This window comes from Falco biarmicus, chromosome Z (genome assembly GCF_023638135.1).
Source record: "Falco biarmicus isolate bFalBia1 chromosome Z, bFalBia1.pri, whole genome shotgun sequence".
Classification (NCBI taxonomy): domain Eukaryota; kingdom Metazoa; phylum Chordata; class Aves; order Falconiformes; family Falconidae; genus Falco; species Falco biarmicus.
In genome coordinates this window covers 41,953-177,227 of record NC_079311.1, presented here as the reverse complement: position 1 = coordinate 177,227, position 135,275 = coordinate 41,953, and the positions used below count along the sequence as shown (strand labels likewise).

General features: G+C 55.2%; 14 protein-coding genes across 14 annotated transcripts; all 14 read left to right on the top strand.

Annotated features, from left to right (window-relative positions):
* Nucleotides 1-15,733: 15,733 nt before the first annotated feature.
* Nucleotides 15,734-19,172, top strand: LOC130142676 (acrosin-like). The gene is made up of 5 exons (XM_056324984.1): nucleotides 15,734-15,744; nucleotides 17,119-17,319; nucleotides 17,659-17,942; nucleotides 18,221-18,360; nucleotides 18,819-19,172. The coding sequence occupies exons 1-5, from the start codon at nucleotides 15,734-15,736 to the stop codon at nucleotides 19,170-19,172; spliced, it is 990 nt and encodes a 329-aa protein (XP_056180959.1).
* A 6,200-nt stretch (nucleotides 19,173-25,372) lies between these two features.
* On the top strand, nucleotides 25,373-34,159 carry LOC130142675 (acrosin-like). The gene is made up of 5 exons (XM_056324983.1): nucleotides 25,373-25,385; nucleotides 32,114-32,312; nucleotides 32,652-32,917; nucleotides 33,208-33,353; nucleotides 33,812-34,159. Exons 1-5 carry the CDS (start codon nucleotides 25,373-25,375, stop codon nucleotides 34,157-34,159), a joined length of 972 nt encoding a protein of 323 aa, XP_056180958.1.
* Nucleotides 34,160-35,721: 1,562 nt separating this feature from the next.
* LOC130142673 (acrosin-like) lies at nucleotides 35,722-41,626 on the top strand. Its single transcript, XM_056324982.1, has 5 exons — nucleotides 35,722-35,846; nucleotides 39,579-39,774; nucleotides 40,096-40,399; nucleotides 40,681-40,820; nucleotides 41,279-41,626. The coding sequence occupies exons 1-5, from the start codon at nucleotides 35,722-35,724 to the stop codon at nucleotides 41,624-41,626; spliced, it is 1,113 nt and encodes a 370-aa protein (XP_056180957.1).
* A 184-nt stretch (nucleotides 41,627-41,810) lies between these two features.
* LOC130142672 (acrosin-like) lies at nucleotides 41,811-49,102 on the top strand. Its single transcript, XM_056324981.1, has 5 exons — nucleotides 41,811-41,977; nucleotides 47,049-47,249; nucleotides 47,589-47,872; nucleotides 48,151-48,290; nucleotides 48,749-49,102. The coding sequence occupies exons 1-5, from the start codon at nucleotides 41,811-41,813 to the stop codon at nucleotides 49,100-49,102; spliced, it is 1,146 nt and encodes a 381-aa protein (XP_056180956.1).
* Nucleotides 49,103-54,565: 5,463 nt separating this feature from the next.
* On the top strand, nucleotides 54,566-64,058 carry LOC130142671 (acrosin-like). Its single transcript, XM_056324980.1, has 9 exons — nucleotides 54,566-54,726; nucleotides 55,067-55,188; nucleotides 55,623-55,768; nucleotides 56,228-56,398; nucleotides 58,212-58,276; nucleotides 62,004-62,204; nucleotides 62,544-62,827; nucleotides 63,106-63,245; nucleotides 63,705-64,058. The coding sequence occupies exons 1-9, from the start codon at nucleotides 54,566-54,568 to the stop codon at nucleotides 64,056-64,058; spliced, it is 1,644 nt and encodes a 547-aa protein (XP_056180955.1).
* Nucleotides 64,059-68,972: 4,914 nt separating this feature from the next.
* LOC130142670 (acrosin-like) lies at nucleotides 68,973-71,539 on the top strand. Its single transcript, XM_056324979.1, has 5 exons — nucleotides 68,973-69,178; nucleotides 69,492-69,692; nucleotides 70,032-70,297; nucleotides 70,588-70,733; nucleotides 71,192-71,539. The coding sequence occupies exons 1-5, from the start codon at nucleotides 69,090-69,092 to the stop codon at nucleotides 71,537-71,539; spliced, it is 1,050 nt and encodes a 349-aa protein (XP_056180954.1). The 5' UTR covers nucleotides 68,973-69,089.
* Nucleotides 71,540-76,477: 4,938 nt separating this feature from the next.
* On the top strand, nucleotides 76,478-79,013 carry LOC130142669 (acrosin-like). The gene is made up of 5 exons (XM_056324978.1): nucleotides 76,478-76,524; nucleotides 76,966-77,166; nucleotides 77,506-77,789; nucleotides 78,068-78,207; nucleotides 78,666-79,013. Exons 1-5 carry the CDS (start codon nucleotides 76,478-76,480, stop codon nucleotides 79,011-79,013), a joined length of 1,020 nt encoding a protein of 339 aa, XP_056180953.1.
* A 4,902-nt stretch (nucleotides 79,014-83,915) lies between these two features.
* On the top strand, nucleotides 83,916-86,488 carry LOC130142668 (acrosin-like). Its single transcript, XM_056324977.1, has 5 exons — nucleotides 83,916-84,121; nucleotides 84,435-84,635; nucleotides 84,975-85,240; nucleotides 85,531-85,676; nucleotides 86,135-86,488. The coding sequence occupies exons 1-5, from the start codon at nucleotides 84,033-84,035 to the stop codon at nucleotides 86,486-86,488; spliced, it is 1,056 nt and encodes a 351-aa protein (XP_056180952.1). The 5' UTR covers nucleotides 83,916-84,032.
* A 1,562-nt stretch (nucleotides 86,489-88,050) lies between these two features.
* LOC130142667 (acrosin-like) lies at nucleotides 88,051-93,954 on the top strand. Its single transcript, XM_056324976.1, has 5 exons — nucleotides 88,051-88,175; nucleotides 91,907-92,102; nucleotides 92,424-92,727; nucleotides 93,009-93,148; nucleotides 93,607-93,954. The coding sequence occupies exons 1-5, from the start codon at nucleotides 88,051-88,053 to the stop codon at nucleotides 93,952-93,954; spliced, it is 1,113 nt and encodes a 370-aa protein (XP_056180951.1).
* A 2,204-nt stretch (nucleotides 93,955-96,158) lies between these two features.
* Nucleotides 96,159-101,405, top strand: LOC130142666 (acrosin-like). Its single transcript, XM_056324974.1, has 5 exons — nucleotides 96,159-96,264; nucleotides 99,360-99,558; nucleotides 99,898-100,163; nucleotides 100,454-100,599; nucleotides 101,058-101,405. The coding sequence occupies exons 1-5, from the start codon at nucleotides 96,159-96,161 to the stop codon at nucleotides 101,403-101,405; spliced, it is 1,065 nt and encodes a 354-aa protein (XP_056180949.1).
* Nucleotides 101,406-106,299: 4,894 nt separating this feature from the next.
* On the top strand, nucleotides 106,300-108,866 carry LOC130142665 (acrosin-like). The gene is made up of 5 exons (XM_056324973.1): nucleotides 106,300-106,505; nucleotides 106,819-107,019; nucleotides 107,359-107,624; nucleotides 107,915-108,060; nucleotides 108,519-108,866. The coding sequence occupies exons 1-5, from the start codon at nucleotides 106,417-106,419 to the stop codon at nucleotides 108,864-108,866; spliced, it is 1,050 nt and encodes a 349-aa protein (XP_056180948.1). The 5' UTR covers nucleotides 106,300-106,416.
* A 4,897-nt stretch (nucleotides 108,867-113,763) lies between these two features.
* On the top strand, nucleotides 113,764-116,330 carry LOC130142664 (acrosin-like). Its single transcript, XM_056324972.1, has 5 exons — nucleotides 113,764-113,969; nucleotides 114,283-114,483; nucleotides 114,823-115,088; nucleotides 115,379-115,524; nucleotides 115,983-116,330. Exons 1-5 carry the CDS (start codon nucleotides 113,881-113,883, stop codon nucleotides 116,328-116,330), a joined length of 1,050 nt encoding a protein of 349 aa, XP_056180947.1. The 5' UTR covers nucleotides 113,764-113,880.
* Nucleotides 116,331-121,235: 4,905 nt separating this feature from the next.
* LOC130142662 (acrosin-like) lies at nucleotides 121,236-124,615 on the top strand. The gene is made up of 6 exons (XM_056324971.1): nucleotides 121,236-121,441; nucleotides 121,755-121,955; nucleotides 122,295-122,560; nucleotides 122,851-122,996; nucleotides 123,455-123,716; nucleotides 124,521-124,615. Exons 1-6 carry the CDS (start codon nucleotides 121,353-121,355, stop codon nucleotides 124,613-124,615), a joined length of 1,059 nt encoding a protein of 352 aa, XP_056180946.1. The 5' UTR covers nucleotides 121,236-121,352.
* A 4,091-nt stretch (nucleotides 124,616-128,706) lies between these two features.
* LOC130142661 (acrosin-like) lies at nucleotides 128,707-131,257 on the top strand. The gene is made up of 5 exons (XM_056324970.1): nucleotides 128,707-128,912; nucleotides 129,226-129,426; nucleotides 129,766-130,031; nucleotides 130,322-130,467; nucleotides 130,910-131,257. The coding sequence occupies exons 1-5, from the start codon at nucleotides 128,824-128,826 to the stop codon at nucleotides 131,255-131,257; spliced, it is 1,050 nt and encodes a 349-aa protein (XP_056180945.1). The 5' UTR covers nucleotides 128,707-128,823.
* Nucleotides 131,258-135,275: the final 4,018 nt, after the last annotated feature.

Here is a 135,275-nt window from a genome sequence, read left to right as displayed (position 1 = left end):
CTGCAGGGGAACCTGCTGGGGAGCAGCCTGATGCAATCACTCATGCTCCTTGCCTCAGCTGGGCAGAGACACTTCTGTCCAGCAGTGGCATTTCTCTGAGGAGATAAAGTTTTGTGCATGAGTATCAACTTTTGGTAACCCATTACCAGACAGGACACCAGGAAGACTGCAGCAAAGGATCTAAGTACTCCTAAACAGCATGTGTGTGCGTGTGTGTCTGGTGGTTCTACAGGCAGGGGCGGGGAGGATGTCTTCAGTGCTTCAGTAAGCATTGCAGAGTCAATTGAAGCTCTTCCTTGCATAGTCCTAGGGGTACAAGGACTCAGCTCTCCTTTGCCCATGCCAGGTCTCTGCTCTGAAGCAAAGCCTTTGCACCCACGGGCTCTGGGACACTTGGTTCCAGGTTTCCTCATGGCAGAGCTGGGCTGGTGCCACAGCTGGGGGGCTTCAGCCCAGATGTGCAGCAGTGCCCTCAGCCAGGGGCCCACGCAGAGGCAAGTGGAGCCGGTACTGTTGCAGACAGAGCTGTGACCCTGAGGGAACCAAGTGCCAAGGCAGGTGGCAGAGCTCAGCACAGCTGCTCTGCAAGGACAGCAGCCTCCAACCATTTCAACATTCAAAATGGAGTTTATACTTCTGAGGCAGTTTCAGGGAATTCTAAGGAGTGTTCACCCCTTCTGCACAAGCCACAGCCTGCCAGTATGTTACCTGGCACCTGCACTCTGCTGCTCTCCTGCCTCACTCCCTCTGGAAGATGAGACTCCACCATTTCTTTGCTTCTAGAACCAAGGTAGACATGAATGATGCAGGATTTTAGATCCAGGTGAGCAGAATTCTGATGCAAAGAACCTGCAGACACTTAAAGAAGCATTGTCACTGTGCTGTCCTGTGACTGTTAGCAGGTGGTTACTTGACCACTGGCTTGCAAGGTCCCACCAAACCTCTGTCTTGGTAGGATCCAAGCCTCTGTCTCACTGATCCCCTCCTTCTTCACTCACCTTGATGTCTATAGGGTTGTTCTCTCACATAATTCTCACTCCTCTCCCTTTGTGTTTTGTCCTTTCTGCCTTAGGTTTATCACAGAGGTGCCACTAGAATTGCTCATTGGATCAGATTTGGGCAGGGGCTGGTCCATTTTGGAGTCAAATGAATGTGGGTTTATTGCCATGGAGTCAGCACTTGATCTCTTCTCAGCTTTGCCAGCCCTACAAACCCCGTGACCACTCCGAAACCCTTGCCATGTAAACCCACAGCATCTCTAAATTCCCCAATAGGATGTGAGGTTATTGATCCTAAGGCTTCCTCACTCTGGTTAAATAAGACTTTTCCCCTTCCTTTCCCTGATTTAGGTTATTTCACAGCAGAGGTGCGCTGGACCACAGCTGTGTCATCAGGGCCAAGATCAGACATGTCACAAAAACAATAATAATGGGTAACAAGTGTCCAAGGTCTGAGGAAAGCAAAATTTTTTACAGCAGAGCATGCGGGGGTGGTGGACAGAGGTCACTGTAAAGGTGAAATGAGATGTCCCTAATGAGAGCAATCCATGTTGTCCTTGGGGCCAGAGAGATGCAGGGCTGGACTGTGAAGTGCTGGCAGGAGAGGGCATTGCTGCTGTGATGTCTCTGCAGCTACAGAGGACATATGGTTCAGCTGTGGTTGATGTCCAGGAAGGACAAGGTGCTTTTGATTTTGTCCTTGACAATGGACATCCTGTGATCCAGGAACCCTTTGAAAATTATTGGTCTGTTTCTCTATTGCATCACCGTAGCGATTACTTTCAACAGTGCTGGCTAACTGGGGAGGTCCATGAAGACTGAATGTTAGTCAAGTTGTGCTCACCTACAAGACAGGCAGAAAGGAGGATAACTACAGGCCTGTCAACCTTATCTTAGTGCCAGGGAAGGTTGTGGAGCTGATCATCCTGAGCACCAACAAGCAGCAGGTGCAGCGAAACCAGGAGGTCAGGACCAGACAGCATGGGTTTATGAAAGGAAGGTCCTACTCGATGAAACTGATCCTCTTTTGTTACAAGATGACCTGCCCAGTGGATGAGGGAAAGGCTGTGGATGCTGTCTAACTGGACCTTAGGAAAGCCTTTTTGCTCCATCTCCCACAGCATTCTGCTGGAGAATCTGGCTGCTCATGGCTTGGCTGGGTGTTCTCTATGCTGGGTTTGAGCTGGATGTACATCCAAGTCCCAAGAGGGGTAGTAAATGGAGTGACATCCAGGTGACGGCCCATAAGGAGTGGTGTTCCCCAGGGCTCAGTGTTGGGGCCAGTCCTGTTTCAGAACTTTATCAATGATGCAGCCAGGGGGATTGAGTGCACCCTCAGTGAGTTTGCATACAACATCAGGTTGGGTGGGAGGGCTGATGTCCTTGAGGGCAGGAAGGTTCTGCAGAGGGATCTGCACAGGTTGGGCTGTTTGAGTGAGTCCAATTGTATGAAGTTCAACCAGGAGAAGTGCCAGTTCTGCACTTGGGTCGCAACAACCCCACACAACGCTACAGGCTTTGGGGAGAGTGGCTGGAAGGAAGCCTGGTGGGAAAGTACCCTGAGGGTGCAGGTTGACAGATGGTTGAGCATGAGCCATCAGTGTACCCAGGTGGCCAAGAAGGCCAATATCATCTTGTCTGATATCAGAAACAGTGTGGCCAGCAGGACCAGGGCAGTGATCGACCCCCTGTACTCAGCACTGCTGAAACAACACCTTGGACACCATGTTTCCATTTTGGGCCCCTCACTTCAGGAGAGACTTTGAGGTGCTGGAGTGTGTTCATAAAAGGGCAACAAAGCTGGTGAGGGTCTGGAGCCCTGGTCTGTGGAAGAGCAGCTGAGGGGACTTGGATTCTTAGTGTGGAGAAGAGGAGGCTCAGGGGGATCTTACTGCTCTCTAGAACTACCTGAAAGTAGGTTGTAGATGGGTGAGGGTAGGTCTCTTCTCCCAGATAACAAGAGACAGGACAAGAGGAAACGGCCTCAAGTTACACCAGGAGAGGTTTACATTGGGCATGAGGCAAAACATCTTCACTGCAAGGGTGGTCAAGCATTGGAACAGGCTGCTCATGGAGGCGGTGGAATCACCAGCCCTGGAGGTGTTTCAGAAATATATAAATGCAGTGCTTGGGAACAGGATTTAGTGATGGAATTGGCTGTCCTGAGGTAACAGGTGGGTTTGATGATCCTTGAGGTCTTTTCCATTCTAAATGACTCTCTGTTTCTATGATTCTATGATATTGCAAGCCTACCTAGACCAGATGCTGAGAAAGCTGGTCTAGCTCACCCTGCCTTAGTATGGGGGTTGGACTAGATGATATCCAGAGGTCAGTCCAACCTGAAAAGAATCCATAGAGCTAGAAAAGCATATATAAATTGTGTCAGCACCAATACAGGAGTTCATGTGAAGAATGTTTCTCCATTCAAATTACTTTTGTGAAATGTATTTGATCAATCAGGAAGAAGCAAGCCTGCTTTTCTATGGTCAGGTGGTGGGCCAGAAAGAGGGTGATGGGGAGGTATGGTATTAGGAGGGCATTTGAGTCTCAGGAACCCCTAATGCAGGAGGAAGTTCATGGCTGTGAAGGGGCCTGTGAGGCCAGCTCTGTCTCTGGAGGTGACAGGCCAGCAACAGGAACATGTGGCTAGGGAAGTCCCTCTGCCAAGGTAGAGCATAGGTCCTCTCCAGGAAAAGGCCTGGGATACAGATTGTCATGTCCATTTTGCCTGTGTACATGACAAGACAGCAGCAGGCATGTGGTGTAGAAGACCATGTGGAGATTGTTTCTCTGTGGTAAGGGGAAAGACCACCAGAAGAAGCAAACAGTGTTGGTTCCCTGCATAAAGGGGGGTTCCTGCGACCGTAAAGCTTTCCTGGGTAGTGGGAAAAAGCAGGAAAGAGGAAAAGATTTCACAAAGTGTAATATTGAAAATGGAGAGTGGCTATCAGGAGGAACAACTGTCACTCCAAGGGTCCTGCTGTGGTGCAAGAGCTCAGCCAGAGGGAATCTGGATCAGCCCATGGCTTTGTGTTTCAAGGAAGAGCCAGTGAGAGTGGAAGTACCTCAGTGAACACATAGAACTGTTGGGGTGAGAGCAAGGCAGGGCAGCGAGATGGTGCCTACAGCCTGCACGGAAACAGGGGCAGTTGTCCAACCATGTAGAACAGCCTGCGGTGGAGATGGAAAAGGGTTTTAGCAAGGCTGGAAAGCCTGAAGAGAACCCAGCTCTTTGTCCCCTTGGCTATGGCAGCTGTTTCTGACACTGAGGCCTGTGAGAAGACAAGTTGTCCTCATGGCACTAGAGCATCATTGCCTCCTTGCAGCCCCATGGGGAAGCTGGAAGTTGTTGTGCCATTGTTGTCCTTAACATGGCATTGGATCCCCCACCTTCCATGGTCCCCAGGAAGAGCCCTGAGCCCTCTGTGAGGGACAGCACTGACCTTCCCACAGGCTGAAGGTCATGGCTTGGCCTTTCTGCTTCATCAAGCAAGCAAGCAAGCCAAGGCTTTGCTCAGCAGCAGAGCTGCCTGCACAGCCCCTTTGCCTACCTGCACTCACAGCCTCCAAGGATGGGCTCTAACAAGGCCATGGGGAGGCTTTCTCAGTCATGGCCCTCAGTGGGGCTTGTTAATGCTTCTAGCGACTTTGGGGTTTGCTCCTAACTTGGTGTTCTTGAGAGTTTTCCTCAGTCTCCTCTGAACACCTCAAGTTCACAGCACCACAGACACCCTGGGCTCATTACGAGGCAGAAAGCCCTTAGGAGCCCTGTCTCCTCCATCAGGGACATCTGGTTTTCAAGTTTGGCTGGTACACTTAGTGAGGTAAGTTTCAGCAGTATAGTGAAAGAGAAAGGCAGGTAATGAACACTTTGGAGAAGTGATAGAAGGCTTTTCCAATTGCTCTTGATGCAGAGTGTCTCCTGAGGAGGTGTGGACAGGTAGGGAAAGCAGTTCCTGGAGCTAAATACTGTGTGGACAGTCTTGCTCTTCACATCTCCAGCCTCACTATGAATATAGCAAGTTCTTGGCAATAATTATTGGCTGCTTGTAAACAGAACTAAAAGAGGGATTGCTAACAGGGAATGGTAGATGGTGGTGGTGGTGAGGGGACTGGGATAGAAATTAATAAATAAAAAATACATTTCTCAGCTGTATTATTGCTAGTTCATGCAGATCCCCATGAGGCCCATTGCCACAACTGAAGAGTTGCCCATAGGGAATATTAGAGACACTACTGAAAGACAGTCCAACTTTTCCTCTCTAAATCTTAAAGCAGAAGCTACATCGGTAGAATGGGTTGGAGTGATCATAGAGGAAGAGGAGAAAGGCATCTGGAGATGAACTTCTTAACCCAGAGCTGTAAATCAGGAAACCAGGACGTCAGCATACAACAAATGTCTTGAATTCCAGAGAAGGTGTGAACTTTCTAGGAATCATGACAAATATTAGGATGTTTCCAAATCTTTTCTATATCTGTAGAAATTCTCCCACTTTGATATACATATACGCAACAACTGGTATTAACAACAGCACAGACTCTGCCTTGAGACGCCAGCTTCATATCTAATGCCATTCCATTTTGCACAGCTATAGGGGCTATTCCTCAAACTCCTTCCTGCAAAGCCTTCATGGCACCTGCAGGGTCCTTGGCCATCTCTTATAACTTTTGTGCATCTCTTTATCACTGCCCTCTACAATTCAGGAACCGCTAACCAAGGAGTAACCAAGGCCACAAGAAGGCTGATGATCTGGGCTATCATTATGACATCCATTACATCCGAGAAGCTCATAGGCCACTAGGAGGCACGTGGCCATGAAGGCAAGTTTGAGGTCCCTGGAGTGTCCAGTTTCCTTGGGGGATTGGCCATCAGCAGCCCAGCTGGTTATGGCTGCAGTAAGAAAGGCACTTGGACTCTGAGACAAAGTGTCATTTCAAATGGCCTTGGTTAGAGCAAACTCTACACACAGAGACAATCGTGTCAGCTGTATGCCGTCCCTTCCGACGCCAGGAACATGGAATTTACAGAGGTGGGAGAGTGGTGCAGCAAGTTGTGCAGATCCTGCCTGCAGAAGGCTTATCCCACATTGTCTCCTGTGAGATCTTGAAGTGTTTTCTGCCAGGGAAACCCATTCTAGTCATCACTTCTCGTGTTCTAAGAGGAGATGTTCACTTGGGAGTTGGTAACTGCAGTCCCAGGTAAAGGTAAGGGCGAGCGGTTGGCCATTCACCAGCAGCTTCCTGCAGATTTCTTCTTCCAATATGGCTTATTCTGCAACCCAGGGACACACTCAGCACAGCACAGCCTGAAGGCCAAGAGGTACATGGAGCACAGCACAGGCCTGTTCAGGTTTCCTGTGACAGTCATCACTAACTCCTCCATTTACAATGGTCTTCTGCTCAGTATCTCCAAACCTCCTGATGAAAGTTAGAAGGAGGACAATGTCTCCTTTATACCGCTAGAGAATGGGACCTGTACTTGAAGGCCTTGGTTGAAGAGAAAGTGGAAGATGATCCCTGACCAACATGGTGCAAATGCTCTGCAGGACTTTTTTTGAACAAAAAGTTGGCAGGAGTGGTGAAAATTCTAGATGACAACTTTGAGTCAAGTATGGGTGAAGGTGGTAGGGTAGAAAGCAAGGGAAGTCAGCAAGACAAATTGTAGCAGGGCTGAGTAGAGAGGAAAGATCACCTCCACCAACTCTTGGGCAGAGCTCTTCCTAATGCAGCCAGGATGCCAGGAGAAAAGAAGGTTTTGGAGACTCCTAATAACAGCTTTCCCATGTGGTCTTGGGTCATATCAGCAAGAAAAGGCAAACAGGTTTATGCTTCTTGTGCATGATGGGAGGATGAGGGCCAACGGGCATCAGCTGAAGCAAGGGAAGACAATCTTTCTCCCCATGAAGACAGTCAAGCAGTGGAGCAGATGTCCCAGAGACCTTGTGCCATGTCCATCCTTTGAGCTTTTCAAGACCCACTTGAAGGAAAGCCTGAGCTACTTGCTCTGACCCTATCGCTGATCCTGCTGTGAGCAGCACATTGGCCTGGACATCTCCTGAGGTCCCTTCCAGCATGAATGATTCTGCATCTCCATCCACCATGGATCTTACCTTCATGATGGGATGGAAACCACTTAGGTTCCCGGTGACTGTTGAAGTTAAACAGAAAGTTGGTCAGATGACATGTGACTTTCTCTTCCCACTCCAAGCTTTGTAGCTCAGATGCAGGGCTGCTTGGCAGGTACCCCCAAACAGCCCTGACTGATTCCTGTTCCTCACCCTTTCCTTCTTTTGTACCTCTTTTCCCATACACAATTGATTCTCATTGACCACCCTTGTATCCTCCCATGCAAGCAGCCCACTTCTCCTTTCCCTTTCCTCCCTGGACATTGTCTGTCTTCCTTTGGTGATTCTGAGCTCTTCACCATGGGAGTGCCTACCAAGGTCAGCATTACCATTGAAGCACTGCCTCCCTTCATTATCTGTGGCATCCTGCAGTTCCTTATGCTGTTACCTTGCCAGAGGCACACAGAGCAGGGTGAGCCATGTCCATGCACATATCAAAAGCTGGTCCAAGTAGCACCTTCCAAAACACTGGGATTGTGAAATTGGGACCTCAGAGGTTTTCCAAGTAGTCATGGTCAGCCCTTTATGGGGGCAGAATAACCCCACCCATGAGGGCACCTGAGTGGCTGAGGTACAAACCCAAGGAGAAGACGGACCTGAGTATTAGGAGGGATGCTTAGGAGCTACTCTTGCATGCTCAGCACATCTAAGGCCATCTGCATGTGGGGCTGAATTAGGGGGTGTGTGGCCACTCAGACAAGGGATTTATCATCCCCCTTGACTCAGCATCATCACCCCTGACACAGCACTGTCGTGGCCTCATTGGGATTATCTGTGTCTGGGCTTTGAGTTTTCTCATTCTGGAGCAGTGGGGAAAAACTGGAGAGGCTGTGGGGGATAACCTGCCTGGATGGAGTTTGGAGCCTGTGGCGAGAGACTGAAGGTCCTGGGTTTCTTGAAACGGGCAAAGTGGAGCCTCAGGGCACCACAATAGATGCATGCATCTGCTTGAAGCGGGGTGTCAGAGATGTCAGAGATAAGGGAGTCATCCCTGATAGTGGGAGAAAGAGACAACCTCCACAAAGTGCAACTTGGAAGGATAAGATTGGATGTGAGGAAAAAAACTGTCCCTCTGAGGGTTGATCTGTGATGCCACAGTTCACCCAGAGGGAGCCTGGATCAGCCCATGGCTTTGACCTTCAAAGAAGAATCAGGGATGAGTGCAGAGACATCAGTGAAGGCAGACAAGCAAGGGTGTGAGGGCTGGGTGGGAAAGAAAGAAATGTGCCAACCGCCAGAGTGTAAAGTGGTACCAGCATGGACAGTGTAGGGCAACTTGCAGTGGAGATGGCCCAGGGCTGCAGCAGGGCTGAATGGCCCCACAGGGGACTGAGGCCTTTGTCCCCCTGGCAATGGCAGTTGCCCATGTCATCAAGGCCTGGGAGATGAAACTTGATTTGGAAGGTCTTATGTTCTGCCCTCCAAGGGCTTGTGGGTCAGGGCTTGGCCTTTCTGCTTCATTAAAAAAAAAAAATATATGGATTTTGCAGCATTACAACCACTGACACAGTACCTTTGCCTACTTGCAGTTCTGGCCTCTAATTAGCTACTTTAACGAGTCCATGGGGACACTTTGTCAGTAAAGGCCCTCAGCGGGACCCATTAATGTCTGAAGGTATTTTCAGTATTGCTTCTGACTCGCATTCCTTCAGTTGCTGGTTCAGTCTTTACTCAGTAGCTCAGGTTCATGGCAGGAACTCCCAGTGCCCTAATGAGGTATTTATCTTTTTGTCATTTCCTTCCAGTCTTGGAGACCTGTATAGCTAATTGGAGCTGTTCTATTCAGGTAGATAAGAGAGAGGAGTTCAAATTGCAACTGAAAATAATTAATTTATATTAGGGGTTAGAGGGGAGGTTCTAGCAGCATTCTCCAAGTGATAATGATGCAGAGTGTCTCCTCAGGAGGTCTGGAGTGGTAGGAAACACAGTCCGTTGAGGTCTGACACAGGATGGACAACTTTTCTCTCAATGTCCCCAAGCCCACCCCTTTTCTCATTGTTCCCTGGGACTTACATCCCTTCTCCTTACATCAGACTTCTCCCCTCAATTATGCTGATGGTTGCTAGAGCTCCTTTGCACCATCTCCCACCTGTTTGCCTTAGAGCTCTGGCTGCACACAGGCGCAGAAGAATTTTTCATATCTGCAAGCAACGTGAAGAATGATCAAGTGTCATAAATAAGAAAACACCCTCCACAAGCATATGCCAAATTCGAGCTTTCTCTTATGAGGTTGCCTTTCTGCAAGGGACACTCTTATAAGAAATCTTTTAGGCTGGTAGATACGGAAATATAGATCTAAACACAAGGAAAGAGTTGGTTATGGAGACAGATCAGCTGTGGGGAGACATGCAAGCTTTTCCTTCCTGAAGCTAAATACAGCAGCACAGGTGAGAGGTACCTAAAATACCAAAGAATAAGGGGAGGAGAAAACTGGTGAATAACTGAAAGACCTTTGCTGAGACAATCTGCTGAAAAGAAGACTTCAGAAGTCATATATGTCCTCTGGTCAGGTGCAAATATGTTAAAGATGAGAGAAATTAAGGACGTGGTATAACTGTAATAATAATGGTGAAGTTCTGGTATAAAATCACTATTTCTTTGAAGTATCACATTTGAAAGCTCTTTGAATTGTCAGGGGTCACTTATGAGAAAGGACAAGCAAGTGTTGCAACTGTCTTCGAAGGAGTCCATAAGTGCAGCTGGGGAACCACAGGCTGCACAAACCCCCACTGATGAGGGGTGTGCCACCAGTTAGAGTCCTCCTGGGTGACATTCCTGGCACCTGAGAGAGTAACTGTCCAGGTGGATTTCCCAAGGGTAAATCACACCTCGCCAACCTGACAGCCTGCAGTTGTGTGTGAGGAGCTCCAAAGCGGATGTCATTTCCCTCAGCTTCAGCAAAACTCTGGCCATGGTCTCCCTCAGTGTTCTGCCCACGTGAGGCCATGACACTCTGGGTGCATACAGAAAGAGATGGGTAAAACACCAGCTGGATGGTCAGGCTGAGAGAGCAGTGGGGAAGGGCTCACACCCCACCTGGCGGACACTGGGACATACTGGGGCATTGTGGGCAGCACAGGGGACTGTTCTGTGTGCGGTACAGTTTAGGAGCTGTACACATGGCCCAGTGGAGGCAACTGCCACAATGTCTGGTGATGGCCCCGACTTCGGAGGCCCATTCCTGTGCCCTAGGGATGCCATCCAGGGAAAACCTGGCAGGTGGGATGGCTGCCCTGTCAGGAGCTGCACAGATGCAGGACGGACCAAGGGCAGAGTCTGCACCTCCCTCGGATGGACTAACACCCTGCAGCTGCAGGGCCTGGGACCTGCCTGGCTGGGGAGTGTCTGTGCAGAAAAGGCCCCGGTGCTGCTGGGGCACAGAAGGCAAAACACAATCCCACCCCGTGACCTGGTAGTAGAGGCAGACAGCAGTGTCCTGGAGCGTATGAAGAGGTGCCTTGCCAAGAGAGTGAGGGAAGAGATGGTGTCCCCTTGCTCATCGCCCATTACACCATGTGTAGACTGCTGTGTTCATTTTTGGGCCTTGACTGGGAAGGGACTGAGGCCTCGAGACAGGACCCATAACAGCAAGGAAGATGTGTATGACTGGGAGTGAGTTCGGTCAAGAGTCACTGAGATGTTCAGGGGCTGGAACACTTTCCTGTGGAGGGGAAACTGAGGGCAAGGCCCTTGTTCTGCCTGCACAAGGGAAGGCCTTGGGAGCCTCCTAGTGACCTGCCAGTCCCAACGGGGAGGTGGTCAGGAGGATGAAGCCAGTCTTGGAACTGTGGTGCCTGGCAGGAATGTGATAGGCAATTGTCAGATGTGTAAATAAGAATGTTCTTGGCAGGAGATAACGCAATGACCAGCCTCCACACCATGGGATGCTTGAAGCTGTAAACAGAATGCAAACAAATGCTCTGCTTGGATAGTATGAACTTCTTTGCTAAAAGTGGGGGTGGTGGAAGAATGTCAGTGCTTTCCAGTTCTATGGAAGATTTAAGGCCTCTGGGAAAGAGCTGAAGGTAATAGTTTTGCTCCCCCCTTTCAGTCCGTGACACCCAGATGACCTGCTCTTCCTTCCCCTCTTCCCATCAACTGATGAAGAGATGAGAAGAAAGGAAGCAGAAAGGTCCTAGGACTTGGAGGGCCATGAAGTCCTTTCATTGGCCACCCCATCAAGAATCAAACTGGGATGTGAGCCTGAAAATTTTGATTCAACAAGGTCCATGGACAGGTTAGACTTTGTCTATGGTTGTGCCTAGAGACCCACACACCTACAGCATGGATGATGCTGGGGCCTGTTATAGTTGAATTTGAAATAACTAGAGTCCGAAATAAATTCACTAAGTATTTATTAAGGCAGGAAAGCAAAAACAGTGTGCTGGGCGGCCGGGGAGCCACAGCTCCATCCAGGCTCGCAAATTCTGACAAGTAACACAGCCCTTTTATTCTCAACTTCAAGGCTGGTTTAAGCAAACAGTTATGCTCTCAGTCCTGTAGCAAGAAGCTGTATATTACAAAACTAATCTATTTTTACACTAAGGTCTAGACGAAGACAAAGGTTGTCATAGTAACATGAGATTATGGTTTAACATTGGCCTTGTGAAGGTACATCTCGCAACCTCATGGTTAACAGTTAACTCATTTCTCGCCAGACTGAAGGTTCTCAAATCTCTTGCAGCAAGATCATTCCTTTTGTTAAAAGCCCATTTAATCAGCAAATTACCCTTAGTTACTTATTACAATTGCCCCCTTCTTTTATTTATAAGTGATTTGCTGACTAAATCTAGACAATACGTCACAAGCCGCATCTGATTCGGGACGTTCATTTGGTATAATTTTAATTTCTATTTCTGATTGTTTCATTACCGTTAGCTGCACTTTTTCTAACCTGCTTTTAACAAAAGTTACAAATTTATTGATGAGACAGGGTCCAAAGGTCAGAGTCAATAACAAAATTATTTGGAAAATTACAGTACATTTTTCCTGGGTTTGAGTTTGGACAAAAGTAATGAGCCCTCTGGTTAAGACATGGTTGTGTGGGCACTGAATCACAGAGATATACTAAGAAACTTGGAGGACCGGCTGTAACATTAGTTTTCAATATAACAGAACCTTCCAATCGAACCTAAGGTCCAATTGAAGGGTTGATGTTCATTTTCGAAAGTCGTGGTAATTAATATTATTATCAGGATAACAGCCTTCATTTCCCCACTGTTAGTACCTCTCTGCCTTTCCTCGTCTACTCTTTTGCAGAGAGCAACGGGTATCAATATCTTCTCGGCAGCAGCAGGTAGTCTTCAGGGGAATTTTGCTGTTATTCTGTCAATAATTTCCAAGGTCTAAAGGGTTAGTTATCTTCAAATATATTTCCACCTGTTTGGTTGTTGTGCCCGTTTCCAGGATCTTATAGTACACTGTCCTAAAACTCTATACCAGTCTATTTCATATACTTCCCAAAGTTCAGGTATTGACAGTTCCCATCCACAAAATAATTTACAAATTGTCTCTTAATTGAAATGCAAGATGACTTTTTATCACAATTTAAACACTGGCAAACAACCCAGCATAAATGTTCGGAAGTAGGGTGTTTTAAACAGGGTATTCCACGGATGTCTCCTATACCGGGTGATTTGGGTGTATCTGTCTCTGTCTCACAGCAAAAGGGAAAAACCTGAGGAGTTCCTGTCAGTTTGTATAGTCCAGCTCCCCCTGTTTGGTCAGGTATTTGTTCTTCACTCCAGGGTGCAAAATATACCTTTCACAGGGTAATTCCAGGTGGTATTTGGAACCATTGATATCTCTGGGAAGATAGGTCCCTTAATTCTGCTGGCATGAGTCCATCCTTTTTCCGCTGTTCGTACAGCTGTATCTGTGATAAGTAAAACAACAAAAGGTCCTTCCTGACAGGGTGTTAGAGAAGTTTCTTTCCAAGTTTTTATCAATACCTGGTCTCCAGGTTGAGTATGGAAATATCCAAAGGAGGTCTTTGTACTACCAAACCCTTCTTTTTTAATTCCTGTCTCCTTTTTGTGAGTTCTAAAATATTTTCTGTTACACTTCATGCTGAGGACTCAATTTTAATTTTATCAAGGGCTCGGTAACCTTAGGGGTCCCCAGCAAATAGAGCCCCTGACCCCCCATAATCTTCTTTAAAGACTTTTTTCATCCAGTCTCCTTTTTCGACAATTCCTTTGCAAATGCCGCCCTCTTGCAGCAATAGAAACACTCTACATCTTGTGAGCCAAATCCCTTTCTTTTAGGATTTTCTGGGCCCTTCTGGGGCCTTTCTCCTCTCCTGTCCAAATTTTGTCCTTCTCTTACAGCTGCCACCAAGATTCTAGCCTATCTCTTCTGACTCTCTAACTTTTTCCTTATATCGATGCAAGATATAGCCACAAACTGAGTTTTCAGCAGGGCTTGACCCACTTGACTATCAGGGTCTAGTCCAGAATATAGCTGGAAACTCTTTCTCAACCTTTCTAGCCATTCGGTGGGGGTTTCATCTTTTTTCTGTTGTTCACTGAAGGCTTTATTAATATTTTGTCCTCTGGGTACAGAGTCCCTAATTCCCTGAATTATCATATACCGGAGATCGACTATATTATTTCTATGTGTGGGATCTTGATTGTCCCAAATGGGCCGCTGTAAGGGCCATTTTAAATCTCCAGCTGGGCCATGTTGGTGTCTCTGATCCCAGTGTCTCATGCCTGCCATTCTGATTATCCCTCGTTCTTCATTTGTAAACAAGATCTTTAAAATAGCCTCCATCTCGTCCCAAGTATAAATGTTAGGGCCAAGGAATTGATCAAAACATTCTGCTACCCCTAATGGGTCTTCTAACAAGCATCCCATTTCTTTCGTAAATTCTCTCACATCCCCAGAGTTGAGGGGTACAGATACAAATCTGACTGTGGGTTGTGGTCCCCCCATAGCAGTCTCCCTTAATGGATATAATAGATTTTCCTCCCTCCTTTCTCTAGTTTGACTTCTAGTCATTATTCGATTAGGAGAGGCCTCTTCCTCAGATTGGGGGGGGTGCTGTTGGAGGAGGATCAGGACCCTGTGGTGATGGAGGAGGGGGAATATAGGGTGGGGGAGATACTGGAAGTTCGTCTTCCTCCCGCCTTCTCTTCCTATCCTTTTTATTTTCTTTTAATGGGAACAAATTAGCAGTCTGGGCTGTACCCAGGATCCATAAAAAGGCATATTCACTCTCCTCCTTATTAAATGGTTGTTTATTGTTAACATATATATTCAGTTGTTGACATATCCAGTTCTGAAGGGATCAAAAAAAAGGCCAATATAAATCCTTTCTTATTTGTTTTCCTCCCCATACTTCCATACAATAATGGATCATTTTTTCCCTGGACTTCCCCTTTCGAGAAGGGGAGGTGTCCCAATATTGAATCATTAGGCCTAACGGGCTATCCTGGGGTATATCAGGGAGCCCACCCCCACCCCATACCTCCTGCATGGAAGAGAAGCCTTACTCTTTTATGGCCCATCTTCCGAGAGTGCCTTCTTTCACACAAAATTCACTTGCTTCCCTCCGTTCGTGGCCCACGCCCTCACGGACAATGGGAACCGCACTACAAGGAGGTCCACACTCGCTTCACCTGGTGGACTACTAAGTCTGGTGGACATCTCAGTCACTCGCACTCCGGGTACCCAATCCCCAACCCAATGGAACCACAATATACTCACTCACTCCCGAGTCTTTGTCCGGCTCTTTGTGCACAAAAATTACGGGGAACTGCAGTACCTCCTATATCTTTCTTTTTGCATTCCTCACTCAGTTCGGAAAATCCAGGTGAGCTAAGTCGGAACCTCCTCGGGGACCATCCGAAGATGGAGTGCACTCCCAGAGTTGAAGTCCAAGTCGGCTGTCTGGATCCAAGTCATGGCACCAAATTTGTTATAGTTGAATTTGAAATAACTAGAGTCCGAAATAAATTCACTAAGTATTTATTAAGACAGGAAAGCAAAAACAGCGTGCTGGGCGGCCGGGGAGTCACAGCTCCATCCAGGCTCGCAAATTCTGACAAGTAACACAGCCCTTTTATTCTCAACTTCAAGGCTGGTTTAAGCAAACAGTTATGCTCTCAGTCCTGTAGCAAGAAGCTGTATATTACAAAACTAATCTATTTTTACACTAAGGTCTAGACGAAGACAAAGGTTGTCATAGTAACATGAGATTATGGTTTAACATTGGCCTTGTGAAGGTACATCTCGCAACCTCATGGTTAACAGTTAACTCATTTCTCGCCAGACAGAACGTTCTCAAATCTCTTGCAGCAAGATCATTCCTTTTGTTAAAAGTCCATTTGATCAGCAAATTACCCTTAGTTACTTATTACAGGCAGAACATAAGACCCTCCAAATCAAGTTTCCTCTCACAGGCCTTGATGACATGGGCAACTGCCATTGCCAGGGGGACAGAGGCCCCAGTCCCCTGTGGGGCCATTCAGCCCTGCTGCAGCCCTGGGCCATCTCCACTGCAAGTTGCCCTACACTGTACCTGCTGGTAACACTTTACACTCTGGCGGTTGGCCAAACTGTTGATACAAGAATCGCCAATTCTGATGGTAAAATTGGTGGGCTAACATGACCTGCAGGTGGGCCTCAGGAACAGGCACCGACAGAGCCACAGAACCTGGAGAATCAACTCCAGCATTGCCATCGATTGCAGAACCGCGTAGGGAAGTGTGGCTGTAACATGCATAACATAGAATGGAGAACGGCGTTTCCAAATCCCTTCCCGAACTACAGTCAAAATTGCCAAAAAGCTTAGGATGGGTGATACGGCCATGGACAGCCAGCTCCAACTGGGAAAGGAGGGCTGCCACACAGGCTGAATCAGTAATGAGATTAACAGGGCCTGGGAAATAAAGAAATGCCAAGGCCGCAGCCCGCAACGCCATGACTTGCGATGATCCTTCCTGATGCACAATTTGGGAAGGCCATTGCCCATTTTTTTCCAAGCCACTGCGGCTTTTCCCACTTTTCCAGACCCATCTGTAAATACCGTATCACCTTTGATTGGTGGTCTCCAACTCAGTTGCCGTGGCTGCAAAGTTAGATCTACAGTCATTGCCCAAAGTGGATGAGGTGGATGATGGTACTGAACTTGCCCTTGAAAATTGCCAAGAGCCACTTGAAGGGCAGTAGAGTCTGACAGCGCCCATTCAGCGCAAAATTGTTGTACAGGGGCTATCACAACATGTGGAACACCTCCAGTCCACTCTAAATATCTTTTGGGGATTTTTACGATCAATTCAGTAACAAGTTCGTACCATCAAACCAGCAGATTTCATAGACTGCAAAGGCAAAGTGATCCCAGCTTCTGCCTCCACTCCTGCTTGGAACCCCTCCTATTGCCTCCCCTCCCTACCCTCACCCCCCCGCCCCACCCCCCCTGCCCCACCCCCCCCCACCCCCCCCCCGACACCACCACGCCCAGCACCCGGAACCAGGCACTCTGTGACATCAGTCCCACGTCCAAGGGAACCCCGGGCAACGGGAATCCTGCGGGCAGTCCGTCGGCAGCCGTACTGGTGGCGACAAGCCCTCGTCCTTGCAGCTGCCACATGTCGCTGGCAGCGATGGATTTTCTGCGTCTCCTCGTTGTCCTGCTGGCCGTGTGCTGTCCTGTGCACGGCACATGGGACAGCTGTGGGTAAGTGGCCCGAGGCTCTGGGAGGGAGTTGGGCAAGCCTTGTGGGCTTCACTGGAGGGGGCCTGCTTGTCCCCCGTGGCCACCCCCCAGGTTCCTGAAAGCCATGTGGGAGGCTCAGTGCCTTGACAGCAGCCAGGCCGCCGGCACAACTGGTCTGCGGGCTGAAGCAGAAAGCGGGGCGAGGGGAGCGGGTTTTGGCCCCACGGGTTTCCTCGGCCCGTCTGGCCATGCCTTGTGGGGAGGGAAGACGGCTGGCCTTCAGCCGCAACGGCGCAAGCCACCCAGCAGCACAGTAAGGAGTTTCTGGTTACAGAGGGAGCTGCGGGCTTCGTCCCATGGCTTTGCACTACGGCATGTCGCGCGTCGTGGGTGGCACAGATGCCCTGCCGGGGGCCTGGCCCTGGATCGTCAGCATCCAGGCTCTCGTGGAAGGAGGCACGGCGCACATCTGCGGGGGCTCCCTCATCAGCCCACAGTGGGTCCTCACAGCAGCCCACTGCTTCATCGAGGTCAGGTAAGGAGGACCAGGGCTCGGGGCTAGCCCCACAACACTAGCAGGTGCCCTGAGCGCAGCGGCACGTGCTACTGCCGTCCCCTTGCCCTGCAGGACGCCCAGTGCCTGGGCACTCCGGAGCCCCGCCGAGAGGCTGCTCAGGAGAAGGCTGGGCTCGTGCCACTGCTTCCCAGCAGCCTGCCGCTCAACGCTGCTTGAGCCCAAGGCACGCGAGGGCAGTCGCAGCCTCCCTAGCGCTGCTTGCCTCTCTCCCTCGTCGAGCAGAAGGCAGGGCAAGTGCCGGGCTGCTGCAGCACGTGGCTGCGCTCCCTCTGAGCCCTCTCTCCATCTGCCTTCCAGGGACATCACCGTCTTGCGCGTGGTGCTCGGTGCCACCCAGCTGACTCAGCTGGGCCCTGAGGCTCAGGTGCGCGCCGTCAGGCGGCTGCTGGTTCACCAGCACTACTGGAACGTCACGCAGAGGAACGACATTGCCTTGCTGGAGCTGGACCAGCCTGTCCAGTGCAACAGCTACGTACAGCTTGCCTGTGTGCCCGACGCCTCGCTGAGAGTCTCAGAGCTGACAGCCTGCTACGTCAGTGGCTGGGGTGCCAGGAAAGCAAGAGGTGAGTGGCCCAAACGCAGTGGCGGTGCCAGTGCAAGCTTGGCCAGCTTGGGGAAGGAGGATGCGCTTCCTGACGGCAGAGGCGAAAGCCAGTGTCAGGCTGTGGGGGCATATGCCTCTCTCTTCCAGAGAGGGGCCGGAGCCATTGACCCAGAGCAAGGCAGAAAGGCAAGAGCGGTCCAGCGCCTGTCGGCATGCAAAGCCGAGCCCCGGGGGAGCGCTTCAGCCAGACGCGGGAGGAGAACTGGCAATCAGCGGCTGGGTGTTCATTCCTTTCTGTGCTCTTCACAGCTGGAGGATCGGCATACGTGCTGCAGGAGGCCCAGGTCCACCTCATTGATGCCAGGGTCTGTAACAGCAGCGGCTGGTACAGGGGGGCCATCCACACCCACAACATGTGTGCTGGCTATCCGCAGGGCGGCATCGACACCTGCCAGGTAGGAGCGTGCTACAAGCCAAGCCCCGGCAGCACAGGCAGCCCCGCCACAACCGCCCAAACGTGCGCCATCACGGCCTTTTGCTGGCCACTCACACTCCCATGGCTGGGTCCCCACCGCTGAGGGCCTTACCCGCCCTTCCCCATGGGCAGGCCCTTGCCCAGGGCCTGCCCGCCTTGTCCCGGAGGCTTGGCACGCTGCCCAGAAGGCCCACGCGGTGCCCTTGGCAGCCCACAGCTCCACCATCCCAGCCGTCTGACACACCTTCACCACCACCGTGAAGAGCGGTGAGAGCGAGCCCTGCCTTACAGGCCCACCGCCCCCTGCCAGGCAAGCTTCTACAGAGCTTGGCTGGCCACTGAATGCAGCTCTGGCAGGTGCCGTGAGAGAGAAGGAGCCAGCCACCGGGCTGACGGTGGCCACCCAACAACCCCTTCGTCCTCTCTCCTGTGCTGCAGGGGGACAGCGGTGGGCCTCTCGTGTGCCAAGACAAGAGCGCCGACTACTTCTGGCTTGTTGGCGTGACCAGCTGGGGGACGGGCTGTGCGAGAGCAAGGAAGCCCGGAGTCTACACCTCCACCCAGCACTTCTACGACTGGATCCTGGCGCAGATGGGCCTGCGCCCAGCAGTAACCACTACTGCAAGGCCACAGCCAGTCTTCACCTACACCCCCGTTCAGAGGCCAAGGCCAAGGCCAAGGCCAAGGCCAACAGAATCGAGCCGGTTTCCACCCTGCCCGTTTCCAGTCCAGAAGCTGCTGGACTTCTTTACTCGGCTGCAGGAGCTCCTGCAGTACCTAAGGGCGAAATAGCTTGGAGCAGCACCGTGAGGAGCATGCAGGGCAGGCTGCAGCGCACGACGACCGTTTCCTGCTGGGGCAATCCCTGCTGATGAAAGGCAGCCTCAGTGACAAAGGCCTGCTCTGTCCTGCCCGCGCTGCTCACGGCAGAACTCAGCAGGCTGCCTTCTTGCAATAAAGTGTTTCCGTTGGCATGGCTAACCATGCGCCAGTGCACTGCAGTCTCCTGTGCGAGGCAAGGACTTCCAGAGCCGGCACCTGCCGAAGGAGGCAGGCTGCCAAGTCGGGCACAAAGGGTCACCGCAAAGGGCTGAAGCTCTGCCTGCTCCGAGAGAAGCATGAGGGAACAGTGGAAGGAAGGCAGGCAGGTCATAGGAGGGCTCAGGGCCTTGGGGGTGGCAGTTGGAAGCAGAGAATGCCTTGGGCTGGCTCCTGCTGGCATCCCTGTGGGCTTCTGTACGAGGCGCAAGCCAGCTTGAAAGTGGCCTCTCAGGGCCAGCTGGGCTTCAGGGGAAATCCACGAGCTGGGGCCTTTGCTCACGCCACGGAGTTCCTGGGCTTCCCCAGGCTGCTCTGCTTTCACAGCTGCACCATGTTTCCAAGCCCAAGCCTACGGCTGCAGTGGCTGCAGGGAGCGCCTTGAGCTTTGAGTGGGAGCAAAGAGGCTGCTGCTGCTGCTGCTCGGCAGTTGCCCCCCTCCCTGGCTGCCTCCTGGCTGTAGTAGCGGCCACGCTAGAGGAGCAACCGGAGGCCTGGGGCATACCAGACCCCTATGGAGAGGTGCCGCGGGGACTCGAGTGGAATGGTCGAGACTAGGGGACCAGGCCCCCCGTCCGGTGGGCTTTTTTTGAGGGCTTGAGGCTCTGCAGAGGGGTCTGGGGTGCAACGAAGGCCTCAGAAGGGGGCCTGAGTGGACTAGAGAGAGCCTAAGGCAGCCTCCGGGTAGCCAGGGGAAAGGGTGCCCAGTGCCAGGTGGCCTCCACAGCCACCAGGGACCTGGGCACAGGCACCGTCACGTGGGGAGGCAGGGAGCGTGGCATGGGCTTGTTGTGCTCATCATCTCCTTGCCCCTTTGCAGTGCCTTGATCTTGCAGCTAGCCCAGGCACTGCCCCCCACCAGCACAGGGACCCTTGCACAGCACTCCAGCTTAAGATCACTGGCACCGGCTGCCCAGAGAGGCCTCTGGAGACATTCCAGCACCACCTGCACAGGATTTTGTGCAACCTGCTCTAGCACAGCCTGCTTTTGCAGGGCGTTGGACTGGATAATCTCCAGAGGTTCCCTCCAACAACGACCATTGTGTGATTCTGGGACTCGCGGCACTTTGGCTGAGGAAGAAGAGGTCAGGACCCTCAGGCCACCCGACACCTGACTGCCTTCCCAGTGCCTGTCCAAGAAACCTGCCAGTCCTCACTAACAGAAGTTGGACCTGCACACGTGGGCTTGCACATGTGCATGAGCACTGCAGGGCAACAGCCTTCTGTCTCTTCCCCGTCCTCTACCGCAGGGCGAGCGCAGATGTTCTGCCAAGGGAGCACCAGCCTGCACAGGCCCCGCTGCTGTCGCTGTCATGCAGCGCCTCTTCTACCCCGGGCTCCCTCTACTGTGTCCCACACCACTGTGATATGGAGAAATAATGTGAAATGGGGATAATGGACATGGATTGTGATTGTATGTGTCTGCTTAAGGAATGTGGGTATGGTGACTAGTCATGGGTGCGGTGACAACCACAGTTTTGAGGAGACGCCTGCCCCTCTTCCTCTAACAAAGGGGAGACGGGGAGACGCCTGCCCCTCTTCCTCTAACAAAGGGGCTATTTAAAAGAGAATAAGAAAAGATGAGAGACATTCAAATGCTATCTAGAGGGAGGGAGTGCTAAGACTCCTTGCTGGAAAAGATTGGGTGGTCACAATCACCTGAAGAAGATCGGGTGGTCACAAGGACATGAATCACCTGAAGAAGATCGGATGGTCACAAGAACATGAATCACCTACAAACCTGCAAGACCACCACATTCCAGGAAACGGACTGATAAGCTAATTAACATACGAAGCGGGGTTTAGGTAACAAATATGTATAGGCGTTAATTGAATATTCATTTGTTCATTGTATAAATGTGAGATGGTTCGTCACTTTGGGTATGCACGCTTGTGGAGGAGCGATCCCCCGTGCATCTGCGCGCAATAAACATACCTACTTTATAACTTTCGAGTTATAGAGTCTAATTCCGCACGTCAGTTTGGCGAGCCAGGCAGGAGGATTTCTGCTCGGCTGAGGGACCAGCTGCGGAGCGGACGCTCCTAGGCGCGCCCCGGGAGATTTCCTCGGAGGAGCCTCCTCTTCTCAGCTGTTCACCCGGGAGCAGAAAAGAAACCCCTGGATCCACGGATAAAACGGTATGTTTAGTAACGGGGCGGCTGGTGAGACGCACGGAGACGTCCGGCGCGCAGCGTAGTCCCCAGGAGGAAAGGTACCTGGGGAGGGGGTTTGCTGACCAAGGGGTGGCCGCTAGCGATCTTGAGGGCAGATCGAGCAAACCCGAGGTTACTGCCATTCCTAAAAGCCCGGAGGCCTCGTGACGGAAAGCGGGGGGCGGGACGGAATAAGGCGGAATCTCACAGGAACAAGAGGGACCTCACAGCAAAAGTAAAAGGGAAACTTTTGCGTAGGGAAAAGAGGAAGCTAAAAACTTCCTTTAGGTTGTCTTAAGAATTGGGGAATTCCTGGAATGTAACAACTGAAATAGCGCTCTGTGTCTTGTTTGTTCTATGTGTTGTCTTGTTATATGTTCAAAACTCGGAGTTATGAAATGTATGTTGAAAAATATTAACATTCTGGTAATTTGTGGCAAATAGCGGAAAACTTAACACTCTGCTTAAGACCAGGAAAAATTGGTTTTTGTTTGTTGTTTGTTTTTTGGCAATTGTTCATTGAAATGCATACTTTGTGAACTGTTAGTGTTCCTAAGAGTTTGTACATAAGTGCACGGTACCGTATAACATACTGCTTGTGTGACTGCGGGCTGCCCGGAGAGTGTGAATGGTGTGATTGAGATGCGCATTTTGATTTTCCGTGTATAGCTTAATTATTTTGACTAAGTGTGAGTGCAAGAGTGCTTGAGACAGGCTTTTGAGTGCAAAACGAGTAAAAGCTCTATCCGCGTTTCCGACCTTGGGTGGCTAAGGCGGCCGGAGAAAAACAAAGTAATTAAAATTGCAAAATGGGAAATGGAAGGAGTAAGCCCTGTGAAAAATCGCCTTTGGGTTGTATATTAAAACATTGGAGTGATATCGTAGGACAGGGTGGTACCGAAAATAGAAGGAAATTGGTTAAATATTGTAATCAGTGGTGGCCTTTGTATAAATTGGAGAGCGATGCGAAATGGCCTCAGGAGGGAGGAACGTTAGATTATAACACTCTCCTGCAATTAATGTTGTTTCTGAGGACAGAGGGAAAATGGGATGAAGTATCATATGCAGACATGTTCTTTGTCCTCCAGGACAAACCTGAGTGGCAAAAGGACTGTGGATTAGTACCCCCTCGGGATCCTATGGTACTAGCACTAGAAAAGAGTGCGGGATTAACATCACCTGATCTTTGATTGTGGCTCTAGAAAGGATAGGGAAAAACTGAGACCTAAACTAGAAAGATGTTCTTGTTGAAATTTCTGTGTTTAAAAGCTCAGGTTGCGGTTCCTTCTGTGGAGCAACCAGAATGAAACACGTTGTAAGATCTAAAAACTTGTACTATGTATGTAAAACCTGAGGCATGCGTGTGTGTGTGAAGAATCAAAGACCCTGTGAAAGTGTTGAAGTATTGGGGTGAGTTTGTACAAACCCCTGTACCCCCTCGAAGGTGCGACTGAATCATGCTGGGATGCATGGCAGGATGTTTTCTGTTTGCCTGCAACGGCATGATACGTAATAACAACAGACTTAAAGCAACAAGTAGCAGATTTGCATTCAGGGTAAGAAAGAGTTAAAACAGAAGTGCTGCTGCAGAGGCAGGTTTGTGTAACCTGCAGAGCAGGAAGAGCATCTCCTGCCCCAAACCCTTCTGCTGGTGAGGAGGAGGGGTTGCTATTGCTGACAATTGAGCAGAAGGACCTGACAATGTCACCCCAATTGCTGCAGCATTTGCAGTACAACAGGACCGGTAACGGCCCTTCTAGGGCAGGGAATGGGTATGAGGTGGAATTTTAGTGAATACAAAACCAACTTACTTGTTAAACTTCAGTAAAATAAATAAATAAATAAATTTGTTACAGTTGTGGGAGCTGCTGGCCACCAGGAAAACATCCTGAAACCTTTAAAGTACAAACTAAAAAAACAAATAAGAAGGCCAAATTCACTAAAATCTTCGTTGGGATGAGATTTATTAGAACATCTAGACGTTTAAAGAAGGGGAAATGAAATTAAAAGTTAAATATGATCAAGTAATTGAAATATTGAGCTTATCTTTAATTCAACAGAAAAGAGGAAAAGAGGACCTCCCTGAAGTAAGAGAAATTTTTAACCAGGTGTATCTGAAAATAAATTCCAGGAAAGGTGAAAAATGCTTTACCTGTTACAGTAAAATGATAAGGGGGAGGCTTGCTCAGTTCAGATAAAAACAATATCCCTTGGTCAGCAAGGCTGTGGGGATATTGGCAGAAAAAGTGAAATAAAATACACTCTGTAGTAGTTCTACTAATGTAAATCTGTGTGTTTTGCCATGACAGTGACTTGTTATGGGATGTGCAGATGAAACTGCATTGACAATGAAGTACAAGGAATAAGGTTGGTCAGGTGCCTCCTACCATAGTCAAGGGCAAGACTGGGTTGGCCTCTGTGTTTGCCACCAAGAAGAATCTTGAGCTCCGCTGTTGGCTGCAACCCAGCAGGCGTTGAGCGGTGGGAACAAATGCCATGCCAGACCTTGATGTGAGGCATGGCCCACTCTGAGGCACTGATTTGGAAATTGGAAACCGCCTGGCCGACCATGAGGCCAGACGAGTAACAGAGGAGGTAGGAAAGGAGGAATTATCCTTAATACCAGATGATAAAATCCAAACTGTAAGTACAGATCAAGAGCCAAACTATTCTAAAGAAAACTTAAAGGTAATTCAGGACATGAATTATAAAATAAAATTAAGTAAGTGGACTTATTTAAGGGATGGTTGTATAGTGGTACCATCCAATTTAATATGGACCACAGCCCTATTATTAATAAGACGCATTGGGGAGCTGATACTTTATATAAAAGTCTAAATCAGAAATTGAAAGGGTGAAACTTGTATACTGTAATAAAACAGGTGACTCAGCAATGTGAAATGTGTTTACGCAATAATCCCAATACAGCAAATAAAATAAAACTAGGGAACATTAGCAGAGGGAATGTTCTAGGGCAACATTGGCAGATCGATTTCTCAGAACTTCCTAGAAAAGGGGGGTATCGATATTGGTACTAATGGATACCTTTTCAGGTTGGCCAGAAGCCTTCCCATGCAGAACTGCTTAAGCCCGGGAAGTGACCAAAATACTACTCCAAGAGATAATACCTAGGTTTGGAGTCCCAGCGGTAATGTCCTCGGATAGAGGACCACATTTTGTGTCCAGAATAGTGCAACAGATCAGCCACCATCTAGGAATAGATTGGCAATTACATACCTCATACCGACCACAATCGAGTGGCCAGGTGGAAAAGATGAATCATCTAATCAAACAACAGATTGTCAAGTTAGGCCAAGAAACAAATCTAACTTGGCCCCAGTCTTTGCCATTAGCTCTTACATGAATTCGAACTAGGCCGAGAGCAAAAGAGGGGCTTAGCCCATTTGAAATTTTATATGGACGACCCTATGGGGTACAAAAGGGGATGTCTTCACAGATTGGTGAAGAAACAATGACTTCCTATATGGTAGCACTAAACAAACAATTAATAAGAATTGAGAAGCATGTGATGGGAACACGCAGTAGGGGTCTGGATGGACCTGTTCACGATATACAACCAGGAGACTATGTATACGTTAAGTGTTTTGCAGATAAAACCCTGGAACCACAGTGGACCGGACCTTTTCAAGTCCTACTCACCACCTACACTGCAATCAAGGTTGAGGGACAGAATTCTTGGATTCACCATACCCGGATTAAGAAAGCCCCTGCAACTTCTTGGAAAGTAACCCCAGATAAAAAAGAACTGAAACTCAAATTTACTCGGACAAATGGGAACAATGTGGGTGGCAAGTAAGTGAACCTGAGCAGTTGCGGATCCACCATATGGGAAGGGCACCACAACAAACAATATAGAACAAGAGTCGGGGACTGAGCCAGTGGCCAGGCTCGCCCAACTTGTTATTAGTAAGCCCCAACTCAAACAAAGATATTTTTGATCAAAACAGATTTTAACGTTTAGATTCTTAAAATGATCAATAGTGGGTTTAAACCATTTGTGTTTTTTTGTACCCTCTCTCTTGCCTACAACCAAGAGCCTGATAATTGGCCTTGGAATCATGCTCAGAAAAAACACACTGGAATAATGGGAAAGGTGGACTCAAAGATGAAACTAGCTATGGTGGTTTTTTCTGAAAATGAGGTGTACCAAAGGAATCAATGGGATCGGGAGGATGTACACATAGTCGACCGATTATGGGGAAAATTACGAGATAAGATAAAAGTAGGATGTCAAACATATAATGAAAAGGATAACACCAAGATTTCGGGAGACGCCCAGATTAATGTCAGAAAGGTAGATAAGGAATTTACCCTTCTAAATACAACCATGTGCTTTAATTCACGGGAATGTTGGCACAATTTTACCTTAACCGAGCCCATCTTTATAATATGCCTAGGAAAGGAATCCCCAAGAACAGCTCTGACTTATAAGATCAAAATAACAATCATGCTAACCACTGTTCCTACCACCACCACAGTTACAACAACCCCATTAACACTTGATCTTAAATTAACTAAACCAGATCCAAAGATGTATACAATTGGACCATATGTAATCAGAAATACAGGTCAGCAACAAATGTTGTTTAACCCAGAATGGTCTCTTAAAAGAATAGAGTTAAAAATACAAGTCAATGTTTCTGATGTTAAGCCATCCTGTTCCCCCTTCTTACGAACCTCTTATGAGGGATGGACAACTTGGTTAAGAAAAAGGGGAAATATTTATCGAAACAGAATAGTGAGAGATGTAACTGGAATGTTGGGAACAGGACTCGGAGTATTAAATTCCATAGACTCAGAGGTGATAATGAATAAACTAGCCGCCACCATGGCCGATCTATCAAAACTACAACAACCACTAAAATCTTCATTATTAGCATTAGGGGCACACCAATGGTTGATATCGAAGGTACTCCCCAGGTGGGAACAAACATGGAAGATCATCAGCTTATCACTAAGGTGTTAGGTGGTTTACAGGACGACGTCGCCCCGGCTCTAAGTTGCATCCAAGCCCAAATGTGGATGCAATCAATAGCTGCATCCATAATAAGAGAAGGAGAGGAAGGCATATTTCCTACAGAAATTCGAAAGATGGTTTGGGACAGTGCTACGGAGGTAGAAAGAAAACTCCAGTCATGGTGGAATATGGTGAACTTTACCTATGACCCCAACACACACACCATCACAGCTTTTGTGTTAACCATACATAATGCAGTAATAATTACCATACACCCCATTGTAGCCCTTGGAATTAACCATAATGGGGTGCTCCTATACCCTTTTGAACATAGAACATGGGCCAGAAAGATAGGCGACAAGTGGCAAACAGTAGATTTAGAATCTTGTATTATGCGAGAACAGCAGGGCTTCCTCTGTGAAAGCAATACTATAATGGCTCAGGATACTTGTTTAGATACAGATCAGAAAATATGTCATTTCGAGGCCCGACCAAATGCAAACTTGAAAACAGTAATTATATATGCAGGGAAGGGATGTGCGTGTTTGAGAACTAAGTGTAACACAATAACCATAGATGGGGAGGTAAAAGAGACTGCACAGTATTCAAATTATTGTATTTGTAATTTTACTACTATCACAGGATGCGATTTTAGTTACTCAGCCCCAGTAGTGTCTCATCAATTCTTAAAATCCAATTTTACCCTATCACAGATAATAATTCCTACCCCCATAGGACTAAATATAAGCAGTATAAAAGAACTATTAAAACATGCAGATTTACAACGTATACTGGAAGAAACCAAAGAAAAGGGACATGAAACTCTTCTTATGATCCATCATGATGTAGAGGGGATCAAGAAAGTTTTAAAAAAGGTAGAACAGGATGGAAACCATAATTGGTGGGATACTCTCTTTGGCTGGTCACCCTCTGCAACAGGAATTCTTAACACTATGGTACACCCCATTGTGATCTTATTGATCAGTTTAGGAATTTCCTTAATACTAACCATTATGTTATATTTGTGGGTTTGGAGAATGTTTAAAAGAGTAACACTTATGTATGATGCTTTATATCATTCGGGAAGGCTGCTTAAGTAAAAGAATTTACTTAATTTAATAGAAAAGGGGGGATTGATATGGAGAAATAATGTGAAATGGGGATAATGGACATGGATTGTGATTGTATGTGTCTGCTTAAGGAATGTGGGTATGGTGACTAGTCATGGGTGCGGTGACAACCACAGTTTTGAGGAGACGCCTGCCCCTCTTCCTCTAACAAAGGGGAGACGGGGAGACGCCTGCCCCTCTTCCTCTAACAAAGGGGCTATTTAAAAGAGAATAAGAAAAGATGAGAGACATTCAAATGCTATCTAGAGGGAGGGAGTGCTCCTTGCTGGAAAAGATTGGGTGGTCACAATCACCTGAAGAAGATCGGGTGGTCACAAGGACATGAATCACCTGAAGAAGATCGGATGGTCACAAGAACATGAATCACCTACAAACCTGCAAGACCACCACATTCCAGGAAACGGACTGATAAGCTAATTAACATACGAAGCGGGGTTTAGGTAACAAATATGTATAGGCGTTAATTGAATATTCATTTGTTCATTGTATAAATGTGAGATGGTTCGTCACTTCGGGTATGCACGCTTGTGGAGGAGCGATCCCCCGTGCATCTGCGCGCAATAAACATACCTACTTTATAACTTTCGAGTTATAGAGTCTAATTCCGCACGTCAACTGGCCTGGTGTGATGGCAGAGCCAGTGGCACTACCCTGTTGACGCAGAAGGCTCGGACACAACTGATACGACCAATGTGATCAAGTTGGTGCCACTTTATTAAGGGATACACAGCAATTCATACTCTACAGATGCTCTTAACAGACTCACAGCCATTTATACCCCCAGCTAAAAATACACACTCTACGCAGGCTTTGGTATGGAAAAGGTGATCGGTTAAAACGACTCGTTCACACGCTTCCACCTCCCCTAGGATTGGTCCCAGTGTGGTGCCCACACGCTGCTCCCCCCTTGTGCAGGCATCCGGTTTTTCCTCACCTTTCTGTCCAGCTCTCTTATCTCTCTGGCGAGTACACAGTCTCTTTGTCTCTCTTGGCCTTGCATATGTCCTTCACAACACCTGCAGCTTGTTACAGCTGCGGCCTGCTCGGCCTGCTATTCCAACAAAGTTACGTGGTCTGCACTGCTCATAATATGTCCGTTGTCTTCCAGCCACTCCACAAATCCCCCTTTTTGTTTTTGAGCGATCCAGACCCCTTTTATCAATCTGTTCATCATTCTCATAAAGCAATTCCACACGCAGCCCATTATCACCAAAGAGATTACAATGGCAAATAACATCGTTAACCCGCGCAGAAACAAGTCTTTTAACCCTCCAGTAATTCCTAAACCCTGTAGCCAGTCCGTTAACCCGTTCTCAGCCTTGATGGCCTGTACGTTTTTTCTCAACTCTGCAAGCTGCTTATGAATAGAGTTTGAGCGATCAGTCAAATTCATACAACACGTTCCTTAGCGCTCTTCACTCTAGGCTACTCTCTACTGTTCATGCTGTTTCCTTATCTTCTAGAGGTGAGATCACATTCCTCCTTTGTTTCTGTTGCATCCTAGTTTCTTCTCATACTCCCTCAAAGTTATGAACTCTTTGCTGCAGGATCTCAGCTGCACATCGCCAAAGCAAGGCCACAACCTCACATTATCCCACTGTCTCTGTTCCGTACGATTCTACAATTACTGGGGGCCCCCTCCCCCTCCCCCCCCCCCTTTTTTTTTTTTTTTTGAACAGCTAGTACCGGGTTTTCCATGTTCTGCAGGGCCCTTGCAAACATGACGGCAACCAAGGCAATAGCAAACAAACGATACTGCCAATTGAGTGAATGGATGCCAAAAAGGCTGACATTTTCTCAGGTTTTGATAACATGTTGCTGCAATGGGGTGCCTAAAATCCGCGCAGCATGTACCATCAAAATCCTCACAGCCATGTCCTTGAGCCAACAACAAAAAGCCAATACTTGCTCTGTTTTGTATGTAATAGCGGCCAATTTGACTCACGTTCTTAACTGCCTAACAAACAAGGTGATTTAACTCTTGAATGCTTTCCCTGCTGTTACTCCGGAGAAGAGAAGAACCACTGCAATACGTTCCCGTCAGTTCCATAAATCAACTACATCATTACCTGCTTCATCCAAAGCTATATTGCGTTTAAGCGCATTATGCTTATCAACATGTTCACGTGTTGATTTATGTGGGTGTCATGGTCCCATCGTAGCCTCCTACTACGTTAGCATCTACATAAAGACAACTATCGACATTCAAAGCGCAAACAATATCAGCTTCTTTTGCATTAACATCATACAGAGGTAATCCCTTGTCCCCGATATCAAGGCTTTCAGTAAGATTCTTCATTCCCCACATACATTCACTTGTTTGCAAGTCAGGAAGGGCACACCAAGCCAGGATGTGTTCAGTTGCTGTGCTAAGGAGACCCACACATCAGTTGTTGGGTTGACTGGCGGCAGCAGCGCTCCCACGGTCCGGCACGCTAAGCTCAGGCCGCACACAGCGAGCAGGTATCCCATCGCGGACCTTCATCTGTAGAAACACAAGCATCACCTCTCCCCCAAGTTAACAATCCATGCGGTCCTGACCAATGCCTGGTATGAGGGTCTTTCCCGCGTACTAAGACACCTTGGTGCTTTTGCTGCTTGTCACCAGTTGACACAAAATATCGTACAATGGGAGGCACCGCACGGTCGACAGAGATTTTCAAAAAGTTCAAAATATAGCATGCTTTCTCGGAACGTGCCTCTGGGTCATTCCCCTCATTCCCCTTTTCTGTTTTTCAAGCAGGCGTTTAAGAGTATCATTCATGCATTCAACGATGGCTTGGCCCGCAGGGGAATGGGGAATACCAAATTGCTGGGGATCCCCCACCGGCATTGTAATGAGTTACATCTGTTGTAACACCAGCGTTGGAAAGCTTGAAGGCCTCTGCCATTAACTCCAAAACGGGGCACGGGGATACCGTTTGGACAGGCTGGACAGGCTGCAACAATGCTGCGTGCAGCAGCCTGAGAGAGACTCTTTTGGCCAAACTGTTGGTACAAGAATCGCCAATTCTGATGGTAAAATTGGTGGGCTAACACGACCTGCAGGTGGGCCTCAGGAACAGGCACCGACAGAGCCACAGAACCTGGAGCATCAACTCCAGCATTGCCATCGATTGCAGAACCGCGTAGGGAAGTGTGGCTGTAACATGCATAACATAGAATGGAGAACGGCGTTTCCAAATCCCTTCCCGAACTACAGTCAAAATTGCCAAAAAGCTTAGGATGGGTGATACGGCCATGGACAGCCAGCTCCAACTGGGAAAGGAGGGCTGCCACACAGGCTGAATCAGTAATGAGATTAACAGGGCCTGGGAAATAAAGAAATGCCAAGGCCGCAGCCCGCAACGCCATGACTTGCGATGATCCTTCCTGATGCACAATTTGGGAAGGCCATTGCCCATTTTTTTCCAAGCCACTGCGGCTTTTCCCACTTTTCCAGACCCATCTGTAAATACCGTATCACCTTTGATTGGTGGTCTCCAACTCAGTTGCCGTGGCTGCAAAGTTAGATCTACAGTCATTGCCCAAAGTGGATGAGGTGGATGATGGTACTGAACTTGCCCTTGAAAATTGCCAAGAGCCACTTGAAGGGCAGTAGAGTCTGACAGCGCCCATTCAGCGCAAAATTGTTGTACAGGGGCTATCACAACATGTGGAACACCTCCAGTCCACTCTAAATATCTTTTGGGGATTTTTACGATCAATTCAGTAACAAGTTCGTACCATCAAACCAGCAGATTTCATAGACTGCAAAGGCAAAGTGATCCCAGCTTCTGCCTCCACTCCTGCTTGGAACCCCTCCTATTGCCTCCCCTCCTATTGCCTCCCCTCCCTACCCTCACCCCCCCGCCCCACCCCCCCTGCCCCACCCCCCCCCCCCCCGACACCACCACGCCCAGCACCCGGAACCAGGCACTCTGTGACATCAGTCCCACGTCCAAGGGAACCCCGGGCAACGGGAATCCTGCGGGCAGTCCGTCGGCAGCCGTACTGGTGGCGACAAGCCCTCGTCCTTGCAGCTGCCACATGTCGCTGGCAGCGATGGATTTTCTGCGTCTCCTCGTTGTCCTGCTGGCCGTGTGCTGTCCTGTGCACGGCACATGGGACAGCTGTGGGTAAGTGGCCCGAGGCTCTGGGAGGGAGTTGGGCAAGCCTTGTGGGCTTCACTGGAGGGGGCCTGCTTGTCCCCCGTGGCCACCCCCCAGGTTCCTGAAAGCCATGTGGGAGGCTCAGTGCCTTGACAGCAGCCAGGCTGCCGGCACAACTGGTCTGCGGGCTGAAGCAGAAAGCGGGGCGAGGGGAGCGGGTTTTGGCCCCACGGGTTTCCTCGGCCCGTCTGGCCATGCCTTGTGGGGAGGGAAGACGGCTGGCCTTCAGCCGCAACGGCGCAAGCCATCCAGCAGCACAGTAAGGAGTTTCTGGTTACAGAGGGAGCTGCGGGCTTCGTCCCATGGCTTTGCACTACGGCATGTCGCGCGTCGTGGGTGGCACAGATGCCCTGCCGGGGGCCTGGCCCTGGATCGTCAGCATCCAGGCTCTCGTGGAAGGAGGCACGGCGCACATCTGCGGGGGCTCCCTCATCAGCCCACAGTGGGTCCTCACAGCAGCCCACTGCTTCATCGAGGTCAGGTAAGGAGGACCAGGGCTCGGGGCTAGCCCCACAACACTAGCAGGTGCCCTGAGCGCAGCGGCACGTGCTACTGCCGTCCCCTTGCCCTGCAGGACGCCCAGTGCCTGGGCACTCCGGAGCCCCGCCGAGGGGCTGCTCAGGAGAAGGCTGGGCTCGTGCCACTGCTTCCCAGCAGCCTGCCGCTCAACGCTGCTTGAGCCCAAGGCACGCGAGGGCAGTCGCAGCCTCCCTAGCGCTGCTTGCCTCTCTCCCTCGTCGAGCAGAAGGCAGGGCAAGTGCCGGGCTGCTGCAGCACGTGGCTGCGCTCCCTCTGAGCCCTCTCTCCATCTGCCTTCCAGGGACATCACCGTCTTGCGCGTGGTGCTCGGTGCCACCCAGCTGACTCAGCTGGGCCCTGAGGCTCAGGTGCGTGCCGTCAGGCGGCTGCTGGTTCACCAGCACTACTGGAACGTCACGCAGAGGAACGACATTGCCTTGCTGGAGCTGGACCAGCCTGTCCAGTGCAACAGCTACGTACAGCTTGCCTGTGTGCCCGACGCCTCGCTGAGAGTCTCAGAGCTGACAGCCTGCTACGTCAGTGGCTGGGGTGCCAGGAAAGCAAGAGGTGAGTGGCCCAAACGCAGTGGCGGTGCCAGTGCAAGCTTGGCCAGCTTGGGGAAGGAGGATGCGCTTCCTGACGGCAGAGGCGAAAGCCAGTGTCAGGCTGTGGGGGCATATGCCTCTCTCTTCCAGAGAGGGGCCGGAGCCATTGACCCAGAGCAAGGCAGAAAGGCAAGAGCGGTCCAGCGCCTGTCGGCATGCAAAGCCGAGCCCCGGGGGAGCGCTTCAGCCAGACGCGGGAGGAGAACTGACAATCAGCGGCTGGGTGTTCATTCCTTTCTGTGCTCTTCACAGCTGGAGGATCGGCATACGTGCTGCAGGAGGCCCAGGTCCACCTCATTGATGCCAGGGTCTGTAACAGCAGCGGCTGGTACAGGGGGGCCATCCACACCCACAACATGTGTGCTGGCTATCCGCAGGGCGGCATCGACACCTGCCAGGTAGGAGCGTGCTACAAGCCAAGCCCCGGCAGCACAGGCAGCCCCGCCACAACCGCCCAAACGTGCGCCATCACGGCCTTTTGCTGGCCACTCACACTCCCATGGCTGGGTCCCCACCGCTGAGGGCCTTACCCGCCCTTCCCCATGGGCAGGCCCTTGCCCAGGGCCTGCCCGCCTTGTCCCGGAGGCTTGGCACGCTGCCCAGAAGGCCCACGCGGTGCCCTTGGCAGCCCACAGCTCCACCATCCCAGCCGTCTGACACACCTTCACCACCACCGTGAAGAGCGGTGAGAGCGAGCCCTGCCTTACAGGCCCACCGCCCCCTGCCAGGCAAGCTTCTACAGAGCTTGGCTGGCCACTGAATGCAGCTCTGGCAGGTGCCGTGAGAGAGAAGGAGCCAGCCACCGGGCTGACGGTGGCCACCCAACAACCCCTTCGTCCTCTCTCCTGTGCTGCAGGGGGACAGCGGTGGGCCTCTCGTGTGCCAAGACAAGAGCGCCGACTACTTCTGGCTTGTTGGCGTGACCAGCTGGGGGACGGGCTGTGCGAGAGCAAGGAAGCCCGGAGTCTACACCTCCACCCAGCACTTCTACGACTGGATCCTGGCGCAGATGGGCCTGCGCCCAGCAGTAACCACTACTGCAAGGCCACAGCCAGTCTTCACCTACACCCCCGTTCAGAGGCCAAGGCCAAGGCCAAGGCCAACAGAATCGAGCCGGTTTCCACCCTGCCCGTTTCCAGTCCAGAAGCTGCTGGACTTCTTTACTCGGCTGCAGGAGCTCCTGCAGTACCTAAGGGCGAAATAGCTTGGAGCAGCACCGTGAGGAGCATGCAGGGCAGGCTGCAGCGCACGACGACCGTTTCCTGCTGGGGCAATCCCTGCTGATGAAAGGCAGCCTCAGTGACAAAGGCCTGCTCTGTCCTGCCCGCGCTGCTCACAACGGCAGAACTCAGCAGGCTGCCTTCTTGCAATAAAGTGTTTCCGTTGGCATGGCTAACCATGCGCCAGTGCACTGCAGTCTCCTGTGCGAGGCAAGGACTTCCAGAGCCGGCACCTGCCGAAGGAGGCAGGCTGCCAAGTCGGGCACAAAGGGTCACCGCAAAGGGCTGAAGCTCTGCCTGCTCCGAGAGAAGCATGAGGGAACAGTGGAAGGAAGGCAGGCAGGTCATAGGAGGGCTCAGGGCCTTGGGGGTGGCAGTTGGAAGCAGAGAATGCCTTGGGCTGGCTCCTGCTGGCATCCCTGTGGGCTTCTGTACGAGGCGCAAGCCAGCTTGAAAGTGGCCTCTCAGGGCCAGCTGGGCTTCAGGGGAAATCCACGAGCTGGGGCCTTTGCTCACGCCACGGAGTTCCTGGGCTTCCCCAGGCTGCTCTGCTTTCACAGCTGCACCATGTTTCCAAGCCCAAGCCTACGGCTGCAGTGGCTGCAGGGAGCGCCTTGAGCTTTGAGTGGGAGCAAAGAGGCTGCTGCTGCTGCTGCTCGGCAGTTGCCCCCCTCCCTGGCTGCCTCCTGGCTGTAGTAGCGGCCACGCTAGAGGAGCAACCGGAGGCCTGGGCCATACCAGACCCCTATGGAGGGGTGCCGCGGGGACTCGAGTGGAATGGTCGAGACTAGGGGACCAGGCCCCCCGTCCGGTGGGCTTTTTTTGAGGGCTTGAGGCTCTGCAGAGGGGTCTGGGGTGCAACGAAGGCCTCAGAAGGGGGCCTGAGTGGACTAGAGAGAGCCTAAGGCAGCCTCCGGGTAGCCAGGGGAAAGGGTGCCCAGTGCCAGGTGGCCTCCACAGCCACCAGGGACGTGGGCACAGGCACCGTCACGTGGGGAGGCAGGGAGCGTGGCATGGGCTTGTTGTGCTCATCATCTCCTTGCCCCTTTGCAGTGCCTTGATCTTGCAGCTAGCCCAGGCACTGCCCCCCACCAGCACAGGGACCCTTGCACAGCACTCCAGCTTAAGATCACTGGCACCGGCTGCCCAGAGAGGCCTCTGGAGACATTCCAGCACCACCTGCACAGGATTTTGTGCAACCTGCTCTAGCACAGCCGGCTTTTGCAGGGCGTTGGACTGGATAATCTCCAGAGGTTCCCTCCAACAACGACCATTGTGTGATTCTGGGACTCGCGGCACTTTGGCTGAGGAAGAAGAGGTCAGGACCCTCAGGCCACCCGACACCTGACTGCCTTCCCAGTGCCTGTCCAAGAAACCTGCCAGTCCTCACTAACAGAAGTTGGACCTGCACACGTGGGCTTGCACATGTGCATGAGCACTGCAGGGCAACAGCCTTCTCTCTCTTCCCCGTCCTCTACCGCAGGGCGAGCGCAGATGTTCTGCCAAGGGAGCACCAGCCTGCACAGGCCACGCTGCTGTCGCTGTCATGCAGCGCCTCTTCTACCCCGGGCTCCCTCTACTGTGTCCCACACCACTGGCCTGGTGTGATGGCAGAGCCAGTGGCACTACCCTGTTGACGCAGAAGGCTCGGACACAACTGATACGACCAATGTGATCAAGTTGGTGCCACTTTATTAAGGGATACACAGCAATTCATACTCTACAGATGCTCTTAACAGACTCACAGCCATTTATACCCCCAGCTAAAAATACACACTCTACGCAGGCTTTGGTATGGAAAAGGTGATCGGTTAAAACGACTCGTTCACACGCTTCCACCTCCCCTAGGATTGGTCCCAGTGTGGTGCCCACACGCTGCTCCCCCCTTGTGCAGGCATCCGGTTTTTCCTCACCTTTCTGTCCAGCTCTCTTATCTCTCTGGCGAGTACACAGTCTCTTTGTCTCTCTTGGCCTTGCATATGTCCTTCACAACACCTGCAGCTTGTTACAGCTGCGGCCTGCTCGGCCTGCTATTCCAACAAAGTTACGTGGTCTGCACTGCTCATAATATGTCCGTTGTCTTCCAGCCACTCCACAAATCCCCCTTTTTGTTTTTGAGCGATCCAGACCCCTTTTATCAATCTGTTCATCATTCTCATAAAGCAATTCCACACGCAGCCCATTATCACCAAAGAGATTACAATGGCAAATAACATCGTTAACCCGCGCAGAAACAAGTCTTTTAACCCTCCAGTAATTCCTAAACCCTGTAGCCAGTCCGTTAACCCGTTCTCAGCCTTGATGGCCTGTACGTTTTTTCTCAACTCTGCAAGCTGCTTATGAATAGAGTTTGAGCGATCAGTCAAATTCATACAACACGTTCCTTAGCGCTCTTCACTCTAGGCTACTCTCTACTGTTCATGCTGTTTCCTTATCTTCTAGAGGTGAGATCACATTCCTCCTTTGTTTCTGTTGCATCCCAGTTTCTTCTCATACTCCCTCAAAGTTATGAACTCTTTGCTGCAGGATCTCAGCTGCACATCGCCAAAGCAAGGCCACAACCTCACATTATCCCACTGTCTCTGTTCCGTACGATTCTACAATTACCAGGGGCCCCCTCCCCCTCCCCCTCCCCCCCCCCCCTTTTTTTTTTTTTTTGAACAGCTAGTACTGGGTTTTCCATGTTCTGCAGGGCCCTTGCAAACATGACGGCAACCAAGGCAATAGCAAACAAACGATACTGCCAATTGAGTGAATGGATGCCAAAAAGGCTGACATTTTCTCAGGTTTTGATAACATGTTGCTGCAATGGGGCGCCTAAAATCCGCGCAGCATGTACCATCAAAATCCTCACAGCCATGTCCTTGAGCCAACAACAAAAAGGCAATACTTGCTCTGTTTTGTATGTAATAGCGGCCAATTTGACTCACGTTCTTAACTGCCTAACAAACAAGGTGATTTAACTCTTGAATGCTTTCCCTGCTGTTACTCCGGAGAAGAGAAGAACCACTGCAATACGTTCCCGTCAGTTCCATAAATCAACTACATCATTACCTGCTTCATCCAAAGCTATATTGCGTTTAAGCGCATTATGCTTATCAACATGTTCACGTGTTGATTTATGTGGGTGTCATGGTCCCATCGTAGCCTCCTACTACGTTAGCATCTACATAAAGACAACTATCGACATTCAAAGCGCAAACAATATCAGCTTCTTTTGCATTAACATCATACAGAGGTAATCCCTTGTCCCCGATATCAAGGCTTTCAGTAAGATTCTTCATTCCCCACATACATTCACTTGTTTGCAAGTCAGGAAGGGCACACCAAGCCAGGATGTGTTCAGTTGCTGTGCTAAGGAGACCCACACATCAGTTGTTGGGTTGACTGGCGGCAGCAGCGCTCCCACGGTCCGGCACGCTAAGCTCAGGCCGCACACAGCGAGCAGGTATCCCATCGCGGACCTTCATCTGTAGAAACACAAGCATCACCTCTCCCCCAAGTTAACAATCCATGCGGTCCTGACCAATGCCTGGTATGAGGGTCTTTCCCGCGTACTAAGACACCTTGGTGCTTTTGCTGCTTGTCACCAGTTGACACAAAATATCGTACAATGGGAGGCACCGCACGGTCGACAGAGATTTTCAAAAAGTTCAAAATATAGCATGCTTTCTCGGAACGTGCCTCTGGGTCATTCCCCTCATTCCCCTTTTCTGTTTTTCAAGCAGGCGTTTAAGAGTATCATTCATGCATTCAACGATGGCTTGGCCCGCAGGGGAATGGGGAATACCAAATTGCTGGGGATCCCCCACCGGCATTGTAATGAGTTACATCTGTTGTAACACCAGCGTTGGAAAGCTTGAAGGCCTCTGCCATTAACTCCAAAACGGGACACGGGGATACCGTTTGGACAGGCTGGACAGGCTGCAACAATGCTGCGTGCAGCAGCCTGAGAGAGACTCTTTTGGCCAAACTGTTGGTACAAGAATCGCCAATTCTGATGATAAAATTGGTGGGCTAACACGACCTGCAGGTGGGCCTCAGGAACAGGCACCGACAGAGCCACAGAACCTGGAGCATCAACTCCAGCATTGCCATCGATTGCAGAACCGCGTAGGGAAGTGTGGCCGTAACATGCATAACATAGAATGGAGAACGGCGTTTCCAAATCCCTTCCCGAACTACAGTCAAAATTGCCAAAAAGCTTAGGATGGGTGATACGGCCATGGACAGCCAGCTCCAACTGGGAAAGGAGGGCTGCCACACAGGCTGAATCAGTAATGAGATTAACAGGGCCTGGGAAATAAAGAAATGCCAAGGCCGCAGCCCGCAACGCCATGACTTGCGATGATCCTTCCTGATGCACAATTTGGGAAGGCCATTGCCCATTTTTTTCCAAGCCACTGCGGCTTTTCCCACTTTTCCAGACCCATCTGTAAATACCGTATCACCTTTGATTGGTGGTCTCCAACTCAGTTGCCGTGGCTGCAAAGTTAGATCTACAGTCATTGCCCAAAGTGGATGAGGTGGATGATGGTACTGAACTTGCCCTTGAAAATTGCCAAGAGCCACTTGAAGGGCAGTAGAGCCTGACAGCGCCCATTCAGCGCAAAATTGTTGTACAGGGGCTATCACAACATGTGGAACACCTCCAGTCCACTCTAAATATCTTTTGGGGATTTTTACGATCAATTCAGTAACAAGTTCGTACCATCAAACCAGCAGATTTCATAGACTGCAAAGGCAAAGTGATCCCAGCTTCTGCCTCCACTCCTGCTTGGAACCCCTCCTATTGCCTCCCCTCCCTACCCTCACCCCCCCCGCCCCACCCCCCCCTGCCCCACCCCCCCCCCCCCCGACACCACCACGCCCAGCACCCGGAACCAGGCACTCTGTGACATCAGTCCCACGTCCAAGGGAACCCCGGGCAACGGGAATCCTGCGGGCAGTCCGTCGGCAGCCGTACTGGTGGCGACAAGCCCTCGTCCTTGCAGCTGCCACATGTCGCTGGCAGCGATGGATTTTCTGCGTCTCCTCGTTGTCCTGCTGGCCGTGTGCTGTCCTGTGCACGGCACATGGGACAGCTGTGGGTAAGTGGCCCGAGGCTCTGGGAGGGAGTTGGGCAAGCCTTGTGGGCTTCACTGGAGGGGGCCTGCTTGTCCCCCGTGGCCACCCCCCAGGTTCCTGAAAGCCATGTGGGAGGCTCAGTGCCTTGACAGCAGCCAGGCCGCCGGCACAACTGGTCTGCGGGCTGAAGCAGAAAGCGGGGCGAGGGGAGCGGGTTTTGGCCCCACGGGTTTCCTCGGCCCGTCTGGCCATGCCTTGTGGGGAGGGAAGACGGCTGGCCTTCAGCCGCAACGGCGCAAGCCACCCAGCAGCACAGTAAGGAGTTTCTGGTTACAGAGGGAGCTGCGGGCTTCGTCCCATGGCTTTGCACTACGGCATGTCGCGCGTCGTGGGTGGCACAGATGCCCTGCCGGGGGCCTGGCCCTGGATCGTCAGCATCCAGGCTCTCGTGGAAGGAGGCACGGCGCACATCTGCGGGGGCTCCCTCATCAGCCCACAGTGGGTCCTCACAGCAGCCCACTGCTTCATCGAGGTCAGGTAAGGAGGACCAGGGCTCGGGGCTAGCCCCACAACACTAGCAGGTGCCCTGAGCGCAGCGGCACGTGCTACTGCCGTCCCCTTGCCCTGCAGGACGCCCAGTGCCTGGGCACTCCGGAGCCCCGCCGAGGGGCTGCTCAGGAGAAGGCTGGGCTCGTGCCACTGCTTCCCAGCAGCCTGCCGCTCAACGCTGCTTGAGCCCAAGGCACGCGAGGGCAGTCGCAGCCTCCCTAGCGCTGCTTGCCTCTCTCCCTCGTCGAGCAGAAGGCAGGGCAAGTGCCGGGCTGCTGCAGCACGTGGCTGCGCTCCCTCTGAGCCCTCTCTCCATCTGCCTTCCAGGGACATCACCGTCTTGCGCGTGGTGCTCGGTGCCACCCAGCTGACTCAGCTGGGCCCTGAGGCTCAGGTGCACGCCGTCAGGCGGCTGCTGGTTCACCAGCACTACTGGAACGTCACGCAGAGGAACGACATTGCCTTGCTGGAGCTGGACCAGCCTGTCCAGTGCAACAGCTACGTACAGCTTGCCTGTGTGCCCGACGCCTCGCTGAGAGTCTCAGAGCTGACAGCCTGCTACGTCAGTGGCTGGGGTGCCAGGAAAGCAAGAGGTGAGTGGCCCAAACGCAGTGGCGGTGCCAGTGCAAGCTTGGCCAGCTTGGGGAAGGAGGATGCGCTTCCTGACGGCAGAGGCGAAAGCCAGTGTCAGGCTGTGGGGGCATATGCCTCTCTCTTCCAGAGAGGGGCCGGAGCCATTGACCCAGAGCAAGGCAGAAAGGCAAGAGCGGTCCAGCGCCTGTCGGCATGCAAAGCCGAGCCCCAGGGGAGCGCTTCAGCCAGACGCGGGAGGAGAACTGGCAATCAGCGGCTGGGTGTTCATTCCTTTCTGTGCTCTTCACAGCTGGAGGATCGGCATACGTGCTGCAGGAGGCCCAGGTCCACCTCATTGATGCCAGGGTCTGTAACAGCAGCGGCTGGTACAGGGGGGCCATCCACACCCACAACATGTGTGCTGGCTATCCGCAGGGCGGCATCGACACCTGCCAGGTAGGAGCGTGCTACAAGCCAAGCCCCGGCAGCACAGGCAGCCCCGCCACAACCGCCCAAACGTGCGCCATCACGGCCTTTTGCTGGCCACTCACACTCCCATGGCTGGGTCCCCACCGCTGAGGGCCTTACCCGCCCTTCCCCATGGGCAGGCCCTTGCCCAGGGCCTGCCCGCCTTGTCCCGGAGGCTTGGCACGCTGCCCAGAAGGCCCACGCGGTGCCCTTGGCAGCCCACAGCTCCACCATCCCAGCCGTCTGACACACCTTCACCACCACCGTGAAGAGCGGTGAGAGCGAGCCCTGCCTTACAGGCCCACCGCCCCCTGCCAGGCAAGCTTCTACAGAGCTTGGCTGGCCACTGAATGCAGCTCTGGCAGGTGCCGTGAGAGAGAAGGAGCCAGCCACCGGGCTGACGGTGGCCACCCAACAACCCCTTCGTCCTCTCTCCTGTGCTGCAGGGGGACAGCGGTGGGCCTCTCGTGTGCCAAGACAAGAGCGCCGACTACTTCTGGCTTGTTGGCGTGACCAGCTGGGGGACGGGCTGTGCGAGAGCAAGGAAGCCCGGAGTCTACACCTCCACCCAGCACTTCTACGACTGGATCCTGGCGCAGATGGGCCTGCGCCCAGCAGTAACCACTACTGCAAGGCCACAGCCAGTCTTCACCTACACCCCCGTTCAGAGGCCAAGGCCAAGGCCAAGGCCAACAGAATCGAGCCGGTTTCCACCCTGCCCGTTTCCAGTCCAGAAGCTGCTGGACTTCTTTACTCGGCTGCAGGAGCTCCTGCAGTACCTAAGGGCGAAATAGCTTGGAGCAGCACCGTGAGCAGCATGCAGGGCAGGCTGCAGCGCACGACGACCGTTTCCTGCTGGGGCAATCCCTGCTGATGAAAGGCAGCCTCAGTGACAAAGGCCTGCTCTGTCCTGCCCACGCTGCTCACAACGGCAGAACTCAGCAGGCTGCCTTCTTGCAATAAAGTGTTTCCGTTGGCATGGCTAACCATGCGCCAGTGCACTGCAGTCTCCTGTGCGAGGCAAGGACTTCCAGAGCCGGCACCTGCCGAAGGAGGCAGGCTGCCAAGTCGGGCACAAAGGGTCACCGCAAAGGGCTGAAGCTCTGCCTGCTCCGAGAGAAGCATGAGGAAACAGTGGAAGGAAGGCAGGCAGGTCATAGGAGGGCTCAGGGCCTTGGGGGTGGCAGTTGGAAGCAGAGAATGCCTTGGGCTGGCTCCTGCTGGCATCCCTGTGGGCTTCTGCACGAGGCGCAAGCCAGCTTGAAAGTGGCCTCTCAGGGCCAGCTGGGCTTCAGGGGAAATCCACGAGCTGGGGCCTTTGCTCACGCCACGGAGTTCCTGGGCTTCCCCAGGCTGCTCTGCTTTCACAGCTGCACCATGTTTCCAAGCCCAAGCCTACGGCTGCAGTGGCTGCAGGGAGCGCCTTGAGCTTTGAGTGGGAGCAAAGAGGCTGCTGCTGCTGCTGCTCGGCAGTTGCCCCCCTCCCTGGCTGCCTCCTGGCTGTAGTAGCGGCCACGCTAGAGGAGCAACCGGAGGCCTGGGCCATACCAGACCCCTATGGAGGGGTGCCGCGGGGACTCGAGTGGAATGGTCGAGACTAGGGGACCAGGCCCCCCGTCCGGTGGGCTTTTTTTGAGGGCTTGAGGCTCTGCAGAGGGGTCTGGGGTGCAACGAAGGCCTCAGAAGGGGGCCTGAGTGGACTAGAGAGAGCCTAAGGCAGCCTCCGGGTAGCCAGGGGAAAGGGTGCCCAGTGCCAGGTGGCCTCCACAGCCACCAGGGACGTGGGCACAGGCACCGTCACGTGGGGAGGCAGGGAGCGTGGCATGGGCTTGTTGTGCTCATCATCTCCTTGCCCCTTTGCAGTGCCTTGATCTTGCAGCTAGCCCAGGCACTGCCCCCCACCAGCACAGGGACCCTTGCACAGCACTCCAGCTTAAGATCACTGGCACCGGCTGCCCAGAGAGGCCTCTGGAGACATTCCAGCACCACCTGCACAGGATTTTGTGCAACCTGCTCTAGCACAGCCTGCTTTTGCAGGGCGTTGGACTGGATAATCTCCAGAGGTTCCCTCCAACAACGACCATTGTGTGATTCTGGGACTCGCGGCACTTTGGCTGAGGAAGAAGAGGTCAGGACCCTCAGGCCACCCGACACCTGACTGCCTTCCCAGTGCCTGTCCAAGAAACCTGCCAGTCCTCACTAACAGAAGTTGGACCTGCACACGTGGGCTTGCACATGTGCATGAGCACTGCAGGGCAACAGCCTTCTCTCTCTTCCCCGTCCTCTACCGCAGGGCGAGCGCAGATGTTCTGCCAAGGGAGCACCAGCCTGCACAGGCCCCGCTGCTGTCGCTGTCATGCAGCGCCTCTTCTACCCCGGGCTCCCTCTACTGTGTCCCACACCACTGGCCTGGTGTGATGGCAGAGCCAGTGGCACTACCCTGTTGACGCAGAAGGCTCGGACACAACTGATACGACCAATGTGATCAAGTTGGTGCCACTTTATTAAGGGATACACAGCAATTCATACTCTACAGATGCTCTTAACAGACTCACAGCCATTTATACCCCCAGCTAAAAATACACACTCTACGCAGGCTTTGGTATGGAAAAGGCGATCGGTTAAAACGACTCGTTCACACGCTTCCACCTCCCCTAGGATTGGTCCCAGTGTGGTGCCCACACGCTGCTCCCCCCTTGTGCAGGCATCCGGTTTTTCCTCACCTTTCTGTCCAGCTCTCTTATCTCTCTGGCGAGTACACAGTCTCTTTGTCTCTCTTGGCCTTGCATATGTCCTTCACAACACCTGCAGCTTGTTACAGCTGCGGCCTGCTCGGCCTGCTATTCCAACAAAGTTACGTGGTCTGCACTGCTCATAATATGTCCGTTGTCTTCCAGCCACTCCACAAATCCCCCTTTTTGTTTTTGAGCGATCCAGACCCCTTTTATCAATCTGTTCATCATTCTCATAAAGCAATTCCACACGCAGCCCATTATCACCAAAGAGATTACAATGGCAAATAACATCGTTAACCCGCGCAGAAACAAGTCTTTTAACCCTCCAGTAATTCCTAAACCCTGTAGCCAGTCCGTTAACCCGTTCTCAGCCTTGATGGCCTGTACGTTTTTTCTCAACTCTGCAAGCTGCTTATGAATAGAGTTTGAGCGATCAGTCAAATTCATACAACACGTTCCTTAGCGCTCTTCACTCTAGGCTACTCTCTACTGTTCATGCTGTTTCCTTATCTTCTAGAGGTGAGATCACATTCCTCCTTTGTTTCTGTTGCATCCTAGTTTCTTCTCATACTCCCTCAAAGTTATGAACTCTTTGCTGCAGGATCTCAGCTGCACATCGCCAAAGCAAGGCCACAACCTCACATTATCCCACTGTCTCTGTTCCGTACGATTCTACAATTACCAGGGGTCCCCTCCCCCTCCCCCTCCCCCCCCCCCCCCTTTTTTTTTTTTTGAACAGCTAGTACCGGGTTTTCCATGTTCTGCAGGGCCCTTGCAAACATGACGGCAACCAAGGCAATAGCAAACAAACGATACTGCCAATTGAGTGAATGGATGCCAAAAAGGCTGACATTTTCTCAGGTTTTGATAACATGTTGCTGCAATGGGGCGCCTAAAATCCGCGCAGCATGTACCATCAAAATCCTAAAAGCCATGTCCTTGAGCCAACAACAAAAAGCCAATACTTGCTCTGTTTTGTATGTAATAGCGGCCAATTTGACTCACGTTCTTAACTGCCTAACAAACAAGGTGATTTAACTCTTGAATGCTTTCCCTGCTGTTACTCCGGAGAAGAGAAGAACCACTGCAATACGTTCCCGTCAGTTCCATAAATCAACTACATCATTACCTGCTTCATCCAAAGCTATATTGCGTTTAAGCGCATTATGCTTATCAACATGTTCACGTGTTGATTTATGTGGGTGTCATGGTCCCATCGTAGCCTCCTACTACGTTAGCATCTACATAAAGACAACCATCGACATTCAAAGCGCAAACAATATCAGCTTCTTTTGCATTAACATCATACAGAGGTAATCCCTTGTCCCCGATATCAAGGCTTTCAGTAAGATTCTTCATTCCCCACATACATTCACTTGTTTGCAAGTCAGGAAGGGCACACCAAGCCAGGATGTGTTCAGTTGCTGTGCTAAGGAGACCCACACATCAGTTGTTGGGTTGACTGGCGGCAGCAGCGCTCCCACGGTCCGGCACGCTAAGCTCAGGCCGCACACAGCGAGCAGGTATCCCATCGCGGACCTTCATCTGTAGAAACACAAGCATCACCTCTCCCCCAAGTTAACAATCCATGCGGTCCTGACCAATGCCTGGTATGAGGGTCTTTCCCGCGTACTAAGACACCTTGGTGCTTTTGCTGCTTGTCACCAGTTGACACAAAATAACGTACAATGGGAGGCACCGCACGGTCGACAGAGATTTTCAAAAAGTTCAAAATATAGCATGCTTTCTCGGAACGTGCCTCTGGGTCATTCCCCTCATTCCCCTTTTCTGTTTTTCAAGCAGGCGTTTAAGAGTATCATTCATGCATTCAACGATGGCTTGGCCCGCAGGGGAATGGGGAATACCAAATTGCTGGGGATCCCCCACCGGCATTGTAATGAGTTACATCTGTTGTAACACCAGCGTTGGAAAGCTTGAAGGCCTCTGCCATTAACTCCAAAACGGGGCACGGGGATACCGTTTGGACAGGCTGGACAGGCTGCAACAATGCTGCGTGCAGCAGCCTGAGAGAGACTCTTTTGGCCAAACTGTTGGTACAAGAATCGCCAATTCTGATGATAAAATTGGTGGGCTAACACGACCTGCAGGTGGGCCTCAGGAACAGGCACCGACAGAGCCACAGAACCTGGAGCATCAACTCCAGCATTGCCATCGATTGCAGAACCACGTAGGGAAGTGTGGCCGTAACATGCATAACATGGAATGGAGAACGGCGTTTCCAAATCCCTTCCCGAACTACAGTCAAAATTGCCAAAAAGCTTAGGATGGGTGATACGGCCATGGACAGCCAGCTCCAACTGGGAAAGGAGGGCTGCCACACAGGCTGAATCAGTAATGAGATTAACAGGGCCTGGGAAATAAAGAAATGCCAAGGCCGCAGCCCGCAACGCCATGACTTGCGATGATCCTTCCTGATGCACAATTTGGGAAGGCCATTGCCCATTTTTTTCCAAGCCACTGCGGCTTTTCCCACTTTTCCAGACCCATCTGTAAATACCGTATCACCTTTGATTGGTGGTCTCCAACTCAGTTGCCGTGGCTGCAAAGTTAGATCTACAGTCATTGCCCAAAGTGGATGAGGTGGATGATGGTACTGAACTTGCCCTTGAAAATTGCCAAGAGCCACTTGAAGGGCAGTAGAGCCTGACAGCGCCCATTCAGCGCAAAATTGTTGTACAGGGGCTATCACAACATGTGGAACACCTCCAGTCCACTCTAAATATCTTTTGGGGATTTTTACGATCAATTCAGTAACAAGTTCGTACCATCAAACCAGCAGATTTCATAGACTGCAAAGGCAAAGTGATCCCAGCTTCTGCCTCCACTCCTGCTTGGAACCCCTCCTATTGCCTCCCCTCCCTACCCTCACCCCCCCGCCCCACCCCCCCTGCCCCACCCCCTCCCCCCCCCCCCCGACACCACCACGCCCAGCACCCGGAACCAGGCACTCTGTGACATCAGTCCCACGTCCAAGGGAACCCCGGGCAACGGGAATCCTGCGGGCAGTCCGTCGGCAGCCGTACTGGTGGCGACAAGCCCTCGTCCTTGCAGCTGCCACATGTCACTGGCAGCGATGGATTTTCTGCGTCTCCTCGTTGTCCTGCTGGCCGTGTGCTGTCCTGTGCACGGCACATGGGACAGCTGTGGGTAAGTGGCCCGAGGCTCTGGGAGGGAGTTGGGCAAGCCTTGTGGGCTTCACTGGAGGGGGCCTGCTTGTCCCCCGTGGCCACCCCCCAGGTTCCTGAAAGCCATGTGGGAGGCTCAGTGCCTTGACAGCAGCCAGGCCGCCGGCACAACTGGTCTGCGGGCTGAAGCAGAAAGCGGGGCGAGGGGAGCGGGTTTTGGCCCCACGGGTTTCCTCGGCCCGTCTGGCCATGCCTTGTGGGGAGGGAAGACGGCTGGCCTTCAGCCGCAACGGCGCAAGCCACCCAGCAGCACAGTAAGGAGTTTCTGGTTACAGAGGGAGCTGCGGGCTTCGTCCCATGGCTTTGCACTACGGCATGTCGCGCGTCGTGGGTGGCACAGATGCCCTGCCGGGGGCCTGGCCCTGGATCGTCAGCATCCAGGCTCTCGTGGAAGGAGGCACGGCGCACATCTGCGGGGGCTCCCTCATCAGCCCACAGTGGGTCCTCACAGCAGCCCACTGCTTCATCGAGGTCAGGTAAGGAGGACCAGGGCTCGGGGCTAGCCCCACAACACTAGCAGGTGCCCTGAGCACAGCGGCACGTGCTACTGCCGTCCCCTTGCCCTGCAGGACGCCCAGTGCCTGGGCACTCCGGAGCCCCGCCGAGGGGCTGCTCAGGAGAAGGCTGGGCTCGTGCCACTGCTTCCCAGCAGCCTGCCGCTCAACGCTGCTTGAGCCCAAGGCACGCGAGGGCAGTCGCAGCCTCCCTAGCGCTGCTTGCCTCTCTCCCTCGTCGAGCAGAAGGCAGGGCAAGTGCCGGGCTGCTGCAGCACGTGGCTGCGCTCCCTCTGAGCCCTCTCTCCATCTGCCTTCCAGGGACATCACCGTCTTGCGCGTGGTGCTCGGTGCCACCCAGCTGACTCAGCTGGGCCCTGAGGCTCAGGTGCGCGCCGTCAGGCGGCTGCTGGTTCACCAGCACTACTGGAACGTCACGCAGAGGAACGACATTGCCTTGCTGGAGCTGGACCAGCCTGTCCAGTGCAACAGCTACGTACAGCTTGCCTGTGTGCCCGACGCCTCGCTGAGAGTCTCAGAGCTGACAGCCTGCTACGTCAGTGGCTGGGGTGCCAGGAAAGCAAGAGGTGAGTGGCCCAAACGCAGTGGCGGTGCCAGTGCAAGCTTGGCCAGCTTGGGGAAGGAGGATGCGCTTCCTGACGGCAGAGGCGAAAGCCAGTGTCAGGCTGTGGGGGCATATGCCTCTCTCTTCCAGAGAGGGGCCGGAGCCATTGACCCAGAGCAAGGCAGAAAGGCAAGAGCGGTCCAGCGCCTGTCGGCATGCAAAGCCGAGCCCCGGGGGAGCGCTTCAGCCAGACGCGGGAGGAGAACTGGCAATCAGCGGCTGGGTGTTCATTCCTTTCTGTGCTCTTCACAGCTGGAGGATCGGCATACGTGCTGCAGGAGGCCCAGGTCCACCTCATTGATGCCAGGGTCTGTAACAGCAGCGGCTGGTACAGGGGGGCCATCCACACCCACAACATGTGTGCTGGCTATCCGCAGGGCGGCATCGACACCTGCCAGGTAGGAGCGTGCTACAAGCCAAGCCCCGGCAGCACAGGCAGCCCCGCCACAACCGCCCAAACGTGCGCCATCACGGCCTTTTGCTGGCCACTCACACTCCCATGGCTGGGTCCCCACCGCTGAGGGCCTTACCCGCCCTTCCCCATGGGCAGGCCCTTGCCCAGGGCCTGCCCGCCTTGTCCCAGAGGCTTGGCACGCTGCCCAGAAGGCCCACGCGGTGCCCTTGGCAGCCCACAGCTCCACCATCCCAGCCGTCTGACACACCTTCACCACCACCGTGAAGAGCGGTGAGAGCGAGCCCTGCCTTACAGGCCCACCGCCCCCTGCCAGGCAAACTTCTACAGAGCTTGGCTGGCCACTGAATGCAGCTCTGGCAGGTGCCGTGAGAGAGAAGGAGCCAGCCACCGGGCTGACGGTGGCCACCCAACAACCCCTTCGTCCTCTCTCCTGTGCTGCAGGGGGACAGCGGTGGGCCTCTCGTGTGCCAAGACAAGAGCGCCGACTACTTCTGGCTTGTTGGCGTGACCAGCTGGGGGACGGGCTGTGCGAGAGCAAGGAAGCCCGGAGTCTACACCTCCACCCAGCACTTCTACGACTGGATCCTGGCGCAGATGGGCCTGCGCCCAGCAGTAACCACTACTGCAAGGCCACAGCCAGTCTTCACCTACACCCCCGTTCAGAGGCCAAGGCCAAGGCCAAGGCCAAGGCCAACAGAATCGAGCCGGTTTCCACCCTGCCCGTTTCCAGTCCAGAAGCTGCTGGACTTCTTTACTCGGCTGCAGGAGCTCCTGCAGTACCTAAGGGCGAAATAGCTTGGAGCAGCACTGTGAGGAGCATGCAGGGCAGGCTGCAGCGCACGACGACCGTTTCCTGCTGGGGCAATCCCTGCTGATGAAAGGCAGCCTCAGTGACAAAGGCCTGCTCTGTCCTGCCCGCGCTGCTCACAACGGCAGAACTCAGCAGGCTGCCTTCTTGCAATAAAGTGTTTCCGTTGGCATGGCTAACCATGCGCCAGTGCACTGCAGTCTCCTGTGCGAGGCAAGGACTTCCAGAGCCGGCACCTGCCGAAGGAGGCAGGCTGCCAAGTCGGGCACAAAGGGTCACCGCAAAGGGCTGAAGCTCTGCCTGCTCCGAGAGAAGCATGAGGGAACAGTGGAAGGAAGGCAGGCAGGTCATAGGAGGGCTCAGGGCCTTGGGGGTGGCAGTTGGAAGCAGAGAATGCCTTGGGCTGGCTCCTGCTGGCATCCCTGTGGGCTTCTGTACCAGGCGCAAACCAGCTTGAAAGTGGCCTCTCAGGGCCAGCTGGGCTTCAGGGGAAATCCACGAGCTGGGGCCTTTGCTCACGCCACGGAGTTCCTGGGCTTCCCCAGGCTGCTCTGCTTTCACAGCTGCACCACGTTTCCAAGCCCAAGCCTACGGCTGCAGTGGCTGCAGGGAGCGCCTTGAGCTTTGAGTGGGAGCAAAGAGGCTGCTGCTGCTGCTGCTCGGCAGTTGCCCCCCTCCCTGGCTGCCTCCTGGCTGTAGTAGCGGCCACGCTAGAGGAGCAACCGGAGGCCTGGGGCATACCAGACCCCTATGGAGAGGTGCCGCGGGGACTCGAGTGGAATGGTCGAGACTAGGGGACCAGGCCCCCCGTCCGGTGGGCTTTTTTTGAGGGCTTGAGGCTCTGCAGAGGGGTCTGGGGTGCAACGAAGGCCTCAGAAGGGGGCCTGAGTGGACTAGAGAGAGCCTAAGGCAGCCTCCGGGTAGCCAGGGGAAAGGGTGCCCAGTGCCAGGTGGCCTCCACAGCCACCAGGGACCTGGGCACAGGCACCGTCACGTGGGGAGGCAGGGAGCGTGGCATGGGCTTGTTGTGCTCATCATCTCCTTGCCCCTTTGCAGTGCCTTGATCTTGCAGCTAGCCCAGGCACTGCCCCCCACCAGCACAGGGACCCTTGCACAGCACTCCAGCTTAAGATCACTGGCACCGGCTGCCCAGAGAGGCCTCTGGAGACATTCCAGCACCACCTGCACAGGATTTTGTGCAACCTGCTCTAGCACAGCCTGCTTTTGCAGGGCGTTGGACTGGATAATCTCCAGAGGTTCCCTCCAACAACGACCATTGTGTGATTCTGGGACTCGCGGCACTTTGGCTGAGGAAGAAGAGGTCAGGACCCTCAGGCCACCCGACACCTGACTGCCTTCCCAGTGCCTGTCCAAGAAACCTGCCAGTCCTCACTAACAGAAGTTGGACCTGCACACGTGGGCTTGCACATGTGCATGAGCACTGCAGGGCAACAGCCTTCTGTCTCTTCCCCGTCCTCTACCGCAGGGCGAGCGCAGATGTTCTGCCAAGGGAGCACCAGCCTGCACAGGCCCCGCTGCTGTCGCTGTCATGCAGCGCCTCTTCTACCCCGGGCTCCCTCTACTGTGTCCCACACCACTGGCCTGGTGTGATGGCAGAGCCAGTGGCACTACCCTGTTGACGCAGAAGGCTCGGACACAACTGATACGACCAATGTGATCAAGTTGGTGCCACTTTATTAAGGGATACACAGCAATTCATACTCTACAGATGCTCTTAACAGACTCACAGCCATTTATACCCCCAGCTAAAAATACACACTCTACGCAGGCTTTGGTATGGAAAAGGCGATCGGTTAAAACGACTCGTTCACACGCTTCCACCTCCCCTAGGATTGGTCCCAGTGTGGTGCCCACACGCTGCTCCCCCCTTGTGCAGGCATCCGGTTTTTCCTCACCTTTCTGTCCAGCTCTCTTATCTCTCTGGCGAGTACACAGTCTCTTTGTCTCTCTTGGCCTTGCATATGTCCTTCACAACACCTGCAGCTTGTTACAGCTGCGGCCTGCTCGGCCTGCTATTCCAACAAAGTTACGTGGTCTGCACTGCTCATAATATGTCCGTTGTCTTCCAGCCACTCCACAAATCCCCCTTTTTGTTTTTGAGCGATCCAGACCCCTTTTATCAATCTGTTCATCATTCTCATAAAGCAATTCCACACGCAGCCCATTATCACCAAAGAGATTACAATGGCAAATAACATCGTTAACCCGCGCAGAAACAAGTCTTTTAACCCTCCAGTAATTCCTAAACCCTGTAGCCAGTCCGTTAACCCGTTCTCAGCCTTGATGGCCTGTACGTTTTTTCTCAACTCTGCAAGCTGCTTATGAATAGAGTTTGAGCGATCAGTCAAATTCATACAACACGTTCCTTAGCGCTCTTCACTCTAGGCTACTCTCTACTGTTCATGCTGTTTCCTTATCTTCTAGAGGTGAGATCACATTCCTCCTTTGTTTCTGTTGCATCCTAGTTTCTTCTCATACTCCCTCAAAGTTATGAACTCTTTGCTGCAGGATCTCAGCTGCACATCGCCAAAGCAAGGCCACAACCTCACATTATCCCACTGTCTCTGTTCCGTACGATTCTACAATTACCGGGGCCCCCCTCCCCCTCCCCCTCCCCCTCCCCCCCCCCTTTTTTTTTTTTTTGAACAGCTAGTACCGGGTTTTCCATGTTCTGCAGGGCCCTTGCAAACATGACGGCAACCAAGGCAATAGCAAACAAACGATACTGCCAATTGAGTGAATGGATGCCAAAAAGGCTGACATTTTCTCAGGTTTTGATAACATGTTGCTGCAATGGGGCGCCTAAAATCCGCGCAGCATGTACCATCAAAATCCTCACAGCCATGTCCTTGAGCCAACAACAAAAAGCCAATACTTGCTCTGTTTTGTATGTAATAGCGGCCAATTTGACTCACGTTCTTAACTGCCTAACAAACAAGGTGATTTAACTCTTGAATGCTTTCCCTGCTGTTACTCCGGAGAAGAGAAGAACCACTGCAATACGTTCCCGTCAGTTCCATAAATCAACTACATCATTACCTGCTTCATCCAAAGCTATATTGCGTTTAAGCGCATTATGCTTATCAACATGTTCACGTGTTGATTTATGTGGGTGTCGTGGTCCCATCGTAGCCTCCTACTACGTTAGCATCTACATAAAGACAACTATCGACATTCAAAGCGCAAACAATATCAGCTTCTTTTGCATTAACATCATACAGAGGTAATCCCTTGTCCCCGATATCAAGGCTTTCAGTAAGATTCTTCATTCCCCACATACATTCACTTGTTTGCAAGTCAGGAAGGGCACACCAAGCCAGGATGTGTTCAGTTGCTGTGCTAAGGAGACCCACACATCAGTTGTTGGGTTGACTGGCGGCAGCAGCGCTCCCACGGTCCGGCACGCTAAGCTCAGGCCGCACACAGCGAGCAGGTATCCCATCGCAGACCTTCATCTGTAGAAACACAAGCATCACCTCTCCCCCAAGTTAACAATCCATGCGGTCCTGACCAATGCCTGGTATGAGGGTCTTTCCCGCGTACTAAGACACCTTGGTGCTTTTGCTGCTTGTCACCAGTTGACACAAAATATCGTACAATGGGAGGCACCGCACGGTCGACAGAGATTTTCAAAAAGTTCAAAATATAGCATGCTTTCTCGGAACGTGCCTCTGGGTCATTCCCCTCATTCCCCTTTTCTGTTTTTCAAGCAGGCGTTTAAGAGTATCATTCATGCATTCAACGATGGCTTGGCCCGCAGGGGAATGGGGAATACCAAATTGCTGGGGATCCCCCACCGGCATTGTAATGAGTTACATCTGTTGTAACACCAGCGTTGGAAAGCTTGAAGGCCTCTGCCATTAACTCCAAAACGGGGCACGGGGATACCGTTTGGACAGGCTGGACAGGCTGCAACAATGCTGCGTGCAGCAGCCTGAGAGAGACTCTTTTGGCCAAACTGTTGGTACAAGAATCGCCAATTCTGATGATAAAATTGGTGGGCTAACACGACCTGCAGGTGGGCCTCAGGAACAGGCACCGACAGAGCCACAGAACCTGGAGCATCAACTCCAGCATTGCCATCGATTGCAGAACCGCGTAGGGAAGTGTGGCTGTAACATGCATAACATAGAATGGAGAACGGCGTTTCCAAATCCCTTCCCGAACTACAGTCAAAATTGCCAAAAAGCTTAGGATGGGTGATACGGCCATGGACAGCCAGCTCCAACTGGGAAAGGAGGGCTGCCACACAGGCTGAATCAGTAATGAGATTAACAGGGCCTGGGAAATAAAGAAATGCCAAGGCCGCAGCCCGCAACGCCATGACTTGCGATGATCCTTCCTGATGCACAATTTGGGAAGGCCATTGCCCATTTTTTTCCAAGCCACTGCGGCTTTTCCCACTTTTCCAGACCCATCTGTAAATACCGTATCACCTTTGATTGGTGGTCTCCAACTCAGTTGCCGTGGCTGCAAAGTTAGATCTACAGTCATTGCCCAAAGTGGATGAGGTGGATGATGGTACTGAACTTGCCCTTGAAAATTGCCAAGAGCCACTTGAAGGGCAGTAGAGTCTGACAGCGCCCATTCAGCGCAAAATTGTTGTACAGGGGGCTATCACAACATGTGGAACACCTCCAGTCCACTCTAAATATCTTTTGGGGATTTTTACGATCAATTCAGTAACAAGTTCGTACCATCAAACCAGCAGATTTCATAGACTGCAAAGGCAAAGTGATCCCAGCTTCTGCCTCCACTCCTGCTTGGAACCCCTCCTATTGCCTCCCCTCCCTACCCTCACCCCCCCGCCCCACCCCCCCTGCCCCACCCCCCCCCCCCCCCCGACACCACCACGCCCAGCACCCGGAACCAGGCACTCTGTGACATCAGTCCCACGTCCAAGGGAACCCCGGGCAACGGGAATCCTGCGGGCAGTCCGTCGGCAGCCGTACTGGTGGCGACAAGCCCTCGTCCTTGCAGCTGCCACATGTCGCTGGCAGCGATGGATTTTCTGCGTCTCCTCGTTGTCCTGCTGGCCGTGTGCTGTCCTGTGCACGGCACATGGGACAGCTGTGGGTAAGTGGCCCGAGGCTCTGGGAGGGAGTTGGGCAAGCCTTGTGGGCTTCACTGGAGGGGGCCTGCTTGTCCCCCGTGGCCACCCCCCAGGTTCCTGAAAGCCATGTGGGAGGCTCAGTGCCTTGACAGCAGCCAGGCCGCCGGCACAACTGGTCTGCGGGCTGAAGCAGAAAGCGGGGCGAGGGGAGCGGGTTTTGGCCCCACGGGTTTCCTCGGCCCGTCTGGCCATGCCTTGTGGGGAGGGAAGACGGCTGGCCTTCAGCCGCAACGGCGCAAGCCACCCAGCAGCACAGTAAGGAGTTTCTGGTTACAGAGGGAGCTGCGGGCTTCGTCCCATGGCTTTGCACTACGGCATGTCGCGCGTCGTGGGTGGCACAGATGCCCTGCCGGGGGCCTGGCCCTGGATCGTCAGCATCCAGGCTCTCGTGGAAGGAGGCACGGCGCACATCTGCGGGGGCTCCCTCATCAGCCCACAGTGGGTCCTCACAGCAGCCCACTGCTTCATCGAGGTCAGGTAAGGAGGACCAGGGCTCGGGGCTAGCCCCACAACACTAGCAGGTGCCCTGAGCACAGCGGCACGTGCTACTGCCGTCCCCTTGCCCTGCAGGACGCCCAGTGCCTGGGCACTCCGGAGCCCCGCTGAGAGGCTGCTCAGGAGAAGGCTGGGCTCGTGCCACTGCTTCCCAGCAGCCTGCCGCTCAACGCTGCTTGAGCCCAAGGCACGCAGAGGGCAGTCGCAGCCTCCCTAGCGCTGCTTGCCTCTCTCCCTCGTCGAGCAGAAGGCAGGGCAAGTGCCGGGCTGCTGCAGCACGTGGCTGCGCTCCCTCTGAGCCCTCTCTCCATCTGCCTTCCAGGGACATCACCGTCTTGCGCGTGGTGCTCGGTGCCACCCAGCTGACTCAGCTGGGCCCTGAGGCTCAGGTGCACGCCGTCAGGCGGCTGCTGGTTCACCAGCACTACTGGAACGTCACGCAGAGCAACGACATTGCCTTGCTGGAGCTGGACCAGCCTGTCCAGTGCAACAGCTACGTACAGCTTGCCTGTGTGCCCGACGCCTCGCTGAGAGTCTCAGAGCTGACAGCCTGCTACGTCAGTGGCTGGGGTGCCAGGAAAGCAAGAGGTGAGTGGCCCAAACGCAGTGGCGGTGCCAGTGCAAGCTTGGCCAGCTTGGGGAAGGAGGATGCGCTTCCTGACGGCAGAGGCGAAAGCCAGTGTCAGGCTGTGGGGGCATATGCCTCTCTCTTCCAGAGAGGGGCCGGAGCCATTGACCCAGAGCAAGGCAGAAAGGCAAGAGCGGTCCAGCGCCTGTCGGCATGCAAAGCCGAGCCCCGGGGGAGCGCTTCAGCCAGACGCGGGAGGAGAACTGGCAATCAGCGGCTGGGTGTTCATTCCTTTCTGTGCTCTTCACAGCTGGAGGATCGGCATACGTGCTGCAGGAGGCCCAGGTCCACCTCATTGATGCCAGGGTCTGTAACAGCAGCGGCTGGTACAGGGGGGCCATCCACACCCACAACATGTGTGCTGGCTATCCGCAGGGCGGCATCGACACCTGCCAGGTAGGAGCGTGCTACAAGCCAAGCCCCGGCAGCACAGGCAGCCCCGCCACAACCGCCCAAACGTGCGCCATCACGGCCTTTTGCTGGCCACTCACACTCCCATGGCTGGGTCCCCACCGCTGAGGGCCTTACCCGCCCTTCCCCATGGGCAGGCCCTTGCCCAGGGCCTGCCCGCCTTGTCCCAGAGGCTTGGCATGCTGCCCAGAAGGCCCACGCGGTGCCCTTGGCAGCCCACAGCTCCACCATCCCAGCCGTCTGACACACCTTCACCACCACCGTGAAGAGCGGTGAGAGCGAGCCCTGCCTTACAGGCCCACCGCCCCCTGCCAGGCAAGCTTCTACAGAGCTTGTGCTGGCCACTGAATGCAGCTCTGGCAGGTGCCGTGAGAGAGAAGGAGCCAGCCACCGGGCTGACGGTGGCCACCCAACAACCCCTTCGTCCTCTCTCCTGTGCTGCAGGGGGACAGCGGTGGGCCTCTCGTGTGCCAAGACAAGAGCGCCGACTACTTCTGGCTTGTTGGCGTGACCAGCTGGGGGACGGGCTGTGCGAGAGCAAGGAAGCCCGGAGTCTACACCTCCACCCAGCACTTCTACGACTGGATCCTGGCGCAGATGGGCCTGCGCCCAGCAGTAACCACTACTGCAAGGCCACAGCCAGTCTTCACCTACACCCCTGTTCAGAGGCCAAGGCCAAGGCCAAGGCCAAGGCCAACAGAATCGAGCCGGTTTCCACCCTGCCCGTTTCCAGTCCAGAAGCTGCTGGACTTCTTTACTCGGCTGCAGGAGCTCCTGCAGTACCTAAGGGCGAAATAGCTTGGAGCAGCACCGTGAGCAGCATGCAGGGCAGGCTGCAGCGCACGACGACCGTTTCCTGCTGGGGCAATCCCTGCTGATGAAAGGCAGCCTCAGTGACAAAGGCCTGCTCTGTCCTGCCCGCGCTGCTCACAACGGCAGAACTCAGCAGGCTGCCTTCTTGCAATAAAGTGTTTCCGTTGGCATGGCTAACCATGCGCCAGTGCACTGCAGTCTCCTGTGCGAGGCAAGGACTTCCAGAGCCGGCACCTGCCGAAGGAGGCAGGCTGCCAAGTCGGGCACAAAGGGTCACCGCAAAGGGCTGAAGCTCTGCCTGCTCCGAGAGAAGCATGAGGGAACAGTGGAAGGAAGGCAGGCAGGTCATAGGAGGGCTCAGGGCCTTGGGGGTGGCAGTTGGAAGCAGAGAATGCCTTGGGCTGGCTCCTGCTGGCATCCCTGTGGGCTTCTGTACCAGGCGCAAGCCAGCTTGAAAGTGGCCTCTCAGAGCCAGCTGGGCTTCAGGGGAAATCCACGAGCTGGGGCCTTTGCTCACGCCACGGAGTTCCTGGGCTTCCCCAGGCTGCTCTGCTTTCACAGCTGCACCATGTTTCCAAGCCCAAGCCTACGGCTGCAGTGGCTGCAGGGAGCGCCTTGAGCTTTGAGTGGGAGCAAAGAGGCTGCTGCTGCTGCTGCTCGGCAGTTGCCCCCCTCCCTGGCTGCCTCCTGGCTGTAGTAGCGGCCACGCTAGAGGAGCAACCGGAGGCCTGGGCCATACCAGACCCCTATGGAGGGGTGCCGCGGGGACTCGAGTGGAATGGTCGAGACTAGGGGACCAGGCCCCCCGTCCGGTGGGCTTTTTTTGAGGGCTTGAGGCTCTGCAGAGGGGTCTGGGGTGCAACGAAGGCCTCAGAAGGGGGCCTGAGTGGACTAGAGAGAGCCTAAGGCAGCCTCCGGGTAGCCAGGGGAAAGGGTGCCCAGTGCCAGGTGGCCTCCACAGCCACCAGGGACCTGGGCACAGGCACCGTCACGTGGGGAGGCAGGGAGCGTGGCATGGGCTTGTTGTGCTCATCATCTCCTTGCCCCTTTGCAGTGCCTTGATCTTGCAGCTAGCCCAGGCACTGCTCCCCACCAGCACAGGGACCCTTGCACAGCACTCCAGCTTAAGATCACTGGCACCGGCTGCCCAGAGAGGCCTCTGGAGACATTCCAGCACCACCTGCACAGGATTTTGTGCAACCTGCTCTAGCACAGCCTGCTTTTGCAGGGCGTTGGACTGGATAATCTCCAGAGGTTCCCTCCAACAACGACCATTGTGTGATTCTGGGACTCGCGGCACTTTGGCTGAGGAAGAAGAGGTCAGGACCCTCAGGCCACCCGACACCTGACTGCCTTCCCAGTGCCTGTCCAAGAAACCTGCCAGTCCTCACTAACAGAAGTTGGACCTGCACACGTGGGCTTGCACATGTGCATGAGCACTGCAGGGCAACAGCCTTCTGTCTCTTCCCCGTCCTCTACCGCAGGGCGAGCGCAGATGTTCTGCCAAGGGAGCACCAGCCTGCACAGGCCCCGCTGCTGTCGCTGTCATGCAGCGCCTCTTCTACCCCGGGCTCCCTCTACTGTGTCCCACACCACTGGCCTGGTGTGATGGCAGAGCCAGTGGCACTACCCTGTTGACGCAGAAGGCTCGGACACAACTGATACGACCAATGTGATCAAGTTGGTGCCACTTTATTAAGGGATACACAGCAATTCATACTCTACAGATGCTCTTAACAGACTCACAGCCATTTATACCCCCAGCTAAAAATACACACTCTACGCAGGCTTTGGTATGGAAAAGGTGATCGGTTAAAACGACTCGTTCACACGCTTCCACCTCCCCTAGGATTGGTCCCAGTGTGGTGCCCACACGCTGCTCCCCCCCTTGTGCAGGCATCCGGTTTTTCCTCACCTTTCTGTCCAGCTCTCTTATCTCTCTGGCGAGTACACAGTCTCTTTGTCTCTCTTGGCCTTGCATATGTCCTTCACAACACCTGCAGCTTGTTACAGCTGCGGCCTGCTCGGCCTGCTATTCCAACAAAGTTACGTGGTCTGCACTGCTCATAATATGTCCGTTGTCTTCCAGCCACTCCACAAATCCCCCTTTTTGTTTTTGAGCGATCCAGACCCCTTTTATCAATCTGTTCATCATTCTCATAAAGCAATTCCACACGCAGCCCATTATCACCAAAGAGATTACAATGGCAAATAACATCGTTAACCCGCGCAGAAACAAGTCTTTTAACCCTCCAGTAATTCCTAAACCCTGTAGCCAGTCCGTTAACCCGTTCTCAGCCTTGATGGCCTGTACGTTTTTTCTCAACTCTGCAAGCTGCTTATGAATAGAGTTTGAGCGATCAGTCAAATTCATACAACACGTTCCTTAGCGCTCTTCACTCTAGGCTACTCTCTACTGTTCATGCTGTTTCCTTATCTTCTAGAGGTGAGATCACATTCCTCCTTTGTTTCTGTTGCATCCTAGTTTCTTCTCATACTCCCTCAAAGTTATGAACTCTTTGCTGCAGGATCTCAGCTGCACATCGCCAAAGCAAGGCCACAACCTCACATTATCCCACTGTCTCTGTTCCGTACGATTCTACAATTACCGGGGCCCCCCTCCCCCTCCCCCCTCCCCCCTCCCCCCCCCCCCCTTTTTTTTTTTTTTGAACAGCTAGTACCGGGTTTTCCATGTTCTGCAGGGCCCTTGCAAACATGACGGCAACCAAGGCAATAGCAAACAAACGATACTGCCAATTGAGTGAATGGATGCCAAAAAGGCTGACATTTTCTCAGGTTTTGATAACATGTTGCTGCAATGGGGCGCCTAAAATCCGCGCAGCATGTACCATCAAAATCCTCACAGCCATGTCCTTGAGCCAACAACAAAAAGCCAATACTTGCTCTGTTTTGTATGTAATAGCGGCCAATTTGACTCACGTTCTTAACTGCCTAACAAACAAGGTGATTTAACTCTTGAATGCTTTCCCTGCTGTTACTCCGGAGAAGAGAAGAACCACTGCAATACGTTCCCGTCAGTTCCATAAATCAACTACATCATTACCTGCTTCATCCAAAGCTATATTGCGTTTAAGCGCATTATGCTTATCAACATGTTCACGTGTTGATTTATGTGGGTGTCATGGTCCCATCGTAGCCTCCTACTACGTTAGCATCTACATAAAGACAACTATCGACATTCAAAGCGCAAACAATATCAGCTTCTTTTGCATTAACATCATACAGAGGTAATCCCTTGTCCCCGATATCAAGGCTTTCAGTAAGATTCTTCATTCCCCACATACATTCACTTGTTTGCAAGTCAGGAAGGGCACACCAAGCCAGGATGTGTTCAGTTGCTGTGCTAAGGAGACCCACACATCAGTTGTTGGGTTGACTGGCGGCAGCAGCGCTCCCACGGTCCGGCACGCTAAGCTCAGGCCGCACACAGCGAGCAGGTATCCCATCGCGGACCTTCATCTGTAGAAACACAAGCATCACCTCTCCCCCAAGTTAACAATCCATGCGGTCCTGACCAATGCCTGGTATGAGGGTCTTTCCCGCGTACTAAGACACCTTGGTGCTTTTGCTGCTTGTCACCAGTTGACACAAAATATCGTACAATGGGAGGCACCGCACGGTCGACAGAGATTTTCAAAAAGTTCAAAATATAGCATGCTTTCTCGGAACGTGCCTCTGGGTCATTCCCCTCATTCCCCTTTTCTGTTTTTCAAGCAGGCGTTTAAGAGTATCATTCATGCATTCAACGATGGCTTGGCCCGCAGGGGAATGGGGAATACCAAATTGCTGGGGATCCCCCACCGGCATTGTAATGAGTTACATCTGTTGTAACACCAGCGTTGGAAAGCTTGAAGGCCTCTGCCATTAACTCCAAAACGGGGCACGGGGATACCGTTTGGACAGACTGGACAGGCTGCAACAATGCTGCGTGCAGAAGCCTGAGAGAGACTCTTTTGGCCAAACTGTTGGTACAAGAATCGCCAATTCTGATGATAAAATTGGTGGGCTAACACGACCTGCAGGTGGGCCTCAGGAACAGGCACCGACAGAGCCACAGAACCTGGAGCATCAACTCCAGCATTGCCATCGATTGCAGAACCGCGTAGGGAAGTGTGGCTGTAACATGCATAACATAGAATGGAGAACGGCGTTTCCAAATCCCTTCCCGAACTACAGTCAAAATTGCCAAAAAGCTTAGGATGGGTGATACGGCCATGGACAGCCAGCTCCAACTGGGAAAGGAGGGCTGCCACACAGGCTGAATCAGTAATGAGATTAACAGGGCCTGGGAAATAAAGAAATGCCAAGGCCGCAGCCCGCAACGCCATGACTTGCGATGATCCTTCCTGATGCACAATTTGGGAAGGCCATTGCCCATTTTTTTCCAAGCCACTGCGGCTTTTCCCACTTTTCCAGACCCATCTGTAAATACCGTATCACCTTTGATTGGTGGTCTCCAACTCAGTTGCCGTGGCTGCAAAGTTAGATCTACAGTCATTGCCCAAAGTGGATGAGGTGGATGATGGTACTGAACTTGCCCTTGAAAATTGCCAAGAGCCACTTGAAGGGCAGTAGAGTCTGACAGCGCCCATTCAGCGCAAAATTGTTGTACGCTATCACAACATGTGGAACACCTCCAGTCCACTCTAAATATCTTTTGGGGATTTTTACGATCAATTCAGTAACAAGTTTGTACCATCAAACCAGCAGATTTCATAGACTGCAAAGGCAAAGTGATCCCAGCTTCTGCCTCCACTCCTGCTTGGAACCCCTCCTATTGCCTCCCCTCCCTACCCTCACCCCCCCGCCCCACCCCCCCTGCCCCACCCCCCCCCCCCCCGACACCACCACGCCCAGCACCCGGAACCAGGCACTCTGTGACATCAGTCCCACGTCCAAGGGAACCCCGGGCAACGGGAATCCTGCGGGCAGTCCGTCGGCAGCCGTACTGGTGGCGACAAGCCCTCGTCCTTGCAGCTGCCACATGTCGCTGGCAGCGATGGATTTTCTGCGTCTCCTCGTTGTCCTGCTGGCCGTGTGCTGTCCTGTGCACGGCACATGGGACAGCTGTGGGTAAGTGGCCCGAGGCTCTGGGAGGGAGTTGGGCAAGCCTTGTGGGCTTCACTGGAGGGGGCCTGCTTGTCCCCCGTGGCCACCCCCCAGGTTCCTGAAAGCCATGTGGGAGGCTCAGTGCCTTGACAGCAGCCAGGCCGCCGGCACAACTGGTCTGCGGGCTGAAGCAGAAAGCGGGGCGAGGGGAGCGGGTTTTGGCCCCACGGGTTTCCTCGGCCCGTCTGGCCATGCCTTGTGGGGAGGGAAGACGGCTGGCCTTCAGCCGCAACGGCGCAAGCCACCCAGCAGCACAGTAAGGAGTTTCTGGTTACAGAGGGAGCTGCGGGCTTCGTCCCATGGCTTTGCACTACGGCATGTCGCGCGTCGTGGGTGGCACAGATGCCCTGCCGGGGGCCTGGCCCTGGATCGTCAGCATCCAGGCTCTCGTGGAAGGAGGCACGGCGCACATCTGCGGGGGCTCCCTCATCAGCCCACAGTGGGTCCTCACAGCAGCCCACTGCTTCATCGAGGTCAGGTAAGGAGGACCAGGGCTCGGGGCTAGCCCCACAACACTAGCAGGTGCCCTGAGCACAGCGGCACGTGCTACTGCCGTCCCCTTGCCCTGCAGGACGCCCAGTGCCTGGGCACTCCAGAGCCCCGCTGAGAGGCTGCTCAGGAGAAGGCTGGGCTCGTGCCACTGCTTCCCAGCAGCCTGCCGCTCAACGCTGCTTGAGCCCAAGGCACGCGAGGGCAGTCGCAGCCTCCCTAGCGCTGCTTGCCTCTCTCCCTCGTCGAGCAGAAGGCAGGGCAAGTGCCGGGCTGCTGCAGCACGTGGCTGCGCTCCCTCTGAGCCCTCTCTCCATCTGCCTTCCAGGGACATCACCGTCTTGCGCGTGGTGCTCGGTGCCACCCAGCTGACTCAGCTGGGCCCTGAGGCTCAGGTGCGCGCCGTCAGGCGGCTGCTGGTTCACCAGCACTACTGGAACGTCACGCAGAGGAACGACATTGCCTTGCTGGAGCTGGACCAGCCTGTCCAGTGCAACAGCTACGTACAGCTTGCCTGTGTGCCCGACGCCTCGCTGAGAGTCTCAGAGCTGACAGCCTGCTACGTCAGTGGCTGGGGTGCCAGGAAAGCAAGAGGTGAGTGGCCCAAACGCAGTGGCGGTGCCAGTGCAAGCTTGGCCAGCTTGGGGAAGGAGGACGCGCTTCCTGACGGCAGAGGCGAAAGCCAGTGTCAGGCTGTGGGGGCATATGCCTCTCTCTTCCAGAGAGGGGCCGGAGCCATTGACCCAGAGCAAGGCAGAAAGGCAAGAGCGGTCCAGCGCCTGTCGGCATGCAAAGCCGAGCCCCGGGGGAGCGCTTCAGCCAGACGCGGGAGGAGAACTGGCAATCAGCGGCTGGGTGTTCATTCCTTTCTGTGCTCTTCACAGCTGGAGGATCGGCATACGTGCTGCAGGAGGCCCAGGTCCACCTCATTGATGCCAGGGTCTGTAACAGCAGCGGCTGGTACAGGGGGGCCATCCACACCCACAACATGTGTGCTGGCTATCCGCAGGGCGGCATCGACACCTGCCAGGTAGGAGCGTGCTACAAGCCAAGCCCCGGCAGCACAGGCAGCCCCGCCACAACCGCCCAAACGTGCGCCATCACGGCCTTTTGCTGGCCACTCACACTCCCATGGCTGGGTCCCCACCGCTGAGGGCCTTACCCGCCCTTCCCCATGGGCAGGCCCTTGCCCAGGGCCTGCCCGCCTTGTCCCAGAGGCTTGGCATGCTGCCCAGAAGGCCCACGCGGTGCCCTTGGCAGCCCACAGCTCCACCATCCCAGCCGTCTGACACACCTTCACCACCACCGTGAAGAGCGGTGAGAGCGAGCCCTGCCTTACAGGCCCACCGCCCCCTGCCAGGCAAGCTTCTACAGAGCTTGTGCTGGCCACTGAATGCAGCTCTGGCAGGTGCCGTGAGAGAGAAGGAGCCAGCCACCGGGCTGACGGTGGCCACCCAACAACCCCTTCGTCCTCTCTCCTGTGCTGCAGGGGGACAGCGGTGGGCCTCTCGTGTGCCAAGACAAGAGCGCCGACTACTTCTGGCTTGTTGGCGTGACCAGCTGGGGGACGGGCTGTGCGAGAGCAAGGAAGCCCGGAGTCTACACCTCCACCCAGCACTTCTACGACTGGATCCTGGCGCAGATGGGCCTGCGCCCAGCAGTAACCACTACTGCAAGGCCACAGCCAGTCTTCACCTACACCCCTGTTCAGAGGCCAAGGCCAAGGCCAAGGCCAAGGCCAACAGAATCGAGCCGGTTTCCACCCTGCCCGTTTCCAGTCCAGAAGCTGCTGGACTTCTTTACTCGGCTGCAGGAGCTCCTGCAGTACCTAAGGGCGAAATAGCTTGGAGCAGCACCGTGAGCAGCATGCAGGGCAGGCTGCAGCGCACGACGACCGTTTCCTGCTGGGGCAATCCCTGCTGATGAAAGGCAGCCTCAGTGACAAAGGCCTGCTCTGTCCTGCCCGCGCTGCTCACAACGGCAGAACTCAGCAGGCTGCCTTCTTGCAATAAAGTGTTTCCGTTGGCATGGCTAACCATGCGCCAGTGCACTGCAGTCTCCTGTGCGAGGCAAGGACTTCCAGAGCCGGCACCTGCCGAAGGAGGCAGGCTGCCAAGTCGGGCACAAAGGGTCACCGCAAAGGGCTGAAGCTCTGCCTGCTCCGAGAGAAGCATGAGGGAACAGTGGAAGGAAGGCAGGCAGGTCATAGGAGGGCTCAGGGCCTTGGGGGTGGCAGTTGGAAGCAGAGAATGCCTTGGGCTGGCTCCTGCTGGCATCCCTGTGGGCTTCTGTACCAGGCGCAAGCCAGCTTGAAAGTGGCCTCTCAGAGCCAGCTGGGCTTCAGGGGAAATCCACGAGCTGGGGCCTTTGCTCACGCCACGGAGTTCCTGGGCTTCCCCAGGCTGCTCTGCTTTCACAGCTGCACCATGTTTCCAAGCCCAAGCCTACGGCTGCAGTGGCTGCAGGGAGCGCCTTGAGCTTTGAGTGGGAGCAAAGAGGCTGCTGCTGCTGCTGCTCGGCAGTTGCCCCCCTCCCTGGCTGCCTCCTGGCTGTAGTAGCGGCCACGCTAGAGGAGCAACCGGAGGCCTGGGCCATACCAGACCCCTATGGAGGGGTGCCGCGGGGAGTCGAGTGGAATGGTCGAGACTAGGGGACCAGGCCCCCCGTCCGGTGGGCTTTTTTTGAGGGCTTGAGGCTCTGCAGAGGGGTCTGGGGTGCAACGAAGGCCTCAGAAGGGGGCCTGAGTGGACTAGAGAGAGCCTAAGGCAGCCTCCGGGTAGCCAGGGGAAAGGGTGCCCAGTGCCAGGTGGCCTCCACAGCCACCAGGGACCTGGGCACAGGCACCGTCACGTGGGGAGGCAGGGAGCGTGGCATGGGCTTGTTGTGCTCATCATCTCCTTGCCCCTTTGCAGTGCCTTGATCTTGCAGCTAGCCCAGGCACTGCTCCCCACCAGCACAGGGACCCTTGCACAGCACTCCAGCTTAAGATCACTGGCACCGGCTGCCCAGAGAGGCCTCTGGAGACATTCCAGCACCACCTGCACAGGATTTTGTGCAACCTGCTCTAGCACAGCCTGCTTTTGCAGGGCGTTGGACTGGATAATCTCCAGAGGTTCCCTCCAACAACGACCATTGTGTGATTCTGGGACTCGCGGCACTTTGGCTGAGGAAGAAGAGGTCAGGACCCTCAGGCCACCCGACACCTGACTGCCTTCCCAGTGCCTGTCCAAGAAACCTGCCAGTCCTCACTAACAGAAGTTGGACCTGCACACGTGGGCTTGCACATGTGCATGAGCACTGCAGGGCAACAGCCTTCTCTCTCTTCCCCGTCCTCTACCGCAGGGCGAGCGCAGATGTTCTGCCAAGGGAGCACCAGCCTGCACAGGCCCCGCTGCTGTCGCTGTCATGCGGCGCCTCTTCTACCCCGGGCTCCCTCTACTGTGTCCCACACCACTGGCCTGGTGTGATGGCAGAGCCAGTGGCACTACCCTGTTGACGCAGAAGGCTCGGACACAACTGATACGACCAATGTGATCAAGTTGGTGCCACTTTATTAAGGGATACACAGCAATTCATACTCTACAGATGCTCTTAACAGACTCACAGCCATTTATACCCCCAGCTAAAAATACACACTCTACGCAGGCTTTGGTATGGAAAAGGCGATCGGTTAAAACGACTCGTTCACACGCTTCCACCTCCCCTAGGATTGGTCCCAGTGTGGTGCCCACACGCTGCTCCCCCCTTGTGCAGGCATCCGGTTTTTCCTCACCTTTCTGTCCAGCTCTCTTATCTCTCTGGCGAGTACACAGTCTCTTTGTCTCTCTTGGCCTTGCATATGTCCTTCACAACACCTGCAGCTTGTTACAGCTGCGGCCTGCTCGGCCTGCTATTCCAACAAAGTTACGTGGTCTGCACTGCTCATAATATGTCCGTTGTCTTCCAGCCACTCCACAAATCCCCCTTTTTGTTTTTGAGCGATCCAGACCCCTTTTATCAATCTGTTCATCATTCTCATAAAGCAATTCCACACGCAGCCCATTATCACCAAAGAGATTACAATGGCAAATAACATCCTTAACCCGCGCAGAAACAAGTCTTTTAACCCTCCAGTAATTCCTAAACCCTGTAGCCAGTCCGTTAACCCGTTCTCAGCCTTGATGGCCTGTACGTTTTTTCTCAACTCTGCAAGCTGCTTATGAATAGAGTTTGAGCGATCAGTCAAATTCATACAACACGTTCCTTAGCGCTCTTCACTCTAGGCTACTCTCTACTGTTCATGCTGTTTCCTTATCTTCTAGAGGTGAGATCACATTCCTCCTTTGTTTCTGTTGCATCCTAGTTTCTTCTCATACTCCCTCAAAGTTATGAACTCTTTGCTGCAGGATCTCAGCTGCACATGGCCAAAGCAAGGCCACAACCTCACATTATCCCACTGTCTCTGTTCCGTACGATTCTACAATTACCGGGGCCCCCCTCCCCCTCCCCCTCCCCCTCCCCCCCCCCCCCCCCCCCCTTTTTTTTTTTTTTGAACAGCTAGTACCGGGTTTTCCATGTTCTGCAGGGCCCTTGCAAACATGACGGCAACCAAGGCAATAGCAAACAAACGATACTGCCAATTGAGTGAATGGATGCCAAAAAGGCTGACATTTTCTCAGGTTTTGATAACATGTTGCTGCAATGGGGCGCCTAAAATCCGCGCAGCATGTACCATCAAAATCCTCACAGCCATGTCCTTGAGCCAACAACAAAAAGCCAATACTTGCTCTGTTTTGTATGTAATAGCGGCCAATTTGACTCACGTTCTTAACTGCCTAACAAACAAGGTGATTTAACTCTTGAATGCTTTCCCTGCTGTTACTCCGGAGAAGAGAAGAACCACTGCAATACGTTCCCGTCAGTTCCATAAATCAACTACATCATTACCTGCTTCATCCAAAGCTATATTGCGTTTAAGCGCATTATGCTTATCAACATGTTCACGTGTTGATTTATGTGGGTGTCGTGGTCCCATCGTAGCCTCCTACTACGTTAGCATCTACATAAAGACAACTATCGACATTCAAAGCGCAAACAATATCAGCTTCTTTTGCATTAACATCATACAGAGGTAATCCCTTGTCCCCGATATCAAGGCTTTCAGTAAGATTCTTCATTCCCCACATACATTCACTTGTTTGCAAGTCAGGAAGGGCACACCAAGCCAGGATGTGTTCAGTTGCTGTGCTAAGGAGACCCACACATCAGTTGTTGGGTTGACTGGCGGCAGCAGCGCTCCCACGGTCCGGCACGCTAAGCTCAGGCCGCACACAGCGAGCAGGTATCCCATCGCGGACCTTCATCTGTAGAAACACAAGCATCACCTCTCCCCCAAGTTAACAATCCATGCGGTCCTGACCAATGCCTGGTATGAGGGTCTTTCCCGCGTACTAAGACACCTTGGTGCTTTTGCTGCTTGTCACCAGTTGACACAAAATAACGTACAATGGGAGGCACCGCACGGTCGACAGAGATTTTCAAAAAGTTCAAAATATAGCATGCTTTCTCGGAACGTGCCTCTGGGTCATTCCCCTCATTCCCCTTTTCTGTTTTTCAAGCAGGCGTTTAAGAGTATCATTCATGCATTCAATGATGGCTTGGCCCGCAGGGGAATGGGGAATACCAAATTGCTGGGGATCCCCCACCGGCATTGTAATGAGTTACATCTGTTGTAACACCAGCGCTGGAAAGCTTGAAGGCCTCTGCCATTAACTCCAAAACGGGGCACGGGGATACCGTTTGGACAGGCTGGACAGGCTGCAACAATGCTGCGTGCAGCAGCCTGAGAGAGACTCTTTTGGCCAAACTGTTGGTACAAGAATCGCCAATTCTGATGGTAAAATTGGTGGGCTAACACGACCTGCAGGTGGGCCTCAGGAACAGGCACCGACAGAGCCACAGAACCTGGAGCATCAACTCCAGCATTGCCATCGATTGCAGAACCGCGTAGGGAAGTGTGGCCGTAACATGCATAACATAGAATGGAGAACGGCGTTTCCAAATCCCTTCCCGAACTACAGTCAAAATTGCTAAAAAGCTTAGGATGGGTGATACGGCCATGGACAGCCAGCTCCAACTGGGAAAGGAGGGCTGCCACACAGGCTGAATCAGTAATGAGATTAACAGGGCCTGGGAAATAAAGAAATGCCAAGGCCGCAGCCCGCAACGCCATGACTTGCGATGATCCTTCCTGATGCACAATTTGGGAAGGCCATTGCCCATTTTTTTCCAAGCCACTGCGGCTTTTCCCACTTTTCCAGACCCATCTGTAAATACCGTATCACCTTTGATTGGTGGTCTCCAACTCAGTTGCCGTGGCTGCAAAGTTAGATCTACAGTCATTGCCCAAAGTGGATGAGGTGGATGATGGTACTGAACTTGCCCTTGAAAATTGCCAAGAGCCACTTGAAGGGCAGTAGAGTCTGACAGTGCCCATTCAGCGCAAAATTGTTGTACAGGGGCTATCACAACATGTGGAACACCTCCAGTCCACTCTAAATATCTTTTGGGGATTTTTACGATCAATTCAGTAACAAGTTCGTACCATCAAACCAGCAGATTTCATAGACTGCAAAGGCAAAGTGATCCCAGCTTCTGCCTCCACTCCTGCTTGGAACCCCTCCTATTGCCTCCCCTCCCTACCCTCACCCCCCCGCCCCACCCCCCCTGCCCCACCCCCACCCCCCCCCCCGACACCACCACGCCCAGCACCCGGAACCAGGCACTCTGTGACATCAGTCCCACGTCCAAGGGAACCCCGGGCAACGGGAATCCTGCGGGCAGTCCGTCGGCAGCCGTACTGGTGGCGACAAGCCCTCGTCCTTGCAGCTGCCACATGTCGCTGGCAGCGATGGATTTTCTGCGTCTCCTCGTTGTCCTGCTGGCCGTGTGCTGTCCTGTGCACGGCACATGGGACAGCTGTGGGTAAGTGGCCCGAGGCTCTGGGAGGGAGTTGGGCAAGCCTTGTGGGCTTCACTGGAGGGGGCCTGCTTGTCCCCCGTGGCCACCCCCCAGGTTCCTGAAAGCCATGTGGGAGGCTCAGTGCCTTGACAGCAGCCAGGCCGCCGGCACAACTGGTCTGCGGGCTGAAGCAGAAAGCGGGGCGAGGGGAGCGGGTTTTGGCCCCACGGGTTTCCTCGGCCCGTCTGGCCATGCCTTGTGGGGAGGGAAGACGGCTGGCCTTCAGCCGCAACGGCGCAAGCCACCCAGCAGCACAGTAAGGAGTTTCTGGTTACAGAGGGAGCTGCGGGCTTCGTCCCATGGCTTTGCACTACGGCATGTCGCGCGTCGTGGGTGGCACAGATGCCCTGCCGGGGGCCTGGCCCTGGATCGTCAGCATCCAGGCTCTCGTGGAAGGAGGCACGGCGCACATCTGCGGGGGCTCCCTCATCAGCCCACAGTGGGTCCTCACAGCAGCCCACTGCTTCATCGAGGTCAGGTAAGGAGGACCAGGGCTCGGGGCTAGCCCCACAACACTAGCAGGTGCCCTGAGCGCAGCGGCACGTGCTACTGCCGTCCCCTTGCCCTGCAGGACGCCCAGTGCCTGGGCACTCCGGAGCCCCGCCGAGAGGCTGCTCAGGAGAAGGCTGGGCTCGTGCCACTGCTTCCCAGCAGCCTCCCGCTCAACGCTGCTTGAGCCCAAGGCACGCGAGGGCAGTCGCAGCCTCCCTAGCGCTGCTTGCCTCTCTCCCTCGTCGAGCAGAAGGCAGGGCAAGTGCCGGGCTGCTGCAGCACGTGGCTGCGCTCCCTCTGAGCCCTCTCTCCATCTGCCTTCCAGGGACATCACCATCTTGCGCGTGGTGCTCGGTGCCACCCAGCTGACTCAGCTGGGCCCTGAGGCTCAGGTGCGCGCCGTCAGGCGGCTGCTGGTTCACCAGCACTACTGGAACGTCACGCAGAGGAACGACATTGCCTTGCTGGAGCTGGACCAGCCTGTCCAGTGCAACAGCTACGTACAGCTTGCCTGTGTGCCCGACGCCTCGCTGAGAGTCTCAGAGCTGACAGCCTGCTACGTCAGTGGCTGGGGTGCCAGGAAAGCAAGAGGTGAGTGGCCCAAACGCAGTGGCGGTGCCAGTGCAAGCTTGGCCAGCTTGGGGAAGGAGGATGCGCTTCCTGACGGCAGAGGCGAAAGCCAGTGTCAGGCTGTGGGGGCATATGCCTCTCTCTTCCAGAGAGGGGCCGGAGCCATTGACCCAGAGCAAGGCAGAAAGGCAAGAGCGGTCCAGCGCCTGTCGGCATGCAAAGCCGAGCCCCGGGGGAGCGCTTCAGCCAGACGCGGGAGGAGAACTGGCAATCAGCGGCTGGGCGTTCATTCCTTTCTGTGCTCTTCACAGCTGGAGGATCGGCATACGTGCTGCAGGAGGCCCAGGTCCACCTCATTGATGCCAGGGTCTGTAACAGCAGCGGCTGGTACAGGGGGGCCATCCACACCCACAACATGTGTGCTGGCTATCCGCAGGGCGGCATCGACACCTGCCAGGTAGGAGCGTGCTACAAGCCAAGCCCCGGCAGCACAGGCAGCCCCGCCACAACCGCCCAAACGTGCGCCATCACGGCCTTTTGCTGGCCACTCACACTCCCATGGCTGGGTCCCCACCGCTGAGGGCCTTACCCGCCCTTCCCCATGGGCAGGCCCTTGCCCAGGGCCTGCCTGCCTTGTCCCAGAGGCTTGGCACGCTGCCCAGAAGGCCCACGCGGTGCCCTTGGCAGCCCACAGCTCCACCATCCCAGCCGTCTGACACACCTTCACCACCACCGTGAAGAGCGGTGAGAGTGAGCCCTGCCTTACAGGCCCACCGCCCCCTGCCAGGCAAGCTTCTACAGAGCTTGGCTGGCCACTGAATGCAGCTCTGGCAGGTGCCGTGAGAGAGAAGGAGCCAGCCACCGGGCTGACGGTGGCCACCCAACAACCCCTTCGTCCTCTCTCCTGTGCTGCAGGGGGACAGCGGTGGGCCTCTCGTGTGCCAAGACAAGAGCGCCGACTACTTCTGGCTTGTTGGCGTGACCAGCTGGGGGACGGGCTGTGCGAGAGCAAGGAAGCCCGGAGTCTACACCTCCACCCAGCACTTCTACGACTGGATCCTGGCGCAGATGGGCCTGCGCCCAGCAGTAACCACTACTGCAAGGCCACAGCCAGTCTTCACCTACACCCCCGTTCAGAGGCCAAGGCCAAGGCCAAGGCCAACAGAATCGAGCCGGTTTCCACCCTGCCCGTTTCCAGTCCAGAAGCTGCTGGACTTCTTTACTCGGCTGCAGGAGCTCCTGCAGTACCTAAGGGCGAAATAGCTTGGAGCAGCACCGTGAGCAGCATGCAGGGCAGGCTGCAGCGCACGACGACCGTTTCCTGCTGGGGCAATCCCTGCTGATGAAAGGCAGCCTCAGTTACAAAGGCCTGCTCTGTCCTGCCCGCGCTGCTCACAACGGCAGAACTCAGCAGGCTGCCTTCTTGCAATAAAGTGTTTCCGTTGGCATGGCTAACCATGCGCCAGTGCACTGCAGTCTCCTGTGCGAGGCAAGGACTTCCAGAGCCGGCACCTGCCGAAGGAGGCAGGCTGCCAAGTCGGGCACAAAGGGTCACCGCAAAGGGCTGAAGCTCTGCCTGCTCCGAGAGAAGCATGAGGGAACAGTGGAAGGAAGGCAGGCAGGTCATAGGAGGGCTCAGGGCCTTGGGGGTGGCAGTTGGAAGCAGAGAATGCCTTGGGCTGGCTCCTGCTGGCATCCCTGTGGGCTTCTGTACCAGGCGCAAGCCAGCTTGAAAGTGGCCTCTCAGGGCCAGCTGGGCTTCAGGGGAAATCCACGAGCTGGGGCCTTTGCTCACGCCACGGAGTTCCTGGGCTTCCCCAGGCTGCTCTGCTTTCACAGCTGCACCATGTTTCCAAGCCCAAGCCTACGGCTGCAGTGGCTGCAGGGAGCGCCTTGAGCTTTGAGTGGGAGCAAAGAGGCTGCTGCTGCTGCTGCTCGGCAGTTGCCCCCCTCCCTGGCTGCCTCCTGGCTGTAGTAGCGGCCACGCTAGAGGAGCAACCGGAGGCCTGGGCCATACCAGGACCCCTATGGAGGGGTGCCGCGGGGACTCGAGTGGAATGGTCGAGACTAGGGGACCAGGCCCCCCGTCCGGTGGGCTTTTTTTGAGGGCTTGAGGCTCTGCAGAGGGGTCTGGGGTGCAACGAAGGCCTCAGAAGGGGGCCTGAGTGGACTAGAGAGAGCCTAAGGCAGCCTCCGGGTAGCCAGGGGAAAGGGTGCCCAGTGCCAGGTGGCCTCCACAGCCACCAGGGACCTGGGCACAGGCACCGTCACGTGGGGAGGCAGGGAGCGTGGCATGGGCTTGTTGTGCTCATCATCTCCTTGCCCCTTTGCAGTGCCTTGATCTTGCAGCTAGCCCAGGCACTGCCCCCCACCAGCACAGGGACCCTTGCACAGCACTCCAGCTTAAGATCACTGGCACCGGCTGCCCAGAGAGGCCTCTGGAGACATTCCAGCACCACCTGCACAGGATTTTGTGCAACCTGCTCTAGCACAGCCTGCTTTTGCAGGGCGTTGGACTGGATAATCTCCAGAGGTTCCCTCCAACAACGACCATTGTGTGATTCTGGGACTCGCGGCACTTTGGCTGAGGAAGAAGAGGTCAGGACCCTCAGGCCACCCGACACCTGACTGCCTTCCCAGCGCCTGTCCAAGAAACCTGCCAGTCCTCACTAACAGAAGTTGGACCTGCACACGTGGGCTTGCACATGTGCATGAGCACTGCAGGGCAACAGCCTTCTCTCTCTTCCCCGTCCTCTACCGCAGGGCGAGCGCAGATGTTCTGCCAAGGGAGCACCAGCCTGCACAGGCCCCGCTGCTGTCGCTGTCATGCAGCGCCTCTTCTACCCCGGGCTCCCTCTACTGTGTCCCACACCACTGGCCTGGTGTGATGGCAGAGCCAGTGGCACTACCCTGTTGACGCAGAAGGCTCGGACACAACTGATACGACCAATGTGATCAAGTTGGTGCCACTTTATTAAGGGATACACAGCAATTCATACTCTACAGATGCTCTTAACAGACTCACAGCCATTTATACCCCCAGCTAAAAATACACACTCTACGCAGGCTTTGGTATGGAAAAGGCGATCGGTTAAAACGACTCGTTCACACGCTTCCACCTCCCCTAGGATTGGTCCCAGTGTGGTGCCCACACGCTGCTCCCCCCTTGTGCAGGCATCCGGTTTTTCCTCACCTTTCTGTCCAGCTCTCTTATCTCTCTGGCGAGTACACAGTCTCTTTGTCTCTCTTGGCCTTGCATATGTCCTTCACAACACCTGCAGCTTGTTACAGCTGCGGCCTGCTCGGCCTGCTATTCCAACAAAGTTACGTGGTCTGCACTGCTCATAATATGTCCGTTGTCTTCCAGCCACTCCACAAATCCCCCTTTTTGTTTTTGAGCGATCCAGACCCCTTTTATCAATCTGTTCATCATTCTCATAAAGCAATTCCACACGCAGCCCATTATCACCAAAGAGATTACAACGGCAAATAACATCGTTAACCCGCGCAGAAACAAGTCTTTTAACCCTCCAGTAATTCCTAAACCCTGTAGCCAGTCCGTTAACCCGTTCTCAGCCTTGATGGCCTGTACGTTTTTTCTCAACTCTGCAAGCTGCTTATGAATAGAGTTTGAGCGATCAGTCAAATTCATACAACACGTTCCTTAGCGCTCTTCACTCTAGGCTACTCTCTACTGTTCATGCTGTTTCCTTATCTTCTAGAGGTGAGATCACATTCCTCCTTTGTTTCTGTTGCATCCTAGTTTCTTCTCATACTCCCTCAAAGTTATGAACTCTTTGCTGCAGGATCTCAGCTGCACATGGCCAAAGCAAGGCCACAACCTCACATTATCCCACTGTCTCTGTTCCGTACGATTCTACAATTACCGGGGGGCCCCCTCCCCCTCCCCCTCCCCCCCCCCCCCCCCTTTTTTTTTTTTTTGAACAGCTAGTACCGGGTTTTCCATGTTCTGCAGGGCCCTTGCAAACATGACGGCAACCAAGGCAATAGCAAACAAACGATACTGCCAATTGAGTGAATGGATGCCAAAAAGGCTGACATTTTCTCAGGTTTTGATAACATGTTGCTGCAATGGGGCGCCTAAAATCCGCGCAGCATGTACCATCAAAATCCTCACAGCCATGTCCTTGAGCCAACAACAAAAAGCCAATACTTGCTCTGTTTTGTATGTAATAGCGGCCAATTTGACTCACGTTCTTAACTGCCTAACAAACAAGGTGATTTAACTCTTGAATGCTTTCCCTGCTGTTACTCCGGAGAAGAGAAGAACCACTGCAATACGTTCCCGTCAGTTCCATAAATCAACTACATCATTACCTGCTTCATCCAAAGCTATATTGCGTTTAAGCGCATTATGCTTATCAACATGTTCACGTGTTGATTTATGTGGGTGTCATGGTCCCATCGTAGCCTCCTACTACGTTAGCATCTACATAAAGACAACTATCGACATTCAAAGCGCAAACAATATCAGCTTCTTTTGCATTAACATCATACAGAGGTAATCCCTTGTCCCCGATATCAAGGCTTTCAGTAAGATTCTTCATTCCCCACATACATTCACTTGTTTGCAAGTCAGGAAGGGCACACCAAGCCAGGATGTGTTCAGTTGCTGTGCTAAGGAGACCCACACATCAGTTGTTGGGTTGACTGGCGGCAGCAGCGCTCCCACGGTCCGGCACGCTAAGCTCAGGCCGCACACAGCGAGCAGGTATCCCATCGCGGACCTTCATCTGTAGAAACACAAGCATCACCTCTCCCCCAAGTTAACAATCCATGCGGTCCTGACCAATGCCTGGTATGAGGGTCTTTCCCGCGTACTAAGACACCTTGGTGCTTTTGCTGCTTGTCACCAGTTGACACAAAATAACGTACAATGGGAGGCACCGCACGGTCGACAGAGATTTTCAAAAAGTTCAAAATATAGCATGCTTTCTCGGAACGTGCCTCTGGGTCATTCCCCTCATTCCCCTTTTCTGTTTTTCAAGCAGGCGTTTAAGAGTATCATTCATGCATTCAACGATGGCTTGGCCCGCAGGGGAATGGGGAATACCAAATTGCTGGGGATCCCCCACCGGCATTGTAATGAGTTACATCTGTTGTAACACCAGCGTTGGAAAGCTTGAAGGCCTCTGCCATTAACTCCAAAACGGGGCACGGGGATACCGTTTGGACAGGCTGGACAGGCTGCAACAATGCTGCGTGCAGCAGCCTGAGAGAGACTCTTTTGGCCAAACTGTTGGTACAAGAATCGCCAATTCTGATGATAAAATTGGTGGGCTAACACGACCTGCAGGTGGGCCTCAGGAACAGGCACCGACAGAGCCACAGAACCTGGAGCATCAACTCCAGCATTGCCATCGATTGCAGAACCGCGTAGGGAAGTGTGGCCGTAACATGCATAACATAGAATGGAGAACGGCGTTTCCAAATCCCTTCCCGAACTACAGTCAAAATTGCCAAAAAGCTTAGGATGGGTGATACGGCCATGGACAGCCAGCTCCAACTGGGAAAGGAGGGCTGCCACACAGGCTGAATCAGTAATGAGATTAACAGGGCCTGGGAAATAAAGAAATGCCAAGGCCGCAGCCCGCAACGCCATGACTTGCGATGATCCTTCCTGATGCACAATTTGGGAAGGCCATTGCCCATTTTTTTCCAAGCCACTGCGGCTTTTCCCACTTTTCCAGACCCATCTGTAAATACCGTATCACCTTTGATTGGTGGTCTCCAACTCAGTTGCCGTGGCTGCAAAGTTAGATCTACAGTCATTGCCCAAAGTGGATGAGGTGGATGATGGTACTGAACTTGCCCTTGAAAATTGCCAAGAGCCACTTGAAGGGCAGTAGAGTCTGACAGCGCCCATTCAGCGCAAAATTGTTGTACAGGGGCTATCACAACATGTGGAACACCTCCAGTCCACTCTAAATATCTTTTGGGGATTTTTACGATCAATTCAGTAACAAGTTCGTACCATCAAACCAGCAGATTTCATAGACTGCAAAGGCAAAGTGATCCCAGCTTCTGCCTCCACTCCTGCTTGGAACCCCTCCTATTGCCTCCCCTCCCTACCCTCACCCCCCCGCCCCACCCCCCCTGCCCCACCCCCTCCCCCCCCCCCCGACACCACCACGCCCAGCACCCGGAACCAGGCACTCTGTGACATCAGTCCCACGTCCAATGGAACCCCGGGCAACGGGAATCCTGCGGGCAGTCCGTCGGCAGCCGTACTGGTGGCGACAAGCCCTCATCCTTGCAGCTGCCACATGTCGCTGGCAGCGATGGATTTTCTGCGTCTCCTCGTTGTCCTGCTGGCCGTGTGCTGTCCTGTGCACGGCACATGGGACAGCTGTGGGTAAGTGGCCCGAGGCTCTGGGAGGGAGTTGGGCAAGCCTTGTGGGCTTCACTGGAGGGGGCCTGCTTGTCCCCCGTGGCCACCCCCCAGGTTCCTGAAAGCCATGTGGGAGGCTCAGTGCCTTGACAGCAGCCAGGCCGCCGGCACAACTGGTCTGCGGGCTGAAGCAGAAAGCGGGGCAAGGGGAGCGGGTTTTGGCCCCACGGGTTTCCTCGGCCCGTCTGGCCATGCCTTGTGGGGAGGGAAGACGGCTGGCCTTCAGCCGCAACGGCGCAAGCCACCCAGCAGCACAGTAAGGAGTTTCTGGTTACAGAGGGAACTGCGGGCTTCGTCCCATGGCTTTGCACTACGGCATGTCGCGCGTCGTGGGTGGCACAGATGCCCTGCCGGGGGCCTGGCCCTGGATCGTCAGCATCCAGGCTCTCGTGGAAGGAGGCACGGCGCACATCTGCGGGGGCTCCCTCATCAGCCCACAGTGGGTCCTCACAGCAGCCCACTGCTTCATCGAGGTCAGGTAAGGAGGACCAGGGCTCGGGGCTAGCCCCACAACACTAGCAGGTGCCCTGAGCGCAGCGGCACGTGCTACTGCCGTCCCCTTGCCCTGCAGGACGCCCAGTGCCTGGGCACTCCGGAGCCCCGCCGAGAGGCTGCTCAGGAGAAGGCTGGGCTCGTGCCACTGCTTCCCAGCAGCCTCCCGCTCAACGCTGCTTGAGCCCAAGGCACGCGAGGGCAGTCGCAGCCTCCCTAGCGCTGCTTGCCTCTCTCCCTCGTCGAGCAGAAGGCAGGGCAAGTGCCGGGCTGCTGCAGCACGTGGCTGCGCTCCCTCTGAGCCCTCTCTCCATCTGCCTTCCAGGGACATCACCATCTTGCGCGTGGTGCTCGGTGCCACCCAGCTGACTCAGCTGGGCCCTGAGGCTCAGGTGCGCGCCGTCAGGCGGCTGCTGGTTCACCAGCACTACTGGAACGTCACGCAGAGGAACGACATTGCCTTGCTGGAGCTGGACCAGCCTGTCCAGTGCAACAGCTACGTACAGCTTGCCTGTGTGCCCGACGCCTCGCTGAGAGTCTCAGAGCTGACAGCCTGCTACGTCAGTGGCTGGGGTGCCAGGAAAGCAAGAGGTGAGTGGCCCAAACGCAGTGGCGGTGCCAGTGCAAGCTTGGCCAGCTTGGGGAAGGAGGACGCGCTTCCTGACGGCAGAGGCGAAAGCCAGTGTCAGGCTGTGGGGGCATATGCCTCTCTCTTCCAGAGAGGGGCCGGAGCCATTGACCCAGAGCAAGGCAGAAAGGCAAGAGCGGTCCAGCGCCTGTCGGCATGCAAAGCCGAGCCCCGGGGGAGCGCTTCAGCCAGACGCGGGAGGAGAACTGGCAATCAGCGGCTGGGTGTTCATTCCTTTCTGTGCTCTTCACAGCTGGAGGATCGGCATACGTGCTGCAGGAGGCCCAGGTCCACCTCATTGATGCCAGGGTCTGTAACAGCAGCGGCTGGTACAGGGGGGCCATCCACACCCACAACATGTGTGCTGGCTATCCGCAGGGCGGCATCGACACCTGCCAGGTAGGAGCGTGCTACAAGCCAAGCCCCGGCAGCACAGGCAGCCCCGCCACAACCGCCCAAACGTGCGCCATCACGGCCTTTTGCTGGCCACTCACACTCCCATGGCTGGGTCCCCACCGCTGAGGGCCTTACCCGCCCTTCCCCATGGGCAGGCCCTTGCCCAGGGCCTGCCCGCCTTGTCCCAGAGGCTTGGCACGCTGCCCAGAAGGCCCACGCGGTGCCCTTGGCAGCCCACAGCTCCACCATCCCAGCCGTCTGACACACCTTCACCACCACCGTGAAGAGCGGTGAGAGCGAGCCCTGCCTTACAGGCCCACCGCCCCCTGCCAGGCAAGCTTCTACAGAGCTTGGCTGGCCACTGAATGCAGCTCTGGCAGGTGCCGTGAGAGAGAAGGAGCCAGCCACCGGGCTGACGGTGGCCACCCAACAACCCCTTCGTCCTCTCTCCTGTGCTGCAGGGGGACAGCGGTGGGCCTCTCGTGTGCCAAGACAAGAGCGCCGACTACTTCTGGCTTGTTGGCGTGACCAGCTGGGGGACGGGCTGTGCGAGAGCAAGGAAGCCCGGAGTCTACACCTCCACCCAGCACTTCTACGACTGGATCCTGGCGCAGATGGGCCTGCGCCCAGCAGTAACCACTACTGCAAGGCCACAGCCAGTCTTCACCTACACCCCCGTTCAGAGGCCAAGGCCAAGGCCAAGGCCAACAGAATCGAGCCGGTTTCCACCCTGCCCGTTTCCAGTCCAGAAGCTGCTGGACTTCTTTACTCGGCTGCAGGAGCTCCTGCAGTACCTAAGGGCGAAATAGCTTGGAGCAGCACCGTGAGGAGCATGCAGGGCAGGCTGCAGCGCACGACGACCGTTTCCTGCTGGGGCAATCCCTGCTGATGAAAGGCAGCCTCAGTGACAAAGGCCTGCTCTGTCCTGCCCGCGCTGCTCACAACGGCAGAACTCAGCAGGCTGCCTTCTTGCAATAAAGTGTTTCCGTTGGCATGGCTAACCATGCGCCAGTGCACTGCAGTCTCCTGTGCGAGGCAAGGACTTCCAGAGCCGGCACCTGCCGAAGGAGGCAGGCTGCCAAGTCGGGCACAAAGGGTCACCGCAAAGGGCTGAAGCTCTGCCTGCTCCGAGAGAAGCATGAGGGAACAGTGGAAGGAAGGCAGGCAGGTCATAGGAGGGCTCAGGGCCTTGGGGGTGGCAGTTGGAAGCAGAGAATGCCTTGGGCTGGCTCCTGCTGGCATCCCTGTGGGCTTCTGTACCAGGCGCAAGCCAGCTTGAAAGTGGCCTCTCAGGGCCAGCTGGGCTTCAGGGGAAATCCACGAGCTGGGGCCTTTGCTCACGCCACGGAGTTCCTGGGCTTCCCCAGGCTGCTCTGCTTTCACAGCTGCACCATGTTTCCAAGCCCAAGCCTACGGCTGCAGTGGCTGCAGGGAGCGCCTTGAGCTTTGAGTGGGAGCAAAGAGGCTGCTGCTGCTGCTGCTCGGCAGTTGCCCCCCTCCCTGGCTGCCTCCTGGCTGTAGTAGCGGCCACGCTAGAGGAGCAACCGGAGGCCTGGGCCATACCAGACCCCTATGGAGGGGTGCTGCGGGGACTCGAGTGGAATGGTCGAGACTAGGGGACCAGGCCCCCCGTCCGGTGGGCTTTTTTTGAGGGCTTGAGGCTCTGCAGAGGGGTCTGGGGTGCAACGAAGGCCTCAGAAGGGGGCCTGAGTGGACTAGAGAGAGCCTAAGGCAGCCTCCGGGTAGCCAGGGGAAAGGGTGCCCAGTGCCAGGTGGCCTCCACAGCCACCAGGGACCTGGGCACAGGCACCGTCACGTGGGGAGGCAGGGAGCGTGGCATGGGCTTGTTGTGCTCATCATCTCCTTGCCCCTTTGCAGTGCCTTGATCTTGCAGCTAGCCCAGGCACTGCCCCCCACCAGCACAGGGACCCTTGCACAGCACTCCAGCTTAAGATCACTGGCACCGGCTGCCCAGAGAGGCCTCTGGAGACATTCCAGCACCACCTGCACAGGATTTTGTGCAACCTGCTCTAGCACAGCCTGCTTTTGCAGGGCGTTGGACTGGATAATCTCCAGAGGTTCCCTCCAACAACGACCATTGTGTGATTCTGGGACTCGCGGCACTTTGGCTGAGGAAGAAGAGGTCAGGACCCTCAGGCCACCCGACACCTGACTGCCTTCCCAGCGCCTGTCCAAGAAACCTGCCAGTCCTCACTAACAGAAGTTGGACCTGCACACGTGGGCTTGCACATGTGCATGAGCACTGCAGGGCAACAGCCTTCTCTCTCTTCCCCGTCCTCTACCGCAGGGCGAGCGCAGATGTTCTGCCAAGGGAGCACCAGCCTGCACAGGCCCCGCTGCTGTCGCTGTCATGCAGCGCCTCTTCTACCCCGGGCTCCCTCTACTGTGTCCCACACCACTGGCCTGGTGTGATGGCAGAGCCAGTGGCACTACCCTGTTGACGCAGAAGGCTCGGACACAACTGATACGACCAATGTGATCAAGTTGGTGCCACTTTATTAAGGGATACACAGCAATTCATACTCTACAGATGCTCTTAACAGACTCACAGCCATTTATACCCCCAGCTAAAAATACACACTCTACGCAGGCTTTGGTATGGAAAAGGTGATCGGTTAAAACGACTCGTTCACACGCTTCCACCTCCCCTAGGATTGGTCCCAGTGTGGTGCCCACACGCTGCTCCCCCCTTGTGCAGGCATCCGGTTTTTCCTCACCTTTCTGTCCAGCTCTCTTATCTCTCTGGCGAGTACACAGTCTCTTTGTCTCTCTTGGCCTTGCATATGTCCTTCACAACACCTGCAGCTTGTTACAGCTGCGGCCTGCTCGGCCTGCTATTCCAACAAAGTTACGTGGTCTGCACTGCTCATAATATGTCCGTTGTCTTCCAGCCACTCCACAAATCCCCCTTTTTGTTTTGGAGCGATCCAGACCCCTTTTATCAATCTGTTCATCATTCTCATAAAGCAATTCCACACGCAGCCCATTATCACCAAAGAGATTACAATGGCAAATAACATCGTTAACCCGCGCAGAAACAAGTCTTTTAACCCTCCAGTAATTCCTAAACCCTGTAGCCAGTCCGTTAACCCGTTCTCAGCCTTGATGGCCTGTACGTTTTTTCTCAACTCTGCAAGCTGCTTATGAATAGAGTTTGAGCGATCAGTCAAATTCATACAACACGTTCCTTAGCGCTCTTCACTCTAGGCTACTCTCTACTGTTCATGCTGTTTCCTTATCTTCTAGAGGTGAGATCACATTCCTCCTTTGTTTCTGTTGCATCCTAGTTTCTTCTCATACTCCCTCAAAGTTATGAACTCTTTGCTGCAGGATCTCAGCTGCACATCGCCAAAGCAAGGCCACAACCTCACATTATCCCACTGTCTCTGTTCCGTACGATTCTACAATTACCGGGGCCCCCCTCCCCCTCCCCCTCCCCCCCCCCCCCCTTTTTTTTTTTTTTTGAACAGCTAGTACCGGGTTTTCCATGTTCTGCAGGGCCCTTGCAAACATGACGGCAACCAAGGCAATAGCAAACAAACGATACTGCCAATTGAGTGAATGGATGCCAAAAAGGCTGACATTTTCTCAGGTTTTGATAACATGTTGCTGCAATGGGGCGCCTAAAATCCGCGCAGCATGTACCATCAAAATCCTCACAGCCATGTCCTTGAGCCAACAACAAAAAGCCAATACTTGCTCTGTTTTGTATGTAATAGCGGCCAATTTGACTCACGTTCTTAACTGCCTAACAAACAAGGTGATTTAACTCTTGAATGCTTTCCCTGCTGTTACTCCGGAGAAGAGAAGAACCACTGCAATACGTTCCCGTCAGTTCCATAAATCAACTACATCATTACCTGCTTCATCCAAAGCTATATTGCGTTTAAGCGCATTATGCTTATCAACATGTTCACGTGTTGATTTATGTGGGTGTCATGGTCCCATCGTAGCCTCCTACTACGTTAGCATCTACATAAAGACAACCATCGACATTCAAAGCGCAAACAATATCAGCTTCTTTTGCATTAACATCATACAGAGGTAATCCCTTGTCCCCGATATCAAGGCTTTCAGTAAGATTCTTCATTCCCCACATACATTCACTTGTTTGCAAGTCAGGAAGGGCACACCAAGCCAGGATGTGTTCAGTTGCTGTGCTAAGGAGACCCACACATCAGTTGTTGGGTTGACTGGCGGCAGCAGCGCTCCCACGGTCCGGCACGCTAAGCTCAGGCCGCACACAGCGAGCAGGTATCCCATCGCGGACCTTCATCTGTAGAAACACAAGCATCACCTCTCCCCCAAGTTAACAATCCATGCGGTCCTGACCAATGCCTGGTATGAGGGTCTTTCCCGCGTACTAAGACACCTTGGTGCTTTTGCTGCTTGTCACCAGTTGACACAAAATATCGTACAATGGGAGGCACCGCACGGTCGACAGAGATTTTCAAAAAGTTCAAAATATAGCATGCTTTCTCGGAACGTGCCTCTGGGTCATTCCCCTCATTCCCCTTTTCTGTTTTTCAAGCAGGCGTTTAAGAGTATCATTCATGCATTCAACGATGGCTTGGCCCGCAGGGGAATGGGGAATACCAAATTGCTGGGGATCCCCCACCGGCATTGTAATGAGTTACATCTGTTGTAACACCAGCGTTGGAAAGCTTGAAGGCCTCTGCCATTAACTCCAAAACGGGGCACGGGGATACCGTTTGGACAGGCTGGACAGGCTGCAACAATGCTGCGTGCAGCAGCCTGAGAGAGACTCTTTTGGCCAAACTGTTGGTACAAGAATCGCCAATTCTGATGGTAAAATTGGTGGGCTAACACGACCTGCAGGTGGGCCTCAGGAACAGGCACCGACAGAGCCACAGAACCTGGAGCATCAACTCCAGCATTGCCATCGATTGCAGAACCGCGTAGGGAAGTGTGGCCGTAACATGCATAACATAGAATGGAGAACGGCGTTTCCAAATCCCTTCCCGAACTACAGTCAAAATTGCTAAAAAGCTTAGGATGGGTGATACGGCCATGGACAGCCAGCTCCAACTGGGAAAGGAGGGCTGCCACACAGGCTGAATCAGTAATGAGATTAACAGGGCCTGGGAAATAAAGAAATGCCAAGGCCGCAGCCCGCAACGCCATGACTTGCGATGATCCTTCCTGATGCACAATTTGGGAAGGCCATTGCCCATTTTTTTCCAAGCCACTGCGGCTTTTCCCACTTTTCCAGACCCATCTGTAAATACCGTATCACCTTTGATTGGTGGTCTCCAACTCAGTTGCCGTGGCTGCAAAGTTAGATCTACAGTCATTGCCCAAAGTGGATGAGGTGGATGATGGTACTGAACTTGCCCTTGAAAATTGCCAAGAGCCACTTGAAGGGCAGTAGAGTCTGACAGTACCCATTCAGCGCAAAATTGTTGTACAGGGGCTATCACAACATGTGGAACACCTCCAGTCCACTCTAAATATCTTTTGGGGATTTTTACGATCAATTCAGTAACAAGTTCGTACCATCAAACCAGCAGATTTCATAGACTGCAAAGGCAAAGTGATCCCAGCTTCTGCCTCCACTCCTGCTTGGAACCCCTCCTATTGCCTCCCCTCCCTACCCTCACCCCCCCGCCCCACCCCCCCTGCCCCACCCCCACCCCCCCCCCGACACCACCACGCCCAGCACCCGGAACCAGGCACTCTGTGACATCAGTCCCACGTCCAAGGGAACCCCGGGCAACGGGAATCCTGCGGGCAGTCCGTCGGCAGCCGTACTGGTGGCGACAAGCCCTCGTCCTTGCAGCTGCCACATGTCGCTGGCAGCGATGGATTTTCTGCGTCTCCTCGTTGTCCTGCTGGCCGTGTGCTGTCCTGTGCACGGCACATGGGACAGCTGTGGGTAAGTGGCCCGAGGCTCTGGGAGGGAGTTGGGCAAGCCTTGTGGGCTTCACTGGAGGGGGCCTGCTTGTCCCCCGTGGCCACCCCCCAGGTTCCTGAAAGCCATGTGGGAGGCTCAGTGCCTTGACAGCAGCCAGGCCGCCGGCACAACTGGTCTGCGGGCTGAAGCAGAAAGCGGGGCGAGGGGAGCGGGTTTTGGCCCCACGGGTTTCCTCGGCCCGTCTGGCCATGCCTTGTGGGGAGGGAAGACGGCTGGCCTTCAGCCGCAACGGCGCAAGCCACCCAGCAGCACAGTAAGGAGTTTCTGGTTACAGAGGGAGCTGCGGGCTTCGTCCCATGGCTTTGCACTACGGCATGTCGCGCGTCGTGGGTGGCACAGATGCCCTGCCGGGGGCCTGGCCCTGGATCGTCAGCATCCAGGCTCTCGTGGAAGGAGGCACGGCGCACATCTGTGGGGGCTCCCTCATCAGCCCACAGTGGGTCCTCACAGCAGCCCACTGCTTCATCGAGGTCAGGTAAGGAGGACCAGGGCTCGGGGCTAGCCCCACAACACTAGCAGGTGCCCTGAGCGCAGCGGCACGTGCTACTGCCGTCCCCTTGCCCTGCAGGACGCCCAGTGCCTGGGCACTCCGGAGCCCCGCCGAGAGGCTGCTCAGGAGAAGGCTGGGCTCGTGCCACTGCTTCCCAGCAGCCTCCCGCTCAACGCTGCTTGAGCCCAAGGCACGCGAGGGCAGTCGCAGCCTCCCTAGCGCTGCTTGCCTCTCTCCCTCGTCGAGCAGAAGGCAGGGCAAGTGCCGGGCTGCTGCAGCACGTGGCTGCGCTCCCTCTGAGCCCTCTCTCCATCTGCCTTCCAGGGACATCACCGTCTTGCGCGTGGTGCTCGGTGCCACCCAGCTGACTCAGCTGGGCCCTGAGGCTCAGGTGCGCGCCGTCAGGCGGCTGCTGGTTCACCAGCACTACTGGAACGTCACGCAGAGCAACGACATTGCCTTGCTGGAGCTGGACCAGCCTGTCCAGTGCAACAGCTACGTACAGCTTGCCTGTGTGCCCGACGCCTCGCTGAGAGTCTCAGAGCTGACAGCCTGCTACGTCAGTGGCTGGGGTGCCAGGAAAGCAAGAGGTGAGTGGCCCAAACGCAGTGGCGGTGCCAGTGCAAGCTTGGCCAGCTTGGGGAAGGAGGATGCGCTTCCTGACGGCAGAGGCGAAAGCCAGTGTCAGGCTGTGGGGGCATATGCCTCTCTCTTCCAGAGAGGGGCCGGAGCCATTGACCCAGAGCAAGGCAGAAAGGCAAGAGCGGTCCAGCGCCTGTCGGCATGCAAAGCCGAGCCCCGGGGGAGCGCTTCAGCCAGACGCGGGAGGAGAACTGACAATCAGCGGCTGGGTGTTCATTCCTTTCTGTGCTCTTCACAGCTGGAGGATCGGCATACGTGCTGCAGGAGGCCCAGGTCCACCTCATCGATGCCAGGGTCTGTAACAGCAGCGGCTGGTACAGGGGGGCCATCCACACCCACAACATGTGTGCTGGCTATCCGCAGGGCGGCATCGACACCTGCCAGGTAGGAGCGTGCTACAAGCCAAGCCCCGGCAGCACAGGCAGCCCCGCCACAACCGCCCAAACGTGCGCCATCACGGCCTTTTGCTGGCCACTCACACTCCCATGGCTGGGTCCCCACCGCTGAGGGCCTTACCCGCCCTTCCCCATGGGCAGGCCCTTGCCCAGGGCCTGCCCGCCTTGTCCCAGAGGCTTGGCACGCTGCCCAGAAGGCCCACGCGGTGCCCTTGGCAGCCCACAGCTCCACCATCCCAGCCGTCTGACACACCTTCACCACCACCGTGAAGAGCGGTGAGAGCGAGCCCTGCCTTACAGGCCCACCGCCCCCTGCCAGGCAAGCTTCTACAGAGCTTGGCTGGCCACTGAATGCAGCTCTGGCAGGTGCCGTGAGAGAGAAGGAGCCAGCCACCGGGCTGACGGTGGCCACCCAACAACCCCTTCGTCCTCTCTCCTGTGCTGCAGGGGGACAGCGGTGGGCCTCTCGTGTGCCAAGACAAGAGCGCCGACTACTTCTGGCTTGTTGGCGTGACCAGCTGGGGGACGGGCTGTGCGAGAGCAAGGAAGCCCGGAGTCTACACCTCCACCCAGCACTTCTACGACTGGATCCTGGCGCAGATGGGCCTGCGCCCAGCAGTAACCACTACTGCAAGGCCACAGCCAGTCTTCACCTACACCCCCGTTCAGAGGCCAAGGCCAAGGCCAAGGCCAAGGCCAACAGAATCGAGCCGGTTTCCACCCTGCCCGTTTCCAGTCCAGAAGCTGCTGGACTTCTTTACTCGGCTGCAGGAGCTCCTGCAGTACCTAAGGGCGAAATAGCTTGGAGCAGCACCGTGAGGAGCATGCAGGGCAGGCTGCAGCGCACGACGACCGTTTCCTGCTGGGGCAATCCCTGCTGATGAAAGGCAGCCTCAGTGACAAAGGCCTGCTCTGTCCTGCCCGCGCTGCTCACAACGGCAGAACTCAGCAGGCTGCCTTCTTGCAATAAAGTGTTTCCGTTGGCATGGCTAACCATGCGCCAGTGCACTGCAGTCTCCTGTGCGAGGCAAGGACTTCCAGAGCCGGCACCTGCCGAAGGAGGCAGGCTGCCAAGTCGGGCACAAAGGGTCACCGCAAAGGGCTGAAGCTCTGCCTGCTCCGAGAGAAGCATGAGGGAACAGTGGAAGGAAGGCAGGCAGGTCATAGGAGGGCTCAGGGCCTTGGGGGTGGCAGTTGGAAGCAGAGAATGCCTTGGGCTGGCTCCTGCTGGCATCCCTGTGGGCTTCTGTACGAGGCGCAAGCCAGCTTGAAAGTGGCCTCTCAGGGCCAGCTGGGCTTCAGGGGAAATCCACGAGCTGGGGCCTTTGCTCACGCCACGGAGTTCCTGGGCTTCCCCAGGCTGCTCTGCTTTCACAGCTGCACCATGTTTCCAAGCCCAAGCCTACGGCTGCAGTGGCTGCAGGGAGCGCCTTGAGCTTTGAGTGGGAGCAAAGAGGCTGCTGCTGCTGCTGCTCGGCAGTTGCCCCCCTCCCTGGCTGCCTCCTGGCTGTAGTAGCGGCCACGCTAGAGGAGCAACCGGAGGCCTGGGGCATACCAGACCCCTATGGAGGGGTGCCGCGGGGACTCGAGTGGAATGGTCGAGACTAGGGGACCAGGCCCCCCGTCCGGTGGGCTTTTTTTGAGGGCTTGAGGCTCTGCAGAGGGGTCTGGGGTGCAACGAAGGCCTCAGAAGGGGGCCTGAGTGGACTAGAGAGAGCCTAAGGCAGCCTCCGGGTAGCCAGGGGAAAGGGTGCCCAGTGCCAGGTGGCCTCCACAGCCACCAGGGACCTGGGCACAGGCACCGTCACGTGGGGAGGCAGGGAGCGTGGCATGGGCTTGTTGTGCTCATCATCTCCTTGCCCCTTTGCAGTGCCTTGATCTTGCAGCTAGCCCAGGCACTGCCCCCCACCAGCACAGGGACCCTTGCACAGCACTCCAGCTTAAGATCACTGGCACCGGCTGCCCAGAGAGGCCTCTGGAGACATTCCAGCACCACCTGCACAGGATTTTGTGCAACCTGCTCTAGCACAGCCTGCTTTTGCAGGGCGTTGGACTGGATAATCTCCAGAGGTTCCCTCCAACAACGACCATTGTGTGATTCTGGGACTCGCGGCACTTTGGCTGAGGAAGAAGAGGTCAGGACCCTCAGGCCACCCGACACCTGACTGCCTTCCCAGTGCCTGTCCAAGAAACCTGCCAGTCCTCACTAACAGAAGTTGGACCTGCACACGTGGGCTTGCACATGTGCATGAGCACTGCAGGGCAACAGCCTTCTCTCTCTTCCCCGTCCTCTACCGCAGGGCGAGCGCAGATGTTCTGCCAAGGGAGCACCAGCCTGCACAGGCCCCGCTGCTGTCGCTGTCATGCAGCGCCTCTTCTACCCCGGGCTCCCTCTACTGTGTCCCACACCACTGGCCTGGTGTGATGGCAGAGCCAGTGGCACTACCCTGTTGACGCAGAAGGCTCGGACACAACTGATACGACCAATGTGATCAAGTTGGTGCCACTTTATTAAGGGATACACAGCAATTCATACTCTACAGATGCTCTTAACAGACTCACAGCCATTTATACCCCCAGCTAAAAATACACACTCTACGCAGGCTTTGATATGGAAAAGGCGATCGGTTAAAACGACTCGTTCACACGCTTCCACCTCCCCTAGGATTGGTCCCAGTGTGGTGCCCACACGCTGCTCCCCCCTTGTGCAGGCATCCGGTTTTTCCTCACCTTTCTGTCCAGCTCTCTTATCTCTCTGGCGAGTACACAGTCTCTTTGTCTCTCTTGGCCTTGCATATGTCCTTCACAACACCTGCAGCTTGTTACAGCTGCGGCCTGCTCGGCCTGCTATTCCAACAAAGTTACGTGGTCTGCACTGCTCATAATATGTCCGTTGTCTTCCAGCCACTCCACAAATCCCCCTTTTTGTTTTTGAGCGATCCAGACCCCTTTTATCAATCTGTTCATCATTCTCATAAAGCAATTCCACACGCAGCCCATTATCACCAAAGAGATTACAATGGCAAATAACATCGTTAACCCGCGCAGAAACAAGTCTTTTAACCCTCCAGTAATTCCTAAACCCTGTAGCCAGTCCGTTAACCCGTTCTCAGCCTTGATGGCCTGTACGTTTTTTCTCAACTCTGCAAGCTGCTTATGAATAGAGTTTGAGCGATCAGTCAAATTCATACAACACGTTCCTTAGCGCTCTTCACTCTAGGCTACTCTCTACTGTTCATGCTGTTTCCTTATCTTCTAGAGGTGAGATCACATTCCTCCTTTGTTTCTGTTGCATCCTAGTTTCTTCTCATACTCCCTCAAAGTTATGAACTCTTTGCTGCAGGATCTCAGCTGCACATGGCCAAAGCAAGGCCACAACCTCACATTATCCCACCGTCTCTGTTCCATATGATTCTACAATTACCGGGGGCCCCCTCCCCCTCCCCCTCCCCCCCCCCCCCCCTTTTTTTTTTTGGAACAGCTAGTACCGGGTTTTCCATGTTCTGCAGGGCCCTTGCAAACATGACGGCAACCAAGGCAATAGCAAACAAACGATACTGCCAATTGAGTGAATGGATGCCAAAAAGGCTGACATTTTCTCAGGTTTTGATAACATGTTGCTGCAATGGGGCGCCTAAAATCCGCGCAGCATGTACCATCAAAATCCTCACAGCCATGTCCTTGAGCCAACAACAAAAAGGCAATACTTGCTCTGTTTTGTATGTAATAGCGGCCAATTTGACTCACGTTCTTAACTGCCTAACAAACAAGGTGATTTAACTCTTGAATGCTTTCCCTGCTGTTACTCCGGAGAAGAGAAGAACCACTGCAATACGTTCCCGTCAGTTCCATAAATCAACTACATCATTACCTGCTTCATCCAAAGCTATATTGCGTTTAAGCGCATTATGCTTATCAACATGTTCACGTGTTGATTTATGTGGGTGTCATGGTCCCATCGTAGCCTCCTACTACGTTAGCATCTACATAAAGACAACTATCGACATTCAAAGCGCAAACAATATCAGCTTCTTTTGCATTAACATCATACAGAGGTAATCCCTTGTCCCCGATATCAAGGCTTTCAGTAAGATTCTTCATTCCCCACATACATTCACTTGTTTGCAAGTCAGGAAGGGCACACCAAGCCAGGATGTGTTCAGTTGCTGTGCTAAGGAGACCCACACATCAGTTGTTGGGTTGACTGGCGGCAGCAGCGCTCCCACGGTCCGGCACGCTAAGCTCAGGCCGCACACAGCGAGCAGGTATCCCATCGCGGACCTTCATCTGTAGAAACACAAGCATCACCTCTCCCCCAAGTTAACAATCCATGCGGTCCTGACCAATGCCTGGTATGAGGGTCTTTCCCGCGTACTAAGACACCTTGGTGCTTTTGCTGCTTGTCACCAGTTGACACAAAATAACGTACAATGGGAGGCACCGCACGGTCGACAGAGATTTTCAAAAAGTTCAAAATATAGCATGCTTTCTCGGAACGTGCCTCTGGGTCATTCCCCTCATTCCCCTTTTCTGTTTTTCAAGCAGGCGTTTAAGAGTATCATTCATGCATTCAACGATGGCTTGGCCCGCAGGGGAATGGGGAATACCAAATTGCTGGGGATCCCCCACCGGCATTGTAATGAGTTACATCTGTTGTAACACCAGCGTTGGAAAGCTTGAAGGCCTCTGCCATTAACTCCAAAACGGGGCACGGGGATACCGTTTGGACAGGCTGGACAGGCTGCAACAATGCTGCGTGCAGAAGCCTGAGAGAGACTCTTTTGGCCAAACTGTTGGTACAAGAATCGCCAATTCTGATGATAAAATTGGTGGGCTAACACGACCTGCAGGTGGGCCTCAGGAACAGGCACCGACAGAGCCACAGAACCTGGAGCATCAACTCCAGCATTGCCATCGATTGCAGAACCGCGTAGGGAAGTGTGGCCGTAACATGCATAACATAGAATGGAGAACGGCGTTTCCAAATCCCTTCCCGAACTACAGTCAAAATTGCCAAAAAGCTTAGGATGGGTGATACGGCCATGGACAGCCAGCTCCAACTGGGAAAGGAGGGCTGCCACACAGGCTGAATCAGTAATGAGATTAACAGGGCCTGGGAAATAAAGAAATGCCAAGGCCGCAGCCTGCAACGCCATGACTTGCGATGATCCTTCCTGATGCACAATTTGGGAAGGCCATTGCCCATTTTTTTCCAAGCCACTGCGGCTTTTCCCACTTTTCCAGACCCATCTGTAAATACCGTATCACCTTTGATTGGTGGTCTCCAACTCAGTTGCCGTGGCTGCAAAGTTAGATCTACAGTCATTGCCCAAAGTGGATGAGGTGGATGATGGTACTGAACTTGCCCTTGAAAATTGCCAAGAGCCACTTGAAGGGCAGTAGAGTCTGACAGCGCCCATTCAGCGCAAAATTGTTGTACAGGGGCTATCACAACATGTGGAACACCTCCAGTCCACTCTAAATATCTTTTGGGGATTTTTACGATCAATTCAGTAACAAGTTCGTACCATCAAACCAGCAGTTTTCATAGACTGCAAAGGCAAAGTGATCCCAGCTTCTGCCTCCACTCCTGCTTGGAGCCCCTCCTATTGCCTCCCCTCCCTACCCTCACCCCCCCGCCCCACCCCCCCCTGCCCCACCCCCCCCCCCCCCGACACCACCACGCCCAGCACCCGGAACCAGGCACTCTGTGACATCAGTCCCACGTCCAAGGGAACCCCGGGCAACGGGAATCCTGCGGGCAGTCCGTCGGCAGCCGTACTGGTGGCGACAAGCCCTCGTCCTTGCAGCTGCCACATGTCGCTGGCAGCGATGGATTTTCTGCGTCTCCTCGTTGTCCTGCTGGCCGTGTGCTGTCCTGTGCACGGCACATGGGACAGCTGTGGGTAAGTGGCCCGAGGCTCTGGGAGGGAGTTGGGCAAGCCTTGTGGGCTTCACTGGAGGGGGCCTGCTTGTCCCCCGTGGCCACCCCCCAGGTTCCTGAAAGCCATGTGGGAGGCTCAGTGCCTTGACAGCAGCCAGGCCGCCGGCACAACTGGTCTGCGGGCTGAAGCAGAAAGCGGGGCGAGGGGAGCGGGTTTTGGCCCCACGGGTTTCCTCGGCCCGTCTGGCCATGCCTTGTGGGGAGGGAAGACGGCTGGCCTTCAGCCGCAACGGCGCAAGCCACCCAGCAGCACAGTAAGGAGTTTCTGGTTACAGAGGGAGCTGCGGGCTTCGTCCCATGGCTTTGCACTACGGCATGTCGCGCGTCGTGGGTGGCACAGATGCCCTGCCGGGGGCCTGGCCCTGGATCGTCAGCATCCAGGCTCTCGTGGAAGGAGGCACGGCGCACATCTGCGGGGGCTCCCTCATCAGCCCACAGTGGGTCCTCACAGCAGCCCACTGCTTCATCGAGGTCAGGTAAGGAGGACCAGGGCTCGGGGCTAGCCCCACAACACTAGCAGGTGCCCTGAGCGCAGCGGCACGTGCTACTGCCGTCCCCTTGCCCTGCAGGACGCCCAGTGCCTGGGCACTCCGGAGCCCCGCCGAGAGGCTGCTCAGGAGAAGGCTGGGCTCGTGCCACTGCTTCCCAGCAGCCTCCCGCTCAACGCTGCTTGAGCCCAAGGCACGCGAGGGCAGTCGCAGCCTCCCTAGCGCTGCTTGCCTCTCTCCCTCGTCGAGCAGAAGGCAGGGCAAGTGCCGGGCTGCTGCAGCACGTGGCTGCGCTCCCTCTGAGCCCTCTCTCCATCTGCCTTCCAGGGACATCACCGTCTTGCGCGTGGTGCTCGGTGCCACCCAGCTGACTCAGCTGGGCCCTGAGGCTCAGGTGCGCGCCGTCAGGCGGCTGCTGGTTCACCAGCACTACTGGAACGTCACGCAGAGGAACGACATTGCCTTGCTGGAGCTGGACCAGCCTGTCCAGTGCAACAGCTACGTACAGCTTGCCTGTGTGCCCGACGCCTCGCTGAGAGTCTCAGAGCTGACAGCCTGCTACGTCAGTGGCTGGGGTGCCAGGAAAGCAAGAGGTGAGTGGCCCAAACGCAGTGGCGGTGCCAGTGCAAGCTTGGCCAGCTTGGGGAAGGAGGATGCGCTTCCTGACGGCAGAGGCGAAAGCCAGTGTCAGGCTGTGGGGGCATATGCCTCTCTCTTCCAGAGAGGGGCCGGAGCCATTGACCCAGAGCAAGGCAGAAAGGCAAGAGCGGTCCAGCGCCTGTCGGCATGCAAAGCCGAGCCCCAGGGGAGCGCTTCAGCCAGACGCGGGAGGAGAACTGACAATCAGCGGCTGGGTGTTCATTCCTTTCTGTGCTCTTCACAGCTGGAGGATCGGCATACGTGCTGCAGGAGGCCCAGGTCCACCTCATCGATGCCAGGGTCTGTAACAGCAGCGGCTGGTACAGGGGGGCCATCCACACCCACAACATGTGTGCTGGCTATCCGCAGGGCGGCATCGACACCTGCCAGGTAGGAGCGTGCTACAAGCCAAGCCCCGGCAGCACAGGCAGCCCCGCCACAACCGCCCAAACGTGCGCCATCACGGCCTTTTGCTGGCCACTCACACTCCCATGGCTGGGTCCCCACCGCTGAGGGCCTTACCCGCCCTTCCCCATGGGCAGGCCCTTGCCCAGGGCCTGCCCGCCTTGTCCCAGAGGCTTGGCACGCTGCCCAGAAGGCCCACGCGGTGCCCTTGGCAGCCCACAGCTCCACCATCCCAGCCGTCTGACACACCTTCACCACCACCGTGAAGAGCGGTGAGAGCGAGCCCTGCCTTACAGGCCCACCGCCCCCTGCCAGGCAAGCTTCTACAGAGCTTGGCTGGCCACTGAATGCAGCTCTGGCAGGTGCCGTGAGAGAGAAGGAGCCAGCCACCGGGCTGACGGTGGCCACCCAACAACCCCTTCGTCCTCTCTCCTGTGCTGCAGGGGGACAGCGGTGGGCCTCTCGTGTGCCAAGACAGGAGCGCCGACTACTTCTGGCTTGTTGGCGTGACCAGCTGGGGGACGGGCTGTGCGAGAGCAAGGAAGCCCGGAGTCTACACCTCCACCCAGCACTTCTACGACTGGATCCTGGCGCAGATGGGCCTGCGCCCAGCAGTAACCACTACTGCAAGGCCACAGCCAGTCTTCACCTACACCCCCGTTCAGAGGCCAAGGCCAAGGCCAAGGCCAACAGAATCGAGCCGGTTTCCACCCTGCCCGTTTCCAGTCCAGAAGCTGCTGGACTTCTTTACTCGGCTGCAGGAGCTCCTGCAGTACCTAAGGGCGAAATAGCTTGGAGCAGCACCGTGAGGAGCATGCAGGGCAGGCTGCAGCGCACGACGACCGTTTCCTGCTGGGGCAATCCCTGCTGATGAAAGGCAGCCTCAGTGACAAAGGCCTGCTCTGTCCTGCCCGCGCTGCTCACGGCAGAACTCAGCAGGCTGCCTTCTTGCAATAAAGTGTTTCCGTTGGCATGGCTAACCATGCGCCAGTGCACTGCAGTCTCCTGTGCGAGGCAAGGACTTCCAGAGCCGGCACCTGCCGAAGGAGGCAGGCTGCCAAGTCGGGCACAAAGGGTCACCGCAAAGGGCTGAAGCTCTGCCTGCTCCGAGAGAAGCATGAGGGAACAGTGGAAGGAAGGCAGGCAGGTCATAGGAGGGCTCAGGGCCTTGGGGGTGGCAGTTGGAAGCAGAGAATGCCTTGGGCTGGCTCCTGCTGGCATCCCTGTGGGCTTCTGTACGAGGCACAAGCCAGCTTGAAAGTGGCCTCTCAGGGCCAGCTGGGCTTCAGGGGAAATCCACGAGCTGGGGCCTTTGCTCACGCCACGGAGTTCCTGGGCTTCCCCAGGCTGCTCTGCTTTCACAGCTGCACCATGTTTCCAAGCCCAAGCCTACGGCTGCAGTGGCTGCAGGGAGCGCCATGAGCTTTGAGTGGGAGCAAAGAGGCTGCTGCTGCTGCTGCTCGGCAGTTGCCCCCCTCCCTGGCTGCCTCCTGGCTGTAGTAGCGGCCACGCTAGAGGAGCAACCGGAGGCCTGGGCCATACCAGACCCCTATGGAGGGGTGCCGCGGGGACTCGAGTGGAATGGTCGAGACTAGGGGACCAGGCCCCCCGTCCGGTGGGCTTTTTTTGAGGGCTTGAGGCTCTGCAGAGGGGTCTGGGGTGCAACGAAGGCCTCAGAAGGGGGCCTGAGTGGACTAGAGAGAGCCTAAGGCAGCCTCCGGGTAGCCAGGGGAAAGGGTGCCCAGTGCCAGGTGGCCTCCACAGCCACCAGGGACGTGGGCACAGGCACCGTCACGTGGGGAGGCAGGGAGCGTGGCATGGGCTTGTTGTGCTCATCATCTCCTTGCCCCTTTGCAGTGCCTTGATCTTGCAGCTAGCCCAGGCACTGCCCCCCACCAGCACAGGGACCCTTGCACAGCACTCCAGCTTAAGATCACTGGCACCGGCTGCCCAGAGAGGCCTCTGGAGACATTCCAGCACCACCTGCACAGGATTTTGTGCAACCTGCTCTAGCACAGCCGGCTTTTGCAGGGCGTTGGACTGGATAATCTCCAGAGGTTCCCTCCAACAACGACCATTGTGTGATTCTGGGACTCGCGGCACTTTGGCTGAGGAAGAAGAGGTCAGGACCCTCAGGCCACCCGACACCTGACTGCCTTCCCAGTGCCTGTCCAAGAAACCTGCCAGTCCTCACTAACCTGCACACGTGGGCTTGCACATGTGCATGAGCACTGCAGGGCAACAGCCTTCTCTCTCTTCCCCGTCCTCTACCGCAGGGCGAGCGCAGATGTTCTGCCAAGGGAGCACCAGCCTGCACAGGCCCCGCTGCTGTCGCTGTCATGCAGCGCCTCTTCTACCCCGGGCTCCCTCTACTGTGTCCCACACCACTGGCCTGGTGTGATGGCAGAGCCAGTGGCACTACCCTGTTGACGCAGAAGGCTCGGACACAACTGATACGACCAATGTGATCAAGTTGGTGCCACTTTATTAAGGGATACACAGCAATTCATACTCTACAGATGCTCTTAACAGACTCACAGCCATTTATACCCCCAGCTAAAAATACACACTCTACGCAGGCTTTGGTATGGAAAAGGTGATCGGTTAAAACGACTCGTTCACACGCTTCCACCTCCCCTAGGATTGGTCCCAGTGTGGTGCCCACACGCTGCTCCCCCCTTGTGCAGGCATCCGGTTTTTCCTCACCTTTCTGTCCAGCTCTCTTATCTCTCTGGCGAGTACACAGTCTCTTTGTCTCTCTTGGCCTTGCATATGTCCTTCACAACACCTGCAGCTTGTTACAGCTGCGGCCTGCTCGGCCTGCTATTCCAACAAAGTTACGTGGTCTGCACTGCTCATAATATGTCCGTTGTCTTCCAGCCACTCCACAAATCCCCCTTTTTGTTTTTGAGCGATCCAGACCCCTTTTATCAATCTGTTCATCATTCTCATAAAGCAATTCCACACGCAGCCCATTATCACCAAAGAGATTACAATGGCAAATAACATCGTTAACCCGCGCAGAAACAAGTCTTTTAACCCTCCAGTAATTCCTAAACCCTGTAGCCAGTCCGTTAACCCGTTCTCAGCCTTGATGGCCTGTACGTTTTTTCTCAACTCTGCAAGCTGCTTATGAATAGAGTTTGAGCGATCAGTCAAATTCATACAACACGTTCCTTAGCGCTCTTCACTCTAGGCTACTCTCTACTGTTCATGCTGTTTCCTTATCTTCTAGAGGTGAGATCACATTCCTCCTTTGTTTCTGTTGCATCCTAGTTTCTTCTCATACTCCCTCAAAGTTATGAACTCTTTGCTGCAGGATCTCAGCTGCACATGGCCAAAGCAAGGCCACAACCTCACATTATCCCACTGTCTCTGTTCCGTACGATTCTACAATTACCGGGGCCCCCCTCCCCTTCCCCCCCCCCCCCCCCCCCCTTTTTTTTTTTTTGAACAGCTAGTACCGGGTTTTCCATGTTCTGCAGGGCCCTTGCAAACATGACGGCAACCAAGGCAATAGCAAACAAACGATACTGCCAATTGAGTGAATGGATGCCAAAAAGGCTGACATTTTCTCAGGTTTTGATAACATGTTGCTGCAATGGGGCGCCTAAAATCCGCGCAGCATGTACCATCAAAATCCTCACAGCCATGTCCTTGAGCCAACAACAAAAAGCCAATACTTGCTCTGTTTTGTATGTAATAGCGGCCAATTTGACTCACGTTCTTAACTGCCTAACAAACAAGGTGATTTAACTCTTGAATGCTTTCCCTGCTGTTACTCCGGAGAAGAGAAGAACCACTGCAATACGTTCCCGTCAGTTCCATAAATCAACTACATCATTACCTGCTTCATCCAAAGCTATATTGCGTTTAAGCGCATTATGCTTATCAACATGTTCACGTGTTGATTTATGTGGGTGTCGTGGTCCCATCGTAGCCTCCTACTACGTTAGCATCTACATAAAGACAACTATCGACATTCAAAGCGCAAACAATATCAGCTTCTTTTGCATTAACATCATACAGAGGTAATCCCTTGTCCCCGATATCAAGGCTTTCAGTAAGATTCTTCATTCCCCACATACATTCACTTGTTTGCAAGTCAGGAAGGGCACACCAAGCCAGGATGTGTTCAGTTGCTGTGCTAAGGAGACCCACACATCAGTTGTTGGGTTGACTGGCGGCAGCAGCGCTCCCACGGTCCGGCACGCTAAGCTCAGGCCGCACACAGCGAGCAGGTATCCCATCGCGGACCTTCATCTGTAGAAACACAAGCATCACCTCTCCCCCAAGTTAACAATCCATGCGGTCCTGACCAATGCCTGGTATGAGGGTCTTTCCCGCGTACTAAGACACCTTGGTGCTTTTGCTGCTTGTCACCAGTTGACACAAAATATCGTACAATGGGAGGCACCGCACGGTCGACAGAGATTTTCAAAAAGTTCAAAATATAGCATGCTTTCTCGGAACGTGCCTCTGGGTCATTCCCCTCATTCCCCTTTTCTGTTTTTCAAGCAGGCGTTTAAGAGTATCATTCATGCATTCAACGATGGCTTGGCCCGCAGGGGAATGGGGAATACCAAATTGCTGGGGATCCCCCACCGGCATTGTAATGAGTTACATCTGTTGTAACACCAGCGTTGGAAAGCTTGAAGGCCTCTGCCATTAACTCCAAAACGGGACACGGGGATACCGTTTGGACAGGCTGGACAGGCTGCAACAATGCTGCGTGCAGCAGCCTGAGAGAGACTCTTTTGGCCAAACTGTTGGTACAAGAATCGCCAATTCTGATGATAAAATTGGTGGGCTAACACGACCTGCAGGTGGGCCTCAGGAACAGGCACCGACAGAGCCACAGAACCTGGAGCATCAACTCCAGCATTGCCATCGATTGCAGAACCGCGTAGGGAAGTGTGGCCGTAACATGCATAACATAGAATGGAGAACGGCGTTTCCAAATCCCTTCCCGAACTACAGTCAAAATTGCCAAAAAGCTTAGGATGGGTGATACGGCCATGGACAGCCAGCTCCAACTGGGAAAGGAGGGCTGCCACACAGGCTGAATCAGTAATGAGATTAACAGGGCCTGGGAAATAAAGAAATGCCAAGGCCGCAGCCCGCAACGCCATGACTTGCGATGATCCTTCCTGATGCACAATTTGGGAAGGCCATTGCCCATTTTTTTCCAAGCCACTGCGGCTTTTCCCACTTTTCCAGACCCATCTGTAAATACCGTATCACCTTTGATTGGTGGTCTCCAACTCAGTTGCCGTGGCTGCAAAGTTAGATCTACAGTCATTGCCCAAAGTGGATGAGGTGGATGATGGTACTGAACTTGCCCTTGAAAATTGCCAAGAGCCACTTGAAGGGCAGTAGAGTCTGACAGCGCCCATTCAGCGCAAAATTGTTGTACAGGGGCTATCACAACATGTGGAACACCTCCAGTCCACTCTAAATATCTTTTGGGGATTTTTACGATCAATTCAGTAACAAGTTTGTACCATCAAACCAGCAGATTTCATAGACTGCAAAGGCAAAGTGATCCCAGCTTCTGCCTCCACTCCTGCTTGGAACCCCTCCTATTGCCTCCCCTCCCTACCCTCACCCCCCCGCCCCACCCCCCCTGCCCCACCCCCCCCCCCCCCGACACCACCACGCCCAGCACCCGGAACCAGGCACTCTGTGACATCAGTCCCACGTCCAAGGGAACCCCGGGCAACGGGAATCCTGCGGGCAGTCCGTCGGCAGCCGTACTGGTGGCGACAAGCCCTCGTCCTTGCAGCTGCCACATGTCGCTGGCAGCGATGGATTTTCTGCGTCTCCTCGTTGTCCTGCTGGCCGTGTGCTGTCCTGTGCACGGCACATGGGACAGCTGTGGGTAAGTGGCCCGAGGCTCTGGGAGGGAGTTGGGCAAGCCTTGTGGGCTTCACTGGAGGGGGCCTGCTTGTCCCCCGTGGCCACCCCCCAGGTTCCTGAAAGCCATGTGGGAGGCTCAGTGCCTTGACAGCAGCCAGGCCGCCGGCACAACTGGTCTGCGGGCTGAAGCAGAAAGCGGGGCGAGGGGAGCGGGTTTTGGCCCCACGGGTTTCCTCGGCCCGTCTGGCCATGCCTTGTGGGGAGGGAAGACGGCTGGCCTTCAGCCGCAACGGCGCAAGCCACCCAGCAGCACAGTAAGGAGTTTCTGGTTACAGAGGGAGCTGCGGGCTTCGTCCCATGGCTTTGCACTACGGCATGTCGCGCGTCGTGGGTGGCACAGATGCCCTGCCGGGGGCCTGGCCCTGGATCGTCAGCATCCAGGCTCTCGTGGAAGGAGGCACGGCGCACATCTGCGGGGGCTCCCTCATCAGCCCACAGTGGGTCCTCACAGCAGCCCACTGCTTCATCGAGGTCAGGTAAGGAGGACCAGGGCTCGGGGCTAGCCCCACAACACTAGCAGGTGCCCTGAGCGCAGCGGCACGTGCTACTGCCGTCCCCTTGCCCTGCAGGACGCCCAGTGCCTGGGCACTCCGGAGCCCCGCCGAGAGGCTGCTCAGGAGAAGGCTGGGCTCGTGCCACTGCTTCCCAGCAGCCTCCCGCTCAACGCTGCTTGAGCCCAAGGCACGCGAGGGCAGTCGCAGCCTCCCTAGCGCTGCTTGCCTCTCTCCCTCGTCGAGCAGAAGGCAGGGCAAGTGCCGGGCTGCTGCAGCACGTGGCTGCGCTCCCTCTGAGCCCTCTCTCCATCTGCCTTCCAGGGACATCACCGTCTTGCGCGTGGTGCTCGGTGCCACCCAGCTGACTCAGCTGGGCCCTGAGGCTCAGGTGCGCGCCGTCAGGCGGCTGCTGGTTCACCAGCACTACTGGAACGTCACGCAGAGGAACGACATTGCCTTGCTGGAGCTGGACCAGCCTGTCCAGTGCAATAGCTACGTACAGCTTGCCTGTGTGCCCGACGCCTCGCTGAGAGTCTCAGAGCTGACAGCCTGCTACGTCAGTGGCTGGGGTGCCAGGAAAGCAAGAGGTGAGTGGCCCAAACGCAGTGGCGGTGCCAGTGCAAGCTTGGCCAGCTTGGGGAAGGAGGATGCGCTTCCTGACGGCAGAGGCGAAAGCCAGTGTCAGGCTGTGGGGGCATATGCCTCTCTCTTCCAGAGAGGGGCCGGAGCCATTGACCCAGAGCAAGGCAGAAAGGCAAGAGCGGTCCAGCGCCTGTCGGCATGCAAAGCCGAGCCCCGGGGGAGCGCTTCAGCCAGACGCGGGAGGAGAACTGGCAATCAGCGGCTGGGTGTTCATTCCTTTCTGTGCTCTTCACAGCTGGAGGATCGGCATACGTGCTGCAGGAGGCCCAGGTCCACCTCATTGATGCCAGGGTCTGTAACAGCAGCGGCTGGTACAGGGGGGCCATCCACACCCACAACATGTGTGCTGGCTATCCGCAGGGCGGCATCGACACCTGCCAGGTAGGAGCGTGCTACAAGCCAAGCCCCGGCAGCACAGGCAGCCCCGCCACAACCGCCCAAACGTGCGCCATCACGGCCTTTTGCTGGCCACTCACACTCCCATGGCTGGGTCCCCACTGCTGAGGGCCTTACCCGCCCTTCCCCATGGGCAGGCCCTTGCCCAGGGCCTGCCCGCCTTGTCCCAGAGGCTTGGCACGCTGCCCAGAAGGCCCACGCGGTGCCCTTGGCAGCCCACAGCTCCACCATCCCAGCCGTCTGACACACCTTCACCACCACCGTGAAGAGCGGTGAGAGCGAGCCCTGCCTTACAGGCCCACCGCCCCCTGCCAGGCAAGCTTCTACAGAGCTTGGCTGGCCACTGAATGCAGCTCTGGCAGGTGCCGTGAGAGAGAAGGAGCCAGCCACCGGGCTGACGGTGGCCACCCAACAACCCCTTCGTCCTCTCTCCTGTGCTGCAGGGGGACAGCGGTGGGCCTCTCGTGTGCCAAGACAAGAGCGCCGACTACTTCTGGCTTGTTGGCGTGACCAGCTGGGGGACGGGCTGTGCGAGAGCAAGGAAGCCCGGAGTCTACACCTCCACCCAGCACTTCTACGACTGGATCCTGGCGCAGATGGGCCTGCGCCCAGCAGTAACCACTACTGCAAGGCCACAGCCAGTCTTCACCTACACCCCCGTTCAGAGGCCAAGGCCAAGGCCAAGGCCAACAGAATCGAGCCGGTTTCCACCCTGCCCGTTTCCAGTCCAGAAGCTGCTGGACTTCTTTACTCGGCTGCAGGAGCTCCTGCAGTACCTAAGGGCGAAATAGCTTGGAGCAGCACCGTGAGGAGCATGCAGGGCAGGCTGCAGCGCACGACGACCGTTTCCTGCTGGGGCAATCCCTGCTGATGAAAGGCAGCCTCAGTGACAAAGGCCTGCTCTGTCCTGCCCGCGCTGCTCACAACGGCAGAACTCAGCAGGCTGCCTTCTTGCAATAAAGTGTTTCCGTTGGCATGGCTAACCATGCGCCAGTGCACTGCAGTCTCCTGTGCGAGGCAAGGACTTCCAGAGCCGGCACCTGCCGAAGGAGGCAGGCTGCCAAGTCGGGCACAAAGGGTCACCGCAAAGGGCTGAAGCTCTGCCTGCTCCGAGAGAAGCATGAGGGAACAGTGGAAGGAAGGCAGGCAGGTCATAGGAGGGCTCAGGGCCTTGGGGGTGGCAGTTGGAAGCAGAGAATGCCTTGGGCTGGCTCCTGCTGGCATCCCTGTGGGCTTCTGTACGAGGCGCAAGCCAGCTTGAAAGTGGCCTCTCAGGGCCAGCTGGGCTTCAGGGGAAATCCACGAGCTGGGGCCTTTGCTCACGCCACGGAGTTCCTGGGCTTCCCCAGGCTGCTCTGCTTTCACAGCTGCACCATGTTTCCAAGCCCAAGCCTACGGCTGCAGTGGCTGCAGGGAGCGCCTTGAGCTTTGAGTGGGAGCAAAGAGGCTGCTGCTGCTGCTGCTCGGCAGTTGCCCCCCTCCCTGGCTGCCTCCTGGCTGTAGTAGCGGCCACGCTAGAGGAGCAACCGGAGGCCTGGGCCATACCAGGACCCCTATGGAGGGGTGCCGCGGGGACTCGAGTGGAATGGTCGAGACTAGGGGACCAGGCCCCCCGTCCGGTGGGCTTTTTTTGAGGGCTTGAGGCTCTGCAGAGGGGTCTGGGGTGCAACGAAGGCCTCAGAAGGGGGCCTGAGTGGACTAGAGAGAGCCTAAGGCAGCCTCCGGGTAGCCAGGGGAAAGGGTGCCCAGTGCCAGGTGGCCTCCACAGCCACCAGGGACGTGGGCACAGGCACCGTCACGTGGGGAGGCAGGGAGCGTGGCATGGGCTTGTTGTGCTCATCATCTCCTTGCCCCTTTGCAGTGCCTTGATCTTGCAGCTAGCCCAGGCACTGCCCCCCACCAGCACAGGGACCCTTGCACAGCACTCCAGCTTAAGATCACTGGCACCGGCTGCCCAGAGAGGCCTCTGGAGACATTCCAGCACCACCTGCACAGGATTTTGTGCAACCTGCTCTAGCACAGCCGGCTTTTGCAGGGCGTTGGACTGGATAATCTCCAGAGGTTCCCTCCAACAACGACCATTGTGTGATTCTGGGACTCGCGGCACTTTGGCTGAGGAAGAAGAGGTCAGGACCCTCAGGCCACCCGACACCTGACTGCCTTCCCAGTGCCTGTCCAAGAAACCTGCCAGTCCTCACTAACAGAAGTTGGACCTGCACACGTGGGCTTGCACATGTGCATGAGCACTGCAGGGCAACAGCCTTCTCTCTCTTCCCCGTCCTCTACCGCAGGGCGAGCGCAGATGTTCTGCCAAGGGAGCACCAGCCTGCACAGGCCCCGCTGCTGTCGCTGTCATGCAGCGCCTCTTCTACCCCGGGCTCCCTCTACTGTGTCCCACACCACTGGCCTGGTGTGATGGCAGAGCCAGTGGCACTACCCTGTTGACGCAGAAGGCTCGGACACAACTGATACGACCAATGTGATCAAGTTGGTGCCACTTTATTAAGGGATACACAGCAATTCATACTCTACAGATGCTCTTAACAGACTCACAGCCATTTATACCCCCAGCTAAAAATACACACTCTACGCAGGCTTTGGTATGGAAAAGGTGATCGGTTAAAACGACTCGTTCACACGCTTCCACCTCCCCTAGGATTGGTCCCAGTGTGGTACCCACACGCTGCTCCCCCCTTGTGCAGGCATCCGGTTTTTCCTCACCTTTCTGTCCAGCTCTCTTATCTCTCTGGCGAGTACACAGTCTCTTTGTCTCTCTTGGCCTTGCATATGTCCTTCACAACACCTGCAGCTTGTTACAGCTGCGGCCTGCTCGGCCTGCTATTCCAACAAAGTTACGTGGTCTGCACTGCTCATAATATGTCCGTTGTCTTCCAGCCACTCCACAAATCCCCCTTTTTGTTTTTGAGCGATCCAGACCCCTTTTATCAATCTGTTCATCATTCTCATAAAGCAATTCCACACGCAGCCCATTATCACCAAAGAGATTACAATGGCAAATAACATCGTTAACCCGCGCAGAAACAAGTCTTTTAACCCTCCAGTAATTCCTAAACCCTGTAGCCAGTCCGTTAACCCGTTCTCAGCCTTGATGGCCTGTACGTTTTTTCTCAACTCTGCAAGCTGCTTATGAATAGAGTTTGAGCGATCAGTCAAATTCATACAACACGTTCCTTAGCGCTCTTCACTCTAGGCTACTCTCTACTGTTCATGCTGTTTCCTTATCTTCTAGAGGTGAGATCACATTCCTCCTTTGTTTCTGTTGCATCCTAGTTTCTTCTCATACTCCCTCAAAGTTATGAACTCTTTGCTGCAGGATCTCAGCTGCACATCGCCAAAGCAAGGCCACAACCTCACATTATCCCACTGTCTCTGTTCCGTACGATTCTACAATTACCGGGGCCCCCCTCCCCCCTCCCCCTCCCCCCCCCCCCCCCCTTTTTTTTTTTTTGAACAGCTAGTACCGGGTTTTCCATGTTCTGCAGGGCCCTTGCAAACATGACGGCAACCAAGGCAATAGCAAACAAACGATACTGCCAATTGAGTGAATGGATGCCAAAAAGGCTGACATTTTCTCAGGTTTTGATAACATGTTGCTGCAATGGGGTGCCTAAAATCCGCGCAGCATGTACCATCAAAATCCTCACAGCCATGTCCTTGAGCCAACAACAAAAAGCCAATACTTGCTCTGTTTTGTATGTAATAGCGGCCAATTTGACTCACGTTCTTAACTGCCTAACAAACAAGGTGATTTAACTCTTGAATGCTTTCCCTGCTGTTACTCCGGAGAAGAGGAGAACCACTGCAATACGTTCCCGTCAGTTCCATAAATCAACTACATCATTACCTGCTTCATCCAAAGCTATATTGCGTTTAAGCGCATTATGCTTATCAACATGTTCACGTGTTGATTTATGTGGGTGTCATGGTCCCATCGTAGCCTCCTACTACGTTAGCATCTACATAAAGACAACTATCGACATTCAAAGCGCAAACAATATCAGCTTCTTTTGCATTAACATCATACAGAGGTAATCCCTTGTCCCCGATATCAAGGCTTTCAGTAAGATTCTTCATTCCCCACATACATTCACTTGTTTGCAAGTCAGGAAGGGCACACCAAGCCAGGATGTGTTCAGTTGCTGTGCTAAGGAGACCCACACATCAGTTGTTGGGTTGACTGGCGGCAGCAGCGCTCCCACGGTCCGGCACGCTAAGCTCAGGCCGCACACAGCGAGCAGGTATCCCATCGCGGACCTTCATCTGTAGAAACACAAGCATCACCTCTCCCCCAAGTTAACAATCCATGCGGTCCTGACCAATGCCTGGTATGAGGGTCTTTCCCGCGTACTAAGACACCTTGGTGCTTTTGCTGCTTGTCACCAGTTGACACAAAATATCGTACAATGGGAGGCACCGCACGGTCGACAGAGATTTTCAAAAAGTTCAAAATATAGCATGCTTTCTCGGAACGTGCCTCTGGGTCATTCCCCTCATTCCCCTTTTCTGTTTTTCAAGCAGGCGTTTAAGAGTATCATTCATGCATTCAACGATGGCTTGGCCCGCAGGGGAATGGGGAATACCAAATTGCTGGGGATCCCCCACCGGCATTGTAATGAGTTACATCTGTTGTAACACCAGCGTTGGAAAGCTTGAAGGCCTCTGCCATTAACTCCAAAACGGGACACGGGGATACCGTTTGGACAGGCTGGACAGGCTGCAACAATGCTGCGTGCAGCAGCCTGAGAGAGACTCTTTTGGCCAAACTGTTGGTACAAGAATCGCCAATTCTGATGATAAAATTGGTGGGCTAACACGACCTGCAGGTGGGCCTCAGGAACAGGCACCGACAGAGCCACAGAACCTGGAGCATCAACTCCAGCATTGCCATCGATTGCAGAACCGCGTAGGGAAGTGTGGCCGTAACATGCATAACATAGAATGGAGAACGGCGTTTCCAAATCCCTTCCCGAACTACAGTCAAAATTGCCAAAAAGCTTAGGATGGGTGATACGGCCATGGACAGCCAGCTCCAACTGGGAAAGGAGGGCTGCCACACAGGCTGAATCAGTAATGAGATTAACAGGGCCTGGGAAATAAAGAAATGCCAAGGCCGCAGCCCGCAACGCCATGACTTGCGATGATCCTTCCTGATGCACAATTTGGGAAGGCCATTGCCCATTTTTTTCCAAGCCACTGCGGCTTTTCCCACTTTTCCAGACCCATCTGTAAATACCGTATCACCTTTGATTGGTGGTCTCCAACTCAGTTGCCGTGGCTGCAAAGTTAGATCTACAGTCATTGCCCAAAGTGGATGAGGTGGATGATGGTACTGAACTTGCCCTTGAAAATTGCCAAGAGCCACTTGAAGGGCAGTAGAGTCTGACAGCGCCCATTCAGCGCAAAATTGTTGTACAGGGGCTATCACAACATGTGGAACACCTCCAGTCCACTCTAAATATCTTTTGGGGATTTTTACGATCAATTCAGTAACAAGTTCGTACCATCAAACCAGCAGATTTCATAGACTGCAAAGGCAAAGTGATCCCAGCTTCTGCCTCCACTCCTGCTTGGAACCCCTCCTATTGCCTCCCCTCCCTACCCTCACCCCCCCGCCCCACCCCCCCTGCCCCACCCCCCGACACCACCACGCCCAGCACCCGGAACCAGGCACTCTGTGACATCAGTCCCACGTCCAAGGGAACCCCGGGCAACGGGAATCCTGCGGGCAGTCCGTCGGCAGCCGTACTGGTGGCGACAAGCCCTCGTCCTTGCAGCTGCCACATGTCGCTGGCAGCGATGGATTTTCTGCGTCTCCTCGTTGTCCTGCTGGCCGTGTGCTGTCCTGTGCACGGCACATGGGACAGCTGTGGGTAAGTGGCCCGAGGCTCTGGGAGGGAGTTGGGCAAGCCTTGTGGGCTTCACTGGAGGGGGCCTGCTTGTCCCCCGTGGCCACCCCCCAGGTTCCTGAAAGCCATGTGGGAGGCTCAGTGCCTTGACAGCAGCCAGGCCGCCGGCACAACTGGTCTGCGGGCTGAAGCAGAAAGCGGGGCGAAGGGAGCGGGTTTTGGCCCCACGGGTTTCCTCGGCCCGTCTGGCCATGCCTTGTGGGGAGGGAAGACGGCTGGCCTTCAGCCGCAACGGCGCAAGCCACCCAGCCGCACAGTAAGGAGTTTCTGGTTACAGAGGGAGCTGCGGGCTTCGTCCCATGGCTTTGCACTACGGCATGTCGCGCGTCGTGGGTGGCACAGATGCCCTGCCGGGGGCCTGGCCCTGGATCGTCAGCATCCAGGCTCTCGTGGAAGGAGGCACGGCGCACATCTGCGGGGGCTCCCTCATCAGCCCACAGTGGGTCCTCACAGCAGCCCACTGCTTCATCGAGGTCAGGTAAGGAGGACCAGGGCTCGGGGCTAGCCCCACAACACTAGCAGGTGCCCTGAGCGCAGCGGCACGTGCTACTGCCGTCCCCTTGCCCTGCAGGACGCCCAGTGCCTGGGCACTCCGGAGCCCCGCCGAGGGGCTGCTCAGGAGAAGGCTGGGCTCGTGCCACTGCTTCCCAGCAGCCTGCCGCTCAACGCTGCTTGAGCCCAAGGCACGCGAGGGCAGTCGCAGCCTCCCTAGCGCTGCTTGCCTCTCTCCCTCGTCGAGCAGAAGGCAGGGCAAGTGCCGGGCTGCTGCAGCACGTGGCTGCGCTCCCTCTGAGCCCTCTCTCCATCTGCCTTCCAGGGACATCACCGTCTTGCGCGTGGTGCTCGGTGCCACCCAGCTGACTCAGCTGGGCCCTGAGGCTCAGGTGCGCGCCGTCAGGCGGCTGCTGGTTCACCAGCACTACTGGAACGTCACGCAGAGCAACGACATTGCCTTGCTGGAGCTGGACCAGCCTGTCCAGTGCAACAGCTACGTACAGCTTGCCTGTGTGCCCGACGCCTCGCTGAGAGTCTCAGAGCTGACAGCCTGCTACGTCAGTGGCTGGGGTGCCAGGAAAGCAAGAGGTGAGTGGCCCAAACGCAGTGGCGGTGCCAGTGCAAGCTTGGCCAGCTTGGGGAAGGAGGATGCGCTTCCTGACGGCAGAGGCGAAAGCCAGTGTCAGGCTGTGGGGGCATATGCCTCTCTCTTCCAGAGAGGGGCCGGAGCCATTGACCCAGAGCAAGGCAGAAAGGCAAGAGCGGTCCAGCGCCTGTCGGCATGCAAAGCCGAGCCCCGGGGGAGCGCTTCAGCCAGACGCGGGAGGAGAACTGGCAATCAGCGGCTGGGTGTTCATTCCTTTCTGTGCTCTTCACAGCTGGAGGATCGGCATACGTGCTGCAGGAGGCCCAGGTCCACCTCATTGATGCCAGGGTCTGTAACAGCAGCGGCTGGTACAGGGGGGCCATCCACACCCACAACATGTGTGCTGGCTATCCGCAGGGCGGCATCGACACCTGCCAGGTAGGAGCGTGCTACAAGCCAAGCCCCGGCAGCACAGGCAGCCCCGCCACAACCGCCCAAACGTGCGCCATCACGGCCTTTTGCTGGCCACTCACACTCCCATGGCTGGGTCCCCACCGCTGAGGGCCTTACCCGCCCTTCCCCATGGGCAGGCCCTTGCCCAGGGCCTGCCCGCCTTGTCCCAGAGGCTTGGCACGCTGCCCAGAAGGCCCACGCGGTGCCCTTGGCAGCCCACAGCTCCACCATCCCAGCCGTCTGACACACCTTCACCACCACCGTGAAGAGCGGTGAGAGCGAGCCCTGCCTTACAGGCCCACCGCCCCCTGCCAGGCAAGCTTCTACAGAGCTTGGCTGGCCACTGAATGCAGCTCTGGCAGGTGCCGTGAGAGAGAAGGAGCCAGCCACCGGGCTGACGGTGGCCACCCAACAACCCCTTCGTCCTCTCTCCTGTGCTGCAGGGGGACAGCGGTGGGCCTCTCGTGTGCCAAGACAAGAGCGCCGACTACTTCTGGCTTGTTGGCGTGACCAGCTGGGGGACGGGCTGTGCGAGAGCAAGGAAGCCCGGAGTCTACACCTCCACCCAGCACTTCTACGACTGGATCCTGGCGCAGATGGGCCTGCGCCCAGCAGTAACCACTACTGCAAGGCCACAGCCAGTCTTCACCTACACCCCCGTTCAGAGGCCAAGGCCAAGGCCAAGGCCAACAGAATCGAGCCGGTTTCCACCCTGCCCGTTTCCAGTCCAGAAGCTGCTGGACTTCTTTACTCGGCTGCAGGAGCTCCTGCAGTACCTAAGGGCGAAATAGCTTGGAGCAGCACCGTGAGGAGCATGCAGGGCAGGCTGCAGCGCACGACGACCGTTTCCTGCTGGGGCAATCCCTGCTGATGAAAGGCAGCCTCAGTGACAAAGGCCTGCTCTGTCCTGCCCGCGCTGCTCACAACGGCAGAACTCAGCAGGCTGCCTTCTTGCAATAAAGTGTTTCCGTTGGCATGGCTAACCATGCGCCAGTGCACTGCAGTCTCCTGTGCGAGGCAAGGACTTCCAGAGCCGGCACCTGCCGAAGGAGGCAGGCTGCCAAGTCGGGCACAAAGGGTCACCGCAAAGGGCTGAAGCTCTGCCTGCTCCGAGAGAAGCATGAGGGAACAGTGGAAGGAAGGCAGGCAGGTCATAGGAGGGCTCAGGGCCTTGGGGGTGGCAGTTGGAAGCAGAGAATGCCTTGGGCTGGCTCCTGCTGGCATCCCTGTGGGCTTCTGTACCAGGCGCAAGCCAGCTTGAAAGTGGCCTCTCAGGGCCAGCTGGGCTTCAGGGGAAATCCACGAGCTGGGGCCTTTGCTCACGCCACGGAGTTCCTGGGCTTCCCCAGGCTGCTCTGCTTTCACAGCTGCACCATGTTTCCAAGCCCAAGCCTACGGCTGCAGTGGCTGCAGGGAGCGCCTTGAGCTTTGAGTGGGAGCAAAGAGGCTGCTGCTGCTGCTGCTCGGCAGTTGCCCCCCTCCCTGGCTGCCTCCTGGCTGTAGTAGCGGCCACGCTAGAGGAGCAACCGGAGGCCTGGGGCATACCAGACCCCTATGGAGGGGTGCCGCGGGGACTCGAGTGGAATGGTCGAGACTAGGGGACCAGGCCCCCCATCCGGTGGGCTTTTTTTGAGGGCTTGAGGCTCTGCAGAGGGGTCTGGGGTGCAACGAAGGCCTCAGAAGGGGGCCTGAGTGGACTAGAGAGAGCCTAAGGCAGCCTCCGGGTAGCCAGGGGAAAGGGTGCCCAGTGCCAGGTGGCCTCCACAGCCACCAGGGACCTGGGCACAGGCACCGTCACGTGGGGAGGCAGGGAGCGTGGCATGGGCTTGTTGTGCTCATCATCTCCTTGCCCCTTTGCAGTGCCTTGATCTTGCAGCTAGCCCAGGCACTGCCCCCCACCAGCACAGGGACCCTTGCACAGCACTCCAGCTTAAGATCACTGGCACCGGCTGCCCAGAGAGGCCTCTGGAGACATTCCAGCACCACCTGCACAGGATTTTGTGCAACCTGCTCTAGCACAGCCGGCTTTTGCAGGGCGTTGGACTGGATAATCTCCAGAGGTTCCCTCCAACAACGACCATTGTGTGATTCTGGGACTCGCGGCACTTTGGCTGAGGAAGAAGAGGTCAGGACCCTCAGGCCACCCGACACCTGACTGCCTTCCCAGTGCCTGTCCAAGAAACCTGCCAGTCCTCACTAACAGAAGTTGGACCTGCACACGTGGGCTTGCACATGTGCATGAGCACTGCAGGGCAACAGCCTTCTCTCTCTTCCCCGTCCTCTACCGCAGGGCGAGCGCAGATGTTCTGCCAAGGGAGCACCAGCCTGCACAGGCCACGCTGCTGTCGCTGTCATGCAGCGCCTCTTCTACCCCGGGCTCCCTCTACTGTGTCCCACACCACTGGCCTGGTGTGATGGCAGAGCCAGTGGCACTACCCTGTTGACGCAGAAGGCTCGGACACAACTGATACGACCAATGTGATCAAGTTGGTGCCACTTTATTAAGGGATACACAGCAATTCATACTCTACAGATGCTCTTAACAGACTCACAGCCATTTATACCCCCAGCTAAAAATACACACTCTACGCAGGCTTTGGTATGGAAAAGGTGATCGGTTAAAACGACTCGTTCACACGCTTCCACCTCCCCTAGGATTGGTCCCAGTGTGGTGCCCACACGCTGCTCCCCCCTTGTGCAGGCATCCGGTTTTTCCTCACCTTTCTGTCCAGCTCTCTTATCTCTCTGGCGAGTACACAGTCTCTTTGTCTCTCTTGGCCTTGCATATGTCCTTCACAACACCTGCAGCTTGTTACAGCTGCGGCCTGCTCGGCCTGCTATTCCAACAAAGTTACGTGGTCTGCACTGCTCATAATATGTCCGTTGTCTTCCAGCCACTCCACAAATCCCCCTTTTTGTTTTTGAGCGATCCAGACCCCTTTTATCAATCTGTTCATCATTCTCATAAAGCAATTCCACACGCAGCCCATTATCACCAAAGAGATTACAATGGCAAATAACATCGTTAACCCGCGCAGAAACAAGTCTTTTAACCCTCCAGTAATTCCTAAACCCTGTAGCCAGTCCGTTAACCCGTTCTCAGCCTTGATGGCCTGTACGTTTTTTCTCAACTCTGCAAGCTGCTTATGAATAGAGTTTGAGCGATCAGTCAAATTCATACAACACGTTCCTTAGCGCTCTTCACTCTAGGCTACTCTCTACTGTTCATGCTGTTTCCTTATCTTCTAGAGGTGAGATCACATTCCTCCTTTGTTTCTGTTGCATCCTAGTTTCTTCTCATACTCCCTCAAAGTTATGAACTCTTTGCTGCAGGATCTCAGCTGCACATCGCCAAAGCAAGGCCACAACCTCACATTATCCCACTGTCTCTGTTCCGTACGATTCTACAATTACCGGGGCCCCCCTCCCCCTCCCCCTCCCCCCCCCCCTTTTTTTTTTTTTTGAACAGCTAGTACCGGGTTTTCCATGTTCTGCAGGGCCCTTGCAAACATGACGGCAACCAAGGCAATAGCAAACAAACGATACTGCCAATTGAGTGAATGGATGCCAAAAAGGCTGACATTTTCTCAGGTTTTGATAACATGTTGCTGCAATGGGGCGCCTAAAATCCGCGCAGCATGTACCATCAAAATCCTCACAGCCATGTCCTTGAGCCAACAACAAAAAGCCAATACTTGCTCTGTTTTGTATGTAATAGCGGCCAATTTGACTCACGTTCTTAACTGCCTTAACAAACAAGGTGATTTAACTCTTGAATGCTTTCCCTGCTGTTACTCCGGAGAAGAGAAGAACCACTGCAATACGTTCCCGTCAGTTCCATAAATCAACTACATCATTACCTGCTTCATCCAAAGCTATATTGCGTTTAAGCGCATTATGCTTATCAACATGTTCACGTGTTGATTTATGTGGGTGTCATGGTCCCATCGTAGCCTCCTACTATGTTAGCATCTACATAAAGACAACTATCGACATTCAAAGCGCAAACAATATCAGCTTCTTTTGCATTAACATCATACAGAGGTAATCCCTTGTCCCCGATATCAAGGCTTTCAGTAAGATTCTTCATTCCCCACATACATTCACTTGTTTGCAAGTCAGGAAGGGCACACCAAGCCAGGATGTGTTCAGTTGCTGTGCTAAGGAGACCCACACATCAGTTGTTGGGTTGACTGGCGGCAGCAGCGCTCCCATGGTCCGGCACGCTAAGCTCAGGCCGCACACAGCGAGCAGGTATCCCATCGCGGACCTTCATCTGTAGAAACACAAGCATCACCTCTCCCCCAAGTTAACAATCCATGCGGTCCTGACCAATGCCTGGTATGAGGGTCTTTCCCACGTACTAAGACACCTTGGTGCTTTTGCTGCTTGTCACCAGTTGACACAAAATATCGTACAATGGGAGGCACCGCACGGTCGACAGAGATTTTCAAAAAGTTCAAAATATAGCATGCTTTCTCGGAACGTGCCTCTGGGTCATTCCCCTCATTCCCCTTTTCTGTTTTTCAAGCAGGCGTTTAAGAGTATCATTCATGCATTCAACGATGGCTTGGCCCGCAGGGGAATGGGGAATACCAAATTGCTGGGGATCCCCCACCGGCATTGTAATGAGTTACATCTGTTGTAACACCAGCGTTGGAAAGCTTGAAGGCCTCTGCCATTAACTCCAAAACGGGACACGGGGATACCGTTTGGACAGGCTGGACAGGCTGCAACAATGCTGCGTGCAGCAGCCTGAGAGAGACTCTTTTGGCCAAACTGTTGGTACAAGAATCGCCAATTCTGATGATAAAATTGGTGGGCTAACACGACCTGCAGGTGGGCCTCAGGAACAGGCACCGACAGAGCCACAGAACCTGGAGCATCAACTCCAGCATTGCCATCGATTGCAGAACCGCGTAGGGAAGTGTGGCCGTAACATGCATAACATAGAATGGAGAACGGCGTTTCCAAATCCCTTCCCGAACTACAGTCAAAATTGCCAAAAAGCTTAGGATGGGTGATACGGCCATGGACAGCCAGCTCCAACTGGGAAAGGAGGGCTGCCACACAGGCTGAATCAGTAATGAGATTAACAGGGCCTGGGAAATAAAGAAATGCCAAGGCCGCAGCCCGCAACGCCATGACTTGCGATGATCCTTCCTGATGCACAATTTGGGAAGGCCATTGCCCATTTTTTTCCAAGCCACTGCGGCTTTTCCCACTTTTCCAGACCCATCTGTAAATACCGTATCACCTTTGATTGGTGGTCTCCAACTCAGTTGCCGTGGCTGCAAAGTTAGATCTACAGTCATTGCCCAAAGTGGATGAGGTGGATGATGGTACTGAACTTGCACTTGAAAATTGCCAAGAGCCACTTGAAGGGCAGTAGAGCCTGACAGCGCCCATTCAGCGCAAAATTGTTGTACAGGGGCTATCACAACATGTGGAACACCTCCAGTCCACTCTAAATATCTTTTGGGGATTTTTACGATCAATTCAGTAACAAGTTCGTACCATCAAACCAGCAGATTTCATAGACTGCAAAGGCAAAGTGATCCCAGCTTCTGCCTCCACTCCTGCTTGGAACCCCTCCTATTGCCTCCCCTCCCTACCCTCACCCCCCCGTCCCACCCCCCCTGCCCCACCCCCACCCCCCCCGACACCACCACGCCCAGCACCCGGAACCAGGCACTCTGTGACATCAGTCCCACGTCCAAGGGAACCCCGGGCAACGGGAATCCTGCGGGCAGTCCGTCGGCAGCCGTACTGGTGGCGACAAGCCCTCGTCCTTGCAGCTGCCACATGTCGCTGGCAGCGATGGATTTTCTGCGTCTCCTCGTTGTCCTGCTGGCCGTGTGCTGTCCTGTGCACGGCACATGGGACAGCTGTGGGTAAGTGGCCCGAGGCTCTGGGAGGGAGTTGGGCAAGCCTTGTGGGCTTCACTGGAGGGGGCCTGCTTGTCCCCCGTGGCCACCCCCCAGGTTCCTGAAAGCCATGTGGGAGGCTCAGTGCCTTGACAGCAGCCAGGCCGCCGGCACAACTGGTCTGCGGGCTGAAGCAGAAAGCGGGGCGAGGGGAGCGGGTTTTGGCCCCACGGGTTTCCTCGGCCCGTCTGGCCATGCCTTGTGGGGAGGGAAGACGGCTGGCCTTCAGCCGCAACGGCGCAAGCCACCCAGCAGCACAGTAAGGAGTTTCTGGTTACAGAGGGAGCTGCGGGCTTCGTCCCATGGCTTTGCACTACGGCATGTCGCGCGTCGTGGGTGGCACAGATGCCCTGCCGGGGGCCTGGCCCTGGATCGTCAGCATCCAGGCTCTCGTGGAAGGAGGCACGGCGCACATCTGCGGGGGCTCCCTCATCAGCCCACAGTGGGTCCTCACAGCAGCCCACTGCTTCATCGAGGTCAGGTAAGGAGGACCAGGGCTCGGGGCTAGCCCCACAACACTAGCAGGTGCCCTGAGCGCAGCGGCACGTGCTACTGCCGTCCCCTTGCCCTGCAGGACGCCCAGTGCCTGGGCACTCCGGAGCCCCGCCGAGAGGCTGCTCAGGAGAAGGCTGGGCTCGTGCCACTGCTTCCCAGCAGCCTGCCGCTCAACGCTGCTTGAGCCCAAGGCACGCGAGGGCAGTCGCAGCCTCCCTAGCGCTGCTTGCCTCTCTCCCTCGTCGAGCAGAAGGCAGGGCAAGTGCCGGGCTGCTGCAGCACGTGGCTGCGCTCCCTCTGAGCCCTCTCTCCATCTGCCTTCCAGGGACATCACCGTCTTGCGCGTGGTGCTCGGTGCCACCCAGCTGACTCAGCTGGGCCCTGAGGCTCAGGTGCGCGCCGTCAGGCGGCTGCTGGTTCACCAGCACTACTGGAACGTCACGCAGAGGAACGACATTGCCTTGCTGGAGCTGGACCAGCCTGTCCAGTGCAACAGCTACGTACAGCTTGCCTGTGTGCCCGACGCCTCGCTGAGAGTCTCAGAGCTGACAGCCTGCTACGTCAGTGGCTGGGGTGCCAGGAAAGCAAGAGGTGAGTGGCCCAAACGCAGTGGCGGTGCCAGTGCAAGCTTGGCCAGCTTGGGGAAGGAGGATGCGCTTCCTGACGGCAGAGGCGAAAGCCAGTGTCAGGCTGTGGGGGCATATGCCTCTCTCTTCCAGAGAGGGGCCGGAGCCATTGACCCAGAGCAAGGCAGAAAGGCAAGAGCGGTCCAGCGCCTGTCGGCATGCAAAGCCGAGCCCCGGGGGAGCGCTTCAGCCAGACGCGGGAGGAGAACTGGCAATCAGCGGCTGGGTGTTCATTCCTTTCTGTGCTCTTCACAGCTGGAGGATCGGCATACGTGCTGCAGGAGGCCCAGGTCCACCTCATTGATGCCAGGGTCTGTAACAGCAGCGGCTGGTACAGGGGGGCCATCCACACCCACAACATGTGTGCTGGCTATCCGCAGGGCGGCATCGACACCTGCCAGGTAGGAGCGTGCTACAAGCCAAGCCCCGGCAGCACAGGCAGCCCCGCCACAACCGCCCAAACGTGCGCCATCACGGCCTTTTGCTGGCCACTCACACTCCCATGGCTGGGTCCCCACCGCTGAGGGCCTTACCCGCCCTTCCCCATGGGCAGGCCCTTGCCCAGGGCCTGCCCGCCTTGTCCCAGAGGCTTGGCACGCTGCCCAGAAGGCCCACGCGGTGCCCTTGGCAGCCCACAGCTCCACCATCCCAGCCGTCTGACACACCTTCACCACCACCGTGAAGAGCGGTGAGAGCGAGCCCTGCCTTACAGGCCCACCGCCCCCTGCCAGGCAAGCTTCTACAGAGCTTGGCTGGCCACTGAATGCAGCTCTGGCAGGTGCCGTGAGAGAGAAGGAGCCAGCCACCGGGCTGACGGTGGCCACCCAACAACCCCTTCGTCCTCTCTCCTGTGCTGCAGGGGGACAGCGGTGGGCCTCTCGTGTGCCAAGACAAGAGCGCCGACTACTTCTGGCTTGTTGGCGTGACCAGCTGGGGGACGGGCTGTGCGAGAGCAAGGAAGCCCGGAGTCTACACCTCCACCCAGCACTTCTACGACTGGATCCTGGCGCAGATGGGCCTGCGCCCAGCAGTAACCACTACTGCAAGGCCACAGCCAGTCTTCACCTACACCCCCGTTCAGAGGCCAAGGCCAAGGCCAAGGCCAACAGAATCGAGCCGGTTTCCACCCTGCCCGTTTCCAGTCCAGAAGCTGCTGGACTTCTTTACTCGGCTGCAGGAGCTCCTGCAGTACCTAAGGGCGAAATAGCTTGGAGCAGCACCGTGAGGAGCATGCAGGGCAGGCTGCAGCGCACGACGACCGTTTCCTGCTGGGGCAATCCCTGCTGATGAAAGGCAGCCTCAGTGACAAAGGCCTGCTCTGTCCTGCCCGCGCTGCTCACAACGGCAGAACTCAGCAGGCTGCCTTCTTGCAATAAAGTGTTTCCGTTGGCATGGCTAACCATGCGCCAGTGCACTGCAGTCTCCTGTGCGAGGCAAGGACTTCCAGAGCCGGCACCTGCCGAAGGAGGCAGGCTGCCAAGTCGGGCACAAAGGGTCACCGCAAAGGGCTGAAGCTCTGCCTGCTCCGAGAGAAGCATGAGGGAACAGTGGAAGGAAGGCAGGCAGGTCATAGGAGGGCTCAGGGCCTTGGGGGTGGCAGTTGGAAGCAGAGAATGCCTTGGGCTGGCTCCTGCTGGCATCCCTGTGGGCTTCTGTACGAGGCGCAAGCCAGCTTGAAAGTGGCCTCTCAGGGCCAGCTGGGCTTCAGGGGAAATCCACGAGCTGGGGCCTTTGCTCACGCCACGGAGTTCCTGGGCTTCCCCAGGCTGCTCTGCTTTCACAGCTGCACCATGTTTCCAAGCCCAAGCCTACGGCTGCAGTGGCTGCAGGGAGCGCCTTGAGCTTTGAGTGGGAGCAAAGAGGCTGCTGCTGCTGCTGCTCGGCAGTTGCCCCCCTCCCTGGCTGCCTCCTGGCTGTAGTAGCGGCCACGCTAGAGGAGCAACCGGAGGCCTGGGCCATACCAGGACCCCTATGGAGGGGTGCCGCGGGGACTCGAGTGGAATGGTCGAGACTAGGGGACCAGGCCCCCCGTCCGGTGGGCTTTTTTTGAGGGCTTGAGGCTCTGCAGAGGGGTCTGGGGTGCAACGAAGGCCTCAGAAGGGGGCCTGAGTGGACTAGAGAGAGCCTAAGGCAGCCTCCGGGTAGCCAGGGGAAAGGGTGCCCAGTGCCAGGTGGCCTCCACAGCCACCAGGGACCTGGGCACAGGCACCGTCACGTGGGGAGGCAGGGAGCGTGGCATGGGCTTGTTGTGCTCATCATCTCCTTGCCCCTTTGCAGTGCCTTGATCTTGCAGCTAGCCCAGCCACTGCCCCCCACCAGCACAGGGACCCTTGCACAGCACTCCAGCTTAAGATCACTGGCACCGGCTGCCCAGAGAGGCCTCTGGAGACATTCCAGCACCACCTGCACAGGATTTTGTGCAACCTGCTCTAGCACAGCCGGCTTTTGCAGGGCGTTGGACTGGATAATCTCCAGAGGTTCCCTCCAACAACGACCATTGTGTGATTCTGGGACTCGCGGCACTTTGGCTGAGGAAGAAGAGGTCAGGACCCTCAGGCCACCCGACACCTGACTGCCTTCCCAGTGCCTGTCCAAGAAACCTGCCAGTCCTCACTAACAGAAGTTGGACCTGCACACGTGGGCTTGCACATGTGCATGAGCACTGCAGGGCAACAGCCTTCTCTCTCTTCCCCGTCCTCTACCGCAGGGCGAGCGCAGATGTTCTGCCAAGGGAGCACCAGCCTGCACAGGCCACGCTGCTGTCGCTGTCATGCAGCGCCTCTTCTACCCCGGGCTCCCTCTACTGTGTCCCACACCACTGGCCTGGTGTGATGGCAGAGCCAGTGGCACTACCCTGTTGACGCAGAAGGCTCGGACACAACTGATACGACCAATGTGATCAAGTTGGTGCCACTTTATTAAGGGATACACAGCAATTCATACTCTACAGATGCTCTTAACAGACTCACAGCCATTTATACCCCCAGCTAAAAATACACACTCTACGCAGGCTTTGGTATGGAAAAGGTGATCGGTTAAAACGACTCGTTCACACGCTTCCACCTCCCCTAGGATTGGTCCCAGTGTGGTACCCACACGCTGCTCCCCCCTTGTGCAGGCATCCGGTTTTTCCTCACCTTTCTGTCCAGCTCTCTTATCTCTCTGGCGAGTACACAGTCTCTTTGTCTCTCTTGGCCTTGCATATGTCCTTCACAACACCTGCAGCTTGTTACAGCTGCGGCCTGCTCGGCCTGCTATTCCAACAAAGTTACGTGGTCTGCACTGCTCATAATATGTCCGTTGTCTTCCAGCCACTCCACAAATCCCCCTTTTTGTTTTTGAGCGATCCAGACCCCTTTTATCAATCTGTTCATCATTCTCATAAAGCAATTCCACACGCAGCCCATTATCACCAAAGAGATTACAATGGCAAATAACATCGTTAACCCGCGCAGAAACAAGTCTTTTAACCCTCCAGTAATTCCTAAACCCTGTAGCCAGTCCGTTAACCCGTTCTCAGCCTTGATGGCCTGTACGTTTTTTCTCAACTCTGCAAGCTGCTTATGAATAGAGTTTGAGCGATCAGTCAAATTCATACAACACGTTCCTTAGCGCTCTTCACTCTAGGCTACTCTCTACTGTTCATGCTGTTTCCTTATCTTCTAGAGGTGAGATCACATTCCTCCTTTGTTTCTGTTGCATCCTAGTTTCTTCTCATACTCCCTCAAAGTTATGAACTCTTTGCTGCAGGATCTCAGCTGCACATCGCCAAAGCAAGGCCACAACCTCACATTATCCCACTGTCTCTGTTCCGTACGATTCTACAATTACCGGGGCCCCCCTCCCCCTCCCCCTCCCCCCCCCCCCCCCCCCCTTTTTTTTTTTTTGAACAGCTAGTACCGGGTTTTCCATGTTCTGCAGGGCCCTTGCAAACATGACGGCAACCAAGGCAATAGCAAACAAACGATACTGCCAATTGAGTGAATGGATGCCAAAAAGGCTGACATTTTCTCAGGTTTTGATAACATGTTGCTGCAATGGGGTGCCTAAAATCCGCGCAGCATGTACCATCAAAATCCTCACAGCCATGTCCTTGAGCCAACAACAAAAAGCCAATACTTGCTCTGTTTTGTATGTAATAGCGGCCAATTTGACTCACGTTCTTAACTGCCTAACAAACAAGGTGATTTAACTCTTGAATGCTTTCCCTGCTGTTACTCCGGAGAAGAGGAGAACCACTGCAATACGTTCCCGTCAGTTCCATAAATCAACTACATCATTACCTGCTTCATCCAAAGCTATATTGCGTTTAAGCGCATTATGCTTATCAACATGTTCACGTGTTGATTTATGTGGGTGTCATGGTCCCATCGTAGCCTCCTACTACGTTAGCATCTACATAAAGACAACCATCGACATTCAAAGCGCAAACAATATCAGCTTCTTTTGCATTAACATCATACAGAGGTAATCCCTTGTCCCCGATATCAAGGCTTTCAGTAAGATTCTTCATTCCCCACATACATTCACTTGTTTGCAAGTCAGGAAGGGCACACCAAGCCAGGATGTGTTCAGTTGCTGTGCTAAGGAGACCCACACATCAGTTGTTGGGTTGACTGGCGGCAGCAGCGCTCCCACGGTCCGGCACGCTAAGCTCAGGCCGCACACAGCGAGCAGGTATCCCATCGCGGACCTTCATCTGTAGAAACACAAGCATCACCTCTCCCCCAAGTTAACAATCCATGCGGTCCTGACCAATGCCTGGTATGAGGGTCTTTCCCGCGTACTAAGACACCTTGGTGCTTTTGCTGCTTGTCACCAGTTGACACAAAATATCGTACAATGGGAGGCACCGCACGGTCGACAGAGATTTTCAAAAAGTTCAAAATATAGCATGCTTTCTCGGAACGTGCCTCTGGGTCATTCCCCTCATTCCCCTTTTCTGTTTTTCAAGCAGGCGTTTAAGAGTATCATTCATGCATTCAACGATGGCTTGGCCCGCAGGGGAATGGGGAATACCAAATTGCTGGGGATCCCCCACCGGCATTGTAATGAGTTACATCTGTTGTAACACCAGCGTTGGAAAGCTTGAAGGCCTCTGCCATTAACTCCAAAACGGGGCACGGGGATACCGTTTGGACAGGCTGGACAGGCTGCAACAATGCTGCGTGCAGCAGCCTGAGAGAGACTCTTTTGGCCAAACTGTTGGTACAAGAATCGCCAATTCTGATGGTAAAATTGGTGGGCTAACACGACCTGCAGGTGGGCCTCAGGAACAGGCACCGACAGAGCCACAGAACCTGGAGCATCAACTCCAGCATTGCCATCGATTGCAGAACCACGTAGGGAAGTGTGGCCGTAACATGCATAACATAGAATGGAGAACGGCGTTTCCAAATCCCTTCCCGAACTACAGTCAAAATTGCCAAAAAGCTTAGGATGGGTGATACGGCCATGGACAGCCAGCTCCAACTGGGAAAGGAGGGCTGCCACACAGGCTGAATCAGTAATGAGATTAACAGGGCCTGGGAAATAAAGAAATGCCAAGGCCGCAGCCCGCAACGCCATGACTTGCGATGATCCTTCCTGATGCACAATTTGGGAAGGCCATTGCCCATTTTTTTCCAAGCCACTGCGGCTTTTCCCACTTTTCCAGACCCATCTGTAAATACCGTATCACCTTTGATTGGTGGTCTCCAACTCAGTTGCCGTGGCTGCAAAGTTAGATCTACAGTCATTGCCCAAAGTGGATGAGGTGGATGATGGTACTGAACTTGCCCTTGAAAATTGCCAAGAGCCACTTGAAGGGCAGTAGAGCCTGACAGCGCCCATTCAGCGCAAAATTGTTGTACAGGGGCTATCACAACATGTGGAACACCTCCAGTCCACTCTAAATATCTTTTGGGGATTTTTACGATCAATTCAGTAACAAGTTCGTACCATCAAACCAGCAGATTTCATAGACTGCAAAGGCAAAGTGATCCCAGCTTCTGCCTCCACTCCTGCTTGGAACCCCTCCTATTGCCTCCCCTCCCTACCCTCACCCCCCCGCCCCACCCCCCCTGCCCCACCCCCCCCCCCCCCCGACACCACCACGCCCAGCACCCGGAACCAGGCACTCTGTGACATCAGTCCCACGTCCAAGGGAACCCCGGGCAACGGGAATCCTGCGGGCAGTCCGTCGGCAGCCGTACTGGTGGCGACAAGCCCTCGTCCTTGCAGCTGCCACATGTCGCTGGCAGCGATGGATTTTCTGCGTCTCCTCGTTGTCCTGCTGGCCGTGTGCTGTCCTGTGCACGGCACATGGGACAGCTGTGGGTAAGTGGCCCGAGGCTCTGGGAGGGAGTTGGGCAAGCCTTGTGGGCTTCACTGGAGGGGGCCTGCTTGTCCCCCGTGGCCACCCCCCAGGTTCCTGAAAGCCATGTGGGAGGCTCAGTGCCTTGACAGCAGCCAGGCCGCCGGCACAACTGGTCTGCGGGCTGAAGCAGAAAGCGGGGCGAGGGGAGCGGGTTTTGGCCCCACGGGTTTCCTCGGCCCGTCTGGCCATGCCTTGTGGGGAGGGAAGACGGCTGGCCTTCAGCCGCAACGGCGCAAGCCACCCAGCAGCACAGTAAGGAGTTTCTGGTTACAGAGGGAGCTGCGGGCTTCGTCCCATGGCTTTGCACTACGGCATGTCGCGCGTCGTGGGTGGCACAGATGCCCTGCCGGGGGCCTGGCCCTGGATCGTCAGCATCCAGGCTCTCGTGGAAGGAGGCACGGCGCACATCTGCGGGGGCTCCCTCATCAGCCCACAGTGGGTCCTCACAGCAGCCCACTGCTTCATCGAGGTCAGGTAAGGAGGACCAGGGCTCGGGGCTAGCCCCACAACACTAGCAGGTGCCCTGAGCGCAGCGGCACGTGCTACTGCCGTCCCCTTGCCCTGCAGGACGCCCAGTGCCTGGGCACTCCGGAGCCCCGCCGAGGGGCTGCTCAGGAGAAGGCTGGGCTCGTGCCACTGCTTCCCAGCAGCCTGCCGCTCAACGCTGCTTGAGCCCAAGGCACGCGAGGGCAGTCGCAGCCTCCCTAGCGCTGCTTGCCTCTCTCCCTCGTCGAGCAGAAGGCAGGGCAAGTGCCGGGCTGCTGCAGCACGTGGCTGCGCTCCCTCTGAGCCCTCTCTCCATCTGCCTTCCAGGGACATCACCGTCTTGCGCGTGGTGCTCGGTGCCACCCAGCTGACTCAGCTGGGCCCTGAGGCTCAGGTGCGCGCCGTCAGGCGGCTGCTGGTTCACCAGCACTACTGGAACGTCACGCAGAGGAACGACATTGCCTTGCTGGAGCTGGACCAGCCTGTCCAGTGCAACAGCTACGTACAGCTTGCCTGTGTGCCCGACGCCTCGCTGAGAGTCTCAGAGCTGACAGCCTGCTACGTCAGTGGCTGGGGTGCCAGGAAAGCAAGAGGTGAGTGGCCCAAACGCAGTGGCGGTGCCAGTGCAAGCTTGGCCAGCTTGGGGAAGGAGGATGCGCTTCCTGACGGCAGAGGCGAAAGCCAGTGTCAGGCTGTGGGGGCATATGCCTCTCTCTTCCAGAGAGGGGCCGGAGCCATTGACCCAGAGCAAGGCAGAAAGGCAAGAGCGGTCCAGCGCCTGTCGGCATGCAAAGCCGAGCCCCGGGGGAGCGCTTCAGCCAGACGCGGGAGGAGAACTGGCAATCAGCGGCTGGGTGTTCATTCCTTTCTGTGCTCTTCACAGCTGGAGGATCGGCATACGTGCTGCAGGAGGCCCAGGTCCACCTCATTGATGCCAGGGTCTGTAACAGCAGCGGCTGGTACAGGGGGGCCATCCACACCCACAACATGTGTGCTGGCTATCCGCAGGGCGGCATCGACACCTGCCAGGTAGGAGCGTGCTACAAGCCAAGCCCCGGCAGCACAGGCAGCCCCGCCACAACCGCCCAAACGTGCGCCATCACGGCCTTTTGCTGGCCACTCACACTCCCATGGCTGGGTCCCCACCGCTGAGGGCCTTACCCGCCCTTCCCCATGGGCAGGCCCTTGCCCAGGGCCTGCCCGCCTTGTCCCAGAGGCTTGGCACGCTGCCCAGAAGGCCCACGCGGTGCCCTTGGCAGCCCACAGCTCCACCATCCCAGCCGTCTGACACACCTTCACCACCACCGTGAAGAGCGGTGAGAGCGAGCCCTGCCTTACAGGCCCACTGCCCCCTGCCAGGCAAGCTTCTACAGAGCTTGGCTGGCCACTGAATGCAGCTCTGGCAGGTGCCGTGAGAGAGAAGGAGCCAGCCACCGGGCTGACGGTGGCCACCCAACAACCCCTTCGTCCTCTCTCCTGTGCTGCAGGGGGACAGCGGTGGGCCTCTCGTGTGCCAAGACAAGAGCGCCGACTACTTCTGGCTTGTTGGCGTGACCAGCTGGGGGACGGGCTGTGCGAGAGCAAGGAAGCCCGGAGTCTACACCTCCACCCAGCACTTCTACGACTGGATCCTGGCGCAGATGGGCCTGCGCCCAGCAGTAACCACTACTGCAAGGCCACAGCCAGTCTTCACCTACACCCCCGTTCAGAGGCCAAGGCCAAGGCCAAGGCCAAGGCCAACAGAATCGAGCCGGTTTCCACCCTGCCCGTTTCCAGTCCAGAAGCTGCTGGACTTCTTTACTCGGCTGCAGGAGCTCCTGCAGTACCTAAGGGCGAAATAGCTTGGAGCAGCACCGTGAGGAGCATGCAGGGCAGGCTGCAGCGCACGACGACCGTTTCCTGCTGGGGCAATCCCTGCTGATGAAAGGCAGCCTCAGTGACAAAGGCCTGCTCTGTCCTGCCCGCGCTGCTCACAACGGCAGAACTCAGCAGGCTGCCTTCTTGCAATAAAGTGTTTCCGTTGGCATGGCTAACCATGCGCCAGTGCACTGCAGTCTCCTGTGCGAGGCAAGGACTTCCAGAGCCGGCACCTGCCGAAGGAGGCAGGCTGCCAAGTCGGGCACAAAGGGTCACCGCAAAGGGCTGAAGCTCTGCCTGCTCCGAGAGAAGCATGAGGGAACAGTGGAAGGAAGGCAGGCAGGTCATAGGAGGGCTCAGGGCCTTGGGGGTGGCAGTTGGAAGCAGAGAATGCCTTGGGCTGGCTCCTGCTGGCATCCCTGTGGGCTTCTGTACGAGGCGCAAGCCAGCTTGAAAGTGGCCTCTCAGGGCCAGCTGGGCTTCAGGGGAAATCCACGAGCTGGGGCCTTTGCTCACGCCACGGAGTTCCTGGGCTTCCCCAGGCTGCTCTGCTTTCACAGCTGCACCATGTTTCCAAGCCCAAGCCTACGGCTGCAGTGGCTGCAGGGAGCGCCTTGAGCTTTGAGTGGGAGCAAAGAGGCTGCTGCTGCTGCTGCTCGGCAGTTGCCCCCCTCCCTGGCTGCCTCCTGGCTGTAGTAGCGGCCACGCTAGAGGAGCAACCGGAGGCCTGGGCCATACCAGACCCCTATGGAGGGGTGCTGCGGGGACTCGAGTGGAATGGTCGAGACTAGGGGACCAGGCCCCCCGTCCGGTGGGCTTTTTTTGAGGGCTTGAGGCTCTGCAGAGGGGTCTGGGGTGCAACGAAGGCCTCAGAAGGGGGCCTGAGTGGACTAGAGAGAGCCTAAGGCAGCCTCCGGGTAGCCAGGGGAAAGGGTGCCCAGTGCCAGGTGGCCTCCACAGCCACCAGGGACCTGGGCACAGGCACCGTCACGTGGGGAGGCAGGGAGCGTGGCATGGGCTTGTTGTGCTCATCATCTCCTTGCCCCTTTGCAGTGCCTTGATCTTGCAGCTAGCCCAGGCACTGCCCCCCACCAGCACAGGGACCCTTGCACAGCACTCCAGCTTAAGATCACTGGCACCGGCTGCCCAGAGAGGCCTCTGGAGACATTCCAGCACCACCTGCACAGGATTTTGTGCAACCTGCTCTAGCACAGCCTGCTTTTGCAGGGCGTTGGACTGGATAATCTCCAGAGGTTCCCTCCAACAACGACCATTGTGTGATTCTGGGACTCGCGGCACTTTGGCTGAGGAAGAAGAGGTCAGGACCCTCAGGCCACCCGACACCTGACTGCCTTCCCAGTGCCTGTCCAAGAAACCTGCCAGTCCTCACTAACAGAAGTTGGACCTGCACACGTGGGCTTGCACATGTGCATGAGCACTGCAGGGCAACAGCCTTCTCTCTCTTCCCCGTCCTCTACCGCAGGGCGAGCGCAGATGTTCTGCCAAGGGAGCACCAGCCTGCACAGGCCCCGCTGCTGTCGCTGTCATGCAGCGCCTCTTCTACCCCGGGCTCCCTCTACTGTGTCCCACACCACTGGCCTGGTGTGATGGCAGAGCCAGTGGCACTACCCTGTTGACGCAGAAGGCTCGGACACAACTGATACGACCAATGTGATCAAGTTGGTGCCACTTTATTAAGGGATACACAGCAATTCATACTCTACAGATGCTCTTAACAGACTCACAGCCATTTATACCCCCAGCTAAAAATACACACTCTACGCAGGCTTTGGTATGGAAAAGGCGATCGGTTAAAACGACTCGTTCACACGCTTCCACCTCCCCTAGGATTGGTCCCAGTGTGGTGCCCACACGCTGCTCCCCCCTTGTGCAGGCATCCGGTTTTTCCTCACCTTTCTGTCCAGCTCTCTTATCTCTCTGGCGAGTACACAGTCTCTTTGTCTCTCTTGGCCTTGCATATGTCCTTCACAACACCTGCAGCTTGTTACAGCTGCGGCCTGCTCGGCCTGCTATTCCAACAAAGTTACGTGGTCTGCACTGCTCATAATATGTCCGTTGTCTTCCAGCCACTCCACAAATCCCCCTTTTTGTTTTTGAGCGATCCAGACCCCTTTTATCAATCTGTTCATCATTCTCATAAAGCAATTCCACACGCAGCCCATTATCACCAAAGAGATTACAATGGCAAATAACATCGTTAACCCGCGCAGAAACAAGTCTTTTAACCCTCCAGTAATTCCTAAACCCTGTAGCCAGTCCGTTAACCCGTTCTCAGCCTTGATGGCCTGTACGTTTTTTCTCAACTCTGCAAGCTGCTTATGAATAGAGTTTGAGCGATCAGTCAAATTCATACAACACGTTCCTTAGCGCTCTTCACTCTAGGCTACTCTCTACTGTTCATGCTGTTTCCTTATCTTCTAGAGGTGAGATCACATTCCTCCTTTGTTTCTGTTGCATCCTAGTTTCTTCTCATACTCCCTCAAAGTTATGAACTCTTTGCTGCAGGATCTCAGCTGCACATCGCCAAAGCAAGGCCACAACCTCACATTATCCCACCGTCTCTGTTCCATATGATTCTACAATTACCGGGGGCCCCCTCACCCTCCCCCTCCCCCCCCCCCTTTTTTTTTTTTTTTGAACAGCTAGTACCGGGTTTTCCATGTTCTGCAGGGCCCTTGCAAACATGACGGCAACCAAGGCAATAGCAAACAAACGATACTGCCAATTGAGTGAATGGATGCCAAAAAGGCTGACATTTTCTCAGGTTTTGATAACATGTTGCTGCAATGGGGCGCCTAAAATCCGCGCAGCATGTACCATCAAAATCCTCACAGCCATGTCCTTGAGCCAACAACAAAAAGCCAATACTTGCTCTGTTTTGTATGTAATAGCGGCCAATTTGACTCACGTTCTTAACTGCCTAACAAACAAGGTGATTTAACTCTTGAATGCTTTCCCTGCTGTTACTCCGGAGAAGAGAAGAACCACTGCAATACGTTCCCGTCAGTTCCATAAATCAACTACATCATTACCTGCTTCATCCAAAGCTATATTGCGTTTAAGCGCATTATGCTTATCAACATGTTCACGTGTTGATTTATGTGGGTGTCATGGTCCCATCGTAGCCTCCTACTACGTTAGCATCTACATAAAGACAACTATCGACATTCAAAGCGCAAACAATATCAGCTTCTTTTGCATTAACATCATACAGAGGTAATCCCTTGTCCCCGATATCAAGGCTTTCAGTAAGATTCTTCATTCCCCACATACATTCACTTGTTTGCAAGTCAGGAAGGGCACACCAAGCCAGGATGTGTTCAGTTGCTGTGCTAAGGAGACCCACACATCAGTTGTTGGGTTGACTGGCGGCAGCAGCGCTCCCACGGTCCGGCACGCTAAGCTCAGGCCGCACACAGCGAGCAGGTATCCCATCGCGGACCTTCATCTGTAGAAACACAAGCATCACCTCTCCCCCAAGTTAACAATCCATGCGGTCCTGACCAATGCCTGGTATGAGGGTCTTTCCCGCGTACTAAGACACCTTGGTGCTTTTGCTGCTTGTCACCAGTTGACACAAAATATCGTACAATGGGAGGCACCGCACGGTCGACAGAGATTTTCAAAAAGTTCAAAATATAGCATGCTTTCTCGGAACGTGCCTCTGGGTCATTCCCCTCATTCCCCTTTTCTGTTTTTCAAGCAGGCGTTTAAGAGTATCATTCATGCATTCAACGATGGCTTGGCCCGCAGGGGAATGGGGAATACCAAATTGCTGGGGATCCCCCACCGGCATTGTAATGAGTTACATCTGTTGTAACACCAGCGTTGGAAAGCTTGAAGGCCTCTGCCATTAACTCCAAAACGGGGCACGGGGATACCGTTTGGACAGGCTGGACAGGCTGCAACAATGCTGCGTGCAGCAGCCTGAGAGAGACTCTTTTGGCCAAACTGTTGGTACAAGAATCGCCAATTCTGATGATAAAATTGGTGGGCTAACACGACCTGCAGGTGGGCCTCAGGAACAGGCACCGACAGAGCCACAGAACCTGGAGCATCAACTCCAGCATTGCCATCGATTGCAGAACCGCGTAGGGAAGTGTGGCCGTAACATGCATAACATAGAATGGAGAACGGCGTTTCCAAATCCCTTCCCGAACTACAGTCAAAATTGCCAAAAAGCTTAGGATGGGTGATACGGCCATGGACAGCCAGCTCCAACTGGGAAAGGAGGGCTGCCACACAGGCTGAATCAGTAATGAGATTAACAGGGCCTGGGAAATAAAGAAATGCCAAGGCCGCAGCCCGCAACGCCATGACTTGCGATGATCCTTCCTGATGCACAATTTGGGAAGGCCATTGCCCATTTTTTTCCAAGCCACTGCGGCTTTTCCCACTTTTCCAGACCCATCTGTAAATACCGTATCACCTTTGATTGGTGGTCTCCAACTCAGTTGCCGTGGCTGCAAAGTTAGATCTACAGTCATTGCCCAAAGTGGATGAGGTGGATGATGGTACTGAACTTGCCCTTGAAAATTGCCAAGAGCCACTTGAAGGGCAGTAGAGTCTGACAGCGCCCATTCAGCGCAAAATTGTTGTACAGGGGCTATCACAACATGTGGAACACCTCCAGTCCACTCTAAATATCTTTTGGGGATTTTTACGATCAATTCAGTAACAAGTTCGTACCATCAAACCAGCAGATTTCATAGACTGCAAAGGCAAAGTGATCCCAGCTTCTGCCTCCACTCCTGCTTGGAGCCCCTCCTATTGCCTCCCCTCCCTACCCTCACCCCCCCGCCCCACCCCCCCTGCCCCACCCCCCCCCCCCCCCGACACCACCACGCCCAGCACCCGGAACCAGGCACTCTGTGACATCAGTCCCACGTCCAAGGGAACCCCGGGCAACGGGAATCCTGCGGGCAGTCCGTCGGCAGCCGTACTGGTGGCGACAAGCCCTCGTCCTTGCAGCTGCCACATGTCGCTGGCAGCGATGGATTTTCTGCGTCTCCTCGTTGTCCTGCTGGCCGTGTGCTGTCCTGTGCACGGCACATGGGACAGCTGTGGGTAAGTAGCCCGAGGCTCTGGGAGGGAGTTGGGCAAGCCTTGTGGGCTTCACTGGAGGGGGCCTGCTTGTCCCCCGTGGCCACCCCCCAGGTTCCTGAAAGCCATGTGGGAGGCTCAGTGCCTTGACAGCAGCCAGGCCGCCGGCACAACTGGTCTGCGGGCTGAAGCAGAAAGCGGGGCGAGGGGAGCGGGTTTTGGCCCCACGGGTTTCCTCGGCCCGTCTGGCCATGCCTTGTGGGGAGGGAAGACGGCTGGCCTTCAGCCGCAACGGCGCAAGCCACCCAGCAGCACAGTAAGGAGTTTCTGGTTACAGAGGGAGCTGCGGGCTTCGTCCCATGGCTTTGCACTACGGCATGTCGCGCGTCGTGGGTGGCACAGATGCCCTGCCGGGGGCCTGGCCCTGGATCGTCAGCATCCAGGCTCTCGTGGAAGGAGGCACGGCGCACATCTGCGGGGGCTCCCTCATCAGCCCACAGTGGGTCCTCACAGCAGCCCACTGCTTCATCGAGGTCAGGTAAGGAGGACCAGGGCTCGGGGCTAGCCCCACAACACTAGCAGGTGCCCTGAGCGCAGCGGCACGTGCTACTGCCGTCCCCTTGCCCTGCAGGACGCCCAGTGCCTGGGCACTCCGGAGCCCCGCCGAGAGGCTGCTCAGGAGAAGGCTGGGCTCGTGCCACTGCTTCCCAGCAGCCTCCCGCTCAACGCTGCTTGAGCCCAAGGCACGCGAGGGCAGTCGCAGCCTCCCTAGCGCTGCTTGCCTCTCTCCCTCGTCGAGCAGAAGGCAGGGCAAGTGCCGGGCTGCTGCAGCACGTGGCTGCGCTCCCTCTGAGCCCTCTCTCCATCTGCCTTCCAGGGACATCACCGTCTTGCGCGTGGTGCTCGGTGCCACCCAGCTGACTCAGCTGGGCCCTGAGGCTCAGGTGCGCGCCGTCAGGCGGCTGCTGGTTCACCAGCACTACTGGAACGTCACGCAGAGGAACGACATTGCCTTGCTGGAGCTGGACCAGCCTGTCCAGTGCAACAGCTACGTACAGCTTGCCTGTGTGCCCGACGCCTCGCTGAGAGTCTCAGAGCTGACAGCCTGCTACGTCAGTGGCTGGGGTGCCAGGAAAGCAAGAGGTGAGTGGCCCAAACGCAGTGGCGGTGCCAGTGCAAGCTTGGCCAGCTTGGGGAAGGAGGATGCGCTTCCTGACAGCAGAGGCGAAAGCCAGTGTCAGGCTGTGGGGGCATATGCCTCTCTCTTCCAGAGAGGGGCCGGAGCCATTGACCCAGAGCAAGGCAGAAAGGCAAGAGCGGTCCAGCGCCTGTCGGCATGCAAAGCCGAGCCCCGGGGGAGCGCTTCAGCCAGACGCGGGAGGAGAACTGGCAATCAGCGGCTGGGTGTTCATTCCTTTCTGTGCTCTTCACAGCTGGAGGATCGGCATACGTGCTGCAGGAAGCCCAGGTCCACCTCATTGATGCCAGGGTCTGTAACAGCAGCGGCTGGTACAGGGGGGCCATCCACACCCACAACATGTGTGCTGGCTATCCGCAGGGCGGCATCGACACCTGCCAGGTAGGAGCGTGCTACAAGCCAAGCCCCGGCAGCACAGGCAGCCCCGCCACAACCGCCCAAACGTGCGCCATCACGGCCTTTTGCTGGCCACTCACACTCCCATGGCTGGGTCCCCACCGCTGAGGGCCTTACCCGCCCTTCCCCATGGGCAGGCCCCGCCTTGTCCCAGAGGCTTGGCACGCTGCCCAGAAGGCCCACGCGGTGCCCTTGGCAGCCCACAGCTCCACCATCCCAGCCGTCTGACACACCTTCACCACCACCGTGAAGAGCGGTGAGAGCGAGCCCTGCCTTACAGGCCCACCGCCCCCTGCCAGGCAAGCTTCTACAGAGCTTGGCTGGCCACTGAATGCAGCTCTGGCAGGTGCCGTGAGAGAGAAGGAGCCAGCCACCGGGCTGACGGTGGCCACCCAACAACCCCTTCGTCCTCTCTCCTGTGCTGCAGGGGGACAGCGGTGGGCCTCTCGTGTGCCAAGACAAGAGCGCCGACTACTTCTGGCTTGTTGGCGTGACCAGCTGGGGGACGGGCTGTGCGAGAGCAAGGAAGCCCGGAGTCTACACCTCCACCCAGCACTTCTACGACTGGATCCTGGCGCAGATGGGCCTGCGCCCAGCAGTAACCACTACTGCAAGGCCACAGCCAGTCTTCACCTACACCCCCGTTCAGAGGCCAAGGCCAAGGCCAAGGCCAACAGAATCGAGCCGGTTTCCACCCTGCCCGTTTCCAGTCCAGAAGCTGCTGGACTTCTTTACTCGGCTGCAGGAGCTCCTGCAGTACCTAAGGGCGAAATAGCTTGGAGCAGCACCGTGAGCAGCATGCAGGGCAGGCTGCAGCGCACGACGACCGTTTCCTGCTGGGGCAATCCCTGCTGATGAAAGGCAGCCTCAGTGACAAAGGCCTGCTCTGTCCTGCCCGCGCTGCTCACAACGGCAGAACTCAGCAGGCTGCCTTCTTGCAATAAAGTGTTTCCGTTGGCATGGCTAACCATGCGCCAGTGCACTGCAGTCTCCTGTGCGAGGCAAGGACTTCCAGAGCCGGCACCTGCCGAAGGAGGCAGGCTGCCAAGTCGGGCACAAAGGGTCACCGCAAAGGGCTGAAGCTCTGCCTGCTCCGAGAGAAGCATGAGGGAACAGTGGAAGGAAGGCAGGCAGGTCATAGGAGGGCTCAGGGCCTTGGGGGTGGCAGTTGGAAGCAGAGAATGCCTTGGGCTGGCTCCTGCTGGCATCCCTGTGGGCTTCTGTACGAGGCGCAAGCCAGCTTGAAAGTGGCCTCTCAGGGCCAGCTGGGCTTCAGGGGAAATCCACGAGCTGGGGCCTTTGCTCACGCCACGGAGTTCCTGGGCTTCCCCAGGCTGCTCTGCTTTCACAGCTGCACCATGTTTCCAAGCCCAAGCCTACGGCTGCAGTGGCTGCAGGGAGCGCCTTGAGCTTTGAGTGGGAGCAAAGAGGCTGCTGCTGCTGCTGCTCGGCAGTTGCCCCCCTCCCTGGCTGCCTCCTGGCTGTAGTAGCGGCCACGCTAGAGGAGCAACCGGAGGCCTGGGCCATACCAGACCCCTATGGAGAGGTGCCGCGGGGACTCGAGTGGAATGGTCGAGACTAGGGGACCAGGCCCCCCGTCCGGTGGGCTTTTTTTGAGGGCTTGAGGCTCTGCAGAGGGGTCTGGGGTGCAACGAAGGCCTCAGAAGGGGGCCTGAGTGGACTAGAGAGAGCCTAAGGCAGCCTCCGAGTAGCCAGGGGAAAGGGTGCCCAGTGCCAGGTGGCCTCCACAGCCACCAGGGACCTGGGCACAGGCACCGTCACGTGGGGAGGCAGGGAGCATGGCATGGGCTTGTTGTGCTCATCATCTCCTTGCCCCTTTGCAGTGCCTTGATCTTGCAGCTAGCCCAGGCACTGCCCCCCACCAGCACAGGGACCCTTGCACAGCACTCCAGCTTAAGATCACTGGCACCGGCTGCCCAGAGAGGCCTCTGGAGACATTCCAGCACCACCTGCACAGGATTTTGTGCAACCTGCTCTAGCACAGCCGGCTTTTGCAGGGCGTTGGACTGGATAATCTCCAGAGGTTCCCTCCAACAACGACCATTGTGTGATTCTGGGACTCGCGGCACTTTGGCTGAGGAAGAAGAGGTCAGGACCCTCAGGCCACCCGACACCTGACTGCCTTCCCAGTGCCTGTCCAAGAAACCTGCCAGTCCTCACTAACAGAAGTTGGACCTGCACACGTGGGCTTGCACATGTGCATGAGCACTGCAGGGCAACAGCCTTCTCTCTCTTCCCCGTCCTCTACCGCAGGGCGAGCGCAGATGTTCTGCCAAGGGAGCACCAGCCTGCACAGGCCCCGCTGCTGTCGCTGTCATGCAGCGCCTCTTCTACCCCGGGCTCCCTCTACTGTGTCCCACACCACTGGCCTGGTGTGATGGCAGAGCCAGTGGCACTACCCTGTTGACGCAGAAGGCTCGGACACAACTGATACGACCAATGTGATCAAGTTGGTGCCACTTTATTAAGGGATACACAGCAATTCATACTCTACAGATGCTCTTAACAGACTCACAGCCATTTATACCCCCAGCTAAAAATACACACTCTACGCAGGCTTTGGTATGGAAAAGGTGATCGGTTAAAACGACTCGTTCACACGCTTCCACCTCCCCTAGGATTGGTCCCAGTGTGGTGCCCACACGCTGCTCCCCCCTTGTGCAGGCATCCGGTTTTTCCTCACCTTTCTGTCCAGCTCTCTTATCTCTCTGGCGAGTACACAGTCTCTTTGTCTCTCTTGGCCTTGCATATGTCCTTCACAACACCTGCAGCTTGTTACAGCTGCGGCCTGCTCGGCCTGCTATTCCAACAAAGTTACGTGGTCTGCACTGCTCATAATATGTCCGTTGTCTTCCAGCCACTCCACAAATCCCCCTTTTTGTTTTTGAGCGATCCAGACCCCTTTTATCAATCTGTTCATCATTCTCATAAAGCAATTCCACACGCAGCCCATTATCACCAAAGAGATTACAATGGCAAATAACATCGTTAACCCGCGCAGAAACAAGTCTTTTAACCCTCCAGTAATTCCTAAACCCTGTAGCCAGTCCGTTAACCCGTTCTCAGCCTTGATGGCCTGTACGTTTTTTCTCAACTCTGCAAGCTGCTTATGAATAGAGTTTGAGCGATCAGTCAAATTCATACAACACGTTCCTTAGCGCTCTTCACTCTAGGCTACTCTCTACTGTTCATGCTGTTTCCTTATCTTCTAGAGGTGAGATCACATTCCTCCTTTGTTTCTGTTGCATCCTAGTTTCTTCTCATACTCCCTCAAAGTTATGAACTCTTTGCTGCAGGATCTCAGCTGCACATCGCCAAAGCAAGGCCACAACCTCACATTATCCCACTGTCTCTGTTCCGTACGATTCTACAATTACCGGGGCCCCCCTCCCCCTCCCCCTCCCCCCCCCCCCCCCCTTTTTTTTTTTTTGAACAGCTAGTACCGGGTTTTCCATGTTCTGCAGGGCCCTTGCAAACATGACGGCAACCAAGGCAATAGCAAACAAACGATACTGCCAATTGAGTGAATGGATGCCAAAAAGGCTGACATTTTCTCAGGTTTTGATAACATGTTGCTGCAATGGGGCGCCTAAAATCTGCGCAGCATGTACCATCAAAATCCTCACAGCCATGTCCTTGAGCCAACAACAAAAAGCCAATACTTGCTCTGTTTTGTATGTAATAGCGGCCAATTTGACTCACGTTCTTAACTGCCTAACAAACAAGGTGATTTAACTCTTGAATGCTTTCCCTGCTGTTACTCCGGAGAAGAGGAGAACCACTGCAATACGTTCCCGTCAGTTCCATAAATCAACTACATCATTACCTGCTTCATCCAAAGCTATATTGCGTTTAAGCGCATTATGCTTATCAACATGTTCACGTGTTGATTTATGTGGGTGTCATGGTCCCATCGTAGCCTCCTACTACGTTAGCATCTACATAAAGACAACTATCGACATTCAAAGCGCAAACAATATCAGCTTCTTTTGCATTAACATCATACAGAGGTAATCCCTTATCCCCGATATCAAGGCTTTCAGTAAGATTCTTCATTCCCCACATACATTCACTTGTTTGCAAGTCAGGAAGGGCACACCAAGCCAGGATGTGTTCAGTTACTGTGCTAAGGAGACCCACACATCAGTTGTTGGGTTGACTGGCGGCAGCAGCGCTCCCACGGTCCGGCACGCTAAGCTCAGGCCGCACACAGCGAGCAGGTATCCCATCGCGGACCTTCATCTGTAGAAACACAAGCATCACCTCTCCCCCAAGTTAACAATCCATGCGGTCCTGACCAATGCCTGGTATGAGGGTCTTTCCCGCGTACTAAGACACCTTGGTGCTTTTGCTGCTTGTCACCAGTTGACACAAAATATCGTACAATGGGAGGCACCGCACGGTCGACAGAGATTTTCAAAAAGTTCAAAATATAGCATGCTTTCTCGGAACGTGCCTCTGGGTCATTCCCCTCATTCCCCTTTTCTGTTTTTCAAGCAGGCGTTTAAGAGTATCATTCATGCATTCAACGATGGCTTGGCCCGCAGGGGAATGGGGAATACCAAATTGCTGGGGATCCCCCACCGGCATTGTAATGAGTTACATCTGTTGTAACACCAGCGTTGGAAAGCTTGAAGGCCTCTGCCATTAACTCCAAAACGGGGCACGGGGATACCGTTTGGACAGGCTGGACAGGCTGCAACAATGCTGCGTGCAGCAGCCTGAGAGAGACTCTTTTGGCCAAACTGTTGGTACAAGAATCGCCAATTCTG

Bases quoted from the DNA above. Each gene is read 5' to 3' on its own strand.
- LOC130142671 (XM_056324980.1), top strand. From the start codon at position 54,566: ATGTCGCGCGTCGTGGGTGGCACAGATGCCCTGCCGGGGGCCTGGCCC. The intron at 56,399-58,211 runs GTAACCACTACT...GTGTGATGGCAG, and splicing joins AGATGGGCCTGCGCCCAGCA to AGCCAGTGGCACTACCCTGT. The intron at 63,246-63,704 runs GTAGGAGCGTGC...CCTGTGCTGCAG, and splicing joins GCGGCATCGACACCTGCCAG to GGGGACAGCGGTGGGCCTCT.
- LOC130142666 (XM_056324974.1), top strand. From the start codon at position 96,159: ATGGCAAATAACATCGTTAACCCGCGCAGAAACAAGTCTTTTAACCCT. The intron at 96,265-99,359 runs GTACGTTTTTTC...CTGGTTACAGAG, and splicing joins GTTCTCAGCCTTGATGGCCT to GGAGCTGCGGGCTTCGTCCC. The intron at 99,559-99,897 runs GTAAGGAGGACC...TCTGCCTTCCAG, and splicing joins CACTGCTTCATCGAGGTCAG to GGACATCACCGTCTTGCGCG.
- LOC130142675 (XM_056324983.1), top strand. The intron at 32,313-32,651 runs GTAAGGAGGACC...TCTGCCTTCCAG, and splicing joins CACTGCTTCATCGAGGTCAG to GGACATCACCGTCTTGCGCG. The intron at 32,918-33,207 runs GTGAGTGGCCCA...TGCTCTTCACAG, and splicing joins GGGTGCCAGGAAAGCAAGAG to CTGGAGGATCGGCATACGTG.
- LOC130142664 (XM_056324972.1), top strand. From the start codon at position 113,881: ATGTCGCTGGCAGCGATGGATTTTCTGCGTCTCCTCGTTGTCCTGCTG. The intron at 114,484-114,822 runs GTAAGGAGGACC...TCTGCCTTCCAG, and splicing joins CACTGCTTCATCGAGGTCAG to GGACATCACCGTCTTGCGCG. The intron at 115,089-115,378 runs GTGAGTGGCCCA...TGCTCTTCACAG, and splicing joins GGGTGCCAGGAAAGCAAGAG to CTGGAGGATCGGCATACGTG.
- LOC130142669 (XM_056324978.1), top strand. From the start codon at position 76,478: ATGGAACCCCGGGCAACGGGAATCCTGCGGGCAGTCCGTCGGCAGCC. The intron at 76,525-76,965 runs GTACTGGTGGCG...TTCTGGTTACAG, and splicing joins CGGGCAGTCCGTCGGCAGCC to AGGGAACTGCGGGCTTCGTC. The intron at 77,167-77,505 runs GTAAGGAGGACC...TCTGCCTTCCAG, and splicing joins CACTGCTTCATCGAGGTCAG to GGACATCACCATCTTGCGCG.
- LOC130142676 (XM_056324984.1), top strand. The intron at 17,320-17,658 runs GTAAGGAGGACC...TCTGCCTTCCAG, and splicing joins CACTGCTTCATCGAGGTCAG to GGACATCACCGTCTTGCGCG. The intron at 17,943-18,220 runs GTGGCGGTGCCA...TCACAGCTGGAG, and splicing joins AGGTGAGTGGCCCAAACGCA to GATCGGCATACGTGCTGCAG.
- LOC130142667 (XM_056324976.1), top strand. From the start codon at position 88,051: ATGCAGCGCCTCTTCTACCCCGGGCTCCCTCTACTGTGTCCCACACCA. The intron at 88,176-91,906 runs GTGATCAAGTTG...TTCTGGTTACAG, and splicing joins ACACAACTGATACGACCAAT to AGGGAGCTGCGGGCTTCGTC. The intron at 92,103-92,423 runs GTCAGGTAAGGA...GCTCCCTCTGAG, and splicing joins CAGCCCACTGCTTCATCGAG to CCCTCTCTCCATCTGCCTTC.
- LOC130142670 (XM_056324979.1), top strand. From the start codon at position 69,090: ATGTCGCTGGCAGCGATGGATTTTCTGCGTCTCCTCGTTGTCCTGCTG. The intron at 69,179-69,491 runs GTAAGTGGCCCG...TTCTGGTTACAG, and splicing joins GGCACATGGGACAGCTGTGG to AGGGAGCTGCGGGCTTCGTC. The intron at 70,734-71,191 runs GTAGGAGCGTGC...CCTGTGCTGCAG, and splicing joins GCGGCATCGACACCTGCCAG to GGGGACAGCGGTGGGCCTCT.
- LOC130142673 (XM_056324982.1), top strand. From the start codon at position 35,722: ATGCAGCGCCTCTTCTACCCCGGGCTCCCTCTACTGTGTCCCACACCA. The intron at 35,847-39,578 runs GTGATCAAGTTG...TTCTGGTTACAG, and splicing joins ACACAACTGATACGACCAAT to AGGGAGCTGCGGGCTTCGTC. The intron at 40,400-40,680 runs GCAGTGGCGGTG...TCACAGCTGGAG, and splicing joins AAGAGGTGAGTGGCCCAAAC to GATCGGCATACGTGCTGCAG.
- LOC130142661 (XM_056324970.1), top strand. From the start codon at position 128,824: ATGTCGCTGGCAGCGATGGATTTTCTGCGTCTCCTCGTTGTCCTGCTG. The intron at 129,427-129,765 runs GTAAGGAGGACC...TCTGCCTTCCAG, and splicing joins CACTGCTTCATCGAGGTCAG to GGACATCACCGTCTTGCGCG. The intron at 130,032-130,321 runs GTGAGTGGCCCA...TGCTCTTCACAG, and splicing joins GGGTGCCAGGAAAGCAAGAG to CTGGAGGATCGGCATACGTG.
- LOC130142662 (XM_056324971.1), top strand. From the start codon at position 121,353: ATGTCGCTGGCAGCGATGGATTTTCTGCGTCTCCTCGTTGTCCTGCTG. The intron at 121,442-121,754 runs GTAAGTGGCCCG...TTCTGGTTACAG, and splicing joins GGCACATGGGACAGCTGTGG to AGGGAGCTGCGGGCTTCGTC. The intron at 121,956-122,294 runs GTAAGGAGGACC...TCTGCCTTCCAG, and splicing joins CACTGCTTCATCGAGGTCAG to GGACATCACCGTCTTGCGCG.
- LOC130142672 (XM_056324981.1), top strand. From the start codon at position 41,811: ATGGCTAACCATGCGCCAGTGCACTGCAGTCTCCTGTGCGAGGCAAGG. The intron at 47,250-47,588 runs GTAAGGAGGACC...TCTGCCTTCCAG, and splicing joins CACTGCTTCATCGAGGTCAG to GGACATCACCGTCTTGCGCG. The intron at 47,873-48,150 runs GTGGCGGTGCCA...TCACAGCTGGAG, and splicing joins AGGTGAGTGGCCCAAACGCA to GATCGGCATACGTGCTGCAG.
- LOC130142665 (XM_056324973.1), top strand. From the start codon at position 106,417: ATGTCGCTGGCAGCGATGGATTTTCTGCGTCTCCTCGTTGTCCTGCTG. The intron at 106,506-106,818 runs GTAAGTGGCCCG...TTCTGGTTACAG, and splicing joins GGCACATGGGACAGCTGTGG to AGGGAGCTGCGGGCTTCGTC. The intron at 107,625-107,914 runs GTGAGTGGCCCA...TGCTCTTCACAG, and splicing joins GGGTGCCAGGAAAGCAAGAG to CTGGAGGATCGGCATACGTG.
- LOC130142668 (XM_056324977.1), top strand. From the start codon at position 84,033: ATGTCGCTGGCAGCGATGGATTTTCTGCGTCTCCTCGTTGTCCTGCTG. The intron at 84,122-84,434 runs GTAAGTGGCCCG...TTCTGGTTACAG, and splicing joins GGCACATGGGACAGCTGTGG to AGGGAGCTGCGGGCTTCGTC. The intron at 84,636-84,974 runs GTAAGGAGGACC...TCTGCCTTCCAG, and splicing joins CACTGCTTCATCGAGGTCAG to GGACATCACCGTCTTGCGCG.